Raw genomic sequence first — 121,896 nt, forward strand, 5'->3', positions numbered from 1 at the left:
CCAGGGAAAGGTCTGTCACAGAGTTCCAGACACGCTGGCTGGTAATTATGGGCTTCTTGGGACCAGACAAAATCAGGTACATAGGAGTCTTGTGGGGTTCTCCCCACACTACAGGGCTAAACCCCTGACATTAATGTTCTAGAGCCTTCCACCCCAACTGCCCCTCCCTCTTGGTTCGGCACAGGACCCATCCAAGAGCTGTTCCCTCTTGAGTCTTCTTAGGTCAGGCTGGACCTGGGCCAGCCTGCACGCCAGAAGGAAGCCACTCTGCTTGTTCCTGGTCCAGTTCTCAGCCTTGTGGAAACAAAGCAAACCAGTGGGAACTGCCACTCACTTTCCACCTTCAGAGGGCTGAGGATAAAAAGGCTCTGGACCCAGGCCGCCCGGAGGAGTCCTGGCTCCATACTTATTATGGGCTGGTTGGTCGTGGGCAGGTGGTGGGACCAAAGTGCTCCTCTCCTCCACCCCTGAGGGTGGAGGGGTTTAAGGAGCTGAAGCAGAGATGGGCAAGGGCTGGCGGTAAGGTGCTGGTCCATCCCCAGTATGGGAGTAACTACACTGTTCACTCCGGCTGTCAGTACTATTAGTGCTGCGAGCCAGAGGATAGGGCTGTGGTGGGCTGGGTCTCTGGGTCTAGCTTCTCTTCCTAAAAAAAAGGCAGGCCCAACTTTTGCTGGGTTGCTTGGTGCGTCATTTGGAGACTACATTTCCCAGTTTCCTTGGCCATGTGACCAAGCGCTGGCCAATGGGATGTCAGCAGAAATGGTCTGGGCCCACGTCCTAGAAGTTTTCTTTAAAAGCAGACACACACACACAGAGACACACACACAGACACACAGACACACAGACACAGACACAGACAGACAGACAGACAGACAGACAGACAGACACACACACACACACACACACACACACACACACCCCTGACTGATTTCTCCTTCCTTGACAAGAACAGGAAGCTGGAGGCTGAAGCAGGGGCAACCATTGTGCACCGAGTGGTTAAAAGCTATAGGATTTCGTTTTGTTTGGTTTTGAGTCAATGCCTCTGTAGCTGGCCTCAACAATTTGAGACCCTGCCTCAAAACAATACAAAAGGAAAAAAATACTAACAACAACAAAAAAATAAAGTAGGAAAAGTGGTCAGGAATGCAGCTGGGTCAAACAGCGCTCACCTACAAGCAGCAAGGTCCTGGGTTCAAAGGAGGGGGGAGGGGAGAGGCAGGCAGGCACGCGTGGGCGCATTCATTTTATATTTGAGACCCTCACAACCTCTACTTTCCCAGCAGCCCCTAGTCTAGTTGGGGAGAGCAGAGGGCCAGTTACCATCAAGTCAAGAAAGAAAGGGCTTTCTTCAAAGGACTGAACAGAGAGCAAGTCCAACCTGTCTACGCAACGGGCCAGAGGTGTCTCCAAAGGAGGGAACATTACGATGGGGCACTGAAGAATGTCTACGAGATTGACCACAATGTTAGCAAGAAAGCTGGGGCAGGAGAGAGGGTGACATCTTTGCTTGTTCCTTTGATGCCTCACTCATTCTTGGGCGTTCACAGACGTAGCCATCCCATGTGGGAGCCACTGACAAACCAGAGCAGTGGTTCCTAGGAGGTATTTGAGACCCCAGGCTTTATCTGTGAGTTCCCACCCAACCCCAACACATGCTGTGACACTTGTCCCGTGGGCTCCCTCGGCTTCTCTCAGCATCAGTCAGTGCCAGGCTGGGCCTATAAGGCACAGTAGTCACCCTGGGGACTCTCTAGTCCATCCTGGGCAGGTGTGTGGGTGGTGGAGGAGGAGGAGGGGGAGGTGGTGGAGGAGGAGGAGGGGGAGGAGGAGGAGGAGGAGGGGGAGGAGGAGGAGGAGGAGGAGGAGGAGGAGGAGGAGGAGGAGGATTCTGCAAAGCCCTCAAACAGGGGTTTCAGACCAGGGAAACCAAATGGGAGTTTCAGCTGAGGGAACAACAAACGCTAGATGGGCCTGCATGCACAGCACAGTCCCCTTGTCTGGAGTGCGTGCGCAGAGGTGTCAGAAGCAGGCCTTGAATGTTGCGACCACTGGCTCCAGGGTCCTGAAACACCCTTGGGCTCCCAAGGACTTGGTGTAGAGGGCGATCCTTCTCTGTCTCCCCCCAACCCCCATCCTTCTCCCAACCCCGCGGTCCTGAGAAGCCGGGGCTGCGCGGTTCACCCTTTCAAGTCGGCCTGGGAGTCCCCCGGGCCGCCCTCCCCAGCGAGGGCTGGGACATCAAAGCGGCCGCCGCGGGATCCGGTTGCGGAAGGGGCGGGCCGGCCTTGGGGAGGTGGCTTTGCCCGGCTCCCTTTTATCCCGGCTGGGAGCCGACCCCCCGGGAGGCCGCTCTGGGCTTGTGCGAGTCCCTGCAGGCCAGGGGAGGGAGGACGTGGAGCTGCAAAGCAGCACAAAGCTGTGTGACCTCCGCATGTCACTGCCTGTCTCTGGGCCTCGGCTTCTCCAGCTGCCTGACTCCCTGACCAGCAATCGCAGGCGCGGGCTGGTCTCGGGAGGGGTCTTTGAAGAGGTTAGCGCTACCTTTTTGCTCTAGAGACCATTCTAGCTGACCCACTGCCGATCCCCGTGCAGGTGCAATATAACCTTTCTCAGTCGAGCCTCTGCAAGTTCAGAGCGGGCAGGTGGCTTGCCCCCAGGTCACACAGCCGGTAGGGAAAGTCGATGACTAGTAGGCTCTGACCTTGACACGTGACACTTGCAATAGACAACCCCTCCAGAGATGTACATAGCATCTCCATTTTACACAGGGAGAAGCTGAAGCACTACATCACCTGGTAAAAACAAAGTCGAGTGCCCAGCAGGACCGCACTTCTGATCTCAGACCAGTGACTTCATCACAGACAGCCTCTGGCAGAGACAGGCAGGCCTGAACCCCAGCAGATCCTATGCCTAGTTCTAAGGAGGAAGGCTAGAGGTGTGGTCATTCTGCCCCCACACGGGGAGCCACTGAGGAGCACAGAAATGACCAAGATGAGGCTGGGGTGAGAGTGGGAATGCCAGGGAGGCGGAGAAAGGCAGAGTTCTTTGAGTTTTGGGTTTGAGGTCAGCCTGGTTTGCACAGTGAGTTCTGGGCCAGCCCAGGCTACACAGTGAGACTCCACAGTGGCATCGGTGGTGGTGGTGGAGGGGGTGGTGGTGGTGGTGGTGGTAGTGGTGATGGTATCTAATTCCAGTACTTGGGGAGCAGAGGCAGACGGATCTCTATAAGTTTGAGACCAGCCTGGTCTACAGAATGAGTTCCAGGAGAGCCAGAGCTACAGACAGAAACCCTGTCTCAAAAAACGAGTGAACAAACAAACAAACAAACAAAAAGGGAGGAAAGTTCACAGAGCGGAAGTCACAATTTGTACTGGTTTGTCTGGGTCCTGACCAATTTACTTGTGTGATTGTCCATACACACGCACGCACACGCACACGCACACACGCACGCACACGCACACACGCACACGCACACACACACACACACACACACACACACACACACACACACACACACTGCATTTTACTGAGGTTGTGGTGACCCCACTCACTGTGCGGCTGTGGTGACCGAACTCTCGAGGGTCTTTGGTATCAGGCTCACCTGCTGGGGAAGGGACAGTTTTCCCAAGCCTCCCACGGGGCTCCAGGTGCATCCGGGTTGGTGGGATGGGACAACTCCTCTGGCTGGAGATTTAAAATTCCTTCCTGGAAAAATCAGATAATCACGGAAGTCAGATAGCGTGAAATGAATGTGACTCCTTTGAGCCCAGAGGAGCCTGGGAGAATCCTCAGACAGCAAGGGAGGGGCTTGGCACTCCCCGCCCCCTCCCCCCTAGTCTTCCAGGTAGGGAAACAGACCCAGGATATGAGACGCTCACAGATAGGGTCCAGGCTCCGCCCAGCATGTGCGCATGGGTTCTTAGAGAGCTGTCCCTCGTGCGGCAGGGACGTGTGACTGAAGCTGTTTTGAGCGTGGGAAAGCTCTACTGAAGCCATGTTTAGTCTGGTTCAACGGGGCTGTCAAGTACAGTGTCCCCGGTAGGGAGAGCCACCTGTGCAAAGGCCCTGGGGCATAGATGAGTTCCGCTCATCACTGTAGCCTACAGAAGCCAGAGTCTTGCTGCAGAGAACCGAGAACATGGAGGTGTGGTGATGGGCAGAGGCTGAGGAGAAGAGGGAGCAGAGGAACTACCATGGGTTTTGGAGAATGGCCCAGGGGGTGCTGTTGGTGGATATTACGGTGCTGACAAGCAAATAGGGGCATGGGAATACCCAAGCTGAGCGTGCACCCCACTGCAGAAGCAGCCTGGCTGGGATCAACTGAAGAGGGGCTGGCCAGTCTCTAGGCCCTTCGGAACCCTGCTCCAGCACCACCTGAAAGGAGGGAGATCAAAGAAGGCATTTGCAAGTTAGATTCAAACCTCGGGAGCCACTGGAAATATTATTAGGGTCTCCACTCTGCAAACTCTGGAGATTCTGAAAAAAGAAGGCGTTCCCTTCCTCCAACAGGGATGCGTGCCCTGGGTCCTGCTTGAGCTGCAGACTCAGCCTGGGGCTAGCGCTCCTGCAAGGGGTAGACAACCCCCCTCCTCGGTTCTGGGGACAAGGTTGTGCTGCTTCTCTAGAGTGTGGACAGCTGGTGGTGGGGTAGACAAAACACCCTGTCTGCGATGGGGGAGGGGCGGGCAGGGAGAGAGGACAGAGAGAGAGAGGGAAGAAAAGAGGCAGAAATACCAGAAAGAAGGGTGAGGGAGGAGGGAGGAAAGGGGGGTCTGGAGAGAGGGCGGGAGGCAGGACTGGGGTTGGAAGGATGCTGTGGGTAGGAGATGGGGCACTGGGCTGGGAGAGGGTAACAGGGGGAGGGAAGGGGTGGTCCCCACCGTCTGTCACTTTCCTCACTGTGTCAGCACCACTTCTTGCTGGTCCTTCCCTGGCATCTCCAGCTGGGTCTCACAGGGACTTGGTCTCCAGTCTAGCCAGTAGTGCTTTTCCCCCAGGGTCCCAGGCCTGACCTAGGAGCTTGTTGACGGGCCATGTGTGTACACTTGTGCTCGTGCTTGCACACTTGTGTGATTTGTTAGGGTTGTGACCTGTGCCTCAGGGCAAGGAGCAATCTGATGACACAGAACTCTTACCCAGGTGGCAGCTGTGGTTCCTTTAAGAAGTGACCCAAGCAGGAATGTGTGTGTGTATGTGTGTGTATGTATGTGTGTGTGTGTTTGTAAGAATGTGTGTGTGTGTCTGTGAATGTGTGTTTGTGTGTGTCTGTGTGTATGAGTGTGTCTATGTATGAATGTGTGTCTTCGTGTTTGTGTGCTTGTATCTGTGTCTTTGAGTGTGGGTCTGTGTTCGAGTATGTGTGTGAATGTGTGTGTGTCTGTCTTTCAGTATGTGTGTGTCTGTGTCTATGGGGGAAGGTGTATGTCAGTGTGTCTCTGTGTATTACTGTGTCTATCTGTGTGTATTAGTGTGTGCTTCTGTGTATCCATGTCTGTGTGTGTAAGTATGTTTCTGTATGTTTGTCGGTGTATGTGTCTGTGTGTTTATGTGTGTGTATACCTCTGTATGTCTCTGTATGTGTCTCTGTGAATGTACGTCTGGTAACTGTGTATGTGGGAGTGTCTATGTGTGTGTCTGTATTTGTGTGTGTGTCTGTGTGTATAAGTGTGTGTCTCTGTGTGTGTATGTGTGTGAATGTGTCTATGTGTATGAGTATATCTATCTGTGTGTCTCTGCGTGTCTTGTGTGTGTCTGTGTGTGTGTATCTGTGTGTGTATGTGTGTGTGTCTGGGCGGTGTCTCTGTGTGTGACTGTATGTGTAAGTGAGTGTCTAGGTGTGCGTGTGTATCTGTATATGAGGTGACTCACAACAAGGGGTCCTGATGCCTTCTGCCCTCTGTGGGCACCTGCACATACATGATGTTCATATGTACATGGAGGTACACATAAAGAAAAGCAAAATGAAAGAAATGCACATGAAGGGCCAGGTGTGCCTGGCATTCCAGCATTCAGAAGGCAGAGAGGCAGGAGGATCTCTGAGAGTTGGAGCCAGCCTGGAGCTCCAGAACAGCCAGGATTATACAGAGAGATTCTCAAAAAAGCAAAACAAAACAACCCCCCCCAACAAACAAACCACACACACACACACACACACACACACACACACACCACATACCACACACACAACACACCATGCATACACACACACACCACATCACACACACACACACACACACACACACACACACACACACACACACAAAATCAATGCTTTCAGCCTAAGACTTACTAGAGTGGTTGTAGCCCTAGGCTCTTCTGCCATAGAGTGCTGCCCTCCCTGGAGCCTAGACAGGCTGAGTTCCTGGGGCTTATTACTAGGACCTAGTGGACCAGCCACCTCTCCTACCTGTGGACTCTTTCCAGTTCAATCAGCCCAGGAGGATCCTGTACCCAAATTTTCCCTTCTGAGGTGGGGCTCCCCTGCCTGGCATTGGGGAGAGGACAAAGACACAGAGGCAATCGTGTCTAGTTTCCTGCGTGAACAGAGCCTGCTCCCGACAGGCAAGCCATCTTCATGGGTTCATTGGCTCAGCCATGTGACCCCACACAGGGGCTGTACCTCTGAGTCTCTTGTGAAATCGCCGAGTTCCTTTGCCTCCTTGGCGGCAGGTCTTGCCATCAGAACAGGAGAGAGGCTGTGTGGAGGTCTAGAGACATGGCAGAGAGAGCTCGTGACTCCATACAGAGCCGATGAGAACACCCACACTTGCCATGAGATATGCTGGGGCTCAGTGTCTCCACCCAAGCAGTTCAACAGCTGTGAAAGCCTTTCGTCCGGGTAGGCTGTGAAGCGAGGTGCACAGAGCTGGCTTCCTGAAGGATTTAGCATTTGCTTTTTTGTGCACTTACACCTATTTTTATGTTCTGCGTACAACTGTTTTGCCTACATATATAGCTGTACACCGTATTCGTTTCTGGTGCCTGTGGAGCCTAGAAGGCAGCCCCGGATGCTCTGGTACTGGAGTTAGAAATGGTTGTGAGCTGCCCTGTGGGATCAGAGCCTGGGTTCTCTGCAGGAACAGCCAGTGCTCTTAACTGATGAGCCAGCTCCAGCTCTTTTGTCTTTGTTTTTCCAAGGCAGGACTCCTCTGTCTGTGTTCCTGACTATCCTGGAACTCATTGTGTAGAGCAGGCTGGTCTCGAACTCTCGGAGATCCGCCTGCCTCTGCCTCCTGAGTGCTAGGATTAAATGCGTGTGCTACCATTGCCTAGCTCAATTTTTGTTTCATAAGAGTTTCATATAGCTCAGGCTGGCCTCAAAGTCACTATGTAGCAAAGGCTAACCTCAAACTTCTTACCTTCCTGCCTCTACCTCTTGCCAAACCCAGCTTATGAGGTGCTGGAGACGGTACACAGGGCTTTCTGTCTGCTAGCCAATCCCGGAGTCCCAGGAAATACCTTTGGATAAGAGCCTATCCCCATTTCAGTGGTTTTGAGACAAGGTAGTCCAGGCTGGCCTCCAGCTCCTGATTCAGTCTCTACCTCCTGAGTGCTGAAATTACAGGCACGTGCTATCAGACCCAGCTACAAAGCAGGATTTATGTAAAATCGGTGTGCAAATCTGATGTAGCAATGGTACCTCCCCACAACACTGGGAGCTGGGTTAGCGGGCTCTGGAGGCTGGGGCAGGCCTCTCCTCCTGCATCCTGGGCCTCCCTACCACCCATACTGTCCTAGACACATATCCATTCCTCGTAGAGTGAATACGAATGGGGGGTGGGGTGGAGTTGGTGTTCTCTGCCTGACCTTCCTCCTGCTGTGAGCCAATACCCACAGCCCTGTGACAAGCTCGAGGGTCAGCAGAAGGAAGATCCCACCTTTCTGTGGTCTCCAGGGACCTGCTCACCTAATCCACACCCCAAACCCTCAAGCCAGAGTCAGAAACAGAGTCTACTTCGCCTTGCTCACAAGGCCCCGCACCCAAAACATCGCAGATGGAGGAAGCAGGAAATGAATGGCCCCAGCAGTTGGCAGGGCTTGTCCAGAGGACTAGCAGGGTGCAGGGGCAGAAGCCTTGCCCTCTGGGCTGGTTCTGGGGAGGAGAGAAGCCAGAGAAGAAAGCTTCTCTCCTCACAGCTCTCATGGGGCTCCTGGCCTGATGCTCAGTAACTCTGTTCTGGTTGCTTTGACCTCTCTGTGCTCTGTTTTCTTTACAGAGGAGTGTGCTGCCCACTTCCCCAAGGAGAGGCAGGCCGGGTGTGGAAGACAACAGTCCTGGGCTCCCGTTCTTGCTGCCATCGCTCCAGAAGCAGGCCGCAGGTCCATCTTACCAGCAGATTCCTCATTGCTCTGATATTATAGAAACAACCACTAGGCTGTTCTAGAAGTGTCTCCTGAAACGAGTTTAGTGTGGCTCTCATCATAACCCCATACTGGGGATGCTGAGGCAGGAGGATTTTCAAGAGTTCGAGGCTAGTCTAGGCTCTGCAGTGAGCCAGTCCTTTGTTGTCATGCCAACTTGCTAAGGCCTCACCCCTACAGGCTCCCCAAGAGTTTCCACTGGACCACAGGCTCCTAAGGGCAGTGCTGGCCCAGTGTCCACCGTGAGCCCAGGGGCGGGGCGGCATGTGTGGCTTACCCTGGGTGCTTGGTCTTGACTTTTTTTTTTTTTTTTTTTTTTTTTGGTTTTTTTTTTTTTCGGAGCTGGGGACTGAACCCAGGGCCTTGCGCTTCCTAGGTAAGCTCTCTACCACTGAGCTAAATCCCCAGCCCCTTGGTCTTGACTCTTAAAGAGTCAGCTGTTGTAAGTCCCATGAACTAGTCATAGCAGAAAGGCCGAAGTTCAAGGCCACGGGCCATAAAGCCAGCCAGGCACTGAGGCAGTCTCTGCTGGTTTATAGGCTGCCCTTCCCCCAGCCCTCCTCAGTGTTACTTCATGGGTAGGGGTGTTTTGCCTGCTTCTATATATGTGCCCCATGCGTGTGTGGCCATGAGGGCCAGGAAAAAGACATCTAATGGCCTGGATGTAACTAGAGTTACAGGCAGCTGTGAGCCACCATGTGGGCACTGGGGACCAATCTCTTGGTCTTTATAAGAACAGCCAGTGTTTTAACCAATGAGCCATCTCTCCAGACCGAGGTCACTCATCTTCCTTACGGACACACTAGGTAGTGGAGGCCGGCAGCCTCTCCCATGGGACACTTGCTGGGCAGGGACCTCACCAGCACTCAGAGGCCCCACTCACATCAGCAAATCCAACTGAGAATGTGGGGGACACAGGACCTTAGTCCTCCTAAACAGTAGAACGGCAGCCGGCGTCCCTGGAGTACTGGTAGGGCTGGTTTCACTGGAAAGCCCCTTCTCAGGCCTGCCTGGACTTGCCAACTGCCTGTGAGGGTCCTGTCTGGCCACCAGGGAACCTTCTTGATACCACCAGTCCCTGCTTTTCAGGTTAGTCTGCCAAGTCCCCTCCCCTACTGGAGCTTCAGTGTCGTGGGGGAGGGGGAAGGTTTGGCGGGCTACAGAGGGCTACCCCACTAGGTCAGCCTCCAGTGGGAGCCACACTGTGTAACTGAGCTGAAAATGGGTCAGATTTCTCTGGTCCTCAGCTTCCCAGAACGGGCTCTCCTGAGCGTGGTTTCTAAGAAACCCAGTGTACAAATGAGGCCTGGTGGCTGCAGGAAACTGAGTATGGCTCAGTCTTTGTCTCTCTGGTCTTGGGGTGCTCTGGTTACCTAGAACTTCGCAGACTACCAAGCTGGTTTCGAACTCTGAGATCCTCCTGCCTCTACCTCTCAAGTGCTGGGATTAAACCCATGTGCCACGAATTCCAGCTGTCTCACTCTCCCTCTTTCGAGGGCTTTTTTTTTTTTTTTTTTTTTTGGTTTTTTTTCGGAGCTGGGGACCGAACCCAGGGCCTTGCGCTTCCTAGGCAAGCGCTCTGCCACTGAGCCAAATCCCCAACCCCTCCAGGGCTTATTTTTAAAGCCAAGCACAGCTGCGCACACCTTCAATCTCTCAGCACTCGGGAGGCGGAGGCAAGAGGATCTCTAAGTTCAAAGTCAGCCTGGTCTGTAGAGTGAGTTCCAGGACAACCAGAGCTACATAATGTGACACCGTCAGGGAAAAAAAAAAATTTTTTTTTAAAATTGTGTTTGTGTGTGCACATGCAAATGTGCCCATGAGCATGCACGCATGTGAATGAACGTGAGTGAAGTTACTGCAGAGTCCAGAAGAGAAGGTACAGGCAGTTGTGAACTGATGTGGGTGCTGGAAACCAAACCCAGGACCTCTGAGAGAGCAGCAAGTGCTCTTAACCACTGAGCCATCTCTCCTGCCCACACTGTGGGGACCAGACCCAGCTCCTCACACATGGCAGTGTAAGCAGCAGCCCTCACTTCTAGGGCTAATGAGTCACCACCAGGGTACAAAGACTCACAAGGCAGAGAACATTCCAGAGAAAGGGGCAGGGCTTCCTGTCAGAGTGGGGACACCCTGCATCTGTCAACGAGCCTAGTTCCCATGCCCTACTTGACTTGGCCCAAGAGATATAGTCTGTGGTGGTGATCAGGGAGATGAGAGAGTTGGGAAGGCCTCACCCGGGAGAGGAACAGACCAGCCCTAAAGCACATGGTACACGGCTACCACACCCACTATGCTACTGGAAAGGGACCCAAAGCTAGGATTTTCCCCCAGCTCCCCTGTGCCTGGGGGCCACCTTTAAAGGCCCCACGAGGCACGGCAGGCATGGTGGCACACACTTTAATCCTAACACTGAGGTGGGCAAAGGCGGGCAGATCTCTGAGTTCCAGGCCAGCCTGGAGTGATCACAGAGTGATCACAGACCAGGTCCACAGTGAGGCCCTGCTCAACCATCCAGACAAAAAGGTTCAGTACAGGCTCTGGGAAGGAGAATGGAATCACTCTGAGGAAAGACCTAGGTTGTTTGAAAGGGGTCTTTTCCCAGTTTCAGCATTCCCAGCCCCTTCTTGGTCACCTAAGTTCAGGCACCACACGAACTGCCATGTTGTGGGTGTAGGCTGATGACACTTCTGAAGTCCTCTAGGACCCTGGTCCTCCAGAGGTCCATGGTACATACTTCAGTGTGCAACACAAGCTCTGAAGTGTGTTACCTCTGTGTGTGGAATGGGCTGTGTGTGCATTCTTTCTGGGGTAAGTATGCCTGGCTTCCCCGTGTGGGAGGACGTCTGTGTGCCATGTGTATGGTCCCATGTATCATGTGCTGTGTGTATCTGTGTTTATGTGGTATGTGTGCGAGTACCTCTTTGTGTCTGTTTTTCCATGTGTATGATGTGTTGTTACATGTGTGCCTGTGTCCATGTGTATCAGTTGTGTGTGTGTGTGTGTGTGTGTGTGTGTGTGGTGTGTGCTTCTCCATGTGTGGTATCTGTACATGTTGTATATACAGTGTGTGTTATGTACCTGGACTGTGTCTGCTGTGAACATCTGTGGTATGGTTTTCTACGTGTGTGGGGTCTCTATTGGTGTCGTATGGTGTGCCTGTCTGTGTGTTCTCCCTGTGTGTGGGGTCTCCAGGTGGTGGTGAGTATGTGCTGTCCTCTGTGTGTGGGGTCTCTGTGGTGTGTCCTACTTCGACCTCCAAGATTTTTTCCTTGCATGGGTCTGTTCTGTGCGTTACCAGCCTCTCCGTGAAGGTCAGGTCTCCCGGTTGCAGACTGGAGGCCGAGTTCCCCACAGTGGGGAGCGCAGAACCCAGGATTCAGGGATCACAGCGAGCACTGCCTAAGGGAAAGTTTTCAACACCGGACTAGAGCTGAAGTTTCGCGGCGCAAAGCCAGGCCAACACTGCCCCCGCGCGGTGCGGCGCGGCGCTGCAGGCGGCCGGGGAAACAGAGGCAGAACCCGCACCCGCGGTGCGCAGCACTCCAGAATTCCACGTCCTGGGTCTCAGCCTGAAAGCCCAGAAAGGGACCGAGGCCCGCTCCAGCCCAGCGCAGATGACGTTGACGCATCGCGTCGCATACCGGGTCCGGATCTACCTTTCTTCAGCCCTTCATCATCCCCAGCCCATCTGGTCCCTAAGATGACCGGCCCAGTCCAGCCCAAACCCCCAGCATTCGGTCCTCCCAGTTAGACTCCACTCCGCGCCGAGTCCGAGCCGTTTCTTCAAGGGCCAGCAGGTGGCGATAAAGACCTGGCCAGAGCGCAAGAACAAGGTGAAACTCCAAAGAGGGAGGGCTGGCTCCCAGGCTTCCCCCAGGGGTTGGGACATGGAGTGATGGGGCACTTGGGTGTATGTCAGTGTCTAGGTTAGTGCAGCAGATAAATGCTAGGAGGCGCCTGCCACCTTGACTCAGGCCACTTCCCCATGTGGATCTGAACTGCATCAGGCTAAAAGGACTAAGAATTACCCATACACAGGCCTCTTTTTCCTGGGCTGGGGTCTAGATACCCATACCCTCTACTAAAAGTTGGGCAGAGAAGCCTCTGGCGCTAAAGACAAGTTGTTTATCCACTCTCCTAGGCTGAGGTCATGGCTGGGGGTCTGCTTCAGGTATGGGTTGATTTAGGTTTGAGGTTGTGTAGTGAGTGCCCCCCACCCCTTGGGAAAGCATCCCTTAGGACAAGCTGAGCCCCTCGGGTGCCCTGTCCCCCCCCATATCACCAGCCTCATCCCAGCTGTGAATCCGCCCTAATCTCCCCCACCCAGGAATCCAAGTGGTCCCCAATCAGGCACCCAGAATGGCTCATACTGGAGGACCTAGTGATCCATCCCAGCCACCTGGGAGGTGTGTTTATTTGTGGGGCGAAGAAGCACTCTCCTCATTGCCTGGCATGGGTACACTTCTGAGCAGGGGGGCCTCTGGCAGGCATTCACCTGTGAGCCTGCTGCCGGTTTGTGGTCGGCAGAAGGAGCTGGTAGCCCTTAGGGCGGCCTTGCTTTAGAACGGTCTGCAGCACCAAACTGGGCAGAAAGGATTCCTAGAGGGAGCAAGGCACTGCTGAGGGGAGCCCAGGGAGGAGACGGGGAGCAGACAGGTTCCCTGGGAGCCCAGGTGGGAGGAGACAGGTCCCCGGGGCCCGGGGGTGGGGCGTGGCGGCAGGTGGTCCCTCCCTGCAGTTGGTCTAGACTGAAGCACAGCCCACCCACTCACTAGCCAGGCTCAAGGACTTCCTCCCCCTCCGCTCCACACCGAGGGAGGCCAGGCCACACAAATCCAACAGAGAGGCTCCCCTGCAGAATCACTGAGGGCTGGTGCTTCTGCTGGCCAGCTGCCCTGGGCTGCTCACCAGCTTCTGGCTCCCGGGACAGGGCGATTTGCCCACCTGCTCCGGATTGTTAGGGGTGTCCAGGAAGGTTCTTAGGCCTCCCCTTGGCCTTGGGGCGGTGGCCCTGGAGATGAAGGGTAGGCGGCTGCTCACGGTGGCATCCTCAGAAAGGTAGAGCTGTGGTTCCTGAGCTGACCTGGTGAGGGGAGAGGAGCCTATAGCTTTTCGACCCTGAGTTCCAGGCCCATCTGCACTTCGTCCCCGGAGGACCTAGACCACAACCCTCCTGCTTTCTCTACCCAGAGCCTCACTCGCGGGGGCAGTTCCAGCATGAGGAGCTAGCCGCGGTGTCTTGGACCCTGGGTTGAAGGGCTCTGGGCAGACTGTCCAACCATCTCCCAACACTCCCAAGCACTCGCTCTGACACAGATACAGCTGGCAAAGCCGTCTGCTCGCTCGGTAAGATATTCTGCCGGACTAGAAGAGAGAGAGCAGAGTGAGTTCCCTGTCCCCTCCCCCAGGGAGGGGCATACTGATATGCCCCCACCCTCTCTCCTTCCTCTGGCTGGCAAGGCTAGACAGAGCCCTGTCTCCATGGCAACCACAGGCTCCCCAGTGCCTGTCGGTTGCCTCCAGAGAAGTCCTGGGTTTTAAAACTACCTCCCTGTGACTGTTTCTGCTATGCCACAAAGCTGATCTCTGCCACAGTCCTACTCCTACCCCACCCCACAATGGGCCCAGGATGCCAAGAATCTGCAAGGCTTAGAGGGAGGGAATCTCTCGGGGCTGGGCGCTTTTCCTGTATCACCAGAGGCTACCTCTGACGGGAGAAACTGAGAAAGCACATGTCCTGATGCTATGGGCTATGGCCACAGTACTCGGCCTGTTCTTGAGTTTCTGGAGCATTCTGACCACTGGCAACCACCCTTTGCCTCAATTTTCTCGGCAATCAAAATAACCAGAAGCCGGGGTGCAGGGCACGCCTGTAGTTCTAGCAGCTGGGAGGTGGAGGCAGGAAGATCAGAATTTCGAGGTTATCCTTGGCTACATAGTGAGTTGTGTAGGTCAGCCTGGGATTCACGAGACTCTGTCTCGATGACAATAAGTCAGCACTGCTAGTCCTAGTAGGTACAAGAGCTCTCAAGTCTATTAGCTGAAATTGTACTCTGAAGCACACACATGTGCAAAATACAACCACAAGTTGGGCTTCCCCGATTTATGTGAGTGCCAAGGGGAGCTGTACCGGGCGGGGCTGCTGAGTCTGCAGGACAGAGCTGGGTACCAGGAAGTCTTGTCTTTCTCATTGTCCTGCCTGCCTCCAGCCGGCCATTCACAAAAGTCAAAGGAAGCCACCCCTAGCGCTGAGAGCTCACTTCTGCCTAGGGCTCTGAGTTTCTCTCTTGGACGCTTTCAACATTTTTCAAGAGAGAAGATATTTCTTCTTCTAAGACTTGCTGGACATCTGGTCTGCCTGACCCCAGAATCTATGAGAAAGATGATTCTGGAAGCTGCCAAGGGACTGGGAAACTGAGTGAGCCGGGCTGGCTCTTTAATAACAAGACCTGGGCAGACATTGTCCCCTTGGCACCATGAGCCCAATGCCACCCACCTCTGCTGCCTCTCAGGGACCCTATGTGGTCTGTGAAGGGCACCTTGACATCTTCTGAAAAGGCCAGTACTTCCGCTGTGGAGTCATCGTCGGCCTGCCCTGCTCTCTAAGTGACCTCCGCACTCCTGGCTAGTTTTCTGGAATCTCAGCAGTTCCAGAAGCAGCAGGGCGCTCACCTGCCCGGTTACGTTCCCAGTACCGGAGTGCTGTATCCTGCAAGGTCTCGTCTGCGAATCGCACCCGGAAAGGACAATACCGTCTGCGGGGTCTTGAGCCTTCTCCAGAGGGGCTGCAAATGATCACAGTCTTCACTTTGGGGACCTGCGTGCTGTGGGAGACTGCTGAGGGGAAATGAGAGGGCGGGGGAGCCCAGGCTCCTAGTAAGATCTTAGCCAGGGCTTGGAGAGATGGCTCAGCCATTAAGAGTGTATTCCTGCCCTCCCAGAGGACCTGGATTTGGTTCTAGCACCCACATCATTGGCTTACAACCACCTGTGACTTCCACTCCTGGGGCAATCTGACACCCTCTTCTGGCCTCTGCAGACACCAGGGCTCATGGGAACACCCTGCACCCACCCAAATATACACATAAAAATAAAATATAAATCTTCAAAAGATTTTGGTTGGTGGCAGGGCTCTACTAGTCACATCAGATGGCCTTTTTCCAGGTGCTTGTTCCGGCCATAATGTGACATGTCTTGTCCCACCAAACCTCAGCATTTCCCATAAAGCCCCACTATCCTAATTACAAGTGAGGAAACTGAGGCCCAGAGATGTCTGGCCCACAGCTGCCACTCACAAACATCAGGCTAGAGGGCAGGATTTTCACTCAGCCATCAAGAGGTCCTGACACACGGAAACCTGTCTCCTCCTCCGTGATGGAGATTAAGCCAGGCACGGTGTGGCCTGTGGGACACATGGGAGGTGGAGGCAAAAAGATCAGGAGTTCAAGGTCATCCTTGGCTACCTAGCGAGTGTGAGGCCAGCCTGGGCTACGGATTTGACAAATAAGCAGATAGAAATAAAAATAAGGAAATTATGGTGCCCCACCCCTTCCTCAGCACGGGTGTGAAGAGATGGGGCGAACTGCAAGAACATCCTGTGGAAGGTATGCCGGACGGAAGAAACATCTCTAGCTTCGAGCTGTTACGATAGCTGTCAGTCTCGATTGTGCCACCGAGGCCGTATGAGCTGGGGCACACTGTCATCAAGGTTCCACTTCTCACTTTTCTCCTTCCGGTCATGTGCTGTGTTATAGGCGGGATCATTCCGCCGTCAGTCACAGGAACTGGGAGAGTGGAGTACCCCGTGTGGGGAGGCACCTAGAACAGGGCCTGTCAATGGGGTTGTGCTCCGTAAAGGGCGTGTTATCTTTGTATGTAACAAAAATGTTAGACCTGTTCATTTCTCCCTCAGGGTCTGGGCTGCCAGCCTGGTTACTTGATCATTCACAAAGGCCCCATTGCACCATCACCTTGGGCACACGTATTTACACACCCATACCCGCTGATCGTGTGGCATCTCTTTGTGGATGCATAGGGTGTGTTTCTCATTGTCCACCAAAGAGCCCTGCAGCCGGGAACTTGACTATAGGCGTTGGTCTTAGTTAGGGTCACAGTAGTATGCAAGCAGAACCTCAGCTCTGTCCTGGCCACACGGCGGGCGGGCGAGGCTTAGACATCTCCTAGGTTCTGCCTGCCAGTGTGACACCATGCTTCCTGGGGAAGATCACTCACAGAAGCAATCAAATGCACTGAAGGAATGTTACATACAAATAAGTGTCCAACTCTAGTCTCCACTTTTTTAGCAATTTATTTTAGTGTTTTGTCTGCATGTATGTCTGTGCGAGGGTGTCGAATCCCCTACAGCTGGTGTTACAAACAGCTGTGAGCTGCCATGTGGATGCAGAGAATTGAGCCCGGGTCCTCTAAAAGTGCAACCAGTGTTCTTAACTGCTAAGGCATTGCTCCATCCTAAGTCTCTACTCTGATCCTAGAAAACTGTGTCAGGAAGGGTTCTGAGGCTCACAGAGAAGTGTGCAGTGATCCATTAGTAATGTCTGCCATGGATACAGATGGAACAGTAATGGTATGCTTGCTCTGTATGCATGTTCCCTGGTCCATCTGGTCCTTCCTTTAATCAATCAATCAATCAATTAGCTGATTGATTGATTGAGACAGGGTCTCACTTTGTAGCCCTGGCTGTTCTGGAATCACTATGTAGATCAGGCTGGCCTCTGTCTGACTCATGGAGTTGCTTACCTAAGCCTCCTGAGTGCTGGGATGAAAAGTGTGCACCACCACACCCAACTTTCTAGTCTTCAAACCCCCAGATAGTTGCCTTCACCCTACATTTGTGCTCCAGCCTGTTTAAACCTATTGTTTCCTTCCCTTCTCTATTAAGAGCTCTCCATGATCCAAGTTCAGGGAAACTAAACATTAGTGTGGTTAATGTCAGGAATCTTTCTTGGTTCTATCTCTCATTGTCTGTTCCTCTAGTATTTGATACACAGTATAAAACTTCAGACATGGGTCATGCTTTGAGATAAGAGAAGGGTTCAGCAGCAGGTAGATTCCTGTCTGGATCTCAGCTGAATGGCTGAATCTTGGGGTAGGAAGCTGAATGGTTATGCAGGTAAACATGTAAGCTTGTGAGTGGATTTACTTCTAGGGGGAAGTGATTGGCATCCCGGGTTTTTAAGTGAATGAAAGGGTAGCTACCAGGTAGCTATAACCAGAGGGGATTTGAGAATAGACAGAAGACTGGCTATCTGACAGTCTGGCAGTTCGAGTTCATGGCCGGTTAGATGCTTTGATGGATAGACGGATGGAGAGATTCACAGTTGCTTATAGAAGACCTGGTTGTGAGTAAGGGGTAGGTGCGCTCAAGGATGGCTAGGTGAGTGGATGGATGGATACATGATAAATCCATTAGTGAGTGCCTGGAAACGAGGGAGCGAAGGGATGCCTTCCTGTTTCTGCTCCCATAACTCACAGCGTGGGGAAATGACAGAATGGCTCAATAGATAGTGCTGTCAGGCAACCCTGATGACCTCTCTTCCATCCCCCAAGCCCACGTGAAGGTGGAAGGAGAGCGTTAATGCCACAAAACTCTAGCACGCGTGTACTCACAACAGCTACTACTCACGGATGGGCCTTTTTGGCTCTGACGAATTCACCTTTTGGGAGCCCCAGGGTAGTCTTCTCTCTAAAACTGTCGTCCCAGTTCAATGGTTGGTCCCTTGAAGATAAAGAGATCACAGCTGATGTGAGCAGAGGACCATCATGGTAGCACCCAGGGCAACCCCTCCTTCGTCAAGAGGGTCCCCTCCACTTACCACGAGTCTGGGAGGAAAGAGCTGCTGGAACACCGAGAAGCTGGGCAGTGCTCGGATGGACTGCTGGAGTACTGTGGCGCTGAGGGTGCTGGGAGGAGGAAGGAAAGGAAAAGGGGGAGGACAGCCCAGTGAGATGGAGCGGGTTCTCGCTTGGGACCCCAAGACTCTGCACCCCACCCCACCCCCGCGGCCTCACGGTCCGCCTCTGGCTCTGCGATCTTGGCGCGCAGCTGGTGAAGGAAGTGGCGGAACTTGTTGGGCAGCAGTTCCCCCAGCAGCGTGCCCAGGGCGTCAGGGTTGTCCCGGTCCGCCGGCTGCCGGTTCCCCCGAGCCCCCGCCTCCCGGGTCAAGCTGCTCTGCAGCAGCGGCGGCAGCAGCAGCGCACGCAGGGCCCCACGGCCCCGCGAAGCGTACGGGGACTCGGGGGACGGGGAAGACAGGTGCTGGGACTTGCGGTCCCGCCACCACGCGCCGTCTGCGCCTCGCCCCGCACGGCCGTCGAGCGTGGGCAGCAGCATCTGTAGCTGCTGAAGGGCGCGGCGTCGGGTGGACCCGTCGGGATACCCCTTGGGCTTGTAAGCCGGGGTCCTGTCCATGGGCTGGCGCCGGAACATCCTGAGTCAGAGCTCAGCTCAGGACACCTTCGCGCCCCGGGGACGCACAGGGGCGAGCGGGGCCGCAGGAAGATCGAATGCCAGCCCGCAGGCCATAGCGCCGGTAAGGGGCAACAGAAGCCGGCTCCGGCAGGACCCTCGCCTGCTGTGTCCCGGCGCAAAGGCGGTGAGGGCGGGGACGCCAGCTCTTTGGGGGCGGCTGTGACGTTAACATGAGCTAGTGCACGCCGAGCGTCTGGCACAGTGCAGAGCTCGCTGCACCGGCCCGGCCAAAGACCACTTTTCCTATCACTTAGCACACTCGGGAGAGGGCTTGTCTAGAATGTGCAAGAAACTGAGCGTGGTGGCCCATGCCTGTGAGGCAGATGCAGAGGCTGGAGAATGGATTAGCGAGAGGATCGGACTTCAATTCCCAAAACGCATATACAGAACAGCTCACACCCTCCAGTGCCAAAGTTATCCGCCAGTCTCTTCTAGCCTCCAAGGTCACCAGGCACGGACATAATGCACTGTCATGTGAGCAAAGCACTCATATACCTTTTTTTTTTTTTTTTCTTTTTTAGATTTAAGGCTATTGTCGGGAGGTTGTGGCGCATGCTTTTAATTCCAGCACTTCGGAGGCCGAAGCTGTTGGATCTCTGTGAGTTCAAGGCCAGCCTGGTCTACAAAGTGAGTTCCAGGACAGCCAGAATTACACAGAGAAACCCTGTCTTGAAAAAACAAAGCAAAACAAAAAAATCAAGACTATTGTTGATCGTGGTAGTGATACAACTTTAACTCCAGCACTCGGGAGGCAGAGGCAGACCTCTCTTTGAATTTGTGGCCACTCTGGTCTACATACGAATTCCAGGCCAGTCAGAGCTATATAGTAAGAACCCGTTTCAAAATAAACAATAAACTCAAGGTTGTGCTTGGCTACACACCGAGTTCAAGGCTAGCTTGGGCTAAGTGAGACCCTGTCTCAAAAAATATGATTCTGAATGGTGTTTCTGAACCTGTGGGTTTCGACCCCTGTCATGGGGGTCACCTAAGACCATCAGATAACACAGATATTTTACATTAAATTCGCAACAGTTAAGAAGTTCTAATGGAAGTAGTTATATGGTTGGGGTCACCGCAGCATGAGGGACTGTATTAAGGGTCTCAGCATTAGGGAGGTGGAGAACACTGTCTTAGCATTTTGTTTCCATCCTTAATAGCCCTGAGCTCAGGGCAGCCAGAGAACTTCCCCCTAGAGACTAGGACAAAGCCTGTATCTGACTCTTCATTCAAGCGGTTCCTTTTGAGGAGGTTTCCCTACATGGCACAATCCATCATCCTTCTGCTTCTGTGTTCCAAGTCCTGGGGTTATAAACCTGGATCACCCCTGCAGCTCCAGGTATGACTTACAGCCATAGCAGGAGGAGGCATGGGAGGGCTGGACCTCCTACTGGAATTGTAGAATTGCAGTTTGTAAACTTTGATGGGGACCGAGCTGCAGACACACACGACTTTCTCCCACCTCCCACCCCAGATGCAGATAGTGGAACTGGGGAGGAACCAGGACCATTTTTGGTGCTCCCTTCCCAAGGCTGAGGATGAGACAGAGAGGCTGGTAAAACTATAGCACAGATAAGTGTTCCACCATTGAGCCCGCCAGGACACATTGTGAGCATAGTCTCCGGTAGGGAGAAAAGGCCCAGTCCCCTTCAGCTTTGACGCTGGGGTCTCAGGCCTGCTCTTTCCCAAGATTGTCATCACCTCTAAAAAGTCCCTAGGTGATATCACACTCACCTACTGGGTGAGGCCCCGGAAGGTCCTGTAAGTTTAGAGCCCCATAACAGGTGGGCTATTTGCTGGGAGAGCCCATCTTTCCACCTGCTCCCTCTGACAGCTTCTCCCAGGTACCTAGATGTGTTCTTGGAGCCATTGTGATCCGATCTTACCCACAGCTACTGGGGAGCAATGGGCACTGTGTCCTGGGGACAAGGGTGGGGCTGGTGTACCCTGGGTGCCAGGGCCACACCCACAGAGGCCTTGGCACTCCCGGTCAGAGCAGCCATGCCTAATCCCAGGAGGACGAGGACCGGGCCACTCTTCTAGACCCAGAGTGGGTTGTACTTGACTGAGAGGGAAGCAAAGGCAGACTTTTTCTGTCAAGCCCATCCTTCTAGGACAGCAAGAGCACAAGGGGGCTGGGACCAAGGCACCATCCTTTTCTGCTTCTCTCAGCTGTGATGCTGACAGGGTCCCTCCTTCTGGGAGAACTATGGAGCAAATGGGAGAGAGCTGGAGGAAGCCTATGGGAGTACCAAACTCAGGTTGGGTGATGAGGGTCCAGTTGAAACAAGTATATCCAGGTATGATACATTTTATAAATTAAAAAAAGTGAGTATCACTAATGTGCCCAGAGGAGGCATCATAGAAGATGTACTTCCTTTTCTCTAACATTCTTCACATTCAGGGATGGAGGAATCTATTTCCTCAGGAAGTTAGAGCGGAGGAGAGGAGCATTTTTCTCCTTTGTTAATTTCTTTTTTTTTTTAAAGTTTTACTTAATATATATAAGTACACTGTAGCTGACTTCAGACACACCAGAAGGTATCAGATCTCCTTATAGATGGTTGTGAACCACCATGTGGTTGCTGGGATTTGAACTCAGGACCTCTGAAAGAGCAGCCAGTGTTCTTAACTGCTGAGTCATCTCTCCAGCCCTTCTTTTTCTTTTTAAAAATTAATTTCTGGGGTTGGGGATTTAGCTCAGGGGTAGAGCGCTTGCCTAGCAAGCATAAGGCCCTGGGTTCAGTCCCCAGCTCAAAAAAAAAAAAATTAATCTTTTTCCCTCTCCTCTTCTTCCTCCTTTTCCTCTCCCTCGTCCTCTGCCTCCCAAGGGTTAAAGGCGTATACTACTACACCACTGCCTGGCTGATTTAGTTTATTTTGTGTTATTTTTTTCTCTCCTAAAACAGGGTCTCTAGCTCTCAAATTCACTAGTGGAAGATAACCTTGACCTTCTGAGCCTTCTCCCAACGGAAGGGCGTCTCCCTCTGCCTCCTAAGCGCTGAGATTGCAGTAATGTCAGGCCACAGCTGGTTCTGTGTGGTACTGGGGTGTCAAACACAGGGTATCACACATGTTAGGCATCACTCTACCATCTGAGCTATTATTATTTACCATTATTTGAAGTGCATACGTGGGTATCTGTGTGTATGTGCATAGTCAGTGCAAATGCACTTGGAGGCCAGGAGTCACTCCACAAACCACACGAACACTGATCTCAGCCAGGCAAGGATACTTTATTGAGCATGCACCCCAGGGCTGATGGATCAAGGACTCAGACCAGACTCAGGAGCTGACTGCAACCTGGAGCCAGAACCCTACAGAGCTTTTAAACCTGAGATCCACGAACATCTGTGCCAAGTTATTTCACCAGTCAGGACTTAGGGGTAGGGACTTCCTTAGGAACACGTCTTTGTTATACATGGATCCTGTCCTCGTTGGTTGGGGTATCCTGTGGTGGTGACTTGCCTTGCCTAACATTCACGTCTTAACTTGCCAATCAGGGTGTCAGTCCCCCATGTATGTGACTCTTTTTGTCAAGTAAGAAGTCAATTCCCGGGGAAGTCTCAGGAACTTGACTCGCCCCTACTCAAAATGGAAGTCTTACTTCAAACGGCTTCTTTTTTTTTAAGTTTTTTTTTTTTAAACTTTATATATTTATTGTGTATACATCATACAGCTTTCTGCCCTGCATGTATGCCTGCAGGCCAGAAGAGGGCACCAGACCTGATTATGGATGGTTGTGAGCCACCATGTGGTTGCTGGGAATTGAACTCAGGACCTCTGGAAGAGCAAACAGTGCTCTTAACCTCTGAGCCATCTCTCCAGCCCCCTCAAACGGCTTCTTATATAGGTGTAGGCGTCTCTTATGTTGGGGTCCATCCCAGGAGCAGCTTATGAAGGCAAAACCATAAAAGCTTATACACAGTTGCTGGACGTGCTGCTGGCTGGTTGATTCGGGTCCAAGCTTATTGTAGGAAACCACACACAGCAGTTCTAGCTGACATATTCTGACTGGTTTTTAATAGCACCAAAGCTCAGAACATACCAGCATATGCAGTAACCTGGCAAAGAGAAAGATTCCTAGTAACAGCACATTCCAGGAGCTTTCCTTGTAACAGTAGTAACAGCACAGGAGAGAGTTTCCTTGTAACAGGAGTAGCAGCATAAAATCCCTGGCTAGACAGGCAGCATTTACCCAGGCCTTAACAGGATCCTCTCAAGCTGGAGTTACAGGGGGTTGTAAGACACCCAATATTTGTGTGCGGACCGAACTCCAGATCTTCTGCAAGAGCAGTACGTACTTTTTTTTTTTTTTTTTTTTTTTTTTTTCCGGAGCTGGGGACTGAACCCAGGGCCTTGCGCTTGCTAGGCAGGCGCTCTACCACTGAGCTATATCCCCAACCCCGAGCAGTACGTACTCTTAAGTCCTGAGCCAGCATTTTTTGAGCAGTCTCCTCAAACCTACTTGTTGTTGTTGTTGTTAATTTTGGCTTTTTCGAGACTGTCTCACTGTGTAGCTCTGGCCGTCCTGGAACTCACTATGTATAGATTAGGCAGGGCCTACACTCACAGAGATCCTCCTGCCTCTGCCCCCTGAGTACTGGGATTAAAGGTGTGAGTCATCACACCAGACCATACCTACATTTTAAGAGAAATTTTACTTTTTATTTTTGTGTCCATAAGTCTTTTGAGTCCAGAAGGGGTCAGTTTGCCTGGGAATTGAATTCTAGCTTTCCACAAAAGCAGGGAAATACTTTTTCTTTTCTTTTCTTTTTTTTAAATATTTATTTATGTATGCAAGCACAGTGTCTCTTGTCTTCAGACACACCAGAAGAGGGCATCAGATCCCATTACAGATGGTTGTGAGCCACCGTGTGGCTGCTGGGATTTGAACTCAGGACCTCTGGAAGAGCAGTCCGTGCTCTTAACCACTGAGCCATTCTCCAGCCCTTTTCTTTTCTTTTTAAAGAGATTTTTTTTTTAACGTTCCTGTACTTTGGTATTTTGCCTGCATATATGTCTGTGTGAGGGTGTCAGATCTTTGAGCTACAGACAGTTTTGAGCTGCCATGTGGGTGCTGGGATTTGAATACGGGTCCTCTGGAGAGTGGCCAGTACTCTCAACCACTGAGCAATCTCCAGAGCCCCAGCAAGCACTCTTTTCTTTTCTTTTTTTTTTTTTTTTTTTTTTTTTTTTTTTTTTTTCCGGAGCTGGGGACGGAACCCAGGGCCTTGGGAACCCAGGGCCTTGGGAACCCAGGGCCTTGCTTGCGCTTCCTAGGCAAGCGCTCTACCACTGAGCTAAAACCCCAACCCCCCCAGCAAGCACTCTTAACTGCTGTGTCACAGGCCATCTCTCCAGCCCCTTGGCTTTTGCTTTTGTTTTTGAGACAAGGTCTCAGGTAGTGTGGGCTGGTGCTGAGTTCACTCCCTGTGAGGAGATAACCTTTAAGTCCTGCCCTTCCAGCCTCCACTTCCAGGCTGCCAGGGGTTACTAGCATTCACCGCTGCATGGTGGCAAACACCTCTCTGAATACCTCTATTGCTTTCATTGTATTAAAGTAAATGCACATTAGATGTGGTAGTGCACTCTTTTAATTCTAGCATTCCAAAGGCAGGATCATTTCGAGTTCCAGGCCATCCTAGGTTTCCCAGTAAGGCACTGATAGTATGCAGAGCCCAGGAAAGGCACTATAGACACGTCTGACAGGAGATGGGGGAGGGGTACGCTGGGGGGGGGGTGGTTTGACTTACAGAGGTGAGCTTAAGGCAAAAATAATTTTTATAACCTTCATTGCTTGCGAGCCCATTGCAAATGCTAGGCTCAAGCCTAAACCCGCAAATCCCACAAATTTAACCTTCAGAGCATTGTAGGTGAATCATTACACCCACCAGTTAGAAGAAGCAACTTAGAGGGGCTGGAGAGATGGCTCAGTGGTTTAAGAGCACCAACTGCTCTTCCAGAAGTCCTGAGTTCAAATCCCAGCAACCACATGGTGGCTCACAACCATCTGTAATGGGATCTGATGCCCTCTTCTGGTGTGTCTGAAGACAGCTACAATGTACTTATATAAAATAAATAAAGTTTTTTAAAAAACGTAGAACTCTGAGGCAATTAACGGGTTTACACGCAGCAAGCTCCTCTTTCTTTCAAGACGGTGCAGATTGAGTGGACAGGGAAGGGCAGGCCTCTGGAGGGGAAACTTCTGGATTTCTGCTTTACTTGGCTTGGCAACCCTTGCCTCTGTCAAAGCCTTTTCTTTCCTGTTCTCCTTTCTGGATTGATGTATTATTTTAAGATACTAGTGGGGGTAGGTGGATTTGAGCAACAATGGCCTTTAATCCTCCTTTTAGGGTGGAAAACTCTCATAATGCTGTTTTTTAAGAATCGAGCCTTGTGGCCTGTGGTGGCACGTGCCTGTAACCCCAGCAACCGCGTCGTTGTTGCAGAAGGATCCAGAAGTTTACCGCCAGCACTCAGTCGGACTTTTAAAAGAGCTACACCCTCAAGTGAGCTGGTACACGTACTTAGTACCGGAGATACCAGCTGTGGATTCTTCATCGTCAAGTCCAGAAGGGCTTTGCGCATAGGCAAAAAACTGGGTTAGGAACCCGCAGGAAAAGGCGATCCGGCTTTGGAGGAGCTGGCCTGGGGGCGGGGTGAACTGGCCTTGGGGCATCAGCGAGGTAGGGATGGGGAGGGGTGAATTCACCATGGGGCGGGACCATCTGGTCGTGTGGTTGGGCGAGCTAGGCGTGGGGAGGGGCGAGTTAGTCATGCGGGGAGAAGATCTGGAGGTGCCGGGTGAGCAGGCTGTGGGGCGGGGTGATCCGGCCTTGGGGCGGGGTATGCTAGGCTTGGAGAGGTGTGAGCTGGCCCTGGAGAGGGCCGAGTTGGCTGTGGGGAGGGAGGATCTGAACATGGAACCGGATGAGTTGGCTGTGGGACGCGGCGACCTGGCCCTGGGGCGGGGCTATCTCTCTGTGGAGAGGGATGAGCCAGTCTTGGGGCGGGGTGAACTGGCCTTGGGGCGGAGCGAGCTTGAGTCCGGCCCCTACCAGGCTCAGGGAAGTGACGTGTGCGGACAAAGGCAGAGGCCGCGAGGTGTCTGGTCCGGTAGAGTGGTGGCGGCAGCCGTGGGCTACGGTCTTTGCCAGCCTCCTCCTCAACCCGTCCTTGTCTTTCGAGTCCCTGGAGCCACCACCTAGGTGAGTAGCACGAGGCTGGCAGAGGGGACGCGCGGCCAGGGAGGAGGGAGGTGCTCACCCCAACTGCCCGAAGCGGTGAGGCCCTGTCGTCAAGTGACCTGGCTCTGGCCCACGTGCACGTCCCATGGAGGTTCACCGACCAGACCCGGGCAAGGGACTCTGGTGACCACATATTGGCTTAGGGGAAGCCACGTTGTTGGAGGCTGGCAAGACACATCCTCACTTGCGCCCGTAAATCACTTTCCAGTCCTCTGTTTCCCCTCTGAGATAAGCAACCACTGCAAGGCTGGTGTGAGGAATCGGCGCGGTGCTTGGCTCACGTCCTCGCAGTTAAGTGCTTGGTTGCACGGGTTGCTATCATGTTTAACTGGCCCCAGCTCTGGCCAACTTAGCTACTGTCATGAGCCCTTGAGGCCAAGGTCAGCTTCTCTTCGGGGAGGCTGCGGTCTAGAAAAGTCCGAGCTTTGGGGCTCCACCAATAAGGGCCTAGAACAGGTGATGTCCCAGGCCTTGGCTGAGGTGGGGCAGCTGATGGCAGTAATGGTCACTCAGTGATTGGGGATTAATGCTTAGGACCCAGGACTAAGCAGAGAAGCCTGAATTGTCTCCTTTCTTTTGGTCCTTTTTTCCCAAGTGGTGTTTTAAGGCACATCATTTCCTTGAGCTGGTTTTCCTCTGAGTGTACACGCGTGTGCGTGTGTTTGCGTGTGCCTGTGGTGTGTGAGGTACTTGTGGAATGCTCTGCTGAAGACCAGAAGTCACATAATCAAAAGGTCAGAGTCTGCAGCTGTGTGGTGGTTCTGGATGTACAGAGAGAGCTTGTGTTGGCATCTTCTGGACTTAACATCAGTGTGCTGTCATGTGACTTCATAGGTGGGTCCCACCCTTACCAGGGTCTATGTAATTTGGAGGTTTTTTTTTTTTGGAGCTGGGGACCGAACCCAGGGCCTTGCGCTTCCTAGGTAAGCGCTCTACCACTGAGCTAAATCCCCAGCCCCGTAATTTGGAGGTTTTAACACTTTTTTCCTTACTCGATCTTTTTAGTTATGTTTGAGCAGGATGGAGGTGGTGCATGCCTTAATTCCAGCACTCAGGAGGCAGAGGCAGGTGGGTCTCTGGGTTTGAGGCCAGCCTGGTCTACAGAGTGAGTTCTAGGGCAGTAGGCTACACAAAGAAATCCTATCTCAAAAACAAGAAAAGAGAAAAAAAAAGTGTTTTAAGATTTATTTTTAAAGATTTATTTTATGTATATGAGTACACTGTCACTCTCTTTTTTTTTTTTGTTCTTTTTTTCGGAGCTGGGGACCGAACCCAGGGCCTTGCGCTTCCTAGGTAAGTGCTCTACCACTGAGCTAAATCCCCAGCCCCCACTGTCACTCTCTTAAGACACACCAGAAGAGGGCATCGGACTCTTCAAACCATGTGGGAATTGAACTCAGGGCCTCTGGAGGAGCAGTCAGTGCTCTAAACCACTGAGCCATCTCTCCAACCCCCGTGTTTAAGACTTTTTTAAAAGAATATTTTTCTGTTTGAATATATGTCTATGGGGGGCTGTACATACGAGTACGGGGCTCTTGAAGGCCAAAAGAGGGCATCAGATTGCCAGGAACTGCTGTGATTGGTGGTTTTGAGCCACTCCACTAGAATGCTAAGAGCAGCCAGTGCTCTAACAGCTGAGCCATCTCACCGAATGTCTGATCGTGGGGAACTCTAAGCTCAAGAGAGTATATGCCCTACACAGCCTGGGGATTCTCAGGCTCGTTTAATTACTACAGCTCTTCTATGAAGTTCTGAGTGAGTTCCAACCAGTCATGGTCTCATACTGAAGAGGAGGAGGAACAACATTGACGTCTAGGGTTGGCATAATGTGTTTATACACAGTGTAAGGTTCACTCCTGTGTTATTCAAATACAGATTTCTCTGCCCTGGTATCTTGTTTCAATGTGGACATGGCTTTGCTTATACCAAGAACTTCCTGTCTTAAGTCTGTGTAAACAGTTTTTACTATTTATTGCCTGCCTTGTCAATCAATGCTGATCACCCAATGGCTGGGCAGAATAGAGATTAGGGCGGAACATCTGCCAATCAGAGGAAGGAGACTGGGAGAGAGGGAGATTCATGTCTTCAGGAGGATGGAGAATTTGGAGCCTTGAGGAAAGGATCTGGAGAGAGATCACATGGGATGGGACTGGGTGGTAGCCAGATTACCATAGAAGGCTAAGGTAGATCATTTAACTGCTCAGCTATTGAGATGCAGATTTAAATAAATCTTGGCTGTCTTTGTGTAGTTATTGGGGCCCAGCGTAAGGGAAAGAAATACAGCCTGTTGAAATCCGGTTAGTTTATATTAAGAATTATTTATAGTAGAGTATCTTACTTGTTATTTATTTTATTTTGAGTGATGGTGAGAGCTGTGCACTGCAGCCCAAGTTGTTTCTTCCTTTTGTTTCTTTATTTTTTGATACAATGTTTCATGTAGTCTAGGCTAGCTTCAAAGTCACTTTGTAGCCAAGGATGATTTTGAACTCCTGACCTGCCTGCTTCAGTCTTTGAAGTGCTGGGATTACAGGCATGCACAGTATGTCCAATTTTGAGGACCCTGGGGTTTGAACCCCAGCTTTTGTGTATATTAGGTAAACATTGCCAACTGAACTGTTTCAGTTCCTTGAATCAGTGTCTCACTGTGTAATTCAGGCTAGTCTTGATCTCTTGAGCCTTCTGAATGCTAGGAGTCTAGGCATGAAATGCACCATAGCCAGGTAAGGGTCCTGTCTGAGCTTGCACAGCTGGTAAGCAGAGCCACCAATCCAGGCCACCCTACTGTTGAAAGGATGACAGGAGCCCCATTATAGGACCACCTGACTTCAAAAGGGAGGACATCTGTTCCTGGAGCTGACCATAAAACCCTAAGTCATCAGTCTAAGGAGCTAGGCCATAAGTCACCAGCTCCAGGGACAGACTGTAAATTCCAAGAACAAGGCCAATAAATCCCCCGTCCAAGGAACCTGGAGACAACCACAAGAATGGGGAAATCTTGCATCTCAGAATGGGCCGTCGGGGCTGGGTGCATATACGGTTTGGGACCTCTCATCCTGTGGTTAAATGTTCCTGATAACACAGTGCAGTCAGTGCACTGACCACGGGGACACAAGCCAATCAGAAACTGACCCAATTAACATCTCTAGCACCCACCAGGAAAGTTTTAGATTTCTTAACTCTAGCCAGAATTCCCCTAGCTCCCTATAAAATGGCTGTACACCTCTGTCTAGTGTGACCTACCTCTGCACGCAGACTTCTTGCTTGCTTGAAATAACACTCTTGCCAATTGCATATGTGAATGGTGGTCTCCATGTGGCGCTTTCAGATTTTTGGTGCATGGGCTGGGAAGTGCCCCTGAGACCCTCGTCACATTGAGTGTTTGGTCGCTGGCTAGTAAGTGAGTACTCTGTGTCTGTGACCCTATATGTCCAGACAGTCTGATTCTGTGAGTGGCTTAAGCCAATTACTAGAGGTCCCAGGTGGTCCAGGCAGGTACACCAGTGGAATCTACATCTCTCTGACCCACTTGAAGGAGACTTGAAGGTCCCACCTGAAAGGGACTTGATTTCACAGGTAGTTGCGGCGACGTAACGGGGCAGCCGGAACCCACTCAAGTTATAGGTCTTCATTGTGAATTTTGGATCTTTTTCACGTGCTGCACCCGTCCATTTCTGTTTGTATTGTCTGTTTGTGTCTCTATTTGTAACTGTCTTGATCCTAGAATTGGGCCAGACCAGTCCACCCCCTTGAGTCTCGTTAGATCACTTCAAGGAGGTCTGTAAATTAGCAGCCAGAGAAGAACTTCATGTAGAAAAGAAAAAGATGTCTGTCTTTTGCAGAAATGACTGGCCACCTTCAGTGTGGGATAGCCTAAAGAAGGGAACCTGTGACCTCCCCACCATCTGTAGGGTTAAGGATGTTATCTATCAAAAGCCAGGCCACCTGGACCAGGTTGCCCATGTAACCACCTGAGAGACCCTAATGAAAGAGCCTCCTGCCTGGTTAAAACCCTCCCTCCCTTCCTCCCTCTAGGGCCATGACAGTAGAGAGAAGTGGAGAGGTGCCTAGGCCATCCTGCTCCCCTCAGGAGATGTTGAAGAGGAAGTTATCTCTCTGGCCCCCTGTTACCAGCCATCAGGAAATAAATCTGGGGGAGGGGACAGCAGGAGGGGAAACAGGGGTGGGGGTGGTGGAGCCTTGGCAAGGAGAGCCGGTAGGGAAATGGAACGTACACCAAGTACAAATGACAGGTAGGGAGAGATTAAAGGTCTGACCCCAGACGGTAATGAGGGTTGTCTGAGCCACCACAAGGTGGTCCACAAATTTGTCCAAAGTGATCCAGGTTCGACAGGAACAGGATGAGTCACCAGGGGCCTTCCTGAAATGGTTGCTAAAAGCTTACTGAGCTTACACTCCCTTCGACCCAGAACCCAGAGAGGACCAGTCAGTGGTAAATGTGGCCTTCGTCAACCAGACAACACCAGACATGCATTGTAAGTTGCAGAGGCAGGACGGTTTCGGAAGAAAGGTGTATAACATTAGAGGGACTCCCAGAGATAAACCGGCAAAGGGATTGGCCAAGATCCTCTTGGCGGCATCTGCAGGGCCTAATGAGAAAGACAAGTAAAGAAGGTGGCATTTGGAAATACAAATAAAAGAGGAGGTAGGATGAGGTCAGGGTTACAGAGAGATCCTGTGCTCATTGTAAGAAGGTAGGACATTGGGAATGTGAATGGCTTGTGTAGAACCCCCCACCCCCCATGGAGGCTAAGGTGCTGGAGTTAGAGGAAATGAGAGATTAGGGAGATGGGGCTCGGCGCCCCTCCCTGAGCCTCAGGTAACCCTAAAGTGGAAGGGAAGCCCGTTAAGTGTCTGTTGGACATAGACACAATACTCCATCCTAAAACAACCTCTGGGACTATTATCTTTAAGACAGGCCTGGGGATGGAGATGGACCGATATTCGTGGACTGCCGCCCAAGATTGGTAGATTTGGGAAATGAACGGGTATCCCACTCTCTCAGTCATCCCCAAGTACCCATACCCCTTTGCTGGTAAGAGTCTTATTGACTAAAATGGGAGCCCATATCCACTTCATTCCAACCTGGGATGGGAAGGAAAAGCCACACACATCCTCGCCATGGCCTTGGTAGATGGGCACAGATTATTCATAGACACCCCCCCCAGCTCTGGGGAAAGGGGGGAAGCAGGGGAGCCTGCTGCAGTGTTGGATTCAAGAGATCCCAGAAACCTGCGCAGAAACGGGGCATCTGGACTGGCCAAGCACTGACCACTTTGTGGGTAACAGCTGAGGGCTAATGCAATGCCAGCCTGAATCCATTAATGCCCAGGGAAGTCAAGCTGGGCATCACCTCACCACCCACCTCCCACACACATCGGGCACTTAAGGGACTTAGGTATCCTTGTTCCTTGCCACATAGCCTGGACTACGTACTCAAGATGAGGGGAAGAGGGCTGTCATGTGCAAGAAAAGAGACTATTCTAGGGATCTTGACCCACTAATCTCCCGGGAGTAAGGAATTCCTGGGGTCAGCTGGAATCCTGGGTTTGCTGAGCTGGCTGCCCTCTGTATGAGGTACCCTGTGGAGGAGGCTCCATTGCAATGGACTGAGCACATGGAGGAGACTGCTACGAGATGATCCTACACAGGCCTTGCTAGACGTCACCAAGTCGGAAGAAGAAAAAGGATTGCAAGAAGGGTCTTTAACTAGTCTCTCGGGGCCTGGAAAAGACCAGTGGCATATTTGTCAAAACAACTGGACCCAGTGGTGACTGGATGACCCCTGTGCCTTCAGATAATAGCGGCCATAGCCTAGCTGGTCAAAGACTCAGACAAGCTAACTCTGGTCCAGACCCTTGAGGTGACTAGCCATTGGAAGGGTCCTTGACAGGTGGCTGACCAGTGTGCCAGGTTAGCCCATTACCAGGCTCTGTTCCTGAACTCTCCCCGAGTCAAGTTCATCACCAGCAGCACCCTTAACCTGGCAACCCTGCTCTCTGGCCTGGGCCTAGACGGTCCCTTACGTGACTGCTCAGATTCTGAGCCACGTACAAGGGACAGACTGGACCTTAAGGCCCTACAGCTAGGCCAAGGGAAAAGACTCAGTCTCTAAACAGATAGCCTGTTTGCAACTGCGCATGTCTGTGGGGGCCATCTACAAGGAAAGAAGGCTTCTCACCTCAGAAGGAAAAACTGTCAAAAACAGCCGGAGATCCTGAACCTTCTGCAAGCAGCATGGCTGCCTGAGAAAGTGGCCGTCATGCACTGCCCTGGACACCAAAAGGGAGACAGAGCCATCCCTAGAGGCAACTGGCCAGGAGGCAGCACTCCAGGTCACCACTACCCTAATGGCCTGGCTGCCCTGGATGGTGACATCCACATTGCCTGAGGTCCCAGCTTACATCTACAAGGAGTTAAGAGGCTCTAGACGTGCCCAGCAGCGTACAAGGAAGAGGGGTGGTATAGGACCCCCACTATGGAAGGCTTAGCTCCCCCTCAGACTTGGCGAGACATAGAATCAGGCAGACACAGCAGAGCACCTACCTAGGGAAAGAAAGCTTGAGGACCTACTCCAAAGAGTGCACCTTAGAGTCTTTGACTTAAGGCCAGAAACGGGAAGCCATGGCCTGGTACTCGACCTGCCGCACAGTCAACGCCAAGCACGGAGAAGACCTCCAGGTTGGAGACCAGAGAGAGGAACTCGACCTGAGATTGACTTTACAGAAGTCAAGCCTAAGGTAGACGGGTACAGGCACTTGCTAGTGTTGGTAGAGAGATACCTTCGCAGGGTGCACAGAGGCCCACCCCACCAAACGTGAGACCACAGCAGTGGTGACCAAGAAGTAATTAGACATCATCCTGAGGTTTGGCTTCCCTGCCCTGCAGTCAGAAAATGGATCTGGCTGCTTACCTCTCGGGTAACCCAAGAGTTAGTCAAGGCTGTGGGGACAAATTAGAAACTCCATTGTGAGTACCATCCCCAAAGTTCAGGTCAAGTAGACAGAATGAATTGGACCTTAAAGGAGACCTTCACTAAATTAACCCTCAACTGGCGGTGACTGGATGTCTCTCCTTCCCTTCACTCTTTTTAGGATTCGGAATTCCCCTGTTCTCTAGGATTAACCCCTTTTGAAGCTGTGCGCACTAGGACCCCATCTCTGCTGCCCGATATAAAAGCAGAAGTCGTTGCTGAATTTGATGAAAAGTTTCTTTCCTCCCTACAAGCCTCATTCCAGGTACAGTAATCATCAAAAGGCACCAAAAGGAGACATCGGAGCCTGGCTGGAAGGGACCATAGACTTTAATCCTGACCACATCAAGAACAGTCAAGGTCGACGAGGTCCCGGCCTGGATACACCATTCCTGGTTTTACCCATGTAAAACCTGTTGACCCACAGGCAGGCCCAGGCCACTACACACCCGAGGCCTGCACTGGACTATGGCAAGCTGCCACCCACCCACTAGACCCACTTAAGCTAAGAATTCAAAAACCCGCCTCACGAACCCTGCTGCTCGTCCTAAACAATGGCACACCTCGACTGGTCTCCAGAGGGCTCCATCTTCACACTGCTCTGCTTGGAGATCAGACTTCAGCAGACAAACCTTTAACAAGCTGTTACCACCAAATGGATACTTCCAGGCCCCGAGAGAACCCCAGGAGACTTAGAGGTGCAGACTTTGACATTGACTGGTTCCGGCAATACCACCTTTCCCATGTTTAACCTAGGCCTTTGCGCCCTGGCCGGATATGTATGGAAAGATCCGGGTTCAAGCTGTTTGTCATATCAGGAACTGCAGAGCGCTAGGCCAACTTGTGGGCAGGACTGCCAAGAACAGCGACTTGCAGCCATCCAGCTCTGTGGGACTTGCCGAGGTATGGAAAGCTGCTTTTGCTGTATACGGGGCTGTGAGACCAATGCCCCATGGGTCCCTAATAATCGGTCTCTTATCCAGGTAGGCAGGACAGTGAACCCGACACCCAGGGGATTAGTGGGCTCGACGTAGGGGAGGAGGAGCCCCATCTCCATCTCGATAATGGAAAAGGGACAAAAAGCAGAGGCTGGGAGGCTGGGAAGGTTTGGGGCTTCATGGTGTATCATGGACACGATAGAGGACTCCTCTTTCAGATTCAAAACAGTCTCTCATCTGGAACCTGCCTGTAGCTGTAGAACCAGCAGTACTGGCAATGCCAACACATTGTAAAAACCACAACGTCAGCCTCGGTTTCAGATCCCTCCTCTCACACACAGGCTCACCCCCATCGTCACGCCCCTCCCCAGGGCCTTCACACATCTGTCCTGCTTAGACTGCTGACTTTACCTTTGTTAATTCCACTATAACCTCACGTGGGAAGACTAGCTTCCCTCACCTTAAACATCTCTGCAGTCACCCCCATACCATGGAGGCCAGCGACATACCTGGTGCGCCCCAGTGGAGCTTGGTTTACATGCACCTCAGGCTTAACCCCTTGACTCCATCCATTCCCGTGCTCTCAAGTTCTCTCACCTTCCTATATGGAAACAGCTCTGGATCCTAAGGGGAGAAGAGATTCAGGGCTCAGCAGTCCTCACAATGCAAGTGGGGTCCGGCATAGCTGCAGGAATCGTGACTGGTGCCACAGCCCTGGTCAAAGCAGATCAATACTTCCGGTCCGAAACAACCTTATAGACTCAGATCTCAACTACAAAAGCCCATCCATCACTTAGAGCAGTCATTGGTCTCGTTAGCTGAAGTGGTACCACAAAACAAGGGGGTTCGACTTAAGTCACCTGGAACAGGGAGGGCTCTGCCAGGCCTTGGGTCAGCAACGTTGCTTCTACACCAGCCACTCAGTCAGTATCAGAAACAGCCTGGCCATGGTCCACCAGAGGTTAGAGGAGAGCGCTAAACTTGGAGCACAGAATCAAAACTGGCATGAATCATTGTTTCCTGGTCCCGCGGCCGATGACACTAACACCGCTCGGCACTGGTGGGACCAGCACTGGTGCTGTGTAGCCGAGGTTGGTCTGCGACTCATGGTAAACCAGGCTGGCCTGGAGCAGAACAGTTCTGCTTCTGTCTCCTGAGTCCCTCCACCATCAGGCCTGACCTATTTTTGTTTTTCAAGAGGGTGTTTCTCTGTGCAGACCAGGCTGGCCTCGAACCCAGGTATTCGTCTGTCTCAGCCTTTGGAGTGCTGGGACTCCATACCCAGCACCCGACATACCTTTTAGCTTATATTAAAACCTGTCATGGTTCTTCTGGTCAGCCTCCCTCTGTGTCTCCATCTCCCCCTCTCTCCCCTTCGCCCCTCTCCCCTCTCTCCCCTTTACTGAGGTGTTCTGCTCTTTACACAGGGCCAACTGCTGTCCACACAGATTCCTAACAGGCTCTGTCCCCCATGCTGCCACAGAGGGGCCACAACGTAATGCAGGTTTTGTCCACTTAGCCTCCAGTTGCTCGCAGGCTCCAACAGGATGTCACAGGTTGTGGTGCCATACAGGCCTGCCTCGGATAGTGTAGACATTTTCTTCTCCTGGGAACAGAGAGTTAGCGAGGCCCGGGTGGAGCGTGACGTAATTAGATGATTTCCAGGGATGCACAGGTGACCGTCTGCCCGTGAGCTAGCCTAGCACACCCAGCCACACTGCCCTGACCCTTCCTGTCCATGATCGTGCAGTTTCATGTAGTGGGGAAAACCGTGTTCTCGCTTTATCTGGTTTTACGAGACAGGGTTTCTCTTTGTAGCCCTGGCTAACCTGAAATTCCTTATGTAGACCAGGCTAGCCCCAAACTCAACAGAGATCAACCTGCCTCTGCCTCCCTATTGCTGGAATTAAAGATGTGTGTCTCCGCCCAGGGAGGATGTCTCTCTTGATGTCCCTAATTCTCAGGAGCCTTCAGGCCACACAGTGGGCCCTAGAGAGCCATGTTGGGACAGGGCCTCAGGAAGCATGTGTCTTCTTCCCGAGTTGGCTGTAAGAGCAAATCAACCCAGGACTTGCATTCCCCAGTCTGGATGTGTCCATCCCCTGCTCCAGCCCCACCCCTCCCCCATAGCTGCTCCCTAGTAGCTAGTGGGGTTCTTGTAAATGAGATTTTTTCAAGAGACTTTGTGGCATTTAAAGGAATTATGCCACAGGCTTTTAGTAAAGCAACAGATATTGTTGGTAATAGTAGTGTCGTCTGGTTTGAGGGGTCTAGGAGCCTCCAAAAGTGAGAAATGGCTGCCCCCACGCATGCTCCCTCGCTCAGTCATTCTACCGCCAACTAGCAAGCCCAGCTGAACTCCAGCACCCCAAAAGACGCTTGGAGGAGCGGGCAAACTGGGGGGCAGCAGAGAGGCGGAGTGTGCTCCCTTCTGTGGGTGTCTCCCATTTCCCCTCTCACCTGGTAAGGGCCAGATCGCGTGCTGCAGGCCCGCGTGCTGCGTGGGCCATGAGGAAATAACTGAAGTCATCGTTTTCACATTGGAGGGGGCTTTGAACATCAGTCTGAACATTTTCCTAGGACTTAGGGACAGCGAGGAAGGCTGGCTGCTGGGCCCCAGTACGGGCGGGGCCAGCACAGAGCTCGTGTGTGTGTGGAAGAGGCCTGAATATCGTCCTAGCTGCTGGTGGCTGTGACAGAGTTGCTGTGGTGCCTAAAGAGGCACCTGACAGCCCTCTTGTCCCAGGTCATTCTCAGTCCCCAATCAAGTACATGGTGATGGCTCATGTACCATGTCTCTGGTTCTCAAGCCACAGTACCGCTCCGCTGGTAGAGGAGATGTTCTTGGGGGACCTACCGGTCTGCACATTGCTCTGTGGGCCAGGGCATCGGTTCTCAGAAGCCTGCCGTTGTCTTCCCTGGGCCAGTGCTGCTGCTGCTGCTGGCAGGGCATTGTGGTAAAGGAGTGTGCCATTTAGAACCAAGGTCCTCAATCTGTTGCTCCAAGGGCCTCTTGGGGTGCAGTACAGCCATGTAAGACGTCTTCCTCTGACACCAAGCCCTTGTCCCAAAGAGTGTGGTTGTGGTGCAGTGGGGGCTGGTGACAGATAAGGCCACTGTGCTCTTGTGTTCCCTCCCCCTTCCAGTCACAGAAGTACTCGGCAGGGACCTCCCAGCAGCCCACGGGGCTCCTTTCTGGTGTGAGCCTCTTTATTGCTCTCTTCTCTGGCTTTGCTCTTTTGCTCCCAGAGTCCCACGCTGACTGTTAGTGTTGAGCTGTGTGACTTAGGTGCTCGGTGACACCGCCTGTCATAGTGGTATCCAAGTCGGTGGGGTGAGACCTGGAGCTCCAAGGCTGGCCATGTTCCTGTAGCATCCTAGCTTCCTCACTGGCCCTCCAAGCAGACACACTGTTGCCTCCTAAGGGCCTTCCTTTGTCATTAGCCTGGCAGACATGGTGCCGAGGGCCGTCATGGTGTGAAGTGTGAATGGCAGGGCCCTGCCCCGTGAAGCCAGTGTTTTAGCGGAAAAGCTGCCTGTGTGGGGAGAGCAGTGCATGGACCCTTTGACCTGGGCAGGGCTTTTAGTTTCTATGTCCCCCGGGTCCCTCTTCTGTACAGTGGGTAATGGTGGCAGGGGAAGGTCGGATGCTGGACAGTGGCTGAGCAGTGACCGACACTTGTCCACTGTCTTTCAGCACAGCTACCGCTGTATCTGCTTCCCCCTGACACCCTCGGGTTAGTCCTGGGTGTTTCTCGTGAATTGGACACTTAATTAGTTTTCAGTGACTATCAACTTCGTGAGCTCCTCAGCCAGCAGGAGCCAGCAGGGGCCAGCAGGAGCCAGCAGAGGCCAGCAGGGGCCAGCAGGCTGCAGTTCAGGGCTGCTCCTCTGTAAAAGTCTTCTGCTGCTTCTCAGTCATTCTCACTGTGGCCCTGCTGCTGCCCCTATCACTTTCTCTGTCCCTGTACCCCTCCCCCAGAGGCCCCCCTGCCCCCATTCAGAAAGCAGTCCTCTAGAGCCCACCAGGCCCAGTGGGGTGCTTATCCAGTGGTACAAGACCTGGGTTCCACTGGAAACAAAAGGAAGAGATGGCTCCATTGACTGCACAGCCTTTATGAAAGCCATGTAAGGACGGAGGGGCCCTTGTTTTCTGCTGTGTTTAGCAGCTTTCTGCTTCCCTGTCTCCTGCTGGACTGTGAACACCGATCCTCGCACTAGCTGGGACACAGGGGAGCCAGCACCTCCCACAGTTGTGATCCTGCGTCTTCCACAACACATGGTGTGGAAGCTGGCGTGGGTGCTGCCAGCCTAGTTCTTCCTGTTGGGGTCCTGTTTGTGCCTAGCTCCTGCCTATTGCCACAGTCTGGTGCCTGGCAGAGAACGTGCTCTGGAATGAAGGGCTGGCCCTCCCTGACCTGTTCGCTTGCCACTGAGGGAGTAGAAAGGGAAGGAAGTTGCTCAGGCCTTCTGGGGTGTCCATAGCAGAAGTCAGGGAACCCTGCTCTGTGGCCTTTGCCTGTCCTGAGGTCAAGAGAGTCACATGGATGTCCGGGATGTTGGGCTGCCTAGGCGACTGGATGTTGCTTTCTCAGGGCTTCATTACCTCTCAGAGAGGTAGTGCCTCTCGCATTATGGCCTGTATACTAGAGGCTTCCTGCCATTCAGTGCCCTGTTGACCCTGCCTCTTCCGTGTTCAGGGGAGCAGAGCAGTGGCTGGTGACTGTGCAGCTGGTGACGTCATGACAAGCGAGGTGATCGAAGATGAGAAACAGTTTTATTCGAAGGCCAAGACCTACTGGAAGCAGATTCCGCCCACGGTGGACGGCATGCTCGGGGGGTATGGCCACATCTCCAACATCGACCTCAACAGCTCCCGGAAGTTTCTGCAGAGGTTTTTAAGGGTAGGCAGGTCTGATGTCCTCTCCAGGAGAGGCTGTGGCTCTGGCGGGGCAGTGCGGGGAGCCACTTCCACATACCACACTGCAGGTTCTCTGCTCATCTTGTTGGTGGCTGCCACCAAGGCCCTGAAGATCTGGGTGGTGATTGGGTGGGACTTGTGGACCGTGAGTTTTGTCTCAGGGCCACAAGTCAGAAGCTGGCCACGCACTAGGGACTTAGTAGTCTGGGAACAGTCACTGCTGGGCCTAAGAGTGTGCGGACTGTGGGTGGTGACCGTCCTCCCTTCTCAGCTCTGTGCAGCTCAGGGGTGAGCCTTGGAGGAGGCCCTTACCCTCTCTCCACACCCCCATGGGCCATCCCTAACTCTGTCACCCTATGGGCTCCTGGGAGCTCTGAAGTGAGAGCAGATTGTGCACCTGTTTTTTCTAGCTGTCACCTTGAAAGTGACCTGAGAAAGACTTCCACTTGCCCTTCTGTGACAAACCAGTGCAGGTGCCTGACTCGGCTTTCTGGGACTCAGAGGAAGGGCCCTGCGGTTGTGGTGTCTTGTGGGTCATATGTCGTCCCTGTGTTTTAGGAAGGCCCAAACAAGACGGGGACTTCCTGTGCCCTGGACTGTGGTGCTGGCATTGGAAGGATCACCAAGCGCCTGCTCCTGCCGCTCTTCAGGGTGGTTGACATGGTCGACGTGACGGAAGACTTTCTGGCCAAAGCCAAGACCTACCTGGGGGAAGAGGGCAAGAGGGTGAGGAACTACTTCTGCTGTGGGCTGCAGGACTTCAGCCCTGAGCCCAGCTCCTATGACGTGATCTGGATCCAGTGGGTGATAGGTAAGGGTCCCATTGCTCTTCCTGGTTCTGCTCTTGCAGTGAGCTGGCCAGCTGAGATTCAGCTCCCTCCCACTTCCCAGGACCATGAGGAGATACCTGAAGCCAGCCAAGCAGCAGCCGGTACAACTGACCCCTTGTCAACTTGACACACAAACACATCACTATTAAGCCTCAACCCTTACTGTCTTATTCATCCCTAAGATCTAAATAACTTTAAAAGTCCCACAGTCTTTACATATTCTTACATATTAAAGTTTCCGTCCCTTTAAAATAATGTCTTTTGAAATTCAATCTTCTTACAGTTCAAAGACTCTTAACTGTGGGCTCCACTAAAATACTCTCTTACTTCAAGAGGGAAAATGTCAAGACACAGTCACAATCAAAAGCAAAATCCAACTGTCCAATGTCTGGGATCCACTCACTATCTTCTGGGCTCCTGCAAAGGGCTGGCGTCACTTCTCCAGCTCTGCCCTCTGTAGCACTCTAAGTTCAGGTTGATCCACTCCACTGCTGCCATTGTTCTTGGTAATCATCCCATGGTGCTGGCATCTCCGATACACTGGGGTCTTCCACTGCAACTGGGTTTCACTAACAGCCACTCATAGGCTCTCTTCGTGGGGCCAAGCCTCAAATCCTTTGTATGACCTCTTTAGTCCTCCTGGGCCATCAACTACAACTCAGGCTGCACCTTCAGCAATGACCTTCCATGGCCTCTCACAGTGCCGAGCTTCAACTGCTCTTTTTTTTTCCTTTTCTTTTTTTCGGAGCTGGGGACCGAACCCAGGACCTTGCGCTTGCTAGGCAAACGCTCTACCACTGAGCTAAATCCCCAACCCCCTCAGTTGCTCTTTATGCCTTCAAAACCAGTACCACCTGGGTGACTCTTACACATTACCAAATTCAGCCACAGCATGAGGTACAACCTTGGCTATCTCTGGAACACAGCCTCTTTGTGCTCTCAGAAAATACTTGCCAGAAGAGTTTCCCTCACCGGTCTCTTAATCACCACTAATTTCTCAGTCCAGCTGACCAGCATCAATTGTCCAGTGACGCAAAGGTTTCACTTTAGTAGTTCTGGTATCTTGTTAATCACAGCTGATTTTTCAGCCCCAGCTAACCAAAACCACAGAATCTTCAAAATCAACACAGTATCATTCCTGATAAGAGTCTTTAATCTTCCCTCTGAAATTTCACAAGCCAGGCCTCCATCTTCTGCACTGTTCTCAACATTATCTTCCAAGCTTCTACAGAACATTCCACAGAGTACAGAACATCCCACAGAGCTCTGAACACCCAATGGCTCTTCTAGCCCAAAGTTCCAAAGTCCTTCCACAGTCCTCCCAAAAACATGGTCAGGTTGTCACAGAAATACCCCACTTCTGGTACCAATTTGTCTTAGTCAGGGTTTGTATTCCTGCACCAAACATGACCAAGAAGCAAATTGGGGAGGAAAGGGTTTATTCAGCTTATACTTCCATAGAGGCCGTGGAGGGGCGCTGGTTACTGATGGCTTGCTCAGCTTGCTCTCTAATAGATCCCAAGACTACCAAGCACAGGAACAGCACCACCCACAATGGTCCTCCCAGCTTGATCACTAATTGAGAAAATGCCTCACAGCTGGATCTCTCTCTCTGGGAGGCATTTCCTCAAAGGAGCCTCCTTTCTCTGTGATAACTCCAGCTTGTGTCAAGTTGACACACAAAAACTAGCCAGTACAATGGGATGCCTGTGTGACCTAACAATTCATCCAGAATGCTATACACAGGGCTGCTGACCTTGTAGCACGAGCCTCCTCATGATGGGCTGCATAATACTGCTGTGAAGACTGTGAGCTTGGCCCTTTGGTTTGGGGGCTTTCCTCTCCACCCTCCAATCCAGGCCTAGGAAGGGTGTGCAGTAAGATGGGCAGGTGTCAGGCAGGGATGGAGGGCACCCAGGCAGGTTAAATCCCAGCTTCTGACTCTTTGCTTTTGTGTGGGTGATGTCTGAACTCTGGTCTCCTTTGACATGAGCTGGAGAGCTGGAGAGACAACAGCTTGCTGGGCTTGTGCTAAGGGCACGCTTACTGCACGCTCACACCTCTGATCTCCCTAGGCCACCTGACGGATCAGCACCTGGCTGAGTTTCTGCGCCGCTGCAGGCGGGGCCTGCGCCCCAATGGCATCATTGTCATCAAAGACAACATGGCCCAGGAGGGTGTGATCCTGGACGATGTGGACAGCAGTGTGTGCCGTGACCTCGAGGTGGTCCGCCGGATCATCCGCAGTGCAGGCCTCAGCCTCCTGGCTGAGGAGCGCCAGGAGAACCTGCCAGATGAGATCTATCACGTCTACAGTTTCGCCCTGAGATGAAACCGGGGCCAGAGCTGGGGGCCAGCAGCTGGCAGGCCAAGAGACACCTGCCACCCACCAATGACTCCAGTGGGAAGGGACAAGCCCCAGAGTAGGTGTGCCCTGGATTGGGGCAGTGCAGCCCTGTCACTCCAAAGCACCCTGGCGACTCCCTGCAGGGCCTACGGGAAGCTGAGTTGTCCCCACTGGACCAGCCGCCTAAGGGGAAAGACTTCACTTGGTTGCCTAGGACCTGAAGTGTGTGGACTGCTGTGTTCCAGGACAGCCAGGCAAGCCACACATGGTACCCGCCAGAAGGTACCACTTACGGGTATGGTCACAGCCCCAAATCCTCTTTGGTGATGGGTCATAGCAGCCTGTAGCTCCTCCCTGACAGGCATGTGCAGTCAATAAAAGGGTGAGCCTTGTTCTCAAATGCCCCAGGCAGTCTGTGTGTGGATGGACGTCAGTCCCTCGAACATGTCAGATTGTCATACACAGACACAGAGTTTAATCTTATAAATATATTTAATCATCTCTGCTCATTCCCAGAGGCATTTATACAACCGAAAGCCAAACCTACTGGGAAGACCTTGTGAGGGCTTGGCACTGGAGTAGGGCTGGCTTCTGGCCTCAGCACTGTATTCTGAAGGACCCCTCACAAAGTCCTGCTGTTCCCGAGATGCCCTTAAACAAGGCACCATCCTTGAGACCTGGGTGAGGCATGAACAGAAGGACCACCAACCATGGTGCCAGAGCCCTGAAGACCACAAGACCAGGCAGGCCTCTAACCCAGACCGGCCAGCCTGTGCTGGCCTCAGTTCTGTCCCCAGCTCCTCCAAGGCATCCTGAGGTCCGAGGTGGCAGGAATAGGTAGGGCCTAACTGGATGGCCCAGGAATTTTGGCACTGCCCCTGGAAAGACCCAGGCATGTGCCTCCCCCATCGGACCAACCATAGTTGCCAGAGTTCTGAGGGGCCTGGCCCCTAGTTCCCTGCAAATGGTCCAGTCAGCTCCTAATACAGAGGGTGGCTGCATCCTGCCTGCCCTGGCCCCTCAGTTGTGAAATACTAAGAGGGAGGGGGTGGGAATCTCCCTGGAGGCAGCCATGCCTTTGGCCTCCAGGGCACCCCCTAGTGGTTTCATAGCAGAAAAGGGCAAACCTTGCCCAGATAAAGGACCTTCTGAAGGCGATTACAGGTGCCAGGCCTACCCTCAGGCTGGCTTTGGCTACCCCAGATCATTCTATCCTGGGATCCCTCAGCAAGTGTCTTCTGGGCTACTGTGTGCACTGAGCAGGTACCACTTGAGCCTGTCCGGCAAGGGCAGCGCTTTGACCTTGGTGTCCACAGGCCACGGTCGCAGGCACAGCCGGATGGACACCCGGCACAGGTGTTTGAGAGGTGGTGGGTAGCTCTCGAGCTGCCTCAGGGAGGCATGAAGGGCCTGGATCTTCCCTGCCAAGCCACCCACTGGGTGGATGTTGAAGTTCTCAGGCAGCTGCAGCCTCTGGGAGCTAGTCACCATGAGGTCCAGCACGGTCTCAGCCTTATGCAGAAGCTCAACATGGCTATCATCCTCGGCGCAGCCCGGGTGCGAGCAGAGCCTCTCAAAAATGAGGTTGAAGCCAGACCAGCAGGACGCACCATGCAGGGAGCAGTTGTAGGCTGCCCCTGACTCCAGCAGGAAGCGCAGGAGTGGGAAGTGCAACTTGAAGCTCTTGAGGCAGATGTGCGTGAGGGACTCGTGGGCTGGGCACTCACTGGGGTCGGCACCATGGGCCAACAAAAGCTGCGTGACTTGGAAGCAGAAGCGGTTGATCATTGGGGCCTCCTCCTTGTCCCCACAGACGGTCTCACCGAGCAGGAAGATGATGCATGTGAATACAGTGTCCCCATCTTTGGTGGTAGCCTTGACGTCTGCCCCTGGAAGAGCCATGGGAACAGAAATGAGAGGTGTGAGAGAGTGTGTGTGTGTGTGTGTGTGTGTGTGTGTGTGGAGAGCAGCTGCCCCAGTGTGGGCAGGTAGGGAACCTCACCTCCCTCCAGGAGGAGCCGGATGTTGTCTGTGTTGTGGATCTGCACCCCATCACTGCTGGCCAGAGCATGCAACAGCGCTGTCTTCCCTAAGGAGCAGAGCGAAGATGAGGCCCAGAGGTGGGTGGAAGCAGGGTTCTCAGGGCTGAGGGACCAGCCGCCGGCTCCGTTTCACCCACACAAAAACAGGAACAAGAGGGCCAAGAGAGACCTGCTGGGCATACTCACTTCTCAAAGACGCCTCCCGGGGCAGTGTGCAGACAGTGACAACACTCTCTGGACTCGGGCAGACTGGCACCCTCTGCCTGGGTGCCAGCTGTGGCTATGCCACCTACTGGGGCCAGCACCCAGACACCTGCCTGTCCTTCCCGAACTTTTATCAGGTACCCAGTCCCTGGGACGGCCAGCCTCCCACCACAGCACTCTTCTTACTTTACGTATGAGTGCTTTGCCTACATGAGGTATGTCTGTACCAGATGAGATCATCAGATCTCCTGGAAACACGGTTAAAGACAGTTGTGATCTGCCATGTGTGGATGCTGGGACTTGAACTCAGGACCTCTGGAAGAACAGCCAGTGCTCTTAACCTCTGAGCCATCTCTTACCATTCTTGTCTGCTGCGTTGACATCTGCTCCAAGATCCAAGAGGCGCTGCAGGCAGGGCAGGCGTTCAGGTTCCTCACTGGCCAGATCCAAGGGGCTGCTCTCGTGGATCTGAACCAAAGGGGATAGCAGCCATGTTGCCTGGGGTGGCTTTCGCTGGTGAACCTACTAATCATGCCCAAGATTGGAGCTGACCCTTACCCGGTCCCTCCTGTTGATATCAGCCCCGTGGCGCACCAGCAGCTCCACCATGTCAGGCTGGTTTCTCAGGACAGCAATGTGCAGGGCTGTGTAGTAGGTGACAGGGTCTGAAGGCAAGGAAGTTCGGGTTAGTCTGTTCTCGAAGGACCTAGCCTCAGAGACTCTCCCTGGCACCCCCACCTCAGGTGTGAAGATGAAGTTTCCTCAGGACTGTCCTGAGGAGAACGCAAAGTGCTCAAGCTCAGCAGCATGACCAGCCCCGGTAGCCTTGACCTGGTTTGGGCTCAAGGTCACCAGAGATCCCTCTGCCTCAGCCTTCCAAATGTGTCTCACAGCCAGGCCATTTGACCATGTGGATGGGCTTTGGAACACCCTCCCCCAGCCCCCCCCCCATCTGTAGTTTGCAGGATCCCAAGTTTCCTACATCCTCTGAGCATGTTCTCCAATGAAAGACACAAAAGCATGCGTGTGGGTCAGCACTGGCAGCCCCACCTGTCTCCTACCTCCTGGGGTGACAGCCAGAGACAAGGCAGGTGGCTGACACTTCATCATCCCTGACCTGACGCTTAAAGAACCTAGGCAGCCTGCCGTCACTGATGCCTAGTGTGGCTTATCTCCCCACCCCTAGGACCAGAGCAACACCTGCAGGACAGCTCAGAGAAAATCACCTTCCCTTAGCTCTGGGCACTGCCAGTGTACTTTCTCCACAGCAGAAGGATTAATCTGGAAGATGTGGGAGGAGAGGTGCTAAGAGCCCCCAGAAAGCCACCCAAAGGAAAAGAACATGGGAAGTCACCCCAAAGACAAGAGGGGAAGCAGAGGCCAGGGCTGACTGCCTAGCCCTGCTCGCCCCCACCCCCATTCTCAGGCCGCTGCTGACCTTCAAAGTTGAGGTTGGCCCCACTCTGCAGGAGGACCGCAGCTGCCCGGGTCAGGCCCAGCTCGGCCATCTTCAGCAGAGCATTGCTCACACCTTCCTGGTAGAAAGGAGAGTGGGCCTTCTGCTCCAGCAGCTCCGTAAGGACCAGGATCCGGCTCTCCTCACTGGAAGCGTAACTGCACCAAGAGGCAGAAAAGACCAAGTGGGAACTCCTGGGGACCAGTGGCCCTAGCCTGTGTGCCCTTCCACAATCACCCACACAAACTGCCCATGCTCTGTGGGACACAACTCTTTCTTGGTCAAATGTGTGAAGTGACTTCAAAGCCATCCTTCAGCTTGCTGTCAAAGGCCTGGCTCTGTCCCGTCCTCTCTCATACCACCACGAGGGTGGCCCTAAAGCTCTCACCCTTCCTAGACAAAACTACCTACTAAGTGCTACTTGGGCCTGGACACTACTCCATACATTGCCCCAGCTCTGGACAATGGCTCAGACACCACCTTCAGAGTCACCTTCCTGTCCCAATGCTCCTCAGTTGCTCTTCTCCCTAATCTCACCCACCAGACCTCTTGCAACAGGTGGGATCCAAGATCTGACCAAACGCTTATCTAGGGCGGCCTTCTTGAATATGCTAGTTTCCGCCAAGGGAGGGCAGTAGCGCCTTGTGCAGCCCTGCTGCCCCGCCTCCGAGTTCTGGAAACCGCCTGGCACTACATTTACAGAGTAGGCCGCAGAAGAGCGAGCTAGTGTGGTTTAGAAAAGACATCCTTGTTGAGACTGAAAGTCTGCAATTCCGGCTCATGACTCTCCCAGTGCTATTCCTTTGCCCCGCCCTACTCCCTGCATCCCACCCCACGGTGCTGGTCTGGGTGCTGGTCTGTCTCGGTGGCACAAGCACTCCGAAGGCGTAGCGCTCCTAGTACCCAAGGAAGTCTGCACAGGGCACACGGACCACACCGGCTTGCTTCCCCCAGAGACTCTCGAAGAGGCCTGCTGTCTGCAAAAAGCGCTGTCGGTCCCAGCCAGGACCTCTCCTCCGGCATCCATGCACAGGGAGCGGCTCCGGGGCCCTGGCCCTCTGCCCTGCAAGACGCTGCGAGCCCACCTCAGGCTGGCGCTCGAGCTCGCAGCCACGCAGCTCCCGCTCCCGCCGCGACAACCACAGGGGACCGCAGCGACTCACTCATCCAGAGGCTCCTGCCGCTCCAGATCCTGGATGCCCAGGGCACCCAGGATGGCGTCCACCAGGGGCTGGTACTCGAAGATGATCCTGCGGAAGCCGTGCAGGAACGGCATGGCGTCGGCCGCGCGTCCGGATACCCACTCGCCACCACCTCCCGATCTACCGGTTCAGACCCCGCGCCGGTGAGCAGTCGTCCTCCCAGGCCTCAGTTCCGCACCGGAAGTTATCCTACCACCCCTACTTCCTGTCCTGAGGGCCTGTGAGGGCTCATGTGCATTACAGTGCCCCCTACCGCCGGGGAGGACCTCGCGACTATCATCACTGCCCCGGCTCCGCCCCGCCCTGAAATTCCCCGCGAGGCCGCTGCAGGGCGTCCAAGCTCCAAGGGGGAGTGTGGCCCCGCTACTGACCTGCTCCTGCCCGAGGTGACATAGGCCCAGTTCGGAGCCCGGACACTGCTTTCTGCAGCCTATTTGATTTTGGCCACTTCCTAAGGAAGTCTCTCTACTCTGAACTGAATGGCGCAATGAGGACCTTGCACCCTAACTCTTCCCCACAAATACTGGGGACAATTCATTATTCTCTGTCCCTTCACCCCCTGGCTAAACAGGGTGCCCACTTTTCCCGCTTTTCCTGGAGGAACTCGGTGACCCTTCCTGTCCTGGTCTGTAAAATTGGCATAATATCACTTCCCTAGACCCTGAGTGGGAAGGCAGCAGAGACGCAACAGAAAGAATTGTACCAGGTAGCTTCCCCCTACACAAATTTGAGTGGCTGCGACTTTGAGTCCTGCAGCAAGGCCCTGATGATTCTAGAAAGGCCAGTTATGGGTAGGTGTCAGTGGTCCTGAGGCTGCATCATCATAGCCGTGGCTCCAATCCTTTGTGGGGGCTTGTGGTCTCTCTGCTTGGCACCTGCCATCTGCCACAGAGTTACTGGCACGGAACAAAGTTTCTTGTTTGTTTTAAAGACAGGATCTGGGGCTGGAGAGATGGCTCAGTGGTTAAGAGCACCGACCACTCTTCCAGAGGTCCTGAGTTCAAATCCCAGCAACCACATGGTGGCTCACAACCATCTGTAATGAGATCTGATGCCCTCTTCTGGTGTGTCTGAAGAGACTGACGGTGTACTTATATGTAATAAATAATATTAAAAAAATAAAGACAGGATCTCATATAGCTTGGGCTGGCCTTGAACTCTCAGAATAGCTGAGGCTGGCTGCCATTGTACTCCTGAGCTTCCTGCCGCCACTTCTCAAGTGTTGAGATCACAAGCTTGGTTCTGGGATGCCCAGGACACCAAACCCAGTGGGCATTCAAGGATCTTACATGGAATGGTTACACAGCTCCTCTATATCAGTTCTAGATGTCTCTGCACCCAACAGAGTAAATATCAAGTTGGTAATTGTTTAGGGAATAATGGGGAAAAATCTGTAGAAGGGGCTGGAGAGATGCCCAGCAATTAAGAACACTGGCTGCTCTGGAAAGGACCTAGGTCCTGTTCTTAGCCAGTCAGGACTACGTAGGGAGGCCCTATCTCCCAAAGGGAAGGAGTGGGATGGAGGGTGGCGGGTTTCCGGAGAGATGGCGCAGCCCAGGTTCAATCCACGGGGCTCTGTCGCCCTCTTCTGGACTCTGTGGGCATTAGGCACAAAAGTGGTACACAGCCGTCCATGTAGGCACAACATTCACATTCATGAAATAAAACCCCAAAGTTGCACTTGGGGGCTTGGGACATGGCTCAGCTGTCAGAATGCTTGGTTGACATGCGTGTAGCCTTGGTTGGGTTCCACACCCAGCACCATGTAGACTGGACATTGTGGCTTCATCCAGGTCACTCCTTCCTCAGTGGCTCCAGCCCTCTTGGGTTTGGAAGCTGCCCTGATCCAGATGGCAGCAGTTTAACCTTCTGATATCTACAAGACCCTTCTTCCATATAATATCACTTTGAAGGTCCCCAAGCATCAGCAGAATTCAGAGGGTAGAATACAAGCTCTGTGGAACAGGTGAACCCAGATGTGGGCCTTCTGGCCTTGGCCTCAATGTCGTCACCTCTATTTTTGGTTGTGAGCCTAGCCTTTAATGGCTGAACCATCTCTCCAGCCAGTCTTCACCTATAACTTGATCATCTGCCCAGCTTTCACAGGCCTAGCTCCAATGAAAGGCATGTTGATGTCACCAACGGCCGAGAGAGGGGACAGAGTAAAAAGAGCTGAGCTGCCGAGATAGTGCAGAAGGTGGAGGCTTGCCACCAAGCCATGTGACCTGAACTCAGTCGTTGGGACCCTATGGTAGAGGGAGAGAACAGACTCCTACAGATTGTCCTTTGACCTCCACACACCCACACCCACACACGGCGCATGCGTATACATGCATATTTAATGTAAATACATGTAACATCAGAGTTAACTTGTATATATTGGAGCCCTCCTTGGGTCCTAGCACTGGACTAAACACTCTTCACATGGATTCTGTTAAGGCCTAGTAGATAAATAATAACCTTGACATGATCAGGAATCCGACTCAAAGAGGTTTTAGAGCTTGCCCAAGCACATCAGGGTAGACTGTCAGCTAGTCTATCCGGCCTCTCTACCCACAATCCTCCAAGAACGCAGTCCCTTCAGCTCTCTGGCTTTGGGTCTTTAGAGGTCTAGACTTGCAGGAGGGAGGAACTGACCTTTGCCCTTTCACAGCCCTTAGGCATCTCATAGTGGAGCCAGGCTCCACTGCCAGCCCGTCACCCAGGCTCCTGTCTTTGGAAAGCCCTATGCCCCTTGACCCCTCTTGTCAGCAAGGGGTCCTGTTTCCTCCATCTGCCTTCCATTAAAGTTGTCATTCAGACCTCCTGCCTTCAGCTCTGACCCTTCCCTCTCTTTTCCTCACCACTACTGCTCCCTTTCTGCCTGACCAGACAAACCCCATCCTGCTACACCAACTCCAAAGCTTCTCAGCCCAGTAAGGGATAAAACACACAGAGCTCAGACCCTAAAAAGATCTGTGCCTCTCTCTTACTCACCCAGGGGAGTTTAGGGGTCACACTGAATATTGTACAGAGGTAACCTTAATATATAAAGAACTTTCAAAAATCAATAAAACAGTAAAAGTTTCCTACAGGATATAGACACAGGACATGCATAGGTGAATCATGGGTGAAAAGGTTGTCAAGCATAAGAAGACGTGGCTGGCCTCCCTACCAATGACAACAATGGCAATGACAACAGTGACTACCACACCTTTAATCCTAACATTCAGGAGACAGAGACAAATGGACAATCTGTATGTGTTCAAGCCCATCCTGGACTATATATTGAGTTCCAGGCCAGTCAAAGCAATCAGAGGACAACTTTAGGAAGTTGGTTCCTCCAACCATGTGGGTCACTGGAGAGATGGCTCAACCCAGGTTCAGTCCAAGGGGATCTGGCGCCCTCTTCTGGACTGTGTGTGCTTTAGGTACAAAAGGGGTGCACAGACGTCCATGCAAGCTCTTCAGCTCCAGCAGCAAGTTCCTTTATCCACTGAGCCATCTTGCTGGCCCACCCTTCTTTGGACTTGTACGGATTTCCCCCTTTTCTGCAGGGAGTACGCCCACTAGAGAATCGAAGCTGGACAAGAGTACCTTCTCCACCTGAGGCTGAAGGTTGCTCCAACTGTGTAGATCAATCAACTGTGTACAATCAACATCCCCACCAAGGTCACTTCCTCAGTGCTCCTGAACTCATTCTGGTTCCCCAGGTCAGGAGTGACAATCCTCAGTTGACTCACCAGCCACAGACGGTCCCCGGGGCTTCATGAGCCCTGTGGAGGAAGAAAGGCTCTGATAACCACAGTGATCTTGGCCTTGGCCTGAGGTAGACTGATTACACACACACACACCACGTACATACATACCACACATATATACATATATACATACATACATACATCACACATACATACACACCACACACATGTACATACATATACACACATACACAAACACACATATACACACATACATACACATGTACACATACACACATATACACACACCACACACATACATACCTACACATACATACACACATACACATACACACATACATACACACACACATACACACATTCATACAGACACAAATACACACACACACACACACAGGCCCTTGTTCTTATATCTGCTAAGACTCACATTCACTATCTCACACACAGACATTCTGGGGCCTGGGAGTATTGACAGTTACTCTCACACCCAGTCGTGTCCCCCTCCACACACACATGCACACACACACATGCGCACGCACACACCCTGGCTCGCTTTCTCACACACAACATAAAATTCATTTTCTTTCACTGGCTCTCTGTCACCTGTGCCTGAGGAGGCAGCTGCCAGGCAGGTGGTGCCTTGGCCCATCCCAAGTCCTTCGTGCCTCTCAAGAGACTGGTCTTTAGCCAGCTGTCCCTCAGAAGGCCCTGGGTGGGGAATTGGGAATAGTTCTCCTTTTCCTCACTCTGCTTTCCCTCCACACCCTTCCTCTGGGGTTCGCCTGTAACTGGAGGTTTACTGTCCATCAGGTGAGACATTTGGAAGTCATGGCTGCTACTGTAGGTTGTGCCATCATGGAGGACGGTCTGAGGTCAGTCTTGGTCATGTGTGGGGACTGAGGCACCAAGCAGATGAGCTCAGCCTATTTCTGAAGTGCTGTAATGGGTCACCACCCTCTGGCCACTCCTTTCTCTTCCTACTTCCCGCTCTTATGATGGCCTATGGGACTGACTGGCAGGCTCAGCTTGTTTGTTTCTGTTTTGCTCCAGTTCTAATGCAGGAGACAGAGGGCCTTAATTTATAAGTTCCCTCTATAGGCTCATAGGGGAAACCGAGGCACTGGGGGCTGAGTGAGAAGGACATCTGCCCAGACCCCCCTCTCTAAGGTGAGACACCGGTCTAGCTTCAATTTCTACCTTCCAGCCCCTGCAAATGGTTCAGGGTCAGGAGCTCCAGGGGTCACTTATGGCTGACCTGGGCCCAGGCTAGTTCCCTGGTGGGCAGTCTGGGAACATGATGCATATACTGAGAGGTGGGCCTATGACATCTTCCTCATCTCCAGACGAATCACAGGTCTTTCATTCCCCTGGCTGCTGTATCCCCAGGGACCCAGAAGCCCAGGAGAATAAGGGTGACGTGTGTAAAGTCCCAGAGACCCTGGCCAGTGGGCAGCGAAAACTCTGGCCCTAGGCCCTGCCTGGCCTTTGCTCAGCTAAAGGCCCTATCCACCCAAGCAACAGATGGACCTGGAAATTGGTTAGTTTCCTTCAGGGTCCTTCATGGTTGGTTAGATTTCCATGCTGACTGTGATTTCCAGTTCCCTGTGTGGGACATAAACTGGCAAGAACGGCCCAGACCTGTCCCCAAAAGATCTGCCTAAATACCAAGTCACCTCCACCCCCGTGTGACCCTGGCCATCTGCGCTGTGGTCAGACTGCACAGAGGACTTGAGGGTATGCCCAGGAGGCTGCAGCTTACTCTATTGGTGGCAGATGAGTGGGTTCGGAATCCTGGCCCCAGAGCTTCCCCCATTGCAGAGGCTCATTGGTGCCTACTTGGCCTCAAGCTCTGGCAGGCACAGGGTATGGGTGGGGGATAGTTGCAGAGCTCACAAGAGAGGCCTGCTGGCACCCTCTGGCTGTTCAGCAGATCCTGACCAAGTCTGCCAAGAACAGCAAGAGGGCTAGGGGCCCTGGAGGTAGGGGAAGGAGGGATGGACAGAAGTTGGGGCCAGGGAAGACCAGTTCTCTGTACTTTGCCCTGTTGGCGAAGCTGACCCAGGGCAGGAAGGACCTGCCGCCATCCGTCAGGGAGACAGTGGGCCCATGGCTGCCGGAGGAGGGAGCGGGAAATCTGATCATTAAGAACCTCTCCTGGCTGTCTGGGGAACTTAATTAAATTGCTGGAGAGGGCTGGGAGAGGGCCACATCTGGAACCAATATGTGGCCTGCTGTTTCCCTCTTTCCCTCAGCCCATGTCACTGCTGGAGCAGAGAATTCAGCAGAGCAGAAGGGAGCTGCTTCCTTAGAAGGGGAGAGACAAGGCAGGCAGGGACTGGGACCCAAGCCCAGAAAGACACTGTGATGACACAGACAGAGGTAGGGAATCAGAGAACCAGGAAGATGACTGGAGAACCCGGAAGGAGAGAGCTGTGAGTCCAGGCATGCTTCAGGGTTTGACTGTACTCAAGAGGTATATGTATGGGGCTGAGTGTGTGGCTAAGTGGGGAGAGCACTTACCTAGCAACCATGAGGACCTGGTTTTGATCCTCAGCACTGTATAAAGTCACTGCTCAAGTAGCCTGGGCTACTTGATATGATAGAAAATCATATGATATGGGGGGAAATCAATTAAAAAACCCACATCTATTTTATAGATGAGAAATCACTAGACCCTGACACCAGTCCTGTGCATAGCCAGCATTTGCCAGGGTCTTGCCCTGGACAAGGTGATGCCTCTGGACACCCTCAGGCACAGATTTTGTCGTTTCTGTGTTATAGACAAGAAGGAAGCCTTGACTGAACCTAGACTGACCATACAGATTGATCTTGGCCTATCTGGACACTGTCTAGCCATGCTGTGTGGGCCACTTCAATTGGAATGACACCAAGTAGCAGTTATTTCTTGCTGGTTGGTGCGGGGCATGGAGCTCTACTCTGGGGAGGCTACAATATATCCTGCAGGTATACTGAAGCTGAAGAGGTCTTGGATGTGGGCCCCAGACTCAACGGTGTGTAAGCACAAGTAACAGTCCCCCCTCAGAGCAAAGACCCACAGAGCAGGTCAATCCAAGGACAGGAAGGAATGTATGGTAGGTCAGCCTTGACTCCCGAGGATCCTCCACAAAGGCCAAAGCCTCTTGCAGCCGGCTTCCTGCTGCCTCCCAGCTGCCTTCCACATCCCAGACCCACAGGCCCCAGTCAGCCCTCATGCTCCTCAGACAGGGCTGTACAGAGAGCAGGCTGGGAGGCTGCCTCTGGGGTGGTTTCTGCTCCCCTCAAACCCAACGCAGCTCCTAAAGCCCAGTTCCTTCTGTGGCCTCCTTCAGAACAGCTTTGTGCCTGGCAGAGATACTGACCTCAGGGGAGCACCAGACATCCGACAGCTAGGGGCCTCTCTTCCGGGCCAGAGTGGCTCCAACCTGACACTGCTACTCTGCCTGGTTTCTCCCCGCAGTGTTCCCCTGCCCAGCCCACAACAGGCACTGGATTAAGTGTTCGTGGTGTGGATGGATGCCCAGGATCTCGGTGTTAAAGGACGAGAGACTTTTAAAGGTCACCTGAGCTCTCTGTTGTAGCAGGGAATGTAAGGCACAGCAAGGTGTGACCAGGATGAAAACAGCTGACTGCACTTGCCTGGGGCGAGTAGGCCTAGCTGGTGCTCTTTGGGTCTGTCCTGAGCTAAATATCCCATCTGGCTGCTCCCGTACTAGTCCTCTTTGCTGGATGCTGCTTGTTTACAGCATGACACCCCGACCCCAACCTTCTATCTCCTTGGTTCCTTTACTACAGGCTCAGCAGGCCCTGTCCCCAACGCCAAGTTGAAGACCCTTAATAGAATTGTTGATAAGTGCTGGGCTTGGTGGCACACACCTTTGGTGCCAGAGCTGGGAGGCAAAGACAAGCCAGTCTCTGAGTTTGAGGCTTGCTTGGTCTTCTTAGTGAGGCCCTGTCTCAAAACAGATAGACACAGACCACAAAACTCTGTGGCTGGTTACTAAGCACAGGATTCAGAGGCAGGGCATTTGAGCCTGCCAAGGGAAGGGGGCCAGCAGCAGCTGGTACAGTGGACGCACACCACAGGGGAGACCAGGCAGGTCTCTACCACAGTTCTCATCAGAGAGACTCTTAGGAGAAGAAGGTCCGAGGGAATCTGGGGAGCCAGCAGCAGTAGCCAGGGAGCAAGAAGCCCCAGACCAGACTCAATTCAAATCTGCACTGAGCTATGCGTCCTCCTGGAGGTGGGGAGGAGGGACCCCCCTCTGGAATCTGGGGGCCAGGACTGAGTGTGTAGACAGGCAGGGTAGGAATGGAGGTGAGGAACTGGTACTGAGGAATGTGGGGGATCAGATGGGTAAGGTTGGTGGCTATGTTTGGGTGCACAGGGAGCAGTTGCCAAAGCTAGCTTAAGGTTCCCCGGGAGGATCTCATGAGGTATGGGCCAGTGGCCCTACCGCAGGCTAATCTCTTGGACACTTGAAACAAAGACCTCAGCCCGGCTCCTGTCCCAGCCCTGACAAGGTGATGATGTACAATTTTAAATAAACCATCCTCCTTAGCCACACATTGTTTGCTGAGAGAAAAATGATGCTGCCCCCATGAAGAGGAGGGAGAAAGGAGGAAGAGGGGGAGGAAGGAAAGGAGGAGGAGGAAGAGGAAAAGGAAATTCCATTAATACAGATTGTTTTATTTAAAAGTCCTCAGGCATCTTCCCTTTGCCGAGATTGTGTTTATGGTCCCGAAAGTGTGGGAGGGATTGGGGGTAATTCAAGACTCCCGGCGTTAATCTGCATGCCTCAAGAAATTCGAGCAGACCACTAAATCCCACTAAATCGGAGGGAAGGAAAGCTGGAGGGGTCTCCTATCGTCTCCCCCCCCCACTTTAGAAGTCTGTTCTCTTTGATCGTAAAAAATAGTCATATTTCACCCCCCTCCAAATATCAGCAATCAGGGAACTAAGGAAGTGGAAGCCCTCCGGGACTTTTCCCCAGATTAGACCTTTGGTTTAATTATTTAGCGCCTGCCTGGATGGGGTAGGCGGGGAATGAGCCCTCCTGGCGAGGGCTCAAGGGTAAGTTACAAATGAGAGGAACAATTATAGCCCCAATTAGCCGGCAAGCTGGGAGCCTTGTCCGCAGCCTTGCCCCCCCAGGCCTCTCTGCACCCCAATTTGATTCCCGGTGCACTGCAGGGCCTCCTCCCAGGCACCTCCCCCCCCCCCACCACAAGAATAATTATAGCAAGATGTTGTTGGGCCCAGGCAAGATCAGGGTAGAAGACCCCCAGGGCTTCAAGAAGGTCCTGAGAATGTACTACTTAGGAACTCCCTTTCCTGATTCCCTGAAGTCAAAGAGGAGGCAAAGTTTGCTAGGAGGGCTAAGAGCTGAGGTGGGGGCTTAGTCCTAGTCCCTGGGCACCAGAGTTTGTCTCCTAGAGCCTACCCAAGTTTTATCAGGGTACAGTAGGTGCTCAATAAATTACTATGGAGTGAGTCACTTGGGCGGTTTTTCCCCTCCCTCCCTCCCTCCCTCCCTCTCTCCCTCCCTCTCTTTATCCCTTCTTCCTTCCCTCCTGAGAGACTTACTGTGGTAATGTTCGATCTTTGGCTTTTAGGGTTCCTAGTGGTCAAGACAAAAAGGGAAATAACAATGGTTCTCATTATTTGGCTGTTTGATTTATGCACTCATTTGGTTTAAAGGATAATTCTTTGGGAAGAAAATATACATCTCCGCCCTTAAGTTCCCATAGAACCCCTGGCATGGTAGATAGGGGTGTGGCCAAGCATAGGGTGACAGAGCTGAAGCTCTTGGAGCCTTGTCCTCTGAGGAGGCTGAGGTTAGGGAGTTGTCTGACTTAGAGTAATGCCTGTATGGTTGAACCCTTGCTACAGTGACTGTATCTTAATCTTCAAATCTGTTTAAAAAGGTACCCTATCCTCCAGTGTCATGGCCCACAAATGCCCCCTTAGCAGGCGGCCAAGTCCCCTAAACCAATAGTCACATCTGCTTATAAGATTGTGCACACCCACTCTGCCGTATGCTTGAACCATCACTGGATGGCAAGGACTCCCTAACACAACAAAACACTGGGGAATAGTCACAGGAAAAATAGTCTGTACCTTGTTCAACACAACTGTTTTAATTTTTTAAATTTAAATTTAATTGTTTTGCAACGGTGTCTTGCTATACGTAGCCTGGGCTCGTCTTGAACTCAAGATGCCTCTGCCGTCTAAATGCTGGGGTTGCAGATGTGTACCAGCATGCCTCACTAGAGATGCAACCTCTATCTTTTTGTCTATCTCTCTATCATCTATCTGTCTGTCTATCTATCTGTCTGTCTGTCTGTCTATCTATCTACCTGTCTGTCTGCCTGTCTGTCTGTCTATCTGTCTGTCTGTTTAATCTATCTATCTGTCTATCTATCTATCTAACTATCTACTATCAATCTATCTATCTATCTACTATCTATCTGTCTATCTATCTATCTATCTATCTATCTATCTATCTATCTATCAATCATCTATCTATCTACCTATGGGCTGGAGATATAGCTCAGGTGCTAGAGCTCTTACTTTGAAAGAACAGAGCCTTGGGTTCCACCTCTGGCACCACCTCACCAGGCCTGGTGAAGCCCACCTATAATCCCAGAACTTGGGAGGTGAACGCAGGAGGAAGAAGGAGTCAAGGCCGTCTTTGGTGACGAAGCAAGTTGCAAGCCAATCTGGTGTAGGTAAGCCCCCTCTCCCATGTGTGTATCTTCTGATTCCCAGCTGACTGACTCCAGGAGGAAGTGTTGTGCAGATGGAGAGAACTGAGCCCTGGCTACAAACTCAGAGGCTCTCACAGAAGCCAGGGACCCCCTAGAAATCCCCATGAGAGAAACTGAAGCTCAGAAAGTTCGGGAAAGCAAGCTGATTGAAGGAGAGACAACCATCTCACCCACTCAGCCTCGCTCCTTGTCTCACAGTGAAGATCAGAGTTTTGGTTGCTCTGAGTGTCCTGCTGTGAGCCCAGCCTGACACAATATTGACAGAGTGCTGTGATCTGTCATGGTCGTGCCTGGGCGCCTCTACGGTGTTTAGGATTCCCCAGATGAGCAGCAGGGAGCAGGGTTCCTTCTGGAAGCTGCTATGAGCTCTTCCTGCTCAGTGGTCTCTCACTTGCCAGGCTATTGGGGTTTCCAGGTGGCAGAGAGCTGCCGGGACCCACCTAGGACCTCTTCCATTCCCGTCTGCGAATGGAGTTTAATCTTTGAGTGATTGACAGCTAAGTATCTGGAGGAGCCGTTGCCATGGATAAAAAGTAAGATAAATGTAATTTACAAAGGCACAGAACTGAGGTTCCAACTCGGTGACTGCAAACAGTCAAGCAACAGAGGGACACAAAAGGGCTGGGGAGTTCAGCAATCCTCCAGAAGACCCTGGTGGGTCCCCAGCACCTATGTTGGTGTCTCAGAGTCACCCACACCTCCAGCACCAGGGATCTGATACTTTCTTCTGGCCTACTTGGGCACCTGCAGGCATACAGCGAATGTAAACTCAAACAGGCATGCCTGAATATTAAATAAAAGTAAATTAAAGTATACAGTAAATCTTTAAAAAAATGAGTTGAGAGGTGGCTCGGTGGTTGAGAGCACTGGCTGCTTTTCCAAAGGGCCTGGCTCCAAACCCCGGCGCCCACACAGTGAGTGGCTCACAGCTGCCTCTAACTCCAGTTCCAGAGAATCTTATGTGCTCCTCTGGCCTCCTAGGTCACACTGCACAGCACCCTGCAGGCATAACACCCATTATATACATCAACTGAAATAAAAAAAAAAAAAAGAATTGGAAACTTTTTCCTGCGAAACCTTTGATCCACTGTGTGACTTTTCTGAATTTCCAGTTTTTTTCCCGTTGGTTACTGGAACGGCTTGTCACCTACTTTCTCCGTTCCTCTGGCACAGCTGGTGACAGAGCAGAGTCCAGCCCAGGCTGCACATGAGCTCTACTACTGAGTTAGACTCGGGCCCAATGGTATTTTCTTTTTTGTATTTTTTTCTCTGAGACAGGGTTTATCCTTGTAGCCCTGGCTATCCTGGAACTCACTCTGTAGACCAGGCTGGCCTTGACCTCAGAGATCCGCCTGCCTCTGCCTCCTGAGTGCTGGGACTAAACACATGCACTACCACCAGCAGCAACTTGGAGCTGTATATTCAAACAATGTATTCTTGATAATTTGTAGTTCTGACAGCCAGAATTTTTCTCCTTACCACCTCTACCTTCTGTAGGCTCCCACAGCCCTTGCGGTGGCTGGCCACAGTCCTCCTGCAAAGCCAGAGGCAGCCACATTGACTGTCCTGTCTCTTCCATTTTGGGGGGCCCTTTGTGCTTAAGCCCAGATAGATAATCCAGCCCCAACTCCCCAGTTGAAGATCTCCTGGTCAGCAGCCTCCAATCAGCCTCTGCCTGATTTCCTCCATGACATAGCCATGTCATGCTGCCAGCACGTTTGGGAGTCCATTACCTATCTAACATATCTAGCTGTCTTATCGCTAGACATTTTTTAAACATGGATATAGAGCAATAGGGGGAGGTAATACGTAGCTAGGCTCTCATTTAAACTTATGCGGGGGGAGGGGCTGAAGAGGTGGCTCAGTGGTAAAGAGCGCTGGCTGCTTTTGCAGAGGACCTGGGTTCAAGTCCCAGCACCTGCACAGTGGTTCACAATGGTGTGTAACTTCAGCCCCAGGGGATCAGATCTCTTCTGACCACAGTCACCCACACAGTACGTACACACATAAGCAGGCAAAACTCTCACAACATATAAAATAATAACGTGTTTTTAAATTACAGTTAGGGAGGCTCAGGGGATGATGCTTCAGGCTGGGGATGGCTTAGTAGGTAAATGTGCTTTCTGTTCAGCACGACTCAAGCTCAAATCCCCCGCACCCACATAAAATTCAGGTGTGGCCAGACCGGAGGAACCTCTATGCTGTGAAGAGCAGGGTCAGGAGGATCCAGTTTCAGTGAGAATAAAGTACCCTCTTTTAGCCTTTAGATGTACACACGAACACACGCATACATCTTACACACAAAAATGTGTTGTATAAAAATATACATGCGGTGTGCAGACGGATACCCGAGTACTTAAGAGAATCTGGTTCCTAACACCCATACCGGGTGATTCACAACCGTTTGTAACTCCTGTTCCAGGAGATCTGATGTCCTCTTCTGGCCTCCAAGGGCACCAGACTCACACACAGTGCACATACAAGTACGCAAGCGAAGCACTAACACACATAGAGTAAAAATAAATCAAGATTTCCCAATAGGACAGATGTCAGGCGTGGTGGTGTGCACTGTAATTCCGGCACTCAGGAAGTTGTAGGATTCTGGACCATCCTAGGCTACACTGAGAACCTATTCCCCCTCACCCCAACCCCAAAAGGTAGTAGACTAGACTGTTTCCAGATGTAGACAGCAGTTTATCAGTTTATCAGGCAACACAGATCGGTGTTTGTGACATCTGTGGCAATGTCTCTCCACTTAGCTAGAAATCTAGGTATCAGCTCGAAGGATAGAGCTTAAGTTATTTTTGCTCATTTCTTTTTGTGGTGGTTTGAATAAGAACGGTGCCTCATAAGCTCATATATTTGGATGCCTGGTAACCAGAGGTTGGCACTATTTGAAAGGACTAAAATGATCGATCGGGGGGGGGGTATGGCCTTTCTGTAAGAAATATGTCACTTTGAGGGTTCAAAAGCCCATGCCAAGCCCAGAGTCTCCGTCTCAGGCCTGTGGGTCAGGATATAGATTTCCGCTACTGCACCAGAGCCTGCCTGTGTGCCGCCATGCTCCCTACTGTGACAGTAATTTACTAAACCCCCAAAGCTGTGAACAGGCTCCCAATTAAATGCTTTCTTTCATAATAGTTGCCTTGGTCATGGTGTCTCTCCATAGCAATAGAAGAGTCACTAGGATTTTTCTTGTCTTATTGCTTTTTCTAGGCCTTCGACTCAATATTAAATTAACAGGATGAGTCTCTTCAATCCTCCTCTATTAAACTAACTTTCCTCTGTGAGGCATGGTCTCGGTGCATGTTCCAAGTTGGGAACTTGCTGGGTAGCTGAGGCTGGCCCTCATGCTCACAATCCCCCTGCCTCAGCCATCCATGTACTGGCGTGACAGATACATAGCACCAATGTCTGACCAAGTCAACCTTAAAAATATTTAAAGTAGGGCCTGGCTAGATGGCTCAGCCCTGGGTTCGTTTCCCAGCACCCATATGGTAGCTCAGGCTATCCATAAAGTCAGTTCCAGGGATTCAGTCGGCCTCAGGTGGCCCCAGGCACATTTGTACATAAATGCAAGTATTGGCTGCTATGGGCCAGGCTTCTTTGAGAATGAGAAAATAGTGATTTTTAGTTCTCTTAATTTTACTTCAACTTTAAAACCCTCAGTAATGGGGCTAGTGAGACGGCCCAGCAGGTACAAGCACTTGCTGCCAAGTCTGAGGACATGAGCACCGTTCCTGTAATCCACACGTTGGAAGCAGAGAACCACACCCAGAATAAGTAATATAAGAACAATCAAATAAATAAAATGATTTAATTTTTATTAAAATGATAAAATCAAATCTCACCAACTTGGGGTCTCTCCTGAAGAGAGAAAAGACACATCTCTCCCTTGACATGGGAGCTTCTGGATGGGAGCCGAGCAGTGTTGTGCCTCAGGGTGAAATCCACAGCCCGGGTGCCAACAGAGCCATAGCTACCCACAGAACCCAATCTCCCAGTCCCACCCTCCAATCCCTGTGCAGCAGGACTCTCTGGCCCATTCTCTGTCCTCCCCAGTCCCAAGCATCCCGTGGTCCAGTGGACAGGTTGAGATCCTATTGTTTATTCACTGTGGACTCTGGGCTTAGCATCTAGGATTTCCTCAAATCACTCTAGGAACTCTTTTAGCCCATCCCTCTGGGAGGCAAGTCCCTGAGTTCTGCATTTCTTAGGTTAGGGTGTCCCTTTGTCTGTATTTCCAGGCAGAATCAAATCTGACTTCCTCCAGGACTGAGCTCTGGCTCAGCGGCTGACACTTCTTGTCCCTCTCTGCTACTTTGTACTTACTTCCCAGCCCTCATCCCGAGATTGGCAAGAATCTGACTATTTGGCTCCATCTGCTTCTTCATCAATTTTGCTGATGCTGGAGTGGGGACTACAGGAGGAGAAAAGAATGACTTAAGGCCATAGAACTGTGCAACAGCGCTGAGCTCAGCCAAACCCGAGCCTCCAAGCTCCAGGGTCCAAGATAACAAGATAACACCACCAGCTTGCCTGACTGCTCTGAGTAAGATGTTCCAAAAATAGCAATTGCCCGGCCAGTGAATCAGCTCAGAGGGGTCCCAGTTGCCTGCCACTTGCAAGTCCCGGAGTTCCATCCCAGAACTGCATGAAACACAGCAAAACAACAAAACCACCTTGGTTGTGGTGGCTCATGACTTGAAGGTTTGCATCCAGGAGGCAGAAGCGGGTGGGTCTCTGAGAGTTCGAGCCCACCCTGGTCTACAGAGCTAGTTCCAGGACAGCCAGGGCTACACAGAGAAGCCCTGTCTTGGACTCTTAGTGTAAATACTGTTAACCCTTACTAGGTGCCAGGTGTCATGCTTTTACTAACTTATTGTTTATTTGATTATCTAGCTATCTATTTATTTATAAACTATTTAACCTTACATGTGTGTGTGTGTGTGTGTGTGTGTGTGCGTGTGTACGCGCGCACATGCGTGCATGCCTGAGTCCCTGGAACTAGAGCTATAGATTATTATGAACTGCTGAGTGGGTGTGGGGAATTGAACCCAAGTCTTCTGCACTTTCTGCTCTTAACTGCTGAGCCATCTCTCCAGCTCCGTGAACTTAGTTCTAGAACTGATCTTCACGTGTGTATGTCACGTGTGTGCATCTGTGTGTGTGCATGCGCATGCTGGCACGTGTAGATCGGAGGAAAACTGTGGTGATTCTTTGCCTTCGACCTTATTTGAGGCAGGCAGGGTCTCTCTGCAGGAGTGTCCAACAGGCCAGCTGGCCCAAGAGCTTCTGATAGTTTCCTTCTCTGCTTTCCATTTTTAATTTTTAAAATCTTTTTAAAAATAAGAGTTAGAGGGTTGGGGATTTAGCTCAGTGGTAGAGCGCTTGCCTAGCAAGTGCAAGGCCCTGGGTTCGGTCCCCAGCTCCGGAAAAAAAAAAAAGAAAAAAGAAAAAAAAAAAGAGTTAGGTCATGTTTAAATACTCCCCGCCCCCACCTCTCTCTCATGCATTTGAGTGCTGGGGCCTGCAATCTGCCTGCAACTGGAATTACAAGTAGTTGTAAACTGCCCAGCATGGTTGTTGGGAACCACTCTGGTCCTCTGTAAGGGCAGCAAGCACTCTAACCATGGGGCCATCCTTCTCTCCTTCTCTGCCTCTTCTCTTGCCATAGGAGCCCTGGGATACAGGTTCCACTGCCATAGGCCTTGACTTGGGTTTTGAATCATGATGTTCGCCCAGCGAGCATTTCTGCTAACTGAGCCATCATCTGCCCAGCCCTTGTCTCTACTTCTTTACTCATCTCAATAATTTATTTGGCAATCAAGGAAACTAGGGCCTAAGATACTTGCTCAGGGTCCAAGCATGGTCTTGATTTGAACACAGGAGTCCACGTGGCCACAGCGTCCCCCAGACCCTACTGCGATGCATGTAGGCTCTGGACCTCACTTTGTGCAGCAAAAAACAGCTAGGACAGGGCCATGTCAGTGACTCCCCTGGCACTAAAAGGAGTTTTTAGCTTTTCCTGGTCTGTCCTACAGTGGAACGGAAGCTAGACCATCTCCCAGCTGTCCTTGGGATGAGACCCAGGGTGTCACAGGGGTGGGTCAGAGTCTCCATGGAGTCCTTCAGGGTGGGTCTCAGAAGGGTTTCCTGCTGTCCGCCCCTGAGAACATGACGACCTCCTGGTGGAGTTCTTTTTGGTGCTATGACTTCATGCCTCTCTGGCAGTAGCAAGGGGACAGAAGGAAGGTTTGGGGTAAGACTTGGGGTATGGGTATTTGGAGTACTGAAGAGTCTCCATTCTTCTCACTCTGTACTTTTCCTCTGGGCTTCCTTGAAAAAGTTACATAAAAGATAGACCTCGTTTGTCTTTCCCTCCGCTGTTACTCATCTGTCACCCTTGCCGAACACCCCAGGAATCCGGAGACAAGCTCGCCCTTCCCAACTTGGTTTTCCTTAGGAGGACCGCTTCTGGAGACAGGCGCCTAAGTGTCTCCCACCACCATATGATAGAAAAGGCCCAGCGTCCATCCCAGAACCTTCCTTTCAGCATGGAGGGAACAGGGTGGTCCTCGAAAACGTCTGTTTCTTTCCAGCAGGGTGGGAACAATGAGGGAGAAGCTGGGAAGCGTTCAAGGCCGTTCTTGGCTCCGTAGCAAATTCGAGGCTAATCTTCAATATGTGAGACCCTGTCTAAGGAGGAGTGGACTGGGGGGGACAGAATCCGTCAACTTTTTTAGAGTGCCTTACTCCCGATATGCAACCTACAGAGGCGGATTCCCCACTCATCACCTACAGGGACTCTGGTTGGGGGATTTAAAGGCTCCCCCGCGGGATTTGGGCACCCCTAAACTGCATCTGGGAGTCCGAGGACCCCGTCGTGGCCCCGCCTCCTGCCGGACGGCGCAGGACGCGGGGAGGGGAGCCGGGGGCGAGGTCCGCCCCGACAAGGGGCGTGTGGCCTGGGCCGCTGGCTAGCGAGCGGCCAGCCCGTTGGGGAGGGCAGAAAGTTCGGGTCCCCGACCGACTGACTTGAGAGCCGGCGCGGCGAACAGCGGGAGGCGGCGGCGGCCGGCAGAGGCGCGCCCGGGGCATGGACAGCGCGGCCGCCGCCTTCGCCTTGGACCCGCCAGCGCCCGGCCCGGGGCCCCCGCCCGCACCCGGTGACTGCGCCCAGGCGCGCAAGAACTTCTCGGTGAGCCACCTCCTGGACCTGGAGGAGGTGGCGGCTGCCGGGCGCAGGGCTGCGGGGCCGGTGCCGGGGCCCGAGGCGCGGGAGGGAGCGGCGCGCGAACCGTCCGGGGGCAGCAGCGGCAGCGAGGCGGCGCCGCAGGACGGTGAGTGCGCGGCGTGGGAACCGGGCAGGGGCGGCGGGACTCCGGCTGCGGGACTCGGAGTTGAGAAATCCCTTCCTTAAGGAACTCGGACTGTGGGGTTCACTGGCTGCGGGATCGCTGGCTCTGGAACTCTTGGTGGAGTATTCGGCTTGTGAGACTGTGACTGTGGGACCTGTGGATACTGGGAACCCCACCAACACACACACACACACACACACACACACACACACACACACACACACACACACACAGATGCAAGATCCCAGCTACAGAGACCCTCTGGATCCAGGCTGTGGGATCCCTGGACTGTGGGGTGGGACACAGAGTTTGTAAAACTGTGGCTGTGGACCTCAGCTACAGGAACCCCCTAACTGCAGGATCCCAGCTATGGGCACTGGAAGACTGGCTCGTTCACAGCCGGAGACACAATGCAAGAGACCACAGCCGGGGGTGAGCTGCTGTTGTTTCGAAAGCCCCTCCTACGGAGGAGACTCTACTTGAACCAGATCCACTTATAGGATGTGTGACTTGGGGAAAAGCTGGCTTCCCTTGCACTCCATACCCACCTACCCTCAGAAGCTGATGCCGTCACTGGTGGGGGAAGCTGAGGCTGTGGAGGGGCCAAGCCACTAAGCCGAACTTAGCTTAGGACTTTAGGTCTTCAGGGTTTGTGGAGGTGGAGGTGTCTGCACAACCACACCCTTCAGTCTGGGGCGGTGGGGCTCTCAGAGGACCTCAGCCAGGCCTGTTTCCCCTGCAGAGGTTAAAGGTCATCTGAAAGGGGCTTTAAACACAACCAATCCACCCAAATACATACCACCACCACCACCCACCCTCACAAGCATACACACACAGACAGACACACATACACACACACTACATACACACAGACACACAGACACAGACACACACAGACACAGACACAGACACACACACAGGCACACAGACACAGACACACAGACACACATATACACATACCACACACACACAGAGAGAAACACACACACAGAGACACACATACACATACACATACATACACACACCATACACACACACCACACACAGACACACACAAACACAAACACACACAGACACACACACCACACACAGAGACACATACACACGTACACACACACACACAAACACACACAGGATTACAGAGTCCTCAGCTCAACTTTTCAAAGAGGGAGTTGGTGGGAAATAAGGATGTAGGGGTGGATCTAGGGGAGAAAAAGTCCCAGTTTGGAGAGTTTTGGTGAAGAGTGGGAGGGCCAGAGTTGCCAAAGATCACCCAGGTGCCTGGGAGGGGTGTCTGGGGCAAACACTTCAGTCCTTGCTCTGAGACTATACTGCCCTGCTGGCTATGCTGAGACACCTGACTGTCTATCTCCAAATAGTGTGTGAGAACTGACAGAACAGGGGTATTTCACCCATCTTCCCCCACCCTAAGGACTCCACTTTCTGTGGGGGTCAGGGTTAGAGGGTTGTTCAAGCAATCTGGGAGCTTGAAACGAAAGGGGATCCTGAGGAGCCAGAGATGACAGTGGCACTGTCTCGAAGCCAAGCTGTGAGCACATGTGTCCTGGGCCATCCACAGAGAACCTTCTGATAACCCCCATCTGCTGCCAGGCAGGCATTGTCCTCAGCCCCGTGGAGTCCCCTGCCTTCTGTGCTGGTGACCACTTCCCACCATTTGCAGGGGCCTGGCTGCTCTCTTCCCTCGGGTGTCGGGTGATGGATGATGACTGAGCTGACAGCCCTGGGAGTCAGCTTTTAGATCCTTGATGGAAAAGGAGAGGGAAGGGGGCCAGTTCCGGTCAGAGGTAGAGTGAGGTGCCATAGAGCTCCAAGTTCTCTGGTTTCACCTTGATGACTGAGGGTTGTGGGCAGGACAGAGGGAGGAATAAAATGGAGGTGACGGGAGAGAAGGAAGGGGTAGACCAAGGGAGCCAATGGAGAGATCGCTGGATTGATGGTGAGGGAGCAGACAGCACAAGTCTGACCTCTTTGTCATGTAGCTGGTCCCCAAATGGAACCCTCTCACCCCTCCCCCAGTAATCCTAGACAGCAAGTGTTAGTAGGGCAGTTAGTATCCAGATGGTGCCATTGACAGCCACTAGGAAGCTGGGTGGGTACTGGTGCCCCCTGGAGCCCCAGGATCTGGCTCCAGTCCCCGAAAGCCCATGAGAACTGCCAGGCCTTTCCTGGGGTGCAGCTTCTTGTACCCCAGGGTGTTTGAGGACAGAAGGTTTGCTGGAAGTAGAGTCAAGTGGGAAATTCAAGGGCAGCTTGGAGAAATCCCTCACCCCCTTGCCCCTTGGCTTGGAAACTACATCCAGAGTTGCCCCTGGGGTAGGGTGGTTCAGTGGCACCACGCCAAGCTTCTCCCTAGATTGGAGTCTACAGGAGGAGGCTGAGGCAGCTTCCTGTTGATGCCTGTTGCCCCTTCTTACCGCCATGGATTGGTGGTTTCACAGTCTGGAGGAATTCCAAAGCAGGGGAGGAGGGACCTGTCTTTTCTACATCCTGGTGAGCCCAGAGCAAACTGCTGGAAAGAGGTACCCGCTGGGGGATGAGCTTAGAGGTCCACTGTGTACAAGGTCCTGGTTCTGTCCCCAACATAGGAAGGTGGGAGGAAGGGAGGGAGAATAGGAGGGAGGGAAGGAGGGAGAGAGGGAGGGAGGGAGGGAGGGAGGGAGGAAGGAAGGAAGGAAGGCAGGCAGGCAGGCAGGCAGGCAGGCAGACTATACCGTCAGCTCCCTAATCCTGAGCCCTCAGCACTTCCAGGGCACAGACGCTCTTGAAAACCAATCTTCCTGTGGCTTCTGCAGAGTTTTTTCCCCCCTAATAGATTATTACCCCCTAATAGAAAAATACTGGTTCCTGAGGAGACAAATGAATAAGAACTTTTGTTTTCATCCTGCTAATTAAAACAACAACACCACCAAAAGTCCAAGACCAATAGAACAACCATCACTACCACCACCAACAAACTAAATTTCTTTTGTTTGTGAAAGCCACCCATAGATCCAGCCCATGTCTGCCAATGACTTTCCAAGGCTTGGCTCCCCCTCCCTGCCCCAAGAACTGACTTTTTAAGCTGTGGCTTTGCTAGTGACTCAGAACAAACCAGGGTCTCGGGTTCCTTCTGAATCAAATGCTGAGCTATGCCAAGCACGTTAGGAAAATAAACCCTTGTTCGCTGCCTTTGCAATGGCATACAACAAAAGAAACCACATTAATAACCTCGAGTTTCTTTAAACCATTCCCTCCTGTGGGCAGGGCGGAAACCAGGCCAGGGACATGCTGGGAAAATAAACATGGTCCCAGGAGCTAGGCAAAGAGGCCTGAGTCAGGACAGGCTGGGCCCTGCTCAGAGTTGGTACCTGTTTGGAGAGCCACAGAAAGCTGGCTTCCCATGGAGACTAAGTGGATCTCAAGAGGATCCCTGTGTAGATTTTGGGTGCTGGGACACCTGGTATCCAAGGTCCCAGGGGAGCTAAGGCCCTTGCGAGCTGAGTGGCAGTTGGTGATTGTCGTGAGCCTAGGTTAGGTGGGAGGATCTGTCCTTTCCCTTTGCTAAACAGGACCGTAGGGCCACCTGGACATGCTGGGAAATCACTGGGTTTCAGAGCTTCAACCCATCTACCGTGTGGTCCTTCTGTATCTGGCTTATGTTCAGAAAGCATCTACGCTCATCCGTGTCTCATGCGTCCAAACGTTCCACTGGATGGATGCACCATATTTTGTCATTTCTTTCAGGAGCAGACATGGGTTATGGGTAGTGCTTCTGTGAACGTGGGTACAGGTTCCAAGGCTTTGAATTCTCTGAGGTTTGTTTTTCTGCGTGGAATTATTAGGTCGTGTGGCGTCAGGGGGAAGACCCAAGGGCAGGTTGGAGAAATCACTCACTCCTTGCCTCTTGCTTTGGAAATGACATCCAGGTTTGTTCCTGGGCTAGGGTGATTCAGTTGCACCAGGCCGAGCTACTCTTTAGATTGGAGTCTAAAGGAGGCTGAGGCAGCTTCCTGTTGGTCCCTTTGTTTGGTTGTCTCTTCCCATCTCCATGAATTGGTGGTTTTGCAGTCCCAAGGATCCCAAGGTAAGGGAGGAGGGACCTGTCTTTTCCACATCCTGGTGAGCCCAGCCCACATTGTTCCTTTCACTGTGGGTTCTAGAGACCAATATGGACATCAAACTGATCTGAACATCGAACTAAGGTTGTCAGGTTTACAAGTGAGCACTTTTACACGGTGAGCCATCTTGCCCACCTATCACCTGTAGAATGGGACCAAGGATCGTTCCTTATGGAGATGGGGCAAGTCCTAAACAGTTATGTGACACATAGTAGGTGCTCAATATAGAGTTTCCGGACAGCTCTGTGACATACTTAGGAGCTTATGGTTCTCATAATCTGAAGGCCCAGAGAGGTGGAGCAACTGCCCAAGATCTCACAGCTGGGAACGCCAGGTTGGCTTTGGGACTCCAAGGCCAGGCCTCTCTCCAGCACAGTATGTGGGTGAGACAAGCTAAGAGTAGGAGCTCCCTGGATGCTGGGGAGATGTTAGGGGGTGATGTTAGGGAGGACTTCTCCTGAGGAAGAGATACTGGGGGACTGGGGATGTAACTTAGTGGGTAGAGTGCTTGCTTAGCATGCACAAAACCCAGAATTAATTGCCACCCCCTCCCCGTGCATAGTCTGGAGTGGGGTGTACACCTCTAATCCTAGCACAGAGGAAGGAGATTCAAGCAGATGGAGACTTTAAGGTTGTTTTCAGCTACGTCTTGAGTTCAAAGTCAGCCTGGGCTGCATGAGACCCTGTATCCAAAAGGAGGCAGACTGTTGTTGCTGCTCTGTTGGGAGTAGGGCAGGCAGGATTGTGTGGAGATGGGGCTGAAGGCAGTGTGAGGCATGTAGGGAGAGTGGCTAGGAACCCAGAGGTACCTCAGCCGAGTGCTGTGTCTTCTCTCCAACCCTGTGACTGTGACCATGGGTCCTTTGACTATAACCCACTTTGTAGAGAGGGAAACTGACAAGGTAGCTCATACTAGTCCCACATGGGATTTCAACGTAGGTATGTCTTGTCCCAAGGCCCAAATGCTCTGTCCCAAGTCATCGGTGGAGCCTTGGAAATATGGAAGTGGCCTGATCAGGGCCGCCTCATACCCTCTGACAGGTGTGGCTGCACTCAGGGAGGGACCATGAGGTGGTCAGGAAAGGGACAGAGAACAGAAGGAATCCAGCCTTGTGCCACAGGCCTGGAGGAGAGTGGGGGGCACCCTGGGGGGGAGTTAGGGAGGAGAGTGTGAAGGTCCCCTGTCTCTGTCCTTCCCAAGACCTACCTCCAGCCACAGAAGTTATGTGACAGGGCCCCTCCCCCAGCTCCCACTTCCTATCCATCTAGTTGTCTGTCTGCCCACAACTCTAGTCCTTCAGTCTCCTGCCGACCTGCCCTGCTAACCCCTGTCAGGAGCTGGCATAGAGCAGATAGAGTATAGTTTGCCAACAATAGACAAGCTGCCTGTGGCTGTCCTCCCAAAGAGCCACCTTTCCATCTAGGAATGAGCCCTTTTCCTCACAGTAGAGAAGGTTTCCCAGCTAACAAAACCTCTCCGTTTTCCTCTCTGTCATGGTTTTGGGGTGAGAACGTTGTCACCTGCTAGCATTTGGGGACCACATGATGGGCTGGCTGTCCCGGATTCACAGTCAGAAAATGACACACAGATTTTGTGCACCTGGTGTGTACACCTGGCGTGTGCACGCTTACACACCCACTGTGGGGCTCCAGCGAGTTTAAATAGTCCTACCAGACTTTGGGAGGCTGGCTCAGGCCCCCAGACAGTGGCAGAGCAGACATACTTGACTCTATGAGCCAAGGGTTAAGTGCTCTTAGGAGGTGTTGAATAGGAGAGAGGCTTCCTGTTCAGAACGAGCTTGGGGGGAGGGCATGTCTCCATATGGTCTTGTGATGGTCAGGGGCACAGACTGGGTATCCTCAGCACACACTGAGCCATCAGGGAGGGGCAGGGCTTGTCAGGCTGAGAGGAGCTGAGCTATCTGCTGTCAAGTAAGAAGCCATAACCTCCATGGCTTACGGGTCTACCAAGCACAGCAGAGAAACCTGGAGGCCAAGAACATGGCTTCTCTAGTCATCCTGGAGATCAGAACGTTGATGTCCTGCTGGCCCTAAGCTTAGGTCCCTTCCACATCTGTTTGTTCCCTGACCGACTCTCAGGGGGCGGAGGGCTGGTGATGACAGGACACCATCCGCATGAAGCCCTTTATGGGTAATGATATTTTTTATTGTGCCCCTAAAAATAAAGCATGCTCTGGAAGAGATTAGCTTGGGGCTTTAAGATGGATTCTGCTTGCCTGTGTGTGGGATGGGCAGCCAGGACATGGCAGTCTTTGCTGGTAGGGCTGTGGGAGGGTCTAGGAGAGGGGGACCTGAAAGACTGAGCAGTGGCGGGGCCTGAACTGAAGTCTAGGAGGCTATCTTCAAAGCCTGGTGTAAGATAGCAGAGAACCATTAGGCAGGGACTAGGTGGCCTGGAAGCTTCCATAGAGGGAGCCTGTTCCCTTCAGCCCTAGAGCAGAATAAACTCCTCAGTAGCTCCAGATGTGGCAGGTGTGAACATCCCATCTCTGTGGCATTGCTGCCCAAGAAGATGCTGCAGGAGATGTTTCTATTCAGGGTCAGAGCATCTGAGTTCCCGCTTGCGCTAACCCACCTGAAGCCCGCCCAGCCTCTGAGCCCAGGCTCTGCACCCTGAGGGTGGACTCACATGGCTGGACCACCTGTCTCTGGACATAGTCAATGAGATCCCAGGGCTCATCTGTGAAGCTGATAGAAATGTATTCCCAGACTCTGGGAAACCGGACTTCCTGATCCAGACCTGGGTACCTGGATATAAAAGTCCCCTCTCTGCAAGTTTTTGTGCTTGTTTAGTTTGATTTAGTTTTTAGAGCCAGGGATCTTGTGTAGCTCAGGCTGGACTGGAACTCATTATAAAACCAGGAATGACTTTGTCCTTACACACATCCTCCTGCATCCACAGCTGAAGTGCTAGGATTACAGAACTGCTGGGCAATGAGCTGGGGGACCCTGTGCAAAGCTCTAGGCAAAGCACTCACCAACTGAGCGACAGCCTCAGCCCCCAGGAGGATTTTATACCCTGCTAATGATCTTGCAGAGCCAATTGCACCCACTGCTGCCCCCTTTTACTCACTGAGAAACAGCCCTCTAGGTTACAGAGCAGTTCCGTAAGGTGCCATGGAAAGACAGAGTTAAAGGATCTGGAAGGTGTGACTGCTCCGCCAAGAGGGCCCCAAGGTCTAGACGGATAGCTACTTTCCTCTACCCACTGTGTTTAGCAATGTCCAAGCACCTGCCCTGGACCAGCCCAAGGCTGGTTGGGATGAACAGAGTCCTGCCTGAATCCTCTGTGTCCTGATCCCGCCCCTCCCCCTCCAGGTGTGGCGGCCAGGGTTCCCCTGGGGCTAGGAGCCTCATTACGGAGCTGGGTTCTTTCACCCTGGTTCCTATCATCCCAAGTCCCTCTTCTCTGCTACCCTTTCTTTTCCATCACACCTCCTGTGGCTCCCTTCAAGGGTGACTCCCCCTGGGCATGAGATCCACAGTCCCCAACGGGGTCGTCATTTCTTTCCAGATTCCGTTCATCAGTCCCACCTCCTTCCTGTCTCCCTGGCTTCCCCACCACCGACCCCCTCCTCCAGGACAGCCTCCCTTCTTGCCTTGGGTGAAGCCGTTTACATGCCAGGGATGGCGTTATTAAAAATGACATTTAACCAGGACTGGAATTACCGCGCGGATGGCTGCAAACCTCGGAATCAAAGCAGAGCCGCGGGGCGGGCGCGCCTGGCAGGGGCCTCGCAGCCTCCCCGCCGCCAGAGCTCTGAGAGAAGCCTTCCCACATAAAACCCCCACAGACCATCAAGGTCTTGAAAGCCAGCGCACCTCCTTTCATTAGACTAACAAATAACGAGTAACAGAAAACATCTGTTCACAGCAGCCCTAATGCTCTCAAGATGGGCTCCGGGTAGCTGGTCTAGCCAGTGGGCACCCAGTGTGTGCCCAGTGTCCAGGGTGCAGGTTAGGGCTGCTCCCTCCCCAGGCTGGCCTGCAGGCCTCATCGTACACCCCTGAGGCTAAGAGCTGCTTTTTTCTGTGTCTTTCAGGCTTGGCCATTCACTTTCCCTTCTCGCTGATAAGGATTTATAATCTGAGGGTCTGTATGCAAGGAGGTGGGGTTGCTGGATGGCGGGCACCATAAACCCAACATTTAGGAGTGATAAGACTAGCAGTCAGAAACCCAGTTTTGAGTCTTGGCCAGGTCCTGGGTCAGCCGTGTGATAAGACTGTATTCCTCAGAAGGTTTCTTGCTATTCCCTACACACACACACACACACACACACACACACACACACACACACACACACGCACGCACACACACACGGTGAGTTTAGTCTTCAGAGTTAGAGGGACGGTGGCTCTCCTGCCCTTATAGAAGCTAGATGCCCTGTATAAACCCCTTTACTACAAATCCTGGTCTCCAGAAGCTGATGAGATCCATTGCCACACACATTATTGAAGGTTGGGGGCCAGAAGAAGAGTGAGTCTGAGCCCCACAGCTCAAATGTAGAGTATGGAAGGCCTGTTTCCTGCACCCAGGGGAGAGCTCAGGGCATCTCAGCGCTGACTTCATCCAGGCGTCTCGCTTTACTTCCCTTCATGACCAAATCACACAAAGGATGCCAATGGTGGGAGACTAATTTCTTCCTCTCCTCAACAGCATCAGCTCTGCCTCCTCACTTAAGGAAGTTAGGTGGAACCACCTTATTTGGTCATTATTCATTAGGTACACAGGCACCTTGCTGGGATAGACCAGACTTTGTCCCTGAGGGCTTGGAGCCCAGCAGGAGAGCAGCATAGCCTTCTTGCTTCTCCTTTGCCTGCTGCACTCTACCCATGGCTAGGTTTGTCCCGACAACCCATGGTGAGGTGGAGCAGTGTCCCGTGTCCCAGCTCAGAAAGCCAGAGTGACTTCTACATGGTTGCCTGGGGAATGTTGCTGGGACTGCTGCAGCCTTGTTACTGGGCATAGCTGCAGATGGCCAGGTTGCTACCGAGTCCTCTTTCTGTAGGCTGCCCAGGTTGGATTTCTTTCTGCCTGCCCCTTCCCACCAAGAATCTGTTGTGAGAGACTCGCTAGGCCCCTGGCTGGGCCTGTCCCAGGCTGGGGTTGTGCCGTGCTGGAGGAGGGAAGCCCAGTAGCAGGTTTCTTAAAGACATCCTATTTCAATTGGTAGGGCCAGCCTCTCCTGCTGAGCTGTTTCTCAGGGTACCACAACTCAGGGAGGGGAGTGTCAGGACTCTCAGTGGGGAAATGACTGGAGACAAGAAGTAAAAACTGCTACTCTTGTTTCATCCGGAAGGAGAAAGAAAAGATCCAGATCTAATAGCAGCCGAAAGCAGGTTCAGTATTTAAAGAAAACTGTTGCTGGGGCTGCAGATTTGGATCTTGCAGGGGTAGGCGGTGGGGATCTTGAGGGCTCTAGTTTCTATTTCAAGGCATGGGAAGTGAGGGTGGGGTTCCTGTTAACCCTTCCCTTGCTCCTTGCTGGCCTGTTGAGGGTATCACACATGCCAAGCCCGGGCTGGGCTCTGGGGGTGGGGGGCTGCCTGGCTCCTCCCAGAGGGACAACTGAGGAGGGAGGAGGCAGAATCTCAGAAGGGACCTAAAGCTGGAGTGAGGTAGCTAGGGGTTGGGGTACTGGGGGCGCTGGGGAAGAAGAGAGAGAGAGAGAGAGAGAGAGAGAGAGAGAGAGAGAGAGAGAGAGAGATACAGAGGCTTCCAGTAGGAAAGGAAGCCTGTCTGTACCACAAGCAGGAGTGAGAGGCAGGAGATGGCCCAAGAGTGTTCTCTTCAAGATTACCATTACAGTTACCATTGTTGCTGGGCAGGGCGGTGCTCACCTCCAATCCCAACCCTCGAGAGGCAGAGGCAGGCAAATCTCCGAGTTTCGAAGCCAGCCTGGTCTACTGAGCAAGTTTCAGGACTGCCGGAGCCACTACACAGAGAAACCCTATCTCAAGAACAACAAAGACTGGATTAGCCATGATTAGAGCCATGCCTGGTGGCCCAGGCCTGTAGCGAAAGCTACTCAGGAGGCTGAGGCAAGAAGGTTTTGAGTTCAAGGTCTGTGTGGGCCATTTTATGAGAGCTTGTATCAAAAGAAAAATGCAGAAAAAGGGTTGGGGATATAGCTCAGTGGTAGAGCCCTTCCTAACACGAGGGAGGCTGAGGCCCCAAGTTCTACCTTCAGCCCTAAGAGACAGAAGAGATCTCCCATTTTTGTGTGTGTGCACAGGGGCTAATTCCCCACATTTGTGGGTATCTGGAGTGTGAGATGAACAGCTCCCCATCCATGGAGGTGGGGTTCTCACAATCACGGAAAGTCTGTGAGAATTGCTGCTGTCTCAGTTGCCCTGAGCCTTCTGGGCTACTCAGTCTCCAGAGGAGCTGCTCACCCTGCCCAGCCCTGGCTTCTGCTCTAAGATCGGAGCATGGCTGTCCCCACATTAGGAACGTTCCAGAGGAGCTCAGGAGACCTCTCGGTGGGGGCATGGGTGAGTCTGCAGGCGTGCAGAAACACACCAGCTTACAGTTTGGTTCCCCCTCTCTGACACTCTGAGGAGGGGCAGACACAGTGTAGTCTGATGGGGGTGGGGTTGAGCAAGGAAAGGTTTCCACGCCCCATGATCTGCCTGCTGGTACCTAACTACCCAGACCAGTGCTTCCCAACCCACGGGACAGTCCTTGGATCCCTGCCCAACGTGCCCTGTGGCCCAGATCCCCTCAGAAGGGACAGCACCATTGTGTTGAGACCCCTTGCTTCTCTGTGTGGCCCTTCTGGTTGCTCCCATGCAGACGGAGGCATGTTGCTTTCTTCTCTGTGGCATCCATGTAACCGTAGCTAATTTCATGACAAATCCCATCCCTAAAATACAGCGCAACTATTTTTATAATGTGGTGTTTGGGGTTAGAAATTCAAATTGGAGATTGATTGCTATTTCCAGATCTGTGGATAAGATGGCTTTGGATCGATGTATGTCCCTGGAGCTGCATGAGGTCCCCATCACGCGTAGAACATGCATGCCCCATACTTGGAACATGCATGCCCCACACTTAGAACATGCATGCCCCTACTTGGCCAGGCCTTGGCTGCTGGCAAATTGGTTGGATGTGGTATTTGCATTCATTCTGGCATTGATCGAAACTCTTACTGTCTTCTCTGCCCAGGGCCCAAAGGCCTAAGTGGTGACCAGAGCGGGCTCCCCTCTCCAGTGACATAGTAGCTCTAGAGTCTGGGGAGCAGGTGACAGGAGGAAGGAAATACATAGAATGGGAGCATCAAAGAAGGAAGGCTAAGGGCTGGGCGAGCCTCCTCTGCCCAGTGCTTTTACTCCCTTGTCTGCCTTCTTCCCAGCAGCCTCCAAATCAGAGCTGGATGTACGTCAGGCCCTGAGGGCAGGAAGGATGGTCGAGGTGGGAACTCTGCCTGGGAAGGAGGCACGCCAGGCCAGCCCTGTTCCCAAGACAGTGGATATGGAAAAGAAGGGTCTCCCTTTGTCACATTGGGGTTATCTCAGAGTCTCCCCACAAGGCTTCTGGGCTCTGAGAGCTCAGTGATAGCTCTCAGGTTTGGGGGCTACCCTGGGGACTGGAAGTGTTCCTCCCTCCACAGTCCCAATATCTAAAGATGGATGTGATATGAAGTCAGGTAACCAGATCTTTCCTGAGGGCTTGTTGCCATGGCGATTTCTGTATGAGTCTAAGCCCCCAGAGGAGGTCCAGGAAGGCCACCAAACCAGGCTGGTGTCACTTGGTTCCTTGGGGCAAGAGGCTTCCCTCTGTGGAACTCAGTGGCTTCACTGGGTAGGCAAGGCACTGGCAACAGCTACCAAAGAGGAGGGTTGTGAGGCAGGAAGCGATCATACCTGCCATTATTATTACTACTACTACTACTACTACTACTATCGTTATTAATTTCATTACTATTATTGGCAGCTCCCACATTGGAAAGAGAGAACTATTTGAGCATTGCAGACATTCCCCTGGCAGCTGCTAGTCCCAAAGGACCCTCATCTCCCCAGCCTAGGCCTGAGGGAGTGTCCCAATCCAAACTAACTCCATATTAAGGCAGGAAAAAAACCCTGTCCCTCCACCCCCAGCCCCCCCTGGCGCAGGACAGGAAGAGTAAGGTCTGGTTAGCTGGTGTTTTGCTGGCAGGTTGGGTGTCAAGATGGTGGTGTACAGTGCAGCTGTGACGCCACCCTCCCAGGAGAGCTCTGCCAGTTCCAGGGGACAGTTCCAGAGCCTCCAGCCCTGCCTTCAACCTTTGGTGCAGCAGACTGACTGGAAGCCTGGGCAGACAGCGTGGGCAGGGCTCCATCCTAGGGCTCCTGCTGCAGGTGCAGACAGACCTCAGGCCACTAGCTTTACGGTCCCCCTAACAGCCCCTGTGACTGCCAGTCTTCTCTGGGTGAAATCTGGGTCAGCAGGGAGTCTCATTGGCACCCTGCTTTGTGACAGTAGTTAATAGTCGCTGTCTCATGGGCCCCTGCTACCCATTAACACACTGTGCAGGCCTCCCTTTCTTTCTGGGAGGCTGTTTCGGCCTTGCTTCTCCAGCTTCTCCTGAGTGCAGCCAGGCATCCAATCGGCTTCTGCATAGCTATCCCCAGGCAGAGTGGAGATTCAGCTAGCATTCCCCCCCCCCCAGCTGAGGCTGACTGGAGCTCAGGATAGGCTGTGAAGATCGGTGTCCCCTACATGTACCAGAGGGACTCACCAACTGTAGCACGTGGCAGGGACAGGACCGAGAGCCCCAGAGAAAGCATTCTCAATGTGGGTGCATCCGGCGTGGTTCTCCGTAGACTCAAGGTACAGAAGGTGTCCCAGTGGTGAGGGAATACTGTCCTCACTCTGCCAGGGTGGGGACAAGAGCCTAGGTATGATGGAGCTCTGGTGGTGTCATCTACAGGTGATAGAAATCTGTCTCAAGCTTTCAGAGCATGCAGAGGCCCTGGGCTCCACCCCAGCACCGCGTAAGCCAAATGTGTTGGTGCACAACTGTAAAGCCAGTACTTGGGAGGTGGGGGCAGGAGAATGACAAGCTCAGGGACACACTGGGGCGTGTGTGACCCATCTCTGTAGGAAAAGGCAGAGCCAGAGACAGGAAAAGCCCACGTCAGAAGTGTGGATCTAGCTGTGCCTAACACCCCACCCACATTTCCTAGTGACTTGCTCTGGTTTAGCCTAAGCTAGCCTGCTCAGATCTCCTCTTTCTCTTTCTGGCTGCAAACTTGCTATCCAACCGAGGCACGGCTCCAGATCAAGGAGAGGAGGAGGAGGAAGATACCCAGGTCCATGCTAGGAGGCTCATGGCTTGCTTTGGGGCTGTGCTAGGTCAACCTTAGGTCAACTGTGGCAGCCGGGCACTCTGTGGGAACCATGCCGTGCCAGGGCCTGCTGGGCAGAGTTCCTGCTCATCCAGAGTCTCAGAACCCCAGTGGCACCCAGCAGTCCCTACTCTATTTGGTTCCAGTCCCTTCCTCTCTGGGAAGATCCCAACATTGATTGTTGAAGAAGGGAGTCTGGGGGTTTCTTACGGAAAGAGGAGCTGGAATTATTAGAGGGTTCAGTTTAGGGGTCAGGCCCCTGAGAGGGCACATCGTGCAAATAAGCTTGATTGGGGACAGGCCCCAGACATTCCTCACATCCACACACACAGCAGCAGAGGGTTTGCTGGAAGGGGCTGAGATTTACCAGGGTTGCACATAGTCTAACCCCCACAGCTCCCCCTCCTAGGTGGGTGAGGGGCGCTGGCAGCCCTATGCAGGGCATTAGATGGCGGGGATTTGACACAGTGGAGGTTTCCCTAGGCTTTGGCTCCAAGTTCCCCTTTATGACATCAACTTGGGACCTGTCATGGTGGGAGACTTGGGGCTCCAGCAATTGAGCAATTCCTTCTAACTTAGTGTCCTTGCTTCTGGGAGATTTGTGTTTTCTTTTCTTTTTTGAATTTAATTTTATTTTTTTACTTATTCACTTCACACCCCACTCACTGACCCCCCACCCCCGTCACCACTATCCTTCCCCCATTCCCCCTCCTCTTTCCCTCCGGATATCTCTCCACCCTGGCACTTCAGATCTCTGTGAAGCTAGGTGCTTCCTCTCCCACTGAGGCCAGACAAGGCAGCCCAGCTAGAAGAACATATCCCACAGACAGGCAACAGCTTTTGGGATAGCCTGTGCTCCAGTTGTTCAGGACCCACATGAAGATTAGCTGTAATCTGGTACATATGAGCCGGGAGGCCTAGGTCCAGCCCATGCACGCTCTTCAGTTGGTGTTTCAGACCCTGAGAGCACCTGGGGTCCAGGTTAGTTGGTCTTCCTGTGGAGTTCCTATCCTCTTCCGGGCCTGCAATCCTTCCTCCTGTTCTTGTATAAGAGTCCCCAGGCTTCATCCACTGCTTGACTGTGGGTGTCTGCATCTGTGTGACCCAGCTGCTGGGTGGAGCCTCTCAGAGGACGACTTGCTGGTGTGGGCAAGCATAGAGTATCACTAATAGCGTCAGGGATTGGCGATTGCCCATGGGAATGGTCTCAAGTTGGGTGGATTTTTGGTTGGTCACTCCCTCAACCTCTGCTCCATCCCCTGGGCCTACATTTCTTGCAGGCAGGGTAAATTTGGGGTTGAAAGTTTTATGAATGGAATTTTGTTTGAAAAAGAAATTCTCTTTTCCCCTGCTGTACTGGTGCTGGGGTTAGAACCCAGGGCCTCATGCATGCTGGGTAAGTGTTCTACCACTGAGCTTCACTGCCAGACAGAGACCTCTTTTCCTCCCCCTTTTAAATGGATCCCCTCCCCCCTTTCCACTTGGAGACAGAGTCTGGGATTACTAGCCTGTACCACCATGTCTGCTAAGCAGACTTTTTGTTTTTCTAAAGTAGATTTCCCACACCCCTCCTGCCTCCTCCCACACCTTCCCTACCTCAATGGACCCCGTCAGGTGACCTCCACAGGACACACCACCACCAGGTGTCCGCAGTCAGGTGGGACCACCCTGGTGTGGGGCTTTGGTGGGTTGGACAGATGTGTGATGGATGTCTACCACTGTGATGCCACTGTCCTGAAATCCTCTGTGCTTAGGCTCCTCCCACTCCCTTCTCTTTCTCCGGAACCTCCGACCTGTTATAATGCACAGTTTTACATTACGTCACTGGAAAATTGGATGGGGAAGAGATGGCTCCCTTCTCTTCCCGGCACGTGTGTAAGGCTTCGTCTCCATGTCATTGCCATCCTCCTCCTACTTCTCTTCATAAGATTTATTGATTTTATTTATGTGCATGTGCGTTTGTTTGCCTTGCCTGTGTGCATGAGCTCTTGGGAGCCAGGGCTGTTGGACCCGCTGAAGCAGGAATTACAGGCCTTGGGAGTCGGTTGCCTCAATGGCTGATGGGAACTGAACTCAGGTCCTCTGCAAGAGCAGTGAGAGCTCTTCACGGCTGAGCCGTCTCTCCAGCCTGAGTCATCTTCTTTTTTGAGACAGGTCTTGCTGTGCAACCCTGGCCGACCTCAAACTTGTGGTGACCCCCACCCCCGCCTCCAGCTCCTGCATGCTCTGATTATAAGCATTCATCACCATGACTGGCTTTTGAATTTTTAAAATATTATTATTGTGTGTGTGTGTGCCTCCAGCAAGAGTATGAAGGCCAGAAGACATGTCTGTGGAGTTGGTTCTTGCCCTCTTCCACCTTTGAGGCTAGCCTAAGCTAGCCTAGAATGCACTGTCTAGCCCAGGATGACCATTGACCTCTGACCCTTTCTTTGCCTTAGCGCAGGGGTTGTGGGTGCACCCCACAACGCTGGGAGAAACAGCACCCCCTTTCAGTGTGAGTGACAGCCCTGCATCACGGGTTGTCCAAAGACTTATCAAAGGACGTCTCAGTGGCCCCTCACTCGTGACACTGTGAATACGAGTGCTGTGGGTGTGCAGGCGCTGGCACTCACAGATAATTCAACTGGGAGTCCATCTTGCCTAGGGTGATGGCTGAATTTGGCAGCATAGAGTTCAGAGAGAAACTTGCAGGCTGGGAGTTCTGCTGCTGCCCCACCCCCTCCACACTCTTGTAGTTCTTTTACAGTCTGCCTGATAAATTTGTCTTTTGTAGGCTGAAGGAAGGTGGGGGGGGGGCAAGGACAGGCAAACATGGAAATGCAGGTTGTGATTTCAGCACTTGGAAGTCTGAGGCAGGAGGATTCTTGGGAGTTGGGCGCTGGCCTGTCTGCATAGTGAGTATCAAGGCAACTGGGCAAAGCCCTGTCTCAAAATAGACAAAAAGAGGAGAGGGAGGGGGAGGGGAGGAGAGACAAGGGGAGGGAGGGGAGGGGAGGGGAGGGGAGGGGAGGGGAGGGGAGGGGAGGGGAGGGGAGGGGAGGGGAGGGGAGAGGAAGGGAGACAAAGGCCTGGATGTAGCAGGCTCTGTTGGTATCGGGAAGGGAGTCCTGGGTTCATCCCAGCAACCATGGGTTGGGTGAGGTGGGGCTTACCTGTAAGTAACCTCAGCACTCAAGTGGCAAAGGCAGGAGGACTAGAAGTTCAAGGTCATCTTCAGCTACATGGGGGAGTTTGAGGCTAGCCTGGGCTACTTGAGACCCCCTTCCCCCCTTCTCCAAAAAAAAGAAGTGAGGGGCATGGAGGAAGAAGGAAGGAAGAACCAAGGCGTACTGGGCCAGGCTCTTTGCTAAAGCGGGACACCGTTTCACCTCCCAGCAGCAGTGACTAGGCTGCCGCCACCCTCTGCTTGCCTGCACTTGGTGATCTCAAGTTCTGTGTTTGGTCCTTTGTGGCTGGTGTATCCCGGCCTCCTGGTTTTCTGTGCTTCGTTTAAGCATCCGAGAGTCCGTCCTTTCTTCCTTCCTTCCTTCCTTCCTTCCTTCCTTCCTTCCTTCCTTCCTTTCTTCCTGCTTACCGTGCATCTTACATCTTCCTTCATGAGGTGTCTGCAGGCCTCCCCCATCCCCCTTGTTTCTCAATCAAATTGTTTAAAAATTGTCTATGTTGGCCTTAGGACATAATCCCAGCACTGGGTGGGGCAGGTGTGTGTGTGTGTATGTGTGTGTGTGTGTGTGTGTGTGTGTGTGTGTGTGTGTGTGTGAGAGAGAGAGAGAGAGAGAGAGAGAGAGAGAGAGAGAGAGAGAGAGAGACTCTGTCTTGGAAAACAAAACAAAAAAAATGTTTATTACATATGTGAATGTGGACACACGCATGCTCAGCAGACAGTGGAGGTCAGAGGAGAACTGTCAGTAGTCCATCCCCTCCTTCAACTGGGGAGGGTTTGTCTTGTCTTCACAGCACCCAGGCTGGCTGGTCCATGAGGGTCCCAATGACTCTGCCCTCCATCTGGGTGACAGACATGCGCTAGTGCCTGTGGGGTTTTGTTTTGTGTTTTTGTTTTCGTTTTTGTTTTTTTTTAATGTGAATTCTAAGGATCGAACTGATGTGATCACACTGGTGCAGCAAACAGTCTTACCTGTAAAAACATCTCCCTGAGCCCGATTATCGTTTAATTTTGTAAAAAAAAAATTTTAAATTTAAAAATTATTGCTATTATTGTCTGTGGGGGGTGGGGTGGGGGTGATAGGAGCATACCCAGGCTAGCTCAGAGAGGTCTAAGGTAGGGCCACAGCACCCACAGTGAAACTTTTGGGGTGACCCTGCATCCCACGGAGATGCTCAACACTCCAGCAGGAGGTCAGGCCCAACTCAGGCCAGAACTCACCAGCACCCAAAGTTTCTCTGTGAGTCTCAAGGGGTGGTCTCAGCCCTTCAGTTGAGAAAGGACGCTAGCCATAGGCACACCCTTCACATCTAAGAGGCATGGCGTGGAAGCCTGGCAAAGCCACTGGGTTCAGTTCAGTGGTCAGAATCCGCCACAGCCCTCTACAGTGCAGAAGGTTAAATGTTCGCCGCATAAGCTTGACCACTTGAGTTCAGTCCCCAGAAACCACATAAAGTGACCTTTCTGGAGAGCCAGGAGGAGGAGGTGACAGATAAGTTGATGAATGGTCCTGGCTGTAAATTCCCTGATGGCCAGCTGCCCCAGCCTGTCACACACACACACACACACACACACACACACTCACTCACACACAGTCACACACACACACAGTCACACACACTCACACTCTCACACACACATACACACACACACTCATACACGCACAGTCACACACACAGTCACACACAGTCACACACAGTTACACACAGTCACACACAGTCACAGTCTCACACACACACACACACACACACACACACACACACACACAAACCCCCCTTCCACACCCCCTCCCAGCCCACATAGCTCATCACCTGCAGGAGAAAGTAAAAAAGGTCTCTGTGCATACTGGTCTCAAGACAGGGGATTAAGCCACCATTGGTGAGTACCTTACCTGCTCAGAAGTCTGCAAATTGGTTTTACCCTACAACCCAGACTTTCTCATCCCTGGGTGAACGAGCACTCCAAGTGGATTTGGGGTGAATGAATGGGACCGGGTTCTTCTGTTCTGCCAGTATGCAGCTCAGAAAAAGGTGAGTGCTGGCTTTGATGTGGCCCTACGTCCTCATAAAGCCCCTCTGCAGAAAGATTGCAGGACCCAGAGCCAAGAAACCGTCTGCAAACACGTATGTGCAGCTGTGTGGAGTCAGAGGCGCCAGGACTGCCACTTAGTAGCCCACAAGCTCACTGCAATCTATCACCAGATACTGGAGTGCGAGGGACTGCCCCTAAAGACCACAGTCTCCTCTACAGACCAACAAGGCTCTTTCTTGGACGGCCAGAAAGGCCTTTGTAGGGCAGGGCAGCTCTCAGGAACACCAATGAACCTGGTTGTGCTCTGGAGCCCTGCTGGAGAATGGATGGCGTTTGGTCACCCATGATCCTGGAGCATCCCACGAAATCTGACATCATCTAGGCACAGAGGCTAAGAGTCCCGGAGTAGGGGCTTCATGGCTGCTCCTTTAGGGTGACTGTGTGTTTCACAGCCGAGGATGGGGTCTATTCCAGTGCCTTCTCTCCTGTGCCTTTTCTCCATATGGTCTCTCTCCCAGCCTCAGTTTCCCTTCCCGGGCCGTGGTGGGGGGTGGGGATGGTGACCGTAGTACCCAAGATGCGACAGGGCGTGGCGCGCCAGGCTGTTAACGGTGTCTGGGCCGCGGGGCTGCGGCGAGGCCGGCGCCAGGGCCGCGCCTGGAACCAGATGTGGCGGCGCCGCCCTGGCCGCCCCGGCGGCTCGCACGCTCGGCCTGGCGCGCACATGGCAGGCGTCTGGGGGCGCGGTCCCCGGGGTACTGCGACCCCAGGCCAGAGTGGCGATGACTGGACCCGGGACCTGCTGAGGGAAGGGGCGACCCAAATGCCAGGCTACAACCGGTCCTGCTACTCGCGCGCTGGGGACCCTCCCGCCCCCAGAGTTTGTTTGCTTAAGTCCTACATAAGCTGTTTCAAAGTTGAGTCATCTTAGGGGTTGCCAGTTGAGAAGGGGAGGAGAGAAGGGGGTGCGGCTTTGAAACCCCGATTCTGCCATGAGCTTGTCTGTCATCCACCAGACCAGAACAAGGGGTCTCATTGAAACCTGGCCCAGCGACACATCTGTGGCCCTAATCAGACTCTAATGTCCCCATACCACCTTTGGGATGGTGGTCTCTGGGCTCCCAGGGCTCCCAAGTGTGACCTGCTGGGATACTATGTCCTAGGTTGGTAAAGAAGAGAAGACAACTTAATGTGGGTAAAACTCATCTCCGGGGAGGCCAGGCCAGTCCAATTTGGCTACGGTGGTTTGCATCCCTTTCCAGTGAGTGGTCAGAAAAGAGTGGTCCAGTCCTGAGCAGACTTCAGGCTCCCTGGTTTTGATGTGAGAGGGGAAGGAGAAGTGCCAGCCTCAACCTAATAAGCCAATTACTTTTTGATGCTGGTGCGTGGGGACACCCCAGGCATTTGCAGGGACCAAGCATCCAGGGCTGGGGAGAGTCTGAATTCCAGGAACTCCAGCAACCCCTATACCTCTTCCAAAACTTTAGAGGGCTTATAGGCCTGCTTCTCAGAGAAACTGGGGCCAAAGAGCTGAGGTGGTAGAAGCAGAGAAGGAACAATGATTAGAGATGGAATCCAGTTTGTGTCCGGAGGCTCTGGGGACTTCAGGAAATCAGTTAAGCTGGTGGACTCAATCTGTGTATGTGCATGTGTGTGTATGTATGTGCAAGTATGTTTGTGAGAATGCACATGTATGCATGCATGTGTGTATGTGTACATCATGTGTGTCCGTGTGCCCCTGTGTGTATGTGAGTGTGCACATGTATGCACGTGTGTCTATGTGTCTATGTGTGCATGTATGTGTATATATGTATGTGTATGTAAGCATCACATACATGCATGCATACACATACATGCATGTATGTGCCTGTGTGTATGTGAGCATGCACATGTAAGCATGTGTGTGTGTGTGCGTGCGTATGAGTGTATGTTCCTGCACTTCCACTCCTTTGGCCATGAAGTGTCATGGGAAGGAGAGAGCTGATCTCTGAGATCTAAGAGTCACCTAGGAGTGAGACCTCTGTGCTCCTGGCCCCTTTCCTCCACAAATTCCAAGTTAGAAACAGTCATTTAGAGAGAGCAGTTAAAGTAACATACCTAAAGTTTGCACAGGCATGGCGAGTGCGGGTGTTTCCGGAATTTCTTCCCTGGGGAGATGTAAGCAACACCCATCCCTTCCTCAAAAGAGTGTCAAACCAAAGTTCACTATGGGGAGTCAGTGCGTGTACTGGGTTCACTTACAGAGCATTGCGAGAGGTTGCTTATGGGAGTGCAGGGGACCCCAAAACAGCCACACTGGAAAGTCTTCACTCAGCAAGGGTGATGGCTTCCCATAGCTCCATAGATGAGGACACGCACACTTAGCCTCCTTCAACCTATGTGCTCTCTGACCTTTTGGAGCCCCCCTGCCCCAGGGCCATGTGCTGTTACTGTAAAATTGCATACAAATGGCTGGGACAAAAGGCTGGACCACTCAGGTGAGGGTCCAGTGACCTTCTTCCTCCTGTGAGGCACTGTCAGCAGCCAAGAGACCCAGCCTCCCTCCCCCCCTTGTAAGATGGTGGCTGTTTAACTTGGAGGAACATTTGAGTGGTTCACAACATCTTCAGATAAATAAATGTGCTGACCAGAGACTTCCGTGTCCTGGGCACTGTTTTAAAAACAGTGAGTATATTAATTCATCCCCTTGCATGGGGGGTGGGGGTGGCGGATGGAGGGATTCCGGCCATCCTCTTTGCTAGGCTGAAGCTTAGAACACTCACTCCTGGTCTCCTGGCAGTGGGATTTGAACCCTACAGCTTAGCCCAAGAATCTAGCATTCTTCTCCAGTGAGCTTGGTGAGTCCTCCTCAGACTTCTGTGGGCTAGGTCGCTCTGAACAGCTGGCCATAAGAAAATGCTGGAGGTAGGGATGTGGATGGAAGGCCTCCAATCAGCTGGTCTTGACCAGCCAGCGGAAGAGAGAAGGGATGGAATGCTTCTCATTGTACACGAGAGAAAAATCTGGAAGCAGCCTGAGTGTCCGTGGAGAGGGAATGAGCTGTTTAAGCAAATATGGCGTCTCCACTGGGAGTGATGCCATTGTTCAGGGGTTGCAAAGAGGCAGCTGTGGGGTGGGGTTGAGTGTCAGACACCTGGGTGGGCTTAGATCCATGTCGCTTGCTTTGAGAAGCCTGATGTCCCTCTTGTCACCTTGAATCAGCTCCATAAGATGTTAAGATAAAAATCGACGGAATAAGACCTATGCTACTCCAGCACTCCAAAGCCAGGACTTGAAGGCAGCCATTGAACTTGGCATGTGGTACCCACCGCATGGCTCCAGGGTAAGCCTATGGGAACGACAGTCCTGGAGTCGTGCAGCTCACAGTCTGAGCGTCTTGTCTCCCTGGTAGTCTGCTCTAAGTCCTGACCTGATAACCAAAGTGGGGGGGTTTCTGATATATGTGGTAAGGAGATTGGTGATATCTGTGTAGCAAGGGACACAAGACAGCAAGCATACAAAACAATAACAAATATTTACTGTGGCCAGGGAGGCACTGCTATGGTCCACTGTTTCTTTTCCTTACAAAGAGCATCTGGTCTCTAGAGCTCTTCTCTTTGGAAACTTCTTTCTCTATCCTGCACAAACCTAGGCACAGGTGGCTGCTAAGGCCCTGAGACATGGTCTGTTTGGAAGCAGAGGAATGAGGTTTGCAGTCTTTGTTTTTTGTTTTTTGGGTTTTTTTGGTTCTTTTTTTCGGAGCTGGGGACCGAACCCAGGGCCTTGCGCTTCCTAGGCAAGCGCTCTACCACTAAGCTAAATCCCCAACCCGCAGTCTTTGTTTTTAATTAATAATTAACCCGTTGAAATGTATCAGGCTTATTCGTTTTAAATGTGAGTATTTTGCCTGTGTGTATGTACGTCCATGTTCATGCTTGAGGACCAGAAGGTGGCACTGGATCTCCTAGAAACTGGAAAATGGTTGAGATGCCATGTAGGTGCTGGGACTTGAACCCAGGTTCTCTGCAAGCAAGAGTAACAAGTGCTCTTAACTGCTGAGCCATCCCTCTCACCCAGACCGGGAGAGGGCATGGGATCCCTGGGCCTGTGAATTGCCAGTGGTTGCTAGGAACCAAATTCTGGTTCTCTGGAAGAACTGTGAACACCGGTAGTAGACAAGCCATAGTTTGTTTTGTCTTGAGATAGTTCTTCATATAGCCCAGGTTGGCCCCCAAACCCCTATGTCACTGAGGACAACCTCGAACTCCTAATTCTCCTGCCTCCACCTCCTGAGTTCTGAGATCACAGGCATGTACAGACACACCTGGCTTTCATCCTTCTCTTGAATCCGTTAGAATTCATCCTCCAAGCCCCAAGATCCTCCTGTCTCTGCCCTGTACAGCCTGGGGTGACCGCCATGAGAGACCACTTGCAGCTTTCTACCTGGGGTACTGTGATCTGAACTTAAGTTCTCATGCTTGGCACAGCGATCGTTTTCCCCACTGAGCTGTCTCTCCAGCACCAGTGGTTGCTGCTGCTGCTTTCTCCTCTTCCTCTTCCTCTTCCTCCTCCTCCCTCTCCTTCTTCCTCCTCCTCCTCCTTTTTGTTTTGTTTTTGGTCTTTAAGGTATTGTCTCTCTGTGTAGCCTTGGCTGTCCTGGAACTCACGCTATAGATCAGGCTGGCCTCGAACTCATAACTCATAGAAATCTGCCTGCCTCTGCCTCCTGAGTGCGGGACTAAAGGCGTACACCACCACACTCTGCTGAAGGGTTTTTTGTTTTTGTTCTTTTTTTTTTTTTCCTTTTCTTTTTTTCGGAGCTGGGGACTGAACCCAGGGCCTTGCGCTTGCTAGGCAAGCGCTCTGTTTTTGTTCTTTTGACAAGGAAAACAGCACTGGTAGAACCCAATGCTGTGGGTGCCCCTTGGAAGAATCTGAAAGACTTAATATGAGCCCTGCTGAGGAAGGCCTGGGTCACAGCTGGGAAAGGGGCTTTAAGAGTAGACAGAGTCAGACCTGGGATATAGCTCAGTTGGGAGAGTGCTAGCTGGACACTCACAAAGCCCTAATCCATCTGCATCTCCACATTAACGCAATTCTAGCACAGGGGAGGTGCAGACAGGAGTGCCAGAAGTTCCAGGTCATCTGCTGCAGAGCGTCCTGGGCCACATGAGACCCTGTCTCTAAAAGGAAGAGTGGATCCAGTGTGGAGGTGCACTCCTTTAATCCCAGCACTCAAGAGGCAGAGGCAGGCAGATCTCTGTGAGTTCAAGGCCAGCCTGGTCTACATAGTGAGTTCTAGGACAGCCAGGGCTACATAATGAGATTGAGTTTCAAAGGGTGAACAAGATTTTCTTGGGAAGCAGAGTGCTCTGCTCCTGTGCCTCGAATCATAAACCCAGTATTCCTAGGAGGTCCCACGAGGCAATGGATCAGGGGGGACATTCCCTTGAGTGAGGGGTGGCTGTCTTGTGAGGCTGTGACTGGGAACAAGTTAGAGATGTTGGTGCAGACTCCGTGCGTCCTCCATGCAGGTGCCTGGGTCCTGGATCAGACAAGTACCCCGCCCTGCTGGCACCGAGCAGGGAGCAGGCATTGCTTGGCCTTCTGGGTTGATAAATGGTGGAACTGCCTGTGAGCAACAGAAATCACACTGTGCCTGCCCACCTGGGTGTGCTGGGGTCCGTGTGTGTGCTACTTGCTGGCTTCATGCAGGAGAGAATGGCCAGCAGAGTGGCATTCTCTCCCTCAATCTAGGAAGGGTGAACTTCTTCAGGGACATAAGTCCTTTGGTCACTAGCCACTCCATGTACAGAAACACTGAATAAGATCCCAGTGCTATGTGGCCTGGGTTCATTATGTTACCTCTCTGACCCTCGCTGTCCCATACTGCAAACTGGATTTAAGAGTGAGGTCTTCCACATTTTAGAAAAAGCTCATAACGCAGCCTCAAGAGTGCAATGAGACTGGAGGAGGTGAGAGCTGAGAAAACAGGACTGGGGAAAAGTCCAATCCTGACCACAGGCCCCCTGCTGTGGAAGCAGGGGCACAGAGTCTTGCTGGAGACAGCCCTTGGAGCCTCGCCTAGCAGGGCTGGGCCGAGCTTGCAAAGCAAATTTTCTGCCTTGCAGGGACTCACAACTGGGTCATGGAAACCTCCAGCCTTGCTTTGGGGCTTGGCCTCGAGAGGGCAGGGCTGTCCAGCGGTCAGAGTCACAGCAGGTCCCACCAGTCAGGGATGGGAGGACAGAGCTGGGTGGGCATGCCATAGCTGGGGCAGGACCAGAAGGATGGGGTCCTGGGGCCAGAACCTGGGTGTGGGGATTGGGTCCTGGGAGGATCTGGATGGGATCTTCCTAGGGAAAAGGAAGTGGGGGAGGGGATCTTGGCTGTATCCCTACATTCAGCAAGCTTCCTGGGTGCCTGAGAAGAAGGTGGGGACACTGCTTGTCCCAGAGGACAGGAAGAATACAGGACCTTCAAAGGGTATTCTCTCCGCCCAGGGCACTCAATGGCCAATTTTTCTCCTTCTTGGATGCCCTGGAAGGGAGCAACATTTATTATCTTGGTGGCTGCCGGGCCCTGGCCCAGTTGCCTGGCCATAACCCTGCAACCCACCCAGGAATCCCTGGCATAGAGATTGGGGATGGTATAGTTTTGTGTCCTTGAGTGTCCAGAAAAACATAGTTTGGGACCCCACTCTCTTAGGGAAAATTCTTGGTCAAGCCATGCTTCAGTTTCCCCATCTGCAGATAAGGGGCTTTGCTGCTGACCTCTAAGACCCCTTTGGACTCAGAGTCCTTTAGAAGATGAATTGTGGAATAGGGGCCCCAGAGCTGGCTTGGGATTTGCCCAAACCAAGCCTAGCCAGGTATACGGCTTGTGCCTGTAATCCCTGAGTGAGGCAGGAGGATTGCCACGAGTTTGAGGTCAGTCTGAGCTATAGAGAGAGACTGTTCTCAAAAGAAAAGAAAAGCAAACCACTGGGCTGGAGAGATGGCCTAGCGGTTAGTGCTCACTGCTCTCCCAGAGGACCTGAGTTCGGTCCCAGCAATCACACTCATTGGCTCACAACATCCTGGAATTCCAGCTCCAAGGATTCAGAAACCTTAATCTGGTCTCTTCAGGCACACACGCACACGCACACACACACACACACACACACACACACACACACACACACACACAGACACACACACACACCCCTTTAAAGGTAAAATAGATACTAACAAAACAACTGAAGCTGGACATAGGAGGTGCACATTTTCATGTTTTTAATCCTAGCCCTTGCAAGGCAGATTTTTGAGTTCAAGGCCAGCCTGGTCTACAGGTTGAGTTCCAGGGCAGCCAGGGCTACACCATGAGATCGTCTCTCAAAAACAGACGGACAAACTGAAAAGGCTGGATGTGGTGGCTCACAGGTTTGTAATTCCAGCCCTCATTGCAAACTGAGTTTGAGGCCATCCCGGACTACCGGAGACCCTGCCCCAAACAGGCAAACTGAGAAAAACAACAAAAGCCAACATGAAATTAGATAGCCCTGGTGTCTGGTCCAGCTCCCAGCTCACCCTCCTGCTGTCTGTAATCTGGAGAGGCTCCAGGCCTCATGGGGAAAGGGAAGCCCCCAGGGCCCCCTCGGGCCTCTGTCCTGATCTGGAGGCAGTTAGCAGGCAATGCCAGCCCTTGTTAAAATGTAGGTCCTTTGCTAACTTGGCACCTGGCCATCAGCCTTAGAGTAAAACCAGACCGAAGCCATGAGCTCCTTCTCAGACTGGATTTGGAGCTGGGGCAGCCCCACCCCCCTACCCCCCACTCCGACGCAGCCTCAGTTCCCCATGTACTTCAGCTGCTGCCCGGTGCCTCACCTTCCACGGCTTAGGATTGGGGGCAGGGTCACAGAAATGGAGACTAAGTTGCCCATCTGTGTGACAGGAACACTTGGCTCTGGTGTGCTAAGGTCTGAGAAACCATAGGCCTAGGGGACCAGAGGGACTGTCGCCACTGGTGCCTCGCAGGAAGCCCCGAGAGAGAGAATAGCTCGCACATGTTCTCTGCCAAGGGCTGCATCCCTGTCCCCTCAGGCCTCACAACCTTATCTCTCAGAAGCTTTGGCCTTGATTTTGACCTATTGCTTAACCCACCATGCCTTGGTTTCCCCACACGTAACAGTGCACCATGAGCCACCAATGAAGGGCAGCTGTGGGGTTTACAGAAGTTGACCTGTTGTCCCCACTCTGTAGCTGCTACTCCTGGGGCAGGGAGTGGTTGAAAGGCATGCATGGCCAAACCACAGGCTAGTGATGGGCCGGAGACCTAGCCCAGGAGTCCCCTTCCTCCTTGGCCAACAGTCCTTTCTTCTCTCATTATTATGACATTTGAGTTTTTTGAGATGAAGAGTCACTCGATCCAGGCTGGCCCCAAACTAACTCTGTAGCCCAGGATGACTTTGAATTTCTGACCCTCCAACCTCTCCTTTCCTGATGCCGGGATGGCCCGAGTGTGCAACCACACTGGGTTTTAATGGTAGTGGGGGCGGACCCCATGGCTTCACCTGTGCTTTTTAACAGGGCTTTGAGCCACGCCCAGCTCGCTAGCCCTCCCCCTGCTAACGGAGCATTCTCCCTTTCTGCTCAATTCGTAGCACCCAGGGCGAAGCATGTGGCTTTCTTCTTTAGGGGCCTTTCAAAGGAACCCTGGTCTCTACCAACAACTCCTGAAGCCTCAACCAAGTCCCACACTCTCTGGCACCCTCAGACCCTGCTTGCTGTATCCTTGGCTGTCATACCTACTACTAACTATTCCTGTAGCCCCCACCCCCTCCTCTGAGAAAGGCCTCGTGCTAATTTGTTAAATCCGAGTCAAGGTCCCAGGGACCTGTGGTTTATTTTTCTGATCATGTTGGCAGAGATCACCGGGGATGGAGCCTTTTTGGTTAGAACAAATGCTAATTAATAAAAGTTATTTATTTGAGTTGGAGCTCGCCACAGCCCAGGGGTCAGGCACAAATGACTGTTTGCAGTGTCCACGGCTCTTGAGAAAGGATGGATGGACGGGCTGAGTTTATTTGTCTTCTGAAGAATTCTCAGCTAATTCCCTCCAGGCTGTTTAGACCTTTAAATTACACGGAATAAGAAAAGCCATGGGCATGCAAAGGGGAGAGGGACACTTGAATGTTTGGCAGCGAGAATGGCTTTTAAATGCCTTTGGGTCTTAGTTGGCCAAATAAATGCCATGTGCGCCCATCACTGTGTCATTGGGATGTCATTGGGAACAGTGTCACTTCAGTTATAAGAGACCGAAGCCCCCAGCAAGCCTCCCATCTCAAGGTTCCGACCCAGTCCCACAGAGCAGCAGAGCAATGGTGCTGATGGGAGCTGTTGGGGCTTTGTAGATTTTCTGTTTGCACACTCCTTTGCTTTTATCTCATTGTCTGCTCTTAGGGGTGAAACCAGGCCCTGTTCCAGCATGCAGTCCAACAGAGCCTCATCCTAAACCCCTTACGTCTCCTTTAGAGTCGGCTTCTCACCAACTTGCCCAGGCTGATCTTGAACTCCCTCTGTAGCCGAGGCCGGCTTTGAATTTGTGGTCTTTAGTAATGATCTTTAAACGCGTCGATCACATGGGATAACAGGCCCAGCCATTGCCTGTTGCCAGGGGGCGCAGAGAGTGGTCTGGGAACCAAAGGAGACTGCACAGAGCTCCCCTGGGATGGAGGTCACCCAGTGTGCACCAGCACGGAGAGGGCACCGGGGTGAGGCACGACCTGCGCACAAATGACCTGCGGCTCGGAGAACATTTATTCTCCAAATACTTGAAGCCAAGCTTGGAGCCCAGAGGGAATCTCTGTTCTCAGGAGGCAGAGCAGGAACCTGTAACAAGCAGGAGAAGCAACAGCCCTCACTGGGCCAGAGCTGTGGGTTCAGGGCTGTGACCTCTGGGGGCTGCTGTCTGGGCTTCGCAGTGACTGAGTCCCAGGTCCCTCCACCACTGTACTAGAGAGGACCAGAGGACCAGGCTGTCACACAGAGCAAGAGGGCTCTTTTTTTGAGCAATGGCTGCTTATGCTCTTGCACTGAGGACTTGTGTCCTCACGTCAACTTGTGTCCTAAAGCAAGCCACTGTCCCCAAGCTCCCACTACGAAGACTTCCTTTAGCAAGGCACTGCTCAAGTCTGTCCTGGAGGCTCTGAGAGCTGGACCAGACAGTGTCACTAAGCCCAGGAGTGAGACTGCTATAGGAGTGGGCCCCAGAAGGATGGACACACAGCCTTGAGAGAGCCTAGAGCCTCAGTTTCCCCATGTATGAAGTGGTTCACACCTCACAGCCATACTGGGCTTCCGTGAGAGGTTCTAGGATCATTTCTGGCTTAGGCCAGTTTTTCGGAGTGTTCTGCATCCAACTATCCTGCTGTTGTGACACTGGGGACAATCGCTCACTCCTTGGAGAACCCCTACTGGCATCCGGGAAGAGCTGGGGCCTTGAGAGTCTTTGTTGCAGGTCACTGCCAGCCTATCTGGCCCTGAGAGCTGCTGTTTCTTCCCACAGCCGCTCAGTGAGGCGAAACCTGCAAAAAATGGTTTTCATTTAAACACCCCCAGTTTCCAATGGCTCAGAAACTTCCCGAAAAAACTCTCCTTTTTTGGCTGAAATGCCTCCTGCGTTGGGTGTGTGCCCAAGTGGTGTTGCCTGAAAGAGGGTGGGAGTCAGCTCCAGGGATGGCTCGTGTTCCAGAGGATTCCATCCCTACTTTCGGGTTCTTTTTCACCACCTGACTTTCAGCACCCGATCTCAGTTGTTTTGGTTTGGGTTTTCTTTCCCGGCATGGGGCGGAGTGGGGGAGGGGAGGGGTGAGGGGAGGAGTGGGGATGGGGACATTCCCAGGCACCAGGCACACTCATCCATCTTATCCTTTTCTCCTAAGACCAGACGGGTGTGGAGTGACAAGGGAGCAGGAGGAGGGGACAGGTGACAAGGCCAGCTTGCACCAGCCATACTGCGGATCCCAGATGCTGCCTCTCCCCTTGCATTTGGCTCCCATTTGCAAATCATTCCCAATGGGGGAAACTCTGAATGTAACTCCTGGGGTCCCTCAGCCTAGCTGCTGCTGCCATTTTAAAACAGAAATGCCAGGACACGGGACACGGGGATGGAGGGGCAGGCTGGCGGGTATGCTAGAGCACACTGTCCCTAACTCTTAGTGTTAGTCCAAGTCCCAGCAGTGGGGGGTGGGGGGAGTCTGCAGGGCTGGGCAGTACCTCAGTGGTCAGCAGTAGCTCGAGGCCTTGGTTTCATCCCCAGGACTGAAAATAAATAAATCGAAAGTGGGATCTGGGGTCAGGAGTAGGGGTGTGCTTTGGCACCTGTCTTTAATCCCAACACTCAGGTGGATCTCTGTGAGTTCAAAGTCAGCCTGGTCTACAGAGTGAGTTCCAGGACAGCCAGGACTACACAGAGAAACCTGCCCTCTATCTATGTCTATGTCTATGTCTGTGTGTTTGTGTCTGTGTCTATGTCTGTGTGTCTATGTCTGTGTGTCTATGTCTGTGTGTCTGTGTCTATGTCTGTGTCTGTCTGTCTGTCTGTCTCTGTCTCTGTCTGTCTCTCTCTCTCTCTCTCTCTCTCTCTCTATATATATATATATATATATATATATATATATATATATAGTGAGGGGTGGGGGCAGGCGGGTTCACAGTGAGTCTGGTGGAGGTCAGAGGGCATCTATCAGGGAGGCAGCTCTCTCCTTCCACCATGTTGTTCTGGGGATTGAACTCAGGGTTGTCTGCAGGTCCCCTTAGCCACCGAGCTATCTTGCTGACCCCTCTTTCTTCATTTCCTTCTCCCCCAACTAACGCCCTCTCTTCTGTGGTGTTAGGGACAAAACCCAGGGTCTTCTCTATGCTAGGCATGTGCTCTGCCCCTAAATCACAGGGTTTTGGAAGCAACACGAGGTATGGATTAGAATTCCAAAGATGGCCTGATGACAGGCTCTGACGGCCGAGGAGCAGACACGCAGCAGCGGCCTCTGGAGCAGCAGTGGAGGGGCCACATCTCACACTCATTGGCCAGAACTCCCAGCTCTAGGAATCCCAGCAAACGTGCTCAGCAAAAAACCGGAAGCTCCTGTTTACAATGGGCCAATTTATCGGATATTCTTTTAGCTTCCAAAGACTCAAAACACACCAAGTGTCTACCAGGAGGGCCCTTTAACAGTCTGCAGCACAGTTGTGTAGGGACTGAGTGGTAGGTCCCGTTCGCCAACTAAATAAATGAGCCCTGGAAGGCTTGTTACACGGGGAGAAACATGGATAGCACAAACGACGCCCTTAGATGAGAGAGAAAATACTACGCACATTATATTATACTTGAAAAAACAACACTGGGGGGCTAGAGCAAAAATGAATTTGAAAACTGGTTTTTGCAGATAGAGGGAGGGTCAGGAGGGAAGGCAGAGTTAAGTGTGCAGACCGGAGATGGAAGGCTCCAGAATGTTAATAAGTAAAACAGACCAGACCACGCAGAGCCACATCGCACGGGGCATGACTGCATGCTTGCAGTCTGTCCCTGCAGACAGGGGACTGCAAGGGACCACGGGGCATGGGACAGGGGAAGCTGGGGCCTTTGCTCTGTTTCATACTTTCCCGTGTCTCCTGGACATGGCACCATGGCAGTGATGTGTCTCGGCTATTAAAGCACACACTTTAGAAGCGGGGAATTGGCTCAGTGGGTACAGTCCCTGCTGTGCAAGCACCTGAGTTCAGACCCACACCAACCATGTGAAAAGCCAGGTACCTGTAACTGTAGCACGGGTCTGGGTAGAGACGGGCAGATCCTAGGGATTTGGGGGCCACAAAGTCTGTCTAGCTCTAGTTCAGAGAAAGGAAGACACTGACTCAAATGAATGAATAGTGGATTAATGGATGGCTGGCTGGCTGGATGGATGGACAGATGGATGGATGGGTGGACAGATGGATGGATGGATGGATGGACAGATGGATGGACATATGGATGGACAGATGGATGGATGGACAGATGGATGGACGGACGGATGGATGGATGGACAGATGGATGGACAGATGGATGGATGGATGGATGGATGGATGGATGGACAGATGGATGGACAGACGGATGGATGGATGGACGGATGGATGGACAGATGGATGGATGGATGGATGGACAGATGGATGGACGGACGGACAGGTGGATGGATGGACGGACAGATGAATGGATATATGGATGGACAGATGGATGGATGGACAGATGGATGGATGGACAGATGGATGGATGGATGGACAGATGGATGGATGGACAGATGGACAGACAGATGGACAGAGAGATAGCTGGACAGATGGATGGGCGGATGGGTGGGCGGATGGGTGAGTGGATGGGTGGATGGACAGACAGATGGATGGATGGATGGATGGACAGACGGGTGGGTGGATGGATGAATGGATGGATGGATGGTCGGGTGGGTGGTTGGGTGGGTGGATGGATGGATGGGTGGGTGGACAGATGGGTGGATATGTGGATGGGTGGGTGGATGATTGATGAATTGATGGATATATGGACAGTTAGGTGGTTGGATGGATGGATGGATTGATGGGTGGGTGGGTGGATGGATGGGTGGATGTGTGGGTGAATGGGTGGGTGGGTGGACAGATGGGTGGATATATGGATGGGTGGGTGGGTGGATTGATGAATTGATGGATATATGGAAAGGTAGGTGGATGGATAGATGGATGGATGGATGATATATGGTGGATGGATACTTGGATGGGTGGACAGATGAGCAGGTGGGTGAGAAGATGGATAGACATAGGCCAAAGATAGCAGGAGAGCTAAGAGGACATGTTCCAATGCGTAGGTCCTGCAGAAAGAGACTCAAGAAAGCCAGTATAAGAGTAGCCGACAGCTGATGTCCCTAGACAGGGCCACAGGGATCCCATGTGGCACAGGGCACCTTGTATTCACAGAGTAGCCACGTTACTGACTCTCCATCTTTCCTCAGGTGACTGTCCCAGCCCCGGCCATGGCAGTGCCACCAAACGGAAGAAGAAGCAGCGTCGGAATCGAACCACATTCAACAGCAGCCAGCTGCAGGCGCTGGAGCGTGTATTTGAGCGCACACACTACCCTGACGCCTTTGTGCGTGAAGAGCTAGCCCGCCGTGTCAACCTCAGTGAGGCACGTGTCCAAGTAAGTGGGGTCCATCCAGACTCCCCGGGGATCCCACATCTAGACTGGTGGCCACCGTTGACCCAGGGACAGGCCCTTGCCAGTGGAGATGGTTAGCTCAGAGCACCTGGAGCCAAGAGAAGGAAGTTCAGATGGAAACCTGACGAAGCTAGGGTCTAACCCTGAAATGAGTAGATGCGTCTGCGTCTACACGCAGGCAATGCTATGATTCAGGGAGCTAACACTTAGGCAAAAGTGTAGAAGAGGGGTGGGAAGACGGCCCAGTGGTAAGTGCTTGCCACAGAGGGAGGACCTAAGTTCAGATCCCCAGCACCCATGTAAGAGGCAGAGGGAGGCACTGTGCACCCACAGTGCTGGGGAAGTGCAGACAAGAGGATCCTGGGAGATCCTTGGCAGCCAGTCTAGAACGGGCAGTCTCCAGGCTCAGTGAGGCTCTTCCTCAATAAACAAACAAAGCAAAGCAAACAAGTAAATAGAAAGAAAAAGACAATTGGGGTGCAAAATAAAGATGCACATGAATACGTGTGCATGTACACACCACAAACACACACAGCTAGCACCTTAGAGCAGGGCTGCGTGGAAAGCTTTTGGGAGAGCCCTGCCCTGGGTGCCCCCTCCCCTTGTAACCACAGGACTGGAGGGCTCACCTGTCCATTAGGTTGTTTGTTTGTTTGTTTGTTTGTTTGTTTTCCTCGCATATCGCACTTCCCAGGACGTAACGCAGGCAGTGTTGGTCATCCCCATTCTAAAGAGTCAAGAGAGGGTCAGAAAATGAAGCCACCAGCTCAGGTCTGGGGTACCACAAGCGTGTACCCAGATCTACAAGGATGTAGGTCCCCTCAAAGTCTTCCAAACCCTGCTTGCCACGTTCTTCCTCCCAGGTCTGGTTCCAGAACCGCCGTGCCAAGTTTCGCCGGAACGAACGTGCCATGCTGGCTACCCGCTCTGCCTCGCTGCTCAAGTCTTACGGCCAGGAGGCAGCCATTGAGCAGCCTGTGGCCCCCCGACCTACCACACTGAGCCCAGATTATCTATCCTGGCCAGCATCGTCCCCCTACAGGTGAGAGTGGGGGCCTCCTTTCTATTAACAGGTGCAGCTAGTCACCCATGGGATCGTTAAGGCCACCTCTCTGGGGAACTGAAGAGAGCTGGATGGTGTGTGGGTGTGTGTGTGTGTACATGACAGTGTGTGTGTGTGGGGGGGGTTAGGAGCCTGCATGTGAGCGCTCACATATGCATGGGATCATAAGTGTGTGTGTGTCCATATAAGCATTGATATGCTTGTCTGTAGGCACACACATGTAGAGATGGGGGGAAGCCAGGCCTGCCATGGAGTGAGCTCCACACTGAGATAACTAGAAGGCTGCAGGAAGAGTTTCAAGCTGGACCCAGCTCTCTGTTCATCCTACATACGGGAAACAAAGTCTGGGAGTCCTGAGGACAAGTCTTTCTGTCCTGCGCCCTGGCAAGGTTCAGAGCCATGAAGAGTGGCATTGTTGAGACAGACAGACAGACAGACAGGTGATAGATGGGTGGGTGGATGGATAGATAGATAGATAGATAGATAGATAGATAGATAGAATAAAAAGTTCCTTCCTTGGGCTGGAGAGATGGCTCAGCAGTTAAGAGCACTGACTGCTCTTGCAGAGGATCCATGTTCCATTCCCAGAAACCACATAGCTGTTCAAAATTGTCCAGAGGATCTGACACTCTCCATAAGGACCAGGCACTCACGTGGTGGTATACTGACATACATGTAGGCAGACAATCATACGCATAAATAAAACATAAGATAAATCTTTAAAAAGATTTCCTGGCTTCCTCCAAGATGGCCAGGAGGGAAGGAGGGAATGCTAGTTGGGCCACCATGTCTTACAGCTCCAGGACTTCCATGTCCTCCCATGAGACTCTGGGAGCAGGTACTGTAAGGCCCCTAGGTCTCCAACTTCCTTCCCTGACCTATCCTCACCCAGAAGCGTTTGGGCACAGAGCAGTACTAGGGGACAGGGCACATGTCCCACTCTCAGGAGGGTCACAATCCACAGAGGAATGCCAATAAATAAAAGGTGAACATCTTACAGTGTAGCTTAGGCCGTCCTCCTGCCTCAGCACCCGAGGTGTTGGGATTATAGTGGTGTGGGCTGGGGAGGCTATCTCTGGATGCTTGTCTCCTCCCTCAACCCTGAAACCCTGGTCAGGGCTACCCTGAGCTCATCAGGGGAAGTAGGACTAGCCAGATTCACCAATGGAGTCCTGTGTTTCCTGTCTCCACAGCTCGGTGCCTCCCTACAGCCCCGGAGGTTCAAGTCCTGCAACTCCTGGAGTCAATATGGCCAACAGCATCGCTAGCCTTCGCCTCAAGGCCAAAGAGTTCAGCTTACACCACAGCCAGGTGCCCACAGTGAACTGACAATGTGCACTGGGCCCAGCCTCCTTCCTGGCCCAATGGCAGACCGCAGTAAAGGAAGTAGCCTTGTCCGTCCCTGTCCTCAGACAAACTGGGCAGCCTCTCCTGTGCCTTTTTCTCCATCGCAGCTCTCTGAGTCCCAGAGGCCTGTTGGGTACTGGAAGCAACAGTTAAACAGGTCACTGCTATGGTGGCTGAGATTGTGGCCTAAGGCCCCTGGGGTGGCCTGGCCAGAAGGCGGAGCTGGAGTCCGCCAAGGAACTCACTTACTTATGTATTAAAACCAAAAAGCTTTTCTCTTTAAGGAATAAAAACATTTTTCTTAAGCTCCACGAGACTTCAGAAGGGCAAGACGGGTGCTCCCAGAGGGTGCCAGGACCTGGGTGGCCTGAATTATAGCTGTCTTGCTAGGTAGACATCTAAGGGCAACACCTGGCCTGGGCTGGCTCATGTGGCAGCCTCAGTGGGGCTCACTGCCTGCACACCTGTACAGAGCTTTAAGTGTGGTCCTCAGATGGGAGGAGGGGCAGGAGGCAGAACCATTCTGAGCCCCACTGGGACACCTAGAGGAGTGTTGCTGGATGGTGGCCAGGGCACATCTCTTTCACTCCATGGGGATGTAGAGGAGGGATGACCATTCCTAGAAGGTGGAGAGGGGCTCAGGGATTATATTGTTGCTGCTGAGCATGTGGAAGTGTGGCGTCCGTGGGAGGTACCCTAATTTCTTTTCAGTTGCGGGGACAAAATACGCTGGCAAAAAGCAACTAAGGGGAGAAAGGATTTATATTAGCTTATAACACCAGGAGACAGCCAGCACTGTGAAGAAGTCAAGGTGCCAAGATCTTAAAGCAGCTGGTTATTTCTGTAGTTAAGAGCAGAGAGACTGAACCCTGCCCCTCTCCAAGCGTAGGGAATGGTGCCGCCCACAATGGTGGGTCTTCTCACATCATTTAATGTAATCAAGACGGTTTGCCACAGTCTGCCATAGCCGACTTGATCCGGACAACCCCTCATGAGACTTTTCCTTCTAGATGATTCCATATTATATCAGGTTGATAATTTAAACTAAACACCACATGGCTGGAAGGATGGCTCTGTAGTTAGGAGCACTTGCTGTTCTTCCAGAGAAGCTGAGTTCAAATACCAGCACACATGGTGAGCCGCTCACAAACTTCCATGACCTCCAGGAGGCCCAATGCCCTCTTCACCCTTCTGTGGGTACCTGTATTCATTTGGCAAATGCAAAGAGATACATAGTCTTTTAAAATTATTTTATTTACATTCTAGTCATTGATGCCCTCCCTGTCCCCCCTCCCACAGTTCCTCATCCCATTTCTCCTCCCCCTTGCCTCCAAGAGGGTGCTCCCCATCCAGGCCTCCCCCTTTCCTGGGGCCTCAAGTCTCTGGAGGATCAAGCCCATCTTCTCCCACTGAGGCAAGGCCAGGCAGTCCTCTGCTACATATGCACCGGGCCTTGGACCAGCCCCTGTATGCTCCTGGGTGATGGCTGGTCTCTGGAAGCTCCCTGGGGTCTGTGTTAGTTGAAACTGTTGATTTTCCTATGGGGTCACTTTCCCCTTCAGCTTCTTCAATTCTCCCCCTAATTCAATCATAGGGGACCCCGACTTCAGTCCAATGGTTGGGTGTAAGTATCTGCCTCTGTCTCAGTCAGCTGCTGTTAGTGCTTCTCAGAGAAAAGCCATGCCAGGCTCCAGTCTGGCAAAACATGGCCTCAGTAGTAGTATCAGGCCGTGGTGCCCCCTCATAGGATGGATCCCAGGTTGGGCCAGTCATTGGACTGCCTTTCCTTCAGTCTCTTCTCCATTTTTGTCCCTGAAGTTCTTTTAGAAAGGAACAATTCTGGGTTAGTAACACTGTTCCTCCACTTGAGGCCTTATCTATCTACTTGAGGTGGGCTCTTCGAGTTGCCTCTCCCCAGTTTAGGCATTTTTGGCTAAGGTCACCCCCATTGAGTCCTGAGTGTCTCTTACCTCCCTGGTCTCTGGTACTTTCTAGAGAGTCTTCCCACCTCCCCTCCCTAGGCTGCTTTTTTCCATTCATTGTCTTAACCCTCTGGGCTTCTCTCCTATTCCACCCCCCATACCTGATCCTGTTTCCCCTTTACCCTCCTCCTTCCCTCTTCTACCCAGGCCCCTCCCTCCCTCTGCCTCCTGTGATTATTTTCTTCCCCCTTCTAAGTGGGACTGAAGTCTCCTCACGTGGGCCTTTCTGCTTGTTACACTTCTTACGGTCCGTAGGTTGTATTCTGTACTTTTTGGCTAATATCCGTTTATCAGTGAGTACATACCATGCATGTCCTTTTGGGCCTGAGTCACCTCACTCAGGATGACATTTTCTAGTTCCATCCATTTGCCTACAAAATTCATAATATCCTCGTTTTTAATAGCTCTTTAAATGAACCACATTCTGTTTTTGTTTTTTTTTTTTAAGATTTATTCATTTATATATAAGTACACTGTAGCTGTCTTCAGACACACAGAAGAGGGCATCGGATCCCATTACAGATGGTTGTGAGCCACCATGTGGTTGCTGGGAATTGAACTCAGGACCTCTGGAAGAGAAGTCAGTGCTCTTAACCGCTGAGCCATCTCTCCAGCCCGAACCACATTCTCTGTATCCATTCTTCAGTTGAGGGAGATCTAGGTTGTTTCCAGCTTCTGGCTATCACAAATAAGGCTGCAATGAACAAGGAGCACGTGTCCTTGTGGTACACTGGGACATCTTTTGGATATATGTCCAAAAGTGGTATAGCTAGGTCTTTAGTTAGAACCATTTCCAATTTTCTGAGGAACCACCAGATTGATCTCCAGAGTGGCTGTACCAGTTTGCAATCCCACCAGCAATGGAGGAGTGGTTCTCTCTCTCTCTCTCTCTCTCTCTCTCTCTCTCTCTCTCTCTCTCTCTCTCTCTCTCTCTCTCTCTGTATACACGTGTGGCCACATGTGAGTGTAGTGCCCAAAGAGGCCAGAAGAGGGCGACCCCAAGGCATTGGAGTTATATGCAGTGAGCTGCCTGATTCTGTGCAGGGAACCAAACTCACATCCTCTGAAAGAGCAGCACGCACTCGACCACTGAGGCACCTCCTCATCCCCTGGCGTCAGTGTCTCTTCAGAAGGTATTGGAAGGTTGGGGTGTAGCTCTGTTGGTAGATTGCTTGCCCAGCGCACACATCACCCTACATCACCTAAAAGTAGACACGGTAGTGGACCCTCCATCTTTCTATTTCATTTTTTTTCCAAATCTATTTTTATTTATATGCATTGTATGTTGCCTGCTTGTCTGTGTGTGCACGGTGGAGCTGCAGGTGTCTGTGGAGGCCAGAAGAGGGCGTCATTCCCCCCTGAAACTGGAGCTCTAGGCAGATGCGTGCTACTTGATGCGGGGGCTGGGAACCTGAGTTCTCTGCAAGAGCAGCAAACGACTTTAACTGCTGAGCCATCTCTCCGCCACACCCTACTCCCAAGCCTGCCAACTTTCTACTTTGTAGTCCCCAGAGACAAAATACCACAAAAAAAAAAAAAAAAATCCCTGAAGGTTGGCTCGTCTGCCCTAGACATGGGGTCCCACTTAGTGGGGGCCCGCAAGGAGGGCCCCAGATATGCCAGCTTTGGAAAATGCTGGAGGCCCTGTTCCCACAGATGACCAGGAGGACGTCAATGTCACTTCCACTCTGGCACTCTAGAAAAAATAAACTGACTTAATAGTTTGCACATGCTGCTTTGGGAAGCTGAGGGAGGGGCCTGCCGCCCTCTCTGCAAAGCCGAAACTATTTAAACACTGCTGTCCCCGCTGTGCCTGGCTGCAGATCTGTGTGGGCAGCTTCCTGGGCACCCGTCCCGGGCTATCGTCTTTCTATAAAGTCAAGGTACCTGAGGCCCCAGCCCAGCCCAGGAGGACTTGGACTCCATTCTTCCCTGGCTTTGCCTATTTTACCAAGGAAAGAGGACATTGTGTCTGCTTTTATTTCTTATAGTAGACAAAGGAGGGAGGGAAGGAGGGAGGGACGAACAGAGAGACAGAGAAGCAGAGTGTGAGAGAGAAGCAGAGTGAGAGAGAGAAAGATTCTAGAAGAAGAAAGAAGAGGAGAAGGGGGAGAGAGAGAGAGAGAGAGAGAGAGAGAGAGAGAGAGAGAGAGAGAGAGAGAGAGACTAGTAAAAGACCAGAGAGAGAGAGACTAGTAAAAGACCACAGCGTGTTGCTCAGTTTTGCTCAGGGCCTTGGGTAGGGCACTTCATGCCCCATCATACCTGGCCTAAGTGATCCTAGGGCTTTGTGCATGCTGGCTAGACAAGCTCTCTACCAATTGAGCTGCACATCCAGCAGCTGTTACTGTGGCGGAGCACAGGGTGAGAGGTAGACACTGAGGAAGTCAAAATCCTCCCTCCGTGGGGATGCAGAGACAGTGTGGCAGTTAAGAGTGTGTGTGGCTCTTACACAGGTCCCCGTTCAGTTCCAGTACCCAACTCCAGCTCCAGGGGAGCCACTGCTCTCAAACACTGTGCATGCAGAGAGAGAGAGAGAGAGAGAGAGAGAGAGAGAGAGAGGAGAGTGATTTTGAGACAGGGTTTCTCTGTGTAGCTCTGGCTGTCTGGGAACTTGTTCTGTAGACCAGTCTGGCCTCAACTCAGAGATCCACCTGCCTCTGCTTCCCCAGTTAAAAGGGGATGCGTCAACACTCCCGGCCAGGTGTATATTTAACACTGCCTTTTCTTCCTGAGGACCTGGATTCAGTTCCCAGCACCCACATGGCAGCTCCTATCTGTGACTCTTGTCCAGGGCCACAAGGAGAGAGAGCTCATTCTGTTGTTCTCTTCTGGCCTCTGTGGGCCGTGCACACACATGGCACACAGACACATATGCAGGTGAGCGTGCATAAGTAAAATAAAATAAAATAAGCCTCAAAAAATATTCCCTCCCACCAGGCAGGGGAGCCTTTAATTCCAGCACTTGAAAGACAGAGGCAGGCAGATCTCTGGTCTACATAATGAATTTCAAGTCAACCAGACTATAGAGCGTTCCTGTCTCAAAGGGAGGCTGGCTAGATACTGTGAGTGGGCAAGGAAATGAGCCCTCCCTGTTCAGAGAGTGCTGCTCACCACATCTGGTTTGGAGGTGGTGGACATTTTTATGAAGAGGAAGAAGAGGAGGAGGAGGAGGAAGAAGCAGAAGAGAAGGAGGAAGAGGAGGTAGAAGAGGAGGAGGAAGAGGGGGTAGAAGAGAAGGAGGAGGAGGAAAAGGAGGAGGGAGAGGAGAAGGAAGAGGAGGAGGGAGAGGAGGAGGAGGGAGAGGAGGAGGAAGAGAAGGAGGAAGAAGAAAGGGGGAAGAGGAAAGGGGGAAGAGGAAGGGGAAAGAAGAAAAGAGTGGGAAGGTGGAGGTGCGTCTGGGAAGAGTTAGGTGACGTAGTAGGAGATTGAATATGATCCAAACACATTCGAATTTTTAAATTCTTAATAAACTAGTGTGTCCAAACAAACGAACAGTCAAGTTCTAGACTGCCAACATATTGAACAAAAATAGAAGACAGAACGATTCTGAACTCTAAGTTTCTGTCTGGTGAACAGGAAGAGAAACTGCCCTGTTTTGCTTTCTCCTCTGTGATAAACATGGTGATGGGGAGAAAAGGGTTTGCCTCATCTCCCAGCCTACAGTCTACCGGGACGGGAAGTTGGGGCAGGAACTGAAGGCAGGAACCTGGAGGCAGGAGCTGATGCAGACACCGTTGGCTGGCTCCCCGTGGCCGGCTCAGCCTGCTTTAACATATGGCCCAGGACAACCTGCCCACCCGCAGTGGGCTAGACGACCCCCCCCATGCCCATCAGAAGTCAAGAAAATTGCAGACAAGAACCGCAGCCTGCCTGCAGGCAATTTTTTCCTACTGAGATTCCATCTTCTCAGATGGCCCTCACTTTTAGTCAAGTTGACAAAAATAACCCACATAACCCACAGACTCCCTAATTTCCTCATTCAGACTTGCAAAGTGAAGTAGGTCAGACCTGTAGCTGGTGCAGGCGCATCCCACATCCCACCAGCACTGCATGCCCTGCACGCAGCTGTCTCCTGGGAGAAAAGAAAGCCTGCCAAAGGGAGCCTGCGCTTTAAGGAGAGTAGATCGGACCCCAAGCCTATGCCACTGTGACATCGGACCCCAACCCTATGCCACTGTGTCACACAGCATATGTCTGTTATATTGCTGCCTCCTGAGTGCTGGGATTAAAGGTATGTGCCACCATGTCTGGCTGTTTGATTTTCGAGACAGTCTTAAGTAGTTCACAGACCCCTCAAAATCTACATAACTGGAGTTAACATTGAAACCTCTAATCCTCCTGTCTCCTCTGAGCCCTGGGATTACAGGTATGAAACTAAAAATAATGGCTGTGAGCCCAGTGAGATCCAGCACTAGAGAGGCTGAAGCAGGAGCATTGCTTTGAATTTGAGGCAGCCTGGCCTATATCGAGTTCCAGGCCTGCCTATGCAACATGGTGAGTTTCAGGCTACCCTGGGCTACAAGATGGACTACATGTGAGCTGGTGTGGTGGCCTGTAATTCCAGTAGGGATTGATACGTGACTATGCCTGGCTAAGCACAGGCCATGCATCCTGGGAAATTAATTACCCAACAACTTGACTGAATAAATGTCCGGGTCCAGGAATGGTTAGGCAATTCTCAACTTAATGCCATTGGCCCGTGTCTGCCATCTCAGCTCTCAGGATGGCTGTGATTGCTTTGCCAGAGTGCGGTCCACAGATTATACTGGCCAGGAAGATAACTCAGCAGGTAAAGGCACTCGCTCCCATGCCTAAGGATCTCGGTTCAGTCTCTCAGCTCATGAGATGGAAGGACAGAACTGACCCGTCTCTCCAGCGTTCTCTGACCTCCACATATCTACCATGATATTATGCATGTACCCACATGTGCGCACACACACACACACACACACACACACACACACACACACACACCCTACATGCAGACAGACAGCCTGACTACTGGCCCTTGGGTTCGTACGGACACCAACTCACTCAGAGGTTGGGACATGTCCCCAAGACACTGGGCACTAAGTAGGGACAGCTGTGGCTTCCCAGGTTCTTGGAGGCCCATCCTCGCCCAGCTCCTATGTCTGGGACTCTAGGACTTCAGGCTGTTGCTCAATCCACTCCACCCTGGGGCCCCATGAGCCCAGCCACACCAGTGTCTGATCCTAGGGTTGGGGTAGGATTATTGCTGTGAGCAGACACCATAACCACAACAACTCTTATTAGGACAGCATTTAACTGGGGCTGGCCTACAGGTTCAGAGGTTCAGTCCATTGTTGTCATGGCAGGAAGCACGGCGGCATGAAGGCAGACGTGGAGACGGAGCTGAGAGTTCTGCATCTCGTTCCGAAGGCTGCAGGAAACTGCCCTGCCAGGCATATGAGACCCCAAAGCCCACTTCCACAGTGACACACTTCCTCCAACCAGGCCACACCTCTTAACGGTGCACTGTCTACAGGCTAAGCATTCAAACCCATGAGTCTATTGGGGGCCTCTACAGGCTAAGCATTCAAACCCATGAGTCTGTTGGGGGCCATTCCTAGTCAAACCACCACAGATGGCTTCAGACCAGGCAAGAAAAAAAGGAAGCAAGGGATGCTGGTGTGGAACCAGCGCTTGAGGGCTGCGGGTGCTGTGTGGCAGCTTCTGGCAGGATCGGCAGGAGGGACCAGCCAAGCTGCCTCCCCGGACACTGCTGTGCCCTGTGCTGTAGGCTGGAGCCACTGCCTCGAGCCCAGATTTGCAGCCAGGAGATCACTCCCTGAATTCCCTACCATGAGGGCTAGGCCAGAACAGGTCACTGGGTCCTGCCTCTGTTCCTGCCAGCTGCCCCGTGACACCCAGCTGAAGCCACCGTCCCCACCTCTCGCCCACTTTGAACATAGCAAGGGTACCCCTGACCACCTTAATGGTCCTCTTACCCCAGTTTCCCACCCCATCCAATGCACTTCATACCATAGCACACCGGTGCTGACTTCTTTGTTTTTGAGACAAGGGCTCACTGCGTAGACCAGGCTGGCTTCCAACTCAGACATCCACCTTTCTGTCGCCTCCCGTGTGCTAGATTAAAGGCGTGTACACTTGAATCTCTTTACACTTCCTGGGCTGCATCAGCGGGATTCCCTCCCCATTGGACAGCCCAGCAGGGATCAGAGGACCGAGACTTCTTACCCCACGTGAGGCTGTCAGTCCCTTGTTTGCTGCCTTTCCCACTGCAGTGCTAGGGGATGGGCAAGAACAGACACATGAGTAGACCCTCCGAGGGGCCCTTGGCCTCCATCTCACAGGCCTCGCAGCACACAGACATCGTGAGTGAGGCGTCTTCTGAAGCAGGCAACTAGCAGGTTCTTACTAGAACACCTAGCCCTAACAATCCTACCTTCTTGAGAGGAAAACACTGAAATAAATATTTATCTGCCTTGCATAGAGAGGAAAACACTGAATTAAATATTTATCTGCCCTGCACGAACTCCTCCAGCCCCTATCTCTCCTGGACCCCACCTTGCAGACTTCTCTCCTGTCCTAGCCCAGGAATTCAGGACAAGTCTTCTTGGACCCTTGAATCCCTCATCTAAAACACTAAAATGGATCTGGAGAGGTGGCTCAGTGGTTAAGAGCACTGGCTGCTCTTCAAAGGATCCTGGGTCAATTCCCAGCACCCACACGATGGCTCACAACTGTAACTTCAGATCCAACATCCTCTTCTGGCCTCCATGGGCACCAGGTACACATATAATACAGACATAAATTCATACAAAACACCCATCTACATAAAATTAAAATGCAGAAGTCTTTTGCCCAAATGCACCTGATCATATCTAAAATGCAGAAATGCCTCCTTTAAATTATTTTTAAGTATTAATTGAGGCGGTGGGGGGGAGGAGCAGTGACAGACGAAGGTCACATCCAGCCTAGTGTTCGGGGACAGCTGGTACCTATCTACAGTTGTTTTCTCAGCTGAGCAAAGGCTTCATCTCACCACCAGAGGGCAGTGCTGTTCCCTCTAGAACACTGTAGCTGTTTGAGGCTGAAACGGAGGCTAGCTTTCCAGTAACAATCTCTCTCCCAACCCCATTAGAGCAGGTCTGGGGCACAGGGCTTGTCCCGCTAGGAGGAGAGGTAGTATAACTAGGCAGCAGCCTTGGGTGGGAAGCCCGAATGTCCCAGGTTCTGGAGCAGACCCTACCCCTTCAGGTGGTCACTTCTGTCTCCATCTGTAGAGCAGAAAACCAGCATGCTACTAGGTTGGCACAGCTACAGGAAGAGTCCCCACTTGGCAGGCAGGATTTAGACATCTCTGGATCCCAAGGCAAACACCATCTTGTCAGGGAGCTCCTTGCTGAAGAAGGACTTCCCTGGAGCAGCCTGGTGGAGTGATTTCTACCCAGACGTCGCCTGCGTCTGCGCTGGCTTGACACGTGGTGTTGCAGGCCTGTAATCCCAGCACTTAGGAGGTACAGGTAGGCTGTTAGCTCAAGGTTGTCCTGGCTGCACAGTAAGTTTGAGGCCAAACCTGGGCTAAGTGAGACCTTGCCTCACAAAAGTAAAACATAGGCACCTGAACAGAACCTGAAAATTCCCAGTAGGCACTGGGCCATCTGGGACAGCACGAGGCTTAGACACGGAACGTTCACAGGTCACACTCTGCTGTTTAATGGCTAAGCCTGAACCGGTCTCAGGAGGACTCTGGAGGGACACTGCACACACATAGGTGAGATTTTTCACAGGAGTAGATGTTTGGCATCTTCAAACCTCACAGGTGCGGTTTTTAGCGGTTGGTCAAAGCCCATCCTTGACTTTCAGTCTTTGGAGGAGCCAAGGCCGCGCAGGAGCAGGCTGAGCTGGGAACATTTGCTTCACCCTGAGCCTGTGCTAGCTAAGGCAGGACAGAGAGGTATCAACAGGGGACAGGGAAGCTCTGACCTGCCCTCCTCTGAAAACTTGGCACCCTACTTCCACTGGGAGCCGGCCACTGCTGGGCCTCTTGTGAGGACGCCCTGAGACACACACCAGTCACGTGTCTCTCCTCTGGCTGTGCCAGAATTACAGGTAGGTCTGAGAAGCCCTCATCCTTAGCCCTATATGGCATGATGGCTCTGTTGGACAATCTTCTGTCCTTTGCTTTATGGGTAAGAGGAAGTTTAAGGCATTTGTGAGGTGAAGGATGTTCTGTCAATCTGTAAGCGGTTCTAATCGGACACATCACCCAGGGTCCCAAAAGGCTAAGACACACATTTGCACATTAGGCTCAGAGATCCACACACCTAGCTTAGCCAGGAACCCTGGACCTGAGCCCATCCCTGTTCTAGAAGGGGCACCAAGTCCTCTGGTTCAGCCTTCATGGCTCCGTCCCCCATTGTGGTATCTGAGGAGGCTTCAGCTGCTGGTCACAGATGGTGGGCCACTTCCCAGAGGATCTGTAGGGCCATGGAGAAACAGGCGAACTGGGCCAGAACATAGGCCCCGGAGCGAATGCGTGGGTTCATTTTGCCCAGGTAGGCCACGGTGTGTACCACACGGCCTGTGAGGACCACGAGGAAATGTATCCAGGCGATGAGAGGGTTGGGTCCCAGGAATGAGTAGACGAAACCAAGGAAGAGGAAGGGGTAGATCGTCTCCATGTCGTTGCGGTGGGCTCTGGGGAGCAGAGGGTGACAGCAGGCTTAGTGCTGGGCCTAGTTTTTCCCATACCCCCCCACAGTCCCTTCTGTCCCTTAGACACCAGGCAGAAAAAGGCGGACTCAGAGAACTGGGGTCAGAGGCGAGTGACAGACACTCTCTGAAGGCAGGTTTTGAGCCGTGTCTCCTGCTGGTCTCCGTCTCTTTCCACCCCTAAAGCTGACCAAGCAACATCTTTGCAGAGATAACTGTAGGATTCTTCCACTTATCAACCCAGCCAAGCACAGGACTCTGGCGAACCTTCCCTTCCTTCTCGCATGGTGTCTGACTCTTTTGGGAACAGGCGCGGCAGGAGGCCTATGTACAACCCTACCATAAAAAAACAGCCCACGGAGAGAGCCCCAACAGCCACCATTCAGTTTCCAGGTTCCCCTTTGGACTGTCACCTCTCTCTAGGGTGAAACAGGCAGTCAAACCACCCTCATCGGGAGAAGCGAATGCCCAGAGCCACCGATGAACGATAAGATAAACATGAACCCAGTGACTGAGCCATGACCTTTCCCAGGACCGGCCCCAGTTCAGTAAGCAGCCAGTTCCAGCTGCAGTGCATCCAACCAGCAGCGCTGGCCAAACCCAACCTGGCCCCAGCCCTCTTGTGGTGACCCATTTCAGTGGCCTCTGCTTGTTTCCTTTTGGAAAAATGAATCTTAGCAAGGAGCCACCAACTTCTTACTGAGTGCGAAGAAGTAGGCAGAACCAAGTAGGGGCCTGGAGCACCCAGCACCCCAATGCTGCAGGGGGACTGGGGCAGTAGTCAGGGGGTGGAGATGTGTCCCAGACTAAATGATGCTAAACCAGCCAGGAAGGGGAAGGATCTTCTTGGGATGTACCCAGCACGTGCAAAGGTCCTGTGGTAGGAACAGCACAGAATTCAAAGTTGACCTGTTTGCCCCAGTAAAGCACACAAGAGGGAAGTGGGTGGGGGTGAGGTACCAGGCAACACGTGAGGAAAATGAAATTCATCCAAGGGCATACGAAATCCTCAGGTGGGGATGTGCTCCTCCCGAGCTCTACTTGACAGGGTGTGCTGGAAAATGACTACAAGCAAGAGTTCAAAGTCAGGGCCTGGAGAGAAGCTTGATAATGAGGAGCATTTGTTGCTCTCATGGAGGACCCAGGTTCAGAACCCAGCACCCCTATGGTGAGTCACAACCATCTGTAATTCCAGTTCCAAGGGATCTGACGCCCTCCTCTGGTCTCTGAAGGTACCAGGCACACACGCAGTACACACGTTCAAACATGCAAGCAAACACATAAAATAAGAATGTAACTAAATCTTGAGTCATACTCTGCTGCATAGTAAGTCGAGGCAGGCCTGGGCTATATAGAAGACTTTCTTTCTTTAAAAAAATGAAATAAAAAAGGCTCAGTGGGTAAAGGGATTACTGCACAATCGTGAGGACCAGAGTTCAAATCTCCACTAATCATATTTTAAAACAAGACAAATGCAGGTTGTAACTACAAGCACTTATAACCCTAGCAGGAAAGAGGATGGAGATGGGGTATTGCTCCCCATTCAGTGAGAGACCTTGCCTTCAGGAGTCTGATCTCTACACACCATGCCTCCCTCTCAGTCTCTCACACAACACAAACACACACACACACACACACACACTACAGAAACACTGACACATACATACATACACAGACACACCATACATACACACCACACACATATATACAGACAAAAACCACACCACAGACACACACATCAAGACACACTGACACATGCATACACAAACACACCACACTCACACAGACACAGGCACACAGACAGACAGACAGACAGACACAGACACAGACACAGACACAGACATACACACACACACACACACACACACACACACACACACACACACACACACTCCCACACTTCCGGCAGGGCCTGGAACTTTCCCAGGTATTGCATTCAGCCTCCATCTTCCTGAGACACGTCCATGTGACTCTTCCTTCTCCTTTCCCCCTGGATCATGACCTTGTGACACAGACACAGGGCAAACCTGGTTAGGGCAGTGCTCAGCTGTTGTGGGGTATACCACAGTGGCCCATGACACAGGGTGACGGGTCTGGATGGACTCTAGGGATCTGACCACAGGGAAAGGCGGGAGACCTAAGAGCTGAGGCCGTTATGACTCCCCACACAAGCCAGTCTGGGAACACTCTTGAAAACCCGTCCCAGAAAACTAACCTGTCTCAGATGAGCTCTGCCCGCCACAGGGAGCTATGAGTAGACGATCATGTGAAAGTTTTGGGGAAAGCACGGTGAGGGGGAGGGGCTCAGTTGCCAGACAATCTCCTCCTTAATCTAAGGGGTCTGAGGGCTGGGGAGACGCTACCCTCTGTAAAGTGTCCAGTGAAGAAATGAGTTTAAACCCATGTGCTCTTGGGTCTACCTGTAATCCCAGATCACAGGAAATGAGACAGGAAGCTCCCTTAGATGCATAGGCTGGCCAGCCTAGCCTAGCTCCAAGTTAGGAAGTCCTGTCTCGGAACACAGTGGAACAGCACAAGAGAAACAGCAGCCCAGGCTGGCCCCTGGGCTCACACGGATGTTCAAGCACACCTCTACCAAGGGGGGTTAAAAGTGAGAGTCCGGAGCCAGGTGTGCTAGCTCACACCTGTACTCTAGGCCCTTGGAAGGCTTAGAGGTTCAAAGCCAGCCTTGACTACACAGCAGCTCTGTGGTTAGCCTGGGCTACGTGAGACTCTAACTCAGAAACCAATTGAGAACAAATGTGAGCAGAAAATCCGTAGACCATAGATTGGGTCGGGAAGTTTGGGATGCGGGTAGGAGGAGGGGGTCCCCTAGTCTGTACAGCAGGCCCCCGTTGGGGACAAGGACCTCGCAGAGAAAACACACTTCCCTGGTTCCTCTCCAGGCAGCAGAGGGGTGAGCCTGAGGGAGAGGTGGCTGGGAATGGGTAGAGCTCTGCCCTAGCACCTCCCTCCCTCTCTGTCTAAAACCACAACGGAGCCCCCACAAAGCCACAGTGGTGCAGGGAGCAGGGAGGAATGGGGAAACCAGGATGTTGAAAAAACAAAAAGTTCACCTGCCACAGGATCCAAACAAAGGCATGGAGGGAGTCACGTACAGAGAAACGGAGCCGTGTGTCTCGCCAATAACCACTATTTGGAGTGAGGAAAAAGTCGCCCAAAGCCAGTTCCCACCAGAGGAGACTTGCGCAGTCCCTCACCTCCATCCCCCACCCCAGCCCCGTGGCATCAGGCCTGCCCCTCACCCTCAGCAGGCATTGGGAACAGGGCTGCTTGACTGCAGCAGCAAGTGTCAGCACAGGGGAGAGCCCTCTAGCGACCCCAGGCCAGGGCGATGGCAGCAGCTGGTTACAGTGCTCAGCAACATGTCTCTGCCAGCTCGCCCCGAGCCGCACGCACGTGAACGTGAGCTCAGGGTTCAAGGAGGGTGGGGCTTGGTGCCAAAAGGGGAGGTTCAGGAAGGGACTTGGCAAAGGGTAGGGCTGAGGAAATGGGGTGCGGTTGAGGCGTGGGGTGCTGAGGTTTAGCCCTCCTGCAAGACCGGGTTACAGCTCCAGGGTCAGACCTTGGCAAGCCACTTTCATTCCTACAGATAACATCACTCTCCTCAATGCTGGGGTGCTGTGTGTGTTAGTACCCAAAGAATATAGAAAAGTAGAATGCAAGGCCCTGTCACTGCCCCCTCCCATCATGGCTACTTCCAAATCAGCAATTCCAGATATTGCTAGACCAGTGGTTGCTCCTCCATAGTTTGCTCCTTCTCCTCCAGCTGATAACCTGCCACAGGCCCTCACCCACCCTAGTGAGAAATGGGGGTTCCACCAGGGGCCACCAGCTCTGACTGTCAACAGGAGCCCTGAGGCCACGGGCAGGTGTCTGTTCCTCTCTGAGCCTGTGTCCATTGCTGATAAATAGACAGACATACTGTCCTTTGAGGAGCAGAGGCGGCCCAATTTCCTGGCAAACTGCTTTCCTCAGACTAAAAGCCCCAACAGTGAGAAACAGGAGGAACAGGGTCAGGTGTTCCCCCTGGGGAAACAGCCCTGTGTTAGAATTTCCACACAGCTGCAGGCGAAAACATCCCCATCTGTAAATGCAGACAAGTCCTGGGAGGAAAAGGTGGCAGGTACACGTCCTGGAAGGCTGGGACTTGCTTTGACTGGGAGAGAGAAAGAATGACTGACAGAACAGACCTGCTTACAGGAAAGCTGGGGTTGGTGGGCCGTGCTCTCCTTCAGGAGTTTATTGTGTACAGAACAGGGGGTGGCGGGTTCAGGAGGTCTTTGTAGGAGAGCAGGTCTCCAACTGGAAGCAGGTCAGGCTTCAGTTTCTAGTTTTTACCCAGCCTGCCACTTTGGGACCTGGGGAAGGCTTTGCCGCCCCCGTGGATCTGAAGCTTTTAGTCTTTGGCATGGCTGTTCATATGTCAACGATACACACTCAGGACTTCACTGCTCCTTACACATCCACACAAGGCCTCGTCGTTCCCCACAGCTGCCTCATGGAGTGGTCTGTACAAGCCTTTGCTGCCACACTGTGCGGCTAAGGCTGGCTTTGAACTCCTGCTGCTGATATTCCCTCAGGCCAGAATTCCAGGTGCAGCGAGGGAGGACCACTCCAGGCGGTCTCTGCTCCATCCATCTTTTTAATCTTAAAACAATTTTAAGCCAGCTTGCACCTTCGATTCTAGCACAAGGGAGGCAAAGACAGGCAGATCTCTGTGAACTGGAAGGCAGCTAGGGCTACACAGAAAAGCCCTGTCTCGAAAAACAAAAAAACAACAGAATTAAATTATTCTATTTTATTACCTGTGTGAGTATTCTGCTGCGTGTACATATGTGTACCACATGTGTACCTAGTGCCTGAGGAGGTCAGAAAAGGGCACCATGTGGGTGCTGGGAATCGAACCTGAGTCCTCAACAAAAGCAACGAGTGCTCTTAGCCACTGTACCCTGTCCTGCCACTCCGGTTCCATTCTCTAAACCTGGCCCCCGATTGCCCCCAGAGCCAGGCTGGTTTGTCTTCGAGCATGTGCTACTCTGCCAAGCACATTTATAATCCAAAATCCAGCCTTTGTGCTTCCTGTGCTCACAGCAGGGTGGGCCACGGGCCCTGCCCTGGTTCTAATTGTTTAACTGTCCCCACCCCACCTCCTCTCCATCCAGTGCCCAGTGGTGGGGAGCAGGCGTGATTCTCAGTTCTGCGCTTCGGCTAATACACTTTCTTCTTAGAGTCGGGGCCTCACTGCACAGTTCTGGTTGGTTTGGGACTCACTGTGTAGATAAGGCTGGACCCAAATTCAGAGAGATCCTCCTGCCTCTGCTTCCCAAGTAGTGGGATTAAAAAAATTGCTACCACTGCCTTCCTTCCTCCCTTCCTTCCTTTCAGAAGATAGGGTCTCATATAGCCCAGGCTAGCCTCCAACTCTATTTTATACACACGCTCTACCAACCAGAACTTCATCTCCAACCCGCAACTTCCTGTGATGTGTGTGGAGTCAGCAGGGTTCCTGAGCTACCCAGGTGCCCAGTCCCCCAGCCCAAGTACCTAGTAAGTCCTAAAAGAAGCTTCACTGAGGGGTTGCGGATTTAGCTCAGTGGTAGAGAGCTTGCCTAGCAAGCACAAGGCCCTGGGTTCGGTCCCCAGCTCCGAAAAATAGAAAAAAGAAGAAGAAGAAGAAGCTTCACCAAGTGGATCTCTACAGCTCTACAGCATCCTTGGGGTAGGGAACGTTCAGAAAATGCTAGACTAATGTCAGCCATTTAAGCTGCAGTCCTAGAGAGGATATGAAATAAAATTCTGGCTAGAGAGATGGCTTGGGGATTAAGAGCACTTATTCCTCTTGAGGAAGACCACTGAGATCAATTCCTGGACCCATATGGAGGCTTACAGCCATCTGTAACCACAGTTCCAAGGGGTCCAACAGGCACATGTGTCATACACACACACACACACACACACACACACACACACACACACACACACACACACACGTTGTTGATTGGCTGGGATCACTGTCTGGATTCCTTTTCTCAGTGGCTCAGAATTGCCCAGGCAATCAAGTAAGGTCATGATTGGGCAAGGCCGTTTATTCATGAAACCAGCCAGTGCCTAGTACCAGTGTCTGCCGCATAGTAGGTGCTCACTAAACGACGCATGGACAGCGCCAGATGGAACGCGTACAGATTAGCCAATCTCTCTGCTGGAAAGCCTGGAGTTTCACTTCCTATGACACGTTGCTGTCATTTTTTTTTTTGAAAACCACAAGTGTGTACATTGCTGTCAATGGCTAAGAAAACATAAGGAAAGCCTCCGGGAGTTTGTTTTCAGAGGGGAATTCTGTTAGGGAAGCAACAGCATTCCACCCATGTCTGCCTGTGAGGCAGGGGTTATGCTGGGAGCTGTGTGTGCTGGTCTGTTTCACATCTCACCGGGTCCAGCTGCCCATCATCCTTGCCTACATCACCCCAGTAGCCCCTCTTCACTCTGGATTACCAACAAGATTACAGCAAAGAAATGTTCCCAAACCCCAATACTGAGCCAGCTGCTAAAAATCGGCATTTAGTCTCTAGGGGAAGTTTACACAGCTTTGCTTTATGAGGCTGCGCTTTAACCTCTAGCTTATGCCAGCCTGGAACTCAGGGCAATTCTCCCGCCTCAGCCTCCAAAACGTTGCCGTCATGGGTGTGTGTCACAATACCTAGGCTTAAGACTAACTTTAAAAATGATTTTTACATCTAGACACTCTCAGTGCTCAGGAGGGAGAAGCAGGCAGATCTCTGAGTTCGAGGTCAGCCTGGTCTACGTGAGCTCAAGGACAGCCAGGGCTACGCAGAGAAACCCTGTCTCTAAAACAAAACAAAACCAAACCAAAATACAAAAACCAAAAACAAACAAACAAATATTTGGGAATGTCGGTGCATGCCTTTAAACCCATCACTTGGAAGGCAGAGGCCAGTCTAGCCTACAAAGTGAGTTCCAGGAGAACCAAGCCTGTTACACATAGAAACCTGTCTTAAAAGACCAAAATAATAATAGCAACTACTATTAATTATTATTATTACATTTAGAAATAGAGAGATAGAGAAAGAAGATGTGTGTGTGTGTGTGTGTGTGTGTGCGCGCGCACACAAGTTGGAGACCCACCTGTGGAAGTTGGTTCTCTACTTGTAGCAGAGGTTGGTCTTAATTCCTGATCTTTCTGCCTGAACCTCCCAAATTCTGGGATCCCAGGTGCAAGCCACAGCATCTCACTTGTATTTCATTTTCTGTTTGTTTGCTTGGTCTCACTCTGCAGGGTGCTGGAGAGGTGGCTCAGTGGTTAAGAACACTGACTGCTCTTCCAGAGGTCCTGAGTTCAATTCCCAGCACCCACACGGTGGCTCACAACCATCTGTAATGGGATCTGATGCCCTCTGCTGGTGTGTGTGAAGACAGCTACAGTGTACTCAGTACATAAAATAAATAAATACATCTTTTTTTAAAAAATGGTTTCATTCTGTAGTTGGCCTAGAACCCGGATCGAGAGTCCTCCTTCCACTTCCCAAACGTTGGGCTTTCAGACACGCATCACCAACCTTGAACTTTGTAATTCCAGATCCTGAGAACTTGCTTGCTCCAAGACAAACATAATGAGTAAACTGTAGTAGTCTGAGAGGAGAAATCAGGCCCAAAGACACCCTTAGACACTCAGAGGACTCTCATGTCCCTGGTTGCGAAACTCTGCAAGGACAGGTGCCAGCCGGGTTTGTGGCCAAGTCCTAGACACTGATAGGTACTCACCTGAGGCAGCGCTCCACATCTGGGTCACTCCTGCAGTACTGGAGACCTCCACGTTTCAACGCGTCCTCGGGGTTGGCAAAAGCCTGAAACACAGTAGCTGAGGATCACCACCCTGAGGAGGTTCCCGCCTCAGGACAGGGCTTAGGGGACAGCCACAGGGTCTATCAACTGTTCACCCTGCTCCCCCCAAACCTCTTCTCTGTGCCACAGAACGGAAGCTCATGGTAAGGAAGCTCAAGGGTGCCTCTTGCCCATGTCTTGGGCTCAGAGGTTATGAGAGACCATCCGCCTGGAGCTCAGTGTGACTAGTTAGTCTAGAATATACACAGGAGGGACACAGGTTCTGTGTTTGCCTAGCATGAGAAAGTCCCTCCCTAGGTTCGATTACCAGAACCTCAAAAAGTAAATTAAAACAAGATAAATAGTAGGGCAGAGTGGCTCTTGCCTTTAATCCCAGCCCTCTAGAGGCAGAAGTAAGTGGATCTCTGTGAGTTCGAGGGCAGCCTGGCCCATGTAGTGAGACCCCATTTGGAAAGATGAAAACAAACAGCTAGGTAGGAACCCTTAGGGCACTCAGGAGCCTGGTCAAAAGCTAGGCCCCTCACTGCCCACCAGGCTCTGAAGCTCTCTGCTCTCCAACAGCCTTGTCTACAGACTCAGGATGACATGGAGCACCTGGGCATCACTGGGAAAGCAGGGGCAGCCAAAGGAGGGCCTAGTATCTCTCTATGGAAAAGAGAGCAGAGGCCTGAGGTCATACCCGTCTTTGAGGGTCTCTGTTCACGACTGACTTGCAGCTATCCGGCAAAGGTCCCCCATCAACTCCGGTGATATCTGAATCAACCTGTCTAACTGTGAGGAGAAAGAAGCCCACAGAGCTTCACTTGGGACTGTCCCGGGAGCCCCAGCTAGTAGATGAGCCTGCTCCAGCCCTGCCTGAGAAAAATGTAAAACGGCACAGAGAGGCCAGGATCTCCCACCCTGAATTCCTCCCTCCTGGCTCCGAAGCCCCCAACTCTGAGGACCCAGCTTTGCCACCAATGGAGTTCCTGTAATCAGGTGTCAGGCTGCCACCTCTAGTCACCAAGGGTCACTCAGCATGCACTTCCAGGAAGGGCCTGCGGCGGCTGCTATGCACAGCAGATTCCAGTAGGAACCAGTCTTAAGGACCAGCATGGGTGGTGTGTTCGACATTCCAGTCTCCAGGTTCGCTGAGAGGGACACCGAGCTTTCTCTCAACTGCCTACGCCTCCAGGCTGTTGGGGAGAGGATCCGGAATGGGCTCCCATCCTCTCTACAGAGAGGGTAACCCTGGTCCCTCTTGGCAGCCACAGAAGGGCCCCAGGGCCCAAAGCAGAGGAGACATCCCTCCACCCCTGCATCATTGGTCATGGGAGAGGAGCCCAGGAGGAAGTCAGGCTCTGGAGTCAGAAAGTTAACTTCCAAGGGGATGGAAGGAGCCCACAGTAGGCAGGCATTTCCTAAGCCCAAGCTTCTCAACCAAGGTGAACCAACTCTCACTGCCTTTCCTGATGGTAACTTAGTGCTCAACCTTGGGGGCCCTACAGAGGGGACAAGAACAGAATGTAGTTATCTCTCCCTGGCATCTGTTGTCCCAGGACTAACCAAAACAGAAGAGCCAGAGACAATATGTGGCAGCTCTGCAGTTATTCCTGTCAGTACCTGCCCCAGGGCTGAACCTGGCTGGAAGGCAAGAGGCCCAACCTGCTCCCACCCCGTCCTCCATGACCCTCGCCTTTGGGCTGGACAAATGTTGGTTTAGGGAAAAGTGCACATAAAGAACAGATGCCTTACGTGGTTCTGTTTTCTAGCAACTTCCAATGGACCCCTGGAAGGGGTCCGGGAGTCCTGGCCACTCCCACCAGCTCTGTGTAGGTTCGGGACTGGGACCAGAGAATGTCGCCTATAGTCCTTCGAGGCTAGAGAGTGCCACGAGTGTATGCGGCGTCCATGGGGAGTGGGAATTTCCACGGAAAGCCTTCTTAGGCTCCTGCTTTGCCGGTTCCCACCCAGATATGAAATCTCCTTGCCTGCCGGGGAAACTGCCATGTCCGGAGACCTCTCGCTGTCAGAGTTCTTGTGCTCCACTCGCGAGGGAAACCCCCCCACTCCTCCACCCCGCCACCCGGAGTGCTCTCATACCAAAAAGGTTCAGGAGCTGAAGGCCAAGCCAGCTTCCAGAAGGGCTGCGGTGGCAGCAGCCTTGAAACTGCTCCCACTGTACGCTGAGATAACATCTCTGTCACGTTTTTCAGTCCCCAGACTTTCTTGCATGGAAAAGCCAGGAGAGTGCTGATCTCCTTCTCCTCCCTCCCCACTCCTACCAGCGCACGCACCTTCTTCCGCAGCCTGACTTGGCCTGTGATGACAGCCACCGCGTACATCTTGATGACCAGCAGTGTGCTGCAGAGCAGAAAGGCGGGGAGCACCTGGCTGTTCTCCATCACCAAACCCAGGGAAGTCATCTCAGCTAGCCAGCCTGGACTCCCGGACACCGGGACTGAGAGTGAGACTGTCCCACAAGGCGGTTTATGGAAAGGAGGAGGCGGGGCAAGCCCTGAGTAGGCGGTCGCCCCCGCCTACTCCCCGCCCACCCTGATCACCGCCGCAGGCCCCCTGCTCAAGTCAAGAAGGAAACTAGAGACTTCTGCTTCGAGTGCCGGGGGAAGCAGAGGAATGGAGGTGTCCCATGCCGTCCTTGGCTCAGGACCCTTGTTCTTTTGCAAAGACTCAGACTACATAGTCTGTTTTCTCACTTAACATCATCAGGTCGCCGACCCCAGTCTGCAATATCACTGACCCATGCCCACCTTCCGAAAGAGCAGGGCAGGTAGAGGGCGTGAGAACCAGGCCATTTATGCTAATATGCTGCCTCAGTGATGCTAGAAACACAGCCATGGAAGCGGGTTGTCTGTGCAAGTTGGAAGGTGAGGAGACCCATCCTTCTGCCATCCTCTAGCAGGACACAGACCCCAATTATCAATTTGTGCGTTCGTGCGTGCGTGCATGCGCGCGTGCGTGCGTGCGTGCGTGCGTGCGTGCGTGCGTGTGTGTGTGTGTGTGTGTGTGTGTTATTCATTTGAATGTGTACATTTGTATATGGGTGGGGATAATCACATGTATGCACCTTTGTGTGGAAGCCAGTAGCTGCTGTCACATGACTTTCTCAATTGCCTGGCTTATCTTTTTAGTTTCCTTTAAAACCACATTAATTTATTTATTTATGTATTGTACGCTATAGTACCTGTATGAAA

General features: G+C 52.3%; 5 protein-coding genes across 43 annotated transcripts; 2 read left to right on the plus strand and 3 right to left on the minus strand.

Moving 5' to 3' along the window:
* Positions 1 to 3,606: 3,606 nt before the first annotated feature.
* On the minus strand, positions 3,607 to 19,005 carry C3h9orf50 (similar to human chromosome 9 open reading frame 50). 33 transcript variants are annotated; one of them, XR_015683068.1, is made up of 10 exons: positions 18,397 to 18,980; positions 18,201 to 18,288; positions 18,011 to 18,103; positions 15,040 to 15,152; positions 13,566 to 13,731; positions 13,276 to 13,450; positions 12,863 to 12,966; positions 11,663 to 12,178; positions 4,276 to 4,377; positions 3,607 to 3,708 (listed from the first exon to the last, which is right to left on the minus strand). XR_015683068.1 is itself a non-coding variant. In XM_087652712.1 (8 exons), the coding sequence occupies exons 1-8, from the start codon at positions 18,812 to 18,814 to the stop codon at positions 12,151 to 12,153; spliced, it is 1,149 nt and encodes a 382-aa protein (XP_087508838.1). In that variant the 5' UTR covers positions 18,815 to 18,980; the 3' UTR covers positions 12,006 to 12,150.
* A 1,819-nt stretch (positions 19,006 to 20,824) lies between these two features.
* Positions 20,825 to 42,530, plus strand: Ntmt1 (N-terminal Xaa-Pro-Lys N-methyltransferase 1). 5 transcript variants are annotated; one of them, XM_087652971.1, is made up of 5 exons: positions 20,825 to 21,153; positions 25,210 to 25,365; positions 38,733 to 38,936; positions 39,512 to 39,764; positions 41,859 to 42,530. In XM_087652971.1, exons 3-5 carry the CDS (start codon positions 38,775 to 38,777, stop codon positions 42,113 to 42,115), a joined length of 672 nt encoding a protein of 223 aa, XP_087509097.1. In that variant the 5' UTR covers positions 20,825 to 21,153; positions 25,210 to 25,365; positions 38,733 to 38,774; the 3' UTR covers positions 42,116 to 42,530. The 5 variants fall into 5 exon arrangements, with proteins under 5 accessions (XP_087509097.1, XP_087509096.1, NP_001020190.1 ...); XM_087652969.1 differs by lacking the exons at positions 20,825 to 21,153; positions 25,210 to 25,365 and adding exons at positions 25,949 to 26,064; positions 33,216 to 33,997; XM_087652970.1 differs by lacking the exons at positions 20,825 to 21,153; positions 25,210 to 25,365 and adding an exon at positions 25,629 to 25,660.
* Positions 42,531 to 42,603: 73 nt separating this feature from the next.
* Positions 42,604 to 47,220, minus strand: Asb6 (ankyrin repeat and SOCS box-containing 6). Of its 2 annotated transcripts, none has more exons than NM_001399347.1 (6): positions 46,996 to 47,220; positions 45,815 to 45,990; positions 44,935 to 45,041; positions 44,736 to 44,844; positions 44,133 to 44,219; positions 42,604 to 44,019 (listed from the first exon to the last, which is right to left on the minus strand). In NM_001399347.1, the coding sequence occupies exons 1-6, from the start codon at positions 47,106 to 47,108 to the stop codon at positions 43,355 to 43,357; spliced, it is 1,257 nt and encodes a 418-aa protein (NP_001386276.1). In that variant the 5' UTR covers positions 47,109 to 47,220; the 3' UTR covers positions 42,604 to 43,354. The 2 variants fall into 2 exon arrangements, with proteins under 2 accessions (NP_001386276.1, NP_001011963.1); NM_001011963.3 differs by having other exon boundaries at positions 46,918 to 47,220.
* A 17,291-nt stretch (positions 47,221 to 64,511) lies between these two features.
* Positions 64,512 to 100,442, plus strand: Prrx2 (paired related homeobox 2). Its single transcript, NM_001415156.1, has 4 exons — positions 64,512 to 64,846; positions 97,518 to 97,705; positions 98,587 to 98,765; positions 99,980 to 100,442. Exons 1-4 carry the CDS (start codon positions 64,603 to 64,605, stop codon positions 100,113 to 100,115), a joined length of 747 nt encoding a protein of 248 aa, NP_001402085.1. The 5' UTR covers positions 64,512 to 64,602; the 3' UTR covers positions 100,116 to 100,442.
* Positions 100,443 to 101,200: 758 nt separating this feature from the next.
* Ptges (prostaglandin E synthase) lies at positions 101,201 to 121,147 on the minus strand. 2 transcript variants are annotated; one of them, XM_087654051.1, is made up of 3 exons: positions 120,979 to 121,144; positions 118,622 to 118,704; positions 101,201 to 101,334 (listed from the first exon to the last, which is right to left on the minus strand). In XM_087654051.1, exons 1-3 carry the CDS (start codon positions 121,105 to 121,107, stop codon positions 101,277 to 101,279), a joined length of 270 nt encoding a protein of 89 aa, XP_087510177.1. In that variant the 5' UTR covers positions 121,108 to 121,144; the 3' UTR covers positions 101,201 to 101,276.
* Positions 121,148 to 121,896: the final 749 nt, after the last annotated feature.

The sequence above is a fragment of the Rattus norvegicus genome, chromosome 3 (assembly GCF_021556685.1).
Source record: "Rattus norvegicus strain SHRSP/BbbUtx chromosome 3, alternate assembly SHRSP_T2T, whole genome shotgun sequence".
In the NCBI taxonomy this organism is placed as follows: domain Eukaryota; kingdom Metazoa; phylum Chordata; class Mammalia; order Rodentia; family Muridae; genus Rattus; species Rattus norvegicus.

Coding starts and splice junctions, on each gene's coding strand:
- C3h9orf50 (XM_087652711.1), bottom strand. CDS start 18,814: ATGTTCCGGCGCCAGCCCATGGACAGGACCCCGGCTTACAAGCCCAAG. Junction 18,289..18,396: donor CGCAGAGCCAGAGGCGGACC/GTGAGGCCGCGG, acceptor TCCTCCTCCCAG/CACCCTCAGCGCCACAGTAC. Junction 13,732..15,039: donor CTGGGAACGTAACCGGGCAG/GTGAGCGCCCTG, acceptor TCTCTCTTCTAG/TCCGGCAGAATATCTTACCG.
- Ntmt1 (XM_087652969.1), top strand. CDS start 33,872: ATGTATGGAAAGATCCGGGTTCAAGCTGTTTGTCATATCAGGAACTGC. Junction 33,998..38,732: donor GCTCTGTGGGACTTGCCGAG/GTATGGAAAGCT, acceptor TTCCGTGTTCAG/GGGAGCAGAGCAGTGGCTGG. Junction 39,765..41,858: donor CTGGATCCAGTGGGTGATAG/GTAAGGGTCCCA, acceptor TGATCTCCCTAG/GCCACCTGACGGATCAGCAC.
- Asb6 (NM_001399347.1), bottom strand. CDS start 47,108: ATGCCGTTCCTGCACGGCTTCCGCAGGATCATCTTCGAGTACCAGCCC. Junction 45,042..45,814: donor GGCCAACCTCAACTTTGAAG/GTCAGCAGCGGC, acceptor CCTTGCCTTCAG/ACCCTGTCACCTACTACACA. Junction 44,220..44,735: donor CAACGCAGCAGACAAGAATG/GTAAGAGATGGC, acceptor TCTGCTCCTTAG/GGAAGACAGCGCTGTTGCAT.
- Prrx2 (NM_001415156.1), top strand. CDS start 64,603: ATGGACAGCGCGGCCGCCGCCTTCGCCTTGGACCCGCCAGCGCCCGGC. Junction 64,847..97,517: donor CGAGGCGGCGCCGCAGGACG/GTGAGTGCGCGG, acceptor ATCTTTCCTCAG/GTGACTGTCCCAGCCCCGGC. Junction 98,766..99,979: donor CCAGCATCGTCCCCCTACAG/GTGAGAGTGGGG, acceptor CTGTCTCCACAG/CTCGGTGCCTCCCTACAGCC.
- Ptges (XM_087654051.1), bottom strand. CDS start 121,107: ATGACTTCCCTGGGTTTGGTGATGGAGAACAGCCAGGTGCTCCCCGCC. Junction 118,705..120,978: donor AAGTCAGGCTGCGGAAGAAG/GTGCGTGCGCTG, acceptor ACTGTGTTTCAG/GCTTTTGCCAACCCCGAGGA. Junction 101,335..118,621: donor GATGTGGAGCGCTGCCTCAG/GTGAGTACCTAT, acceptor AAATGAATACAG/GTACCCACAGAAGGGTGAAG.